General features: G+C 47.1%; 6 protein-coding genes across 14 annotated transcripts in view; 1 reads left to right on the forward strand and 5 right to left on the reverse strand.

Annotated features, from left to right (window-relative positions):
- Positions 1–2,230: 2,230 nt before the first annotated feature.
- On the reverse strand, positions 2,231–22,040 carry CMTM2 (CKLF like MARVEL transmembrane domain containing 2). Its single transcript, XM_057710824.1, has 4 exons — positions 21,777–22,040; positions 21,483–21,641; positions 3,041–3,142; positions 2,231–2,561 (listed from the first exon to the last, which is right to left on the reverse strand). The coding sequence occupies exons 1-4, from the start codon at positions 22,038–22,040 to the stop codon at positions 2,301–2,303; spliced, it is 786 nt and encodes a 261-aa protein (XP_057566807.1). The 3' UTR covers positions 2,231–2,300.
- A 266-nt stretch (positions 22,041–22,306) lies between these two features.
- CMTM1 (CKLF like MARVEL transmembrane domain containing 1) lies at positions 22,307–32,999 on the reverse strand. Its single transcript, XM_057710825.1, has 5 exons — positions 32,372–32,999; positions 30,028–30,186; positions 24,542–24,640; positions 22,741–22,931; positions 22,307–22,529 (listed from the first exon to the last, which is right to left on the reverse strand). The coding sequence occupies exons 1-5, from the start codon at positions 32,699–32,701 to the stop codon at positions 22,307–22,309; spliced, it is 1,002 nt and encodes a 333-aa protein (XP_057566808.1). The 5' UTR covers positions 32,702–32,999.
- Positions 33,000–33,237: 238 nt separating this feature from the next.
- On the reverse strand, positions 33,238–44,653 carry CKLF (chemokine like factor). Its single transcript, XM_057712742.1, has 3 exons — positions 44,526–44,653; positions 37,415–37,510; positions 33,238–33,354 (listed from the first exon to the last, which is right to left on the reverse strand). The coding sequence occupies exons 1-3, from the start codon at positions 44,601–44,603 to the stop codon at positions 33,238–33,240; spliced, it is 291 nt and encodes a 96-aa protein (XP_057568725.1). The 5' UTR covers positions 44,604–44,653.
- A 1,750-nt stretch (positions 44,654–46,403) lies between these two features.
- On the forward strand, positions 46,404–82,091 carry TK2 (thymidine kinase 2). Of its 8 annotated transcripts, none has more exons than XR_009049683.1 (11): positions 46,404–46,589; positions 47,463–47,500; positions 53,695–53,769; positions 56,052–56,105; positions 58,484–58,573; positions 60,595–60,668; positions 76,062–76,150; positions 76,726–76,805; positions 78,988–79,068; positions 79,485–79,551; positions 80,230–82,091. XR_009049683.1 is itself a non-coding variant. In XM_057711698.1 (11 exons), exons 6-11 carry the CDS (start codon positions 58,490–58,492, stop codon positions 80,326–80,328), a joined length of 507 nt encoding a protein of 168 aa, XP_057567681.1. In that variant the 5' UTR covers positions 46,601–47,281; positions 47,463–47,500; positions 53,695–53,769; positions 56,052–56,105; positions 56,558–56,646; positions 58,484–58,489; the 3' UTR covers positions 80,329–82,091. The 8 variants fall into 8 exon arrangements, 5 of the variants coding, with proteins under 5 accessions (XP_057567678.1, XP_057567679.1, XP_057567681.1 ...); XR_009049684.1 differs by lacking the exon at positions 80,230–82,091 and adding an exon at positions 79,946–80,212; XM_057711698.1 differs by lacking the exons at positions 46,404–46,589; positions 79,485–79,551 and adding exons at positions 46,601–47,281; positions 56,558–56,646.
- Positions 82,092–85,116: 3,025 nt separating this feature from the next.
- On the reverse strand, positions 85,117–89,887 carry LOC130837942 (spermatogenesis-associated protein 2-like protein). Of its 2 annotated transcripts, XR_009049611.1 has the most exons (3): positions 89,468–89,887; positions 87,677–88,864; positions 85,117–86,704 (listed from the first exon to the last, which is right to left on the reverse strand). XR_009049611.1 is itself a non-coding variant. In XM_057710658.1 (2 exons), the coding sequence occupies exons 1-2, from the start codon at positions 89,807–89,809 to the stop codon at positions 87,743–87,745; spliced, it is 1,464 nt and encodes a 487-aa protein (XP_057566641.1). In that variant the 5' UTR covers positions 89,810–89,887; the 3' UTR covers positions 87,562–87,742. The 2 variants fall into 2 exon arrangements, 1 of the variants encoding a protein (XP_057566641.1); XM_057710658.1 differs by lacking the exon at positions 85,117–86,704 and having other exon boundaries at positions 87,562–88,864.
- A 7,443-nt stretch (positions 89,888–97,330) lies between these two features.
- Positions 97,331–140,247, reverse strand: part of BEAN1 (brain expressed associated with NEDD4 1) — a 50,379-nt gene continuing 7,462 nt past the window's right edge. Inside the window, exons 3-5 of the mRNA XM_057710826.1 lie at positions 103,440–103,685; positions 98,668–98,818; positions 97,331–97,670 (exon numbers count right to left, since the gene is read on the reverse strand). Of these exons, the coding sequence (XP_057566809.1) occupies positions 97,331–97,670; positions 98,668–98,818; positions 103,440–103,685 (737 nt within the window). The remainder of the gene's footprint in view (positions 97,671–98,667; positions 98,819–103,439; positions 103,686–140,247) is intronic.

The raw sequence follows: 140,247 nt of genomic DNA on the forward strand, positions 1-140,247 counted from the left end.
TTTTGCCATTTTAATTGTGATATATCTTGGTGTGGGTCTCTTTGGGTTCATCTTGTTTGGAACTCTGAGATTCTTGTATCTGAATATCTGTTTCTTCAGGTTCAGGATGTTTTCAGGCATAATTCCATCATCTTTTTTTTTTCTTTTCACCCTTTTCTCTCTTCTCCTCCTGTGAATGTAGTATGCTTGATTTTGTCCCAGAGGTCCCTTAAACTATTCTCATCTTTTAAAAAATTTTCTTTTTGCTGTTCTGATTGGTTTCCATTTTTCTACCTTTCAGATCACTTACGTGTTCTTCTATATCACCAGGAATCTGCTGTTAATTTCTTCTAGTGAGTTTTTCATTTCAGTTATTTTATTTTTCAGCTCTGACTGGGTCTTTTTCATATTTTCTAGTTCCTTGTTGAAATTCTCACTGTGTTCATCTATTATTTTCCCTGATTCAGTTAGCATTCTTATTACAAATGCTTTGAACCCTTTAGCTGGTAAATTATCCCTGTTTCATTAGTTGTTTTTTTCAATTTAAAAAAAAAATGTTTATTGGAGTATAGTTGATTTACAATGTTGTGTTAGTTTCAGGTATACAGAAAAGTGAATTAGTTATACATATATGTATATGCACTTTTTTTTTTTAAGTTTCTTTTCCCATATAGGCCATTACAGAGTATTGAGTAGAGTTTCTTGTGCTATACAGCAGGGTTTGGTTTGTTGTTGTTGTTGTTGTTTCTCCCCTTATTCTTTCATTTGAAACAACTGTCTCTGTCTCTATGAAATTAGGTGAAACAGTTACCTATTCTGGTCTTGAAGGGATGTCCTTGTGTGGGAGCATCCCTGTGCAGACTATGTGTGCCCAATGGCTTTGGTGGGAGAGTTGGATTTGAAATGAGCACAGGTCACATCTTTCCCCAGGGTGTGCTGGCAGCTGTCGCTGTGGTGGGAGGTGGGGCTGGAGAAGGAGGGACTAGAGCCAGAACCTGGTGTGAGCCAGTGCTTCTCCTCTGCTCAGTGGCTGACACTGCCCTACTGCCGGTCAGGGAGGGTCTCAAGGTACTAGAGCAGAAGCCCTGAAGTTCAAGTTCCTTCTAAGTGTACACTCTCCTCCATCCCAGTATTGACACCTTCACCCCAGAGGGGAGGAGTGTTGCAGCAAGAGGGGCTAGAGCAGGCGCTCGTTGTGGGCTGGGGCACACGCAGGGGCAGTTGTGGGAAACTGGCTAGAGCTCTGGGCAGTTTCAGTCTGCTTCCTCTGCCTTGTTCTCAGGAGAAGCAAGCATGTGTACACTCTTCATGAGCAGAGTCTAGGTTTCTTACAGCCTTCCTGTTAGTCTCAGTAGTTTTCAAACCAGTTAAGGAGACTCCTGGTGTGAGACCCCAGGGCTGGGGTGCCCCCACATGTGGTTTGAACCACTCACTCCCCAGGGAGGATCGCTGAGCTCGTGTAACCCCCCTCTTCTTCTGTGTCCCCTGCCAGGGGCATAGGTCCTGACCTGATCGCTTCTCTTCCCTTCTCCCCAACTCTGTATGGATCTGTCTTTACAGCTTTGGTTGTATAAGAGTCTTTTTGCCAGTCCCTGGCTTGTTTTCAGTGAGAATTCCTCCACCTGTAGATGTATGTTTGATGTATTCCTGGGGTTGGTGAGCTCAGTGTCCTCCTCCTCTGCCATCTTCATCTCCTTCCAGGCACTTGTTCTTTACTTATGTTTTCAAGTACTAAAAAATCAGGTTCTTTTTATATTGACCTTGAAAATCATATTTTTTACTTGGTCTGGATTTCCTGATATTTTGACACCAGGAGAGCAAGAACCACCTCTAGAGGTTTCTAACTGTTTTGTGCCAAAGCCTTTTGCTTTCTGTTTCCTCTCTGTGCAGAGACCCTGCAGAGTGATATGTCTGTCTTTCCCTGTTCTTGAAATGCATAGAAATGTGACATGAAAATGTCAGCGTGAACAAAATGCAGCCTTTTGTTTTCCAGTCTCTCGTTTTCCTTTGGCCCCTTTGGCTGTCAGTGTTGACAACTGGTGTCACCCACGCTTCTGGTCCCCCCAAACCCTCCATGCCCTGTGAGCAGCTCCAGAGGCCCCCACTGCACCAAAACTTTTGGCTACTCCTGTTTACTGAACAAAATAACGTTTAAGTCAACTTTAAGCTTTTAAAATCCATTTAAGGAGAAATTTCTTTTCTAAGCAAAGGTGGTTGTTGAAATGGAAAAGAAGACCATTCTAGAGAGAAGACAAGTTAGACAGTGGACACATGTTTTGTGGTAAGATACACTGTCACTTCCGATCACAGACGCCGTCGTCTCACTTCTTGCCTCCCTTTGCAGGCGGTGCTGCCCCTGCCTTCTTCTTGTCTGCTTCCCCTGGTTTTTCTCCTTCCTTTGGATTTTCACCTTCCTTTGGCTTTTCACCTTCCTTTGGCTTTTCACCTTCCTTTGGCTTTTCACCCTCTTTATCCTTTCCTGGAGGAATCAGCACATTCCTTTTGATTCTCTTTCCTTTGAAGTGTTTCTTTTGAAGACAAATATCGATTAAAGCAAAAAGTGCAGCCACACCAATAAGGACCTGGGAAACAAAAGAATTTTCATTACTTGTGTTTTTCCTTCCAAAGCTGTCACAGTTCCTTCCTGGCTTCTGATTGTCAGTAAGTGCTGTTTAACCCCTCCCCTTGACCCCTCAAAGTGCCAGACCCCAGACAGACTTCGGGTTTGCCTCTCCCCTGGCCTCAGCGTCCTCATCCTGATCCCCATTCCTGCTGCAGGTCACCTCACCGCATCTTCTTTCTCTCTTTAGACCCAGCCTGGGTGGGGCCCTTTGCTCTGGGGCAGGCAGCTTCGAGGAGGAAGCCATCAGCTGGGTGGGCTCCCTGGACATCGTCTTCCTTTACATGGCTTCTCCGCAGGAAACATCTACCAACTTTACTTTTAAACTTTGCTTGGCTCCCAAGCTTTTGTGAAAAGAGACCCCTTTCCTTAGGGGAAAATAACCATTCTCCAAAAGAGGTGATTTCTGAACAAATAAACAGCCCCAAGTGAGAGACTCACCACACCATAAATGTAGTGCATTGGCATGGTTTGCCGACTTCTCACAGCAAAGGCTGCGGCGCTCGCAAGGAAACCACAGGCAAACAGGTCGTTAAGAAGGTCCTGAAAGCATGGGAGAGATGGGTCAACACCAGACCTGGCCTAGCTTCCTCCAAAGGGAATGGTTTCCAAACTTCTGCCTGATTTAAAATGTATATATAGGAAAGGAATATTTACTGGGCTAGGTGGACATACCTGTGGCCCACCAGCTGGACTCAGAGTTGAGACACAAAGTCCAGGATGCTTAACTGCCTTTATGGGCTGCCTCAGCTATCATCCTGTCTGTGAAATTTTTTCCCCCTTCCAATGCTCACTTAAATAAATGTACAACTATCCAACTAATTGACGTCCCTCTTGGGTGCCACCTCACAACATCTTTCTACTGTCAGGACCAGCTCCTCTTTTTGAATCCAGGGTGAGATGTGTTGCTGGCAGGAGGTTCTGTTGGAGAATGGTCCTTCATTGGGAGCCAGGCAGCTGCCTCTTCACCCCCTGCCCATCCCTTCTCCCCCACCTTACTTCTTAGACACCCCCCCACCTTTGTAAGGCCACATCACGTCTTCCATCATCCACCCTCCTTCCCATCCCTTGTGGCCACAGTCCTGCCCTTGCTTCTTATTTGTTTCCCTTACTCTATACTGACAAGGTCCAGATGTTCCCAGACTGGGCAAAAGGACTGCCTCCCATGCTGCCTTACCCCCAAGTACCACCCACTGTCACTCTCTGGCACAGCCAAACTTAACTCAGAGTTGGCCAAACTGTGGCCACAGCAAGCTGACTTCCTCCCCCATCATTACTGGGGTGATGCTGGCCCAGAGCTTGCGCATCCTCTTAATCCTGTGGGAGTGCCGACCATGCAGTGCTGGGCGATGCCCATCTTTCCCCTTGATTTCTCTGATGCCATCTTCTGCGGGTTGTCCTTTCCTGGCCACTTTGTCTCAAGGCTTTTCTTTTCCTCCTCAATGTTTTGGATTTTAATACATTTCAAACATACAGAAAATAATAGAATATCCCATCCCCACTCCCACCTCCACAAGCCATGAACCACTGAGATTAAACAGATGTTAATGTCTTGCAATATTTGCCTCAGGGCTCTCAAAACAAAAACAAAAAACAAACCATAAACCAAAAAAAACTTTATGGAATTAGCTACAGACTCACCATTCCACCCCTTTCCCTGCCTTCTGCATGCATTCCAAGTCTGTAGGTAGTCTTCCCAAGTGTACAGTAGTGTTTTCCTCCATTATTACATATTCATAAACAATATATACTACTTTGTGTTTCAAAAATTTAAATAGGGCTTCCCTAGTGGTGCAGTGGTTAAGAATCCACCTGCCAACATGGGGGACATGGCTTCGATCCCTGGTCGGGGAAGATCCCACATGCCATGGAGCAACTAAACCCATGTACCACAATTACTGAGCCTGCGCTCTAGAGCCCGTGAGCCACAACTATTGAGCCTACGTGCCACAACTATTGAAGCCCGAGTGCCTAGAGCCTGTACTCCGCAATAAGAGAAGCCACTGCAGTGAGAGGCCTGCACACCACAACGAAGAGTAGTCTCTGCTCGCTGCAACTACAGAAAGCCCAAGTGCAGCAGCAAAGACCCAACACAGCCAATAAATAAATAAATAAATAAAATTAAAAAATTTTAATAAAAGATATATCTTATAGAACGTGCTTTTTAAACTTGACAGTTTTTCAGATTTACCCATTTTGAGAAATATATGAGATTGAGGTTGATGAGACTGAATTTATTAATTTTAGCTGATGTATGAATAAACCAAACTAGACATTAGGGTGTTTCTGTGTTTTAGGAAATTATTATTGCCAGCTGTGCCTGCAGTGAACACTTGTCTGTGCCTCCTATGCACATCTTCTCCTTGTTGAGGTATTACCAAGTTTCTCTCTAAAGGGCTTGTGCCAGTGTCCACGCATGCCCCCAAATGTGCAGGGGCTCCTGTTTCCCATGTCCTTGCCCATGCCCAGGATTACCAGGCTTATTTATTTTTGCCCATCTGGTGAGTCGAAATGGTATCTCGCTGTTGTTTTAATTTTCAGGTCGCTGGTTACTAATGAAACATTTTTAAAAACATGTTTTAGGCAGTAGGGTTTCCTGCCTATTCACATCCCTTGCCCCATTTTTCTGTTGGCTTGCTTTAAAATTTTTGTTTATGATATCTTCTATTGTAAAGTTTTAATTTAATGGTATACATAGTTTCTCTTTCTCTCTCTTTCTCATGGTCCCAAGAACATTTTTAAATATTCCATTCAGCTGTGTTATGCCACCTCTGTCTTATGCCAAGTTGCCATATGCATGTAGGTCTATTTCTGGGTTCTCTTTTTCATTCCTGTATTAGTCTCCTCAGGCTGCCATAACAAAATGCCACAGACTGGGTGGCTTAAACAATAGAAATTTATTTCCTCACAGTTCTGGAGGCCAGAAGTCCCTGATCAAGGTGCCAGCAAATTCAGTGACTGGTGAGGACACTCTTCCTGGTTTGCAGATGGCTGCCTTCTCACCATTTCCTTACATGGCCTTTCCATTGTGGGCAAAATGGGGGTGGAGAGGAGGTGGGGAGAGGGATAGGGGAGAGGAAGGGGGAAAGACTGAGGTCTCTGTTGTCTTTTCTTACAGGGACACTAATCCTATCAGATCAGGACCCTACCCTTCGGATCTCATTTAATCTTAATTACCACTCTGGAGGCCCCATCTGCCAGTACAGCCACACTGGGGATTGGGATTTCAGCCTATGAATTTTGGGGATACACAAACATTCAGTCTGTTACAATTCCTTTAGTCTTTGTCAACCCCTGAGTTAGTACCAAAGCTTTATAGTAATTCCAGTATCTCTGTTGGGTGAGTCCATCCTTGTAATTCTTTTTATTCTCCCATAAGAATTTTAGAATCACCTTGCAAAGTTCTACAAACAACCTCTGTTAGACTGAAATTTCATTTAGTGTGGAGATTGCTTTGGAATGAAATTGACATCTTTATGATAGTAACTCTTCACATCTGTGAATGTGGTGTATTTCTTCTCTTAGATTTTTCTTTTATGTCCGTTAACAAAATGTCATAATGTCTATATAAAGTTTTACAATATTTGGACAGATTTATTCTCAGACACCTGCAGTTTCTGTTGCTGTTTTAAATGGTTTCTTTGAAAAGCCATATTTTCTCATTATTTGTTGCTTGTTTTCAGGAACACTTGTTTTTGTTTCTCATAACCTTGTGGAACTTGATAATTTCTAGGAATTTAACTACAGATTATCTTGGGTTTTCTGTGTAGAGAATCATGTTATCAGTGAGTAATGCTACAGTTTTTCTCTCCTTCCCAATCCACATACCCTTTGTTTTTCTTGTCACTTGTCACATTGTACTAAGATCCTTAGCACAATGTCAAATAGAAGTGGATAGTAGGCATTTCTAAGAAAATGCTTCTAACATTTTATCATGAAATGCAATGTTCATTTTAGGTTTGGGTAGTTATCTATTATTAAGTTAAGGAGGTTCCCTTTTTTTCCTAGTTTGCTAAGAGTCTTCCAAAACTTAGTAATGAATATTACTAAATAGTTTTCCTGCCTCTTATGAGATGATTAAGTGGTTTTCTGCTTTAAATAAAAGATGGTAATTTTGTTAACGGAATTTTGAGACGAAACCACCTTTATATTCCTGGCAGATGGCCTGTTTGATCATGATGCATTGCTTGATTATATATTGCCTGATTTAGTTTCCTAATACTTTATTGAGAATTTTTATGTCTATATTCAAATAATATAGGCCTATAGTTTACTTTCTTTATCACGTCTGGTTCTAAGACCAAAGCTTTACCAGGTGGTACAACACATTATAACCACCCCCTTTTTTTTAAAGAGAAAAAAGGGACAGACCAGTGGAACTGAATATGAGGTCCAGAAATGAAGTGCATATGGGATTTCATTTTTTTATTTTATTTTATTTTTTTTGGCCACACCATGCGGCACGTGGGTTCTCTGACAGGGATCGAACCAGTGCCTCCTGCAGTGGAAGTGTGGATTCTTAACCACTGGACCACCAGGGAAGTCCCACAAATATGATTTTAGCATTTAACAAAAACGCCATTTCAAATCAGTGGGGGAAAGTTGTACTATTCAATAAATGAATAAACTGAGTGATAGGATGGAACAGCTGGAGAGCCATCAGGATACAAAGCTGGAGCCATGGTTCACACCATATACCAAAATGACTCCAAATAAATCAAAAGATTTAAATGTAAAAATATGAGCCAAGTGCCAGATGAAAACATGGATGAATTATTTTATACCCTGTTTTTCTATTTTTGAGTCAATTTTTGTGCATCATATGTTTTCCTGGGAAATTATTATACTCAATTTATTGGCATTAAAGTTCACATTTTCCCTGTGATCTTTAAAACCTCTTCTTTATGGTAATATTTTTCTTTTTTCTTACTTTTTAAACAATTTGTATTTTTCTTCCTTTTTTTAATTATTTTTTTTATTTTTTATTTTTTATTTATTTATCTTTTTGGCTGTGTTGGGTCTTTTTTGCTGCATGCAGGTTTTCTCTAGTTGTGGAGAGTGGAGGCTACTCTTCCTTGTGGTGCATGGGCTTCTCAGTGTGGTGGCTTCTTTTGTTGCAGAGCATGGGCTCTAGGTGTGTGGGCTTCAGTAGTTGTGATACATGGGCTCAGTAGTTGTGGCTTGCAGGCTCTAGAGTGCAGGCTCAGTAGTTGTGGTACACGGGCTTGGTTGCTCCGCAGCATGTGGGATCTTCCCGGACCAGGGTTTGAACCCATGTCCCCTGCATTGGCAGGTGGATTCTTCACCACTGCACCACCAGGGAAGTCCCTCTTCCTTTTTAAAAAATTATTTATTTATTTATTTATGGTGGTGTTGGGTCTTTGTTGTTGTGTGTGGGCTTTCTCTAGTTCTGGCCAGCGGGGGCTACTCTTCCTTCTGGTGCGCAGGCTTCTTAATGAGGTGGCTTCTCTTGTTGTGGAGCATGGGCTCTAGGCACATGGGCTTCAGTAGTTGCGGCACATGGACTCAGTAGGTGTGGCTCATGGGTTCTACAGTGTAGGCTCAGTAGTTGTGGTGCTCAGGGCTTACTTGTTCCATGGCATGTGGAATCTTCCCAGACAAAAGCTTGAACCCATGTCCCCTGCATCAGCAGGTGGATTCTTAACCACTGCACCACCACGGAAATCCAATACTAATATTTTTCTTTGTTCCCTTTTTTTCTTGAGGTTTATCTACTTTATTAGTTTTTTCAAAGAATTAGATTTTGGTTTTATTAGTCCTCACTATGGATCTTTGTTTCCTGTTTCATTAATTTTAGTTCTTTGACATTGCCTTCTTAACTCCTCTTTTTGTTTTGTTTTGATACCTTCATGAGATAGACATATGAATTGTTAATTTTCATTCTTCTTTTCTCAGTATATGGATTTGAATTTGAATTGTTTAGCTGCATTCTACAGATGGTGTTTGCTAATACTACATATAACTAAATCCCCATATGTTTGGGGGAAAACATTAGATTTCCTCCCAAATACATAAAGATTTAAATTTTACTGATTAATTTCTAATTATATTGCACTGAACTTAGAGAATGTGATCTGTATTATATCAATTCCTTGTTGTTTATTTTTGCTTCATGGTCTCATTGAGGATAATTTTTATGATTATTCCAAGTGTGCTTGAAAAGAATACATAGCCTGTTACTCTGGGTTGTAGGGTTCTATATGTTCTATATAGTCAGTGGATCAAGCTATCAATTACATGTTAAAATCTCCCATTGTGGTTCTGGGACTTCCCTGGTGGTGCAACAGTTAAGAATTCGCCTGCCAATGCATGGGACATGGGTTCAATCCCCAGTCTGGGAAGATCCCACATGCTGCAGAGCAACTAAGCCTGTATGCCACAACAACTGAGCCTGTGCTCTAGAGAAGCCACCTCAGTGAGAAGCTCATGCACCACAATAAAGACTAGCCCCCACTCTCCACAACTAGAGAAAGCCTGTGTGTAGCAATGAAGACCCAATGCAGCCAAGAAAATGAAAATAATATAAAATTTAAAAAAAACAATAAAGTACACTTAAAAAGAAAATCTACCATTGTGGTTCTTATTTGTCAATTCTTCTTTATAATTAAGTCCATTTTTGTCTTTTATATTTGGGGGCTATATTGTTAGGTACATACAAGTTCAGAATTGCTATACGCAGTGATCTTCTTTATATACTTATATTTTAAAACATAAAATTTGTTTAATCTGGTGGTAAAAATATGCTGGCTTTCTTTTAGTTAGTATTTTCCTCTTATTTTTTCCATCTCTTATAACCTTTTTCCACATGCCTTGTAATTTAGTACATTGCTGGATTTAAAGAATCTATTCTTAGAGTTCTTTGTCTTTTAAATGAAGGATATAGTCCATTTATATTTGCCATCATTTATATTTGGGTTTATGTCTACCATTTTACTTTTTCTATTTAAACATATAACACACATTCTTTTTTATTTTTTCCTTTTTACCTTCTATTGTTATTTCTCTTTATTCTCTTTTCACACTTTCCCCCCAACAGGTTTGATGTTATATATATCCTGGAATTCTATTCTTTAGCAAAATACTATTATGTTTTAATATATTAATGTTAATATTGTTACCAAATCCTCTCCTGCCCCCAATAAAGAACTTTCACTTCTTATCATGTACCACCACTGTGGTCTTACATGTTATTGTGTTGCTACTGCTTTAGTTCCTAGTGTTCTCTCCCCCAATTAAGCTATTAATATATTTTTAAAAACCAAGCAACCTCTGTCTTAATGTTTATTTAAGTCAATTCACAAGCTTACTAGGTTCTTTGCTTACTGTTCCTTTTTTACATTGCAAACGTTTCTTTGGGGTTTAATTTCCTTCTTTCTGAAGTCTTTTAGTAGTTCCTTCAGTGAGGGTTAGTGAAAGGAAATTTTTTTTTCTTTGTCTAATTGTGTCTTTCACTCTTTCCACCTCAGTCCTTTCAAGAAATTATTCCATTGTTTTCCAGCCACTTTCATTGCTGTCGAAAAGTATGAAGTTAGTCTAATAGTTTGAGCTTTCTTTTTTAAGGTAAACTGTCTTTTCTGTTGGTTTGATTTTGTTTTCCTTTGTCTCTGATGATCAGCTATGCCTCTATGGCCTGTCTAGGTATGAATTTATTTTTATTTATTCTTCTTGGTCCCTCTTTGAGAATTCATGTCTTTCATTAAATCTAATGTTGATATGGCCACCTCGGTTCTTTTTTAGTTACTATTTGCATGGAGTATCTTTTTACTTTTTCACTTTCAACCTATTCATATCTTTGGATCTAAAGTAACTCTCTTGTGATCCTCATACAGTAGGATTTCTGTTTAATCCATTCTGATAATCTTTACCTTTTAATTGGAGAGTTTAGTCCATATACATTTAAACTAGTTACTGGTAAGGACTGATTTCTGTCATTTTGCTGTTTACTCTCTATATGTCATATCTCTTTGTTCCTCAGTGTCTCCATTACTGCCTTCTTTTGTGTTTAATTTTTGTAATATACCAATTTTATTCCCTTATTTCCTTTCTCTCTACATATTTTGTTCATTTCTTAGTGGTTACCTTAGGGTTCTAGTTGGTATCTTAAGTCTGTAACAATCTCGTTTGTGTTGATATCAGAGCTTTAGTAGCACACAAAAACTCATTATTGTCACAAATAATATCTTTATACATTGTGGCCATTAACACAGATTTAAATGTTTGTTTTAAGCATTTGTCTCTCAAATTATATCAGAAAAGAAAGAAGAGTTACAAATCAAAAATACAACAATACTGGCTTTTATATTTACCTATGTAGTTTCCTTTACTGGTGTTCTTTATTTCTTTTATGGCTTCAAGTTATTGTCTAGTGTCCTCTCATTTTAGCCTGAAACATTTCTTGTAGGGCAGGTGTGCTAGCAACAAATTCCACCAACTTTTGTCTACATGGAAACATCTTAATTTCTCCATCTTTGAATGATAACTTTGGAAGGATAATTTCAAATTTGAAGAATATTGTATTCATTTCTTGGGGGTGCCATGACAGAGTACCACCACGTGGGTAGCTTAGAACAAAATAAATTTATTGTCTCTCAGTTATGGAGGCCAGAAGTCTGAAACCAAGATGTTGGCAGAGCCCTGCTTCCTCTAAAGGTGTTAGGTGATAATCTGTTTTGGGCTTCTCTTCTAGCTTCTTGTAGCTTGAGGCATTCCTTGACTTCTCTTTTCTTCATGTCTTCTTCCTGTGTCTCTTCATGTTGTCTGTCTCTGTGTCCAAATTCCTCCTTTTTATAAAGACACTAGTCATATTGGATTAGGGTCCACTCTGATAACCTCATCTTTACTTGACCATCTGCAAAGAGCTTATTTTCAAATAAGGTCATATTCACAGGTACTGGGAGTTAGGACATAATTCAACTCATAACAGATAGCAAATTTAACAGACAGAATTCTTGGTGGACAATTTTCTTTTGTTTCCTTTAAGGATTTTAAGTACATCATTGCACTCTATCAGGCCTCCATGGTGTCTGATGAGAAACTGGCTGTTAATCGTATTAAGGGTCCCTTGTATAAGATGAGTTGCTTCTCTCTTACAACTTTCAAGATTTTCTCCTTGTCTTTGGACAGTTTGATGATAATGTGTCTCAGCATGGATCACTTTGAGTTTATCCTACTTGGTGCTTTTTGGATGTGTGGATTCCTATCTTTTACCAAATTTGGAAAGTTTGGGGCCATTATTTCTTTGAATATTCTTTCTGTCCCTTTTCTCTCTCTTCTCCTTCTGGGACTCTGCCTATGTTAATATACTTGATGGTGTCCCATGGGTCTCTTAAGCTCTGTTCATTTTTTCTTCATTCTTTTTTCTTTCTGTTCCTCAGACTGAATAATCTCAATTGATCTGCCTTCAGGTTCACTGATTCATTCTTCTGCATGATCAAATCTGATGTTAAATAACTCTAGTGAATTTTTTAAAAATTTTATTTATTTATTATTTTTTTGGGGGTACACCAAGTTCAATCATCTGTTTTTATACACATATCCCCGTATTCCCTCCCTCCCTTGACTCCCCTCCCACCCTCCCTTGAGTCCCCCCGACCCTCCCCGTCCCAGTCCTCTAAGGCATCATCCATCCTCGAGTTGAACTCCCTTTGTTACACAACAACTTCCCACTGGCTATTTTACAGTTGGTAGTATATATATGTCTGTGCTACTCTCTCGCTTCGTCTCAGCTTCCCATTCACCCCCCACCCCCTCCCAAACCTCGAGTTCTCCTGTCCATTCTCTGCATCTGCGTCCTTGTTCTTGTCACTGAGTTCATCAGTACCATTTTTAGATTCCGTATATGTGTTAGCATACAATATTTGTCTTTCTCTTTCTGACTTACTTCACTCTGTATGACAGACTCTAGGTCTATCCACCTCATTACATACAGCTCCATCTCATCCCTTTTTATAGCTGAGTAATATTCCATGGTATATATATGCCACATCTTCTTTATCCATTCATTTGTTGATGGGCATTTAGGTTGCTTCCATGTCCTGGCTATTGCAAATAGTGCTGCAATAAACATTATGGTTCATGTTACTTTCGGGATTATGGTTTTCTTTGGGTATATGCCCAGGAGTGGGATTACTGGATCATATGGTAGTTCTATTTTTAGTTTTTTAAGGACCCTCCAAACTGTTTTCCATAGTGGCTGTACCAACTTACATTCCCACCAACAGTGCAGGAGAGTTCCCTTTTCTCCACACCCTCTCCAACATTTGTTGTTTCCAGATTTTGTGATGATGGCCATTCTGATGGGTGTGAGGTGATACCTCATTGTGGCTTTGACTTGCATTTCTCTGATAATTAGTGATGTTGAGCATCTTTTCATGTGTTTGTTGGCCATCTGTATGTCTTCTTTGGAGAAATGTCTATTTAGGTCTTCCGCCCATTTGTGGATTGGGTTGTTTGCTTTTTTGGTATTAAGCTGCATGAGCTGCTTGTATATTTTGGAGGTTAATCCTTTGTCCATTGTTTCGTTGGCAACTATTTTTTCCCATTCTGAGGGTTGCCTTTTAGTCTTGTTTATGGTTTCTTTCACTATGCAAAAGCTTTTAAGTTTCATGAGGTCCCATTTGTTTATTCTTGATTTTATTTCCATGATTCTAGGAGGTGGGTCAAAAAGGATCTTGCTTTGATGTATATCATAGAGTGTTCTGCCTATGTTTTCTTCCAGGAGTTTTATAGTGTCTGGCCTTACACTTAGGTCTTTAATCCATTTGGAGTTTATGTTTGTGTATGGTGTTAGGAAGTGTTCTAATTTCATTCTTTTACATGTTGCTGTCCAATTTTCCCAGCACCACTTATTGAAGAGGCTGTCTTTTTTCCATTGTGTAGTCGTGCCTCCTTTGTCAAAGATAAGGTGCCCATATGTGTTTGGGCTTACTTCTGAGTTCTCTATTCTAGTCCATTGATCTTCCTTTCTATTTTTGTGCCAGTACCATACTGTCTTGATCACTGTGGCCTTGTAGTATAGTTTGAAGTCAGGAAGCCTGATTCCACCAACTCCATTTTTCCTTCTCAAGATTGTTTTGGCTATTTGGGGTTTTTTGCATTTCCATACAAATCGTAAGATTTCTTGCTCTAGTTCTGTGAAAAATGCCATTGGTAATTTGATAGGGATTGCATTGAATGTGTAAATTGCTTTGGGTAGTACAGTCATTTTCACTATGTTGATTCTTCCAATCCAGGAACATGGTATGTCCCTCCATCTGTTTGTGTCGTCTTTGATTTCTTTCATCAGTGTCTTAAAGTTTTCTGCATACAGATCTTTTGCCTCCTTAGGCAGGTTTATTCCTAGGTATTTTATTCTTTTTGTTGCAATGGTGAATGGGAGAGTTTCCTTAATTTCTCTTTCTGCTCTTCTGTTGTTAGTGTATAGGAATGCAAGAGATTTCTGTGCATTAATTTTGTATCCTGCTACTTTACTAAACTCATCAATTAGTGCTAGCAGTTTTCTGGTAGAGTCTTTCGGGTTTTCTATATATAATATCATGTCATCTGCAAAGAGTGACAATTTTACTTCTTCTTTTCCAATTTGGATTCCCTTTATTTCTTTTTCTTCTCTGATTGCTGTGGCTAAAACTTCCAAAACTATGTTGAATAATAATGGTGAGAGTGGACACCCTTGTCTTGTTCCTGTTCTTAGAGGGAATTCTTTCAGTTTTTCCCCATTTAGAACAATGTTGGCTTTTGGTTTTTCATATATGGCTTTTATTATGTTGAGGTAATTTCCTTCTATGCCCATTTTCTGAAGAGCTTTTATCATAAATGGATGTTGAACTTTGTCAAAAGCTTTTTCTGCATCTATTGAGATGATCATATGGTTTTTATCCTTCAATTTGTTGATATGATGTATCACATTGATTAATTTGCATATATTGAAGAATCCTTGCATCCCAGGGATAAACCCCACTTGATCATGGTGTATGGTTTTTTTAATGTGCTGTTGGATTCTGTTAGCTAGTATTTTGTTAAGGATTTTTGCATCTATATTCATCAGTGATATTGGTCTGTAGTTTTCTTTTTTTGTGCCATCTTTGCCTGGTTTTGATATCAGGGTGATGGTGGCCTCGTAGAATGAGTTTGGGAGTGTTCCTCCTTCTGCAATATTTTGGAAGAGTTTGAGAAGGATAGGTGTTAGCTCTTCTCTAAATGTTTGATAGAATTTGCCTGTGAATCCATCTGGTCCTGGGCTTTTGTGTGTTGGGAGATTTTTAATCACTGCCTCAATTTCCGTACTTGTGATTGGTCTGTTCATAGTTTCTATTTCTTCCTGGTTCAGTCTTGGAAGATTGTATTTTTCTAAGACTTTATCCATTTCTTCCAGGTTATCCAATTTGTTGGCATATAGTTGCTTGTAGTAGTCTCTCATGATGTTTTGTATTTCTGAGGTGTCCGTTGTGACTTCTCCTTTTTCATTTCTCATTCTGTTGATTTGCATCTTCTCCCTTTTTTTCTTGATGAGTCTGGCTAATGGTTTATCAATTTTGTTAATCTTCTCAAAGAACCAGCTTTTAGTTTTATTAATTTTTGCTATTGCTTCCTTCCTTTCTTTTTCATTTATTTCTGCTCTGATCTTTATGATTTCTTTCCTTCTGCTCCCTTTGGGGTTTCTTTGTTCTTCTTTTTCTAATTGTTTGAGGTGTAAGGTTAGGTTGTTTATTCGATAATTTTCTTGTTTCTTAAGGTAGGACTGTATTGCTATAAAATTCCCTCTTAAAAGTGCTTTTGCTGCGTCCCATAGGTTTTGGGTTGTTGTGTTTTCATTGTCGTTTGTTTCTAGATATTTTTTGATTTCCTCTTTGATTTCTTTAGTGATTTCTTGGTTGTTTAATAGTGAATTGTTTAGCCTCCATGTGTTTGTATTTTTTGCAGTGTTTTTCCTGTAATTGATATCTAGTCTTATGGCGTTGTGGTCTGAGAAGATGCTTGATATGATTTCAATTTTCTTGTATTTGCTGAGGTTTGATTTGTGACCCAAGATGTAATCTATCCTGGAAAATGTTCCGTGTGCACTTGAGAAGAAAGTGTATTCTGTCATTTTTGGATGGAATGTCCTATAAATGTCAATTAAGTCGAGATGGTCTAATGTGTCATTTAAAGCTTGTGTGTCTTTATTTATTTTCTGTTTGGATGATCAGTCCATTGATGTAAGTGGGGTGTTCAAGTCTCCCACTATAATTGTGTTACTGTCGATGTCCCCCTTTATGGCTGTTAGCATTTGCCTTATGTATTGAGGTGCTCCTATGTTGGGGGCATAGATGTTTACCATTGTGATATGTTCTTCTTGAATGGATCCCTTGATCATTATGTAGTGTCCTTCCTTGTCTCTTGTAATAGTCTTTACTTTCATGTCTAATTTGTCTGATATGAGTATTGCTACTCCAGCTTTCTTTTGACTTCCATTTGCATGGAATATCTTTTTCCATCCCTTTACTTTCAGTCTATATGTATCCCTTAGTCTGAAGTGGGTTTCTTGTAGGCAGCATATAGAAGGGTCTTGTTTTTGTATCCATTCAGCCAGTCTATGTCTTTTGGTTGGAGCATTTAATCATTTACATTTAAAGTGATTATTGACATGTGTGTTTCTATTACCATTTTGTTAATTGTTTTGGGTTTGTATTTGTAGGTGTTTTCCTTTTCTTGTGTTTTCTACTTAGAGAAGTTCCTTTAGCACTTGTTGTAAGGCTGGTTTGGTGGTGCTGAATTCTCTTAACTTTTGCTTGTCGGGAAAGCTTTCGATTTCTCCATCAAATCTGAATGAGATTCCTGCTGGGTGGAGTATTCTTGGCTGTAGGTTTCTCTCTTTCAGGACTTTCAGTATATCCTGCCATTCCCTTCTGGCTTGCAGAGTTTCTGTAGAAAGGTCACTTGTTATCCTTATGGGTTTTCCCTTATATATTATTTGTTGCTTTTCTCTTGCTGCTTTTAATATTTTTTCTTTGTGTTTATCATTAGTTTGATTAATGTGTGCCTTGGTGTATTTCTCCTTGGGTTTATTCTGTATGGGACTCTCTGTGCTTCTTGGACTTGGTGAATTATTTCCTTTCCCATGTTGGGGAAGTTTTCCACTATAACCTCTTCAAATATTTTCTCAGACGCTTTCTTTTTTTCTTCTTCTTCTGGGATGCCTATAATTCGAATGTTGGTACGCTTAATGTTATCACTGAGGTCTCTGAGACTGTCTTCTATTCTTTTTATTCTTTTTTCTTTTTCCTGCTCTGTGGCAGTTATTTCCCCCATTCTATGTTCCAACTCACTTATTCATTCTTCTGCCTCAGTCATTCTGCTGGTTATAGCATCTAGAGTATTTTTAATTTCAGTTATTTTGTTATCCATTGCCGTTTGTTTTTCTGAGTTCTTATGAACTGTTTCTTGTACTTTCTCTATTTTGTTATTGAGATTTTGTATCATTTTTACTATCATTACTCTGAATTCTTTTTCAGGCATTTTTCCTATTTCCTCCTCATTTATTTGGTCTTATGGGTTTTTTTCCTGTTCCTTTGCCTGCATGGTGTGTCTTTGTTTCCTCCTGGTAGTCCAAACTTCTGGGGTTGCTTGTCCTGGTGATAGAGATGTTTATAGAAGGACTGTCCAAGCCTCAGACTAATGTCCAAGTGTTGGGTTAAACAAATACTAAGTCTAGGAAACATATAGATGTATAAGACACACAATTACTGAATCCATTAGGACATAAGGCTCTGGAAAGACTGACAGAACCCCAGTGTGCTATCAGATATTCAAAGGGAAACCCAACAGAAATTGACAACTGAAACAGAACAAATCAGAGACAAAAGCAAAAGCAAACAAACAAATAACACCTTACACATACAAACACTAATCCAGGGAGATTTTGTAAGCTAGAATCAAATATAGAAAAGAGCTAGAATACCACCAGACAGAATGGAGATTCTCAGAATAAAATTAGACAATTGTATTAAGAACTAAGATAAGACAAAAACCTAATATTAAATACCAAGGTGGTGCGTCATCTGTAGAATAGAGCAAGGAGTCTGAGCAGATCGATAGTGTTGCTTATGTTAAGATAAAATAAACTAAAAATGGATGGAAGACAGGGGAACAGAAGAGCATAGTGTGATTGGAGATATGCAAATAAAAAGAAAGGAACAGAAATGTATAAAAGATAGGGATGAAAGGAAAGTATGAGAGATATATTGTCCATTCTACCAAAAACTTAGCTAGAAATAGAAGTATATAAAAAGGCAAAAAAAATAAAAATAGAATAAAAAATAGCATTAAAAATTATGTTATAAAACTTGTAGATCCCTTAGGACTAAGATTGTAGTTATTAAAGGAAAAAGAAAATCCAGAAATGATCCCTGAATGGACCCTTTCAATAGGATTGATACTAATATTTCTGTTTCCTTAGAGTCTCAGCTGTAAGTGTCCTTCTACTCACCTTGGGTTTTTTTGCATTATTCTGTGACCAGCAGAGCTTCCATTATTGTTCGTCTGTAAGCATCGATGTGTGGGGAGGGAGAGGGTACAATAGTGGCTGCTTTCCCTGGGAGTGAGTGAGCAGTGGTGCACTGTTGTTTCAGTTGGGCTTGGAGGTGCCTGTTGCAGAGGGACGCTGGTGGCTCAGGTGTAAATAGAAAGTCTCAGAGTTGGGCCTCTCTTGGGGTTTTTTTTTTTTTTCTCGGCAGCCTCCCTGCTGCCAGTGTTCCAAGGGGTTTTAATCTAGCCCCGCCCGAGTGCCTTAGGGTACTTGTTATCCCTGATCACCTTAGGTGGCCCACAGGGCGTCTCTCCACTGCCTGTTGCAGAGGTGCTGAAAGAGAGAGAGAGGCTATGCCCACGGCTCCTCCCCCCCACCTGTGAGCCTGCAGCATCCAGCTGCCATCATAGCCGGGCAGCTCTCAGGGGTGGGCACTCCTCGCTGCGGACCTCTTCCCTCCTGTCCTCTCGGTCTGTCACCTTACTGGCAACAATTTTTCTCACCCTGAACCAGCTCTCTGGTTCCCACGCTCCCACTCTCGGACCCTCTGTTCAGCTGTGAATCGACATCTCGGTCTGGGAACGCTGAGCTGCGGTGCAGACCCTCCGTATGTTTCTCACTCCCTCCCTTCTGCCACGGCTCCACCGCTTCACCCTCTCTGAGCCATAGATGCCTCCCTACCAGTTATGTCGGGATCCTTGTGGTCCTTTCTGGTGTCCGAGGTCATCTGCTGGTGTTCAGCTGGTTCTCTGTGGGAAGTATTGTGTCCTTCGGTGCATTCCCAATGCATCTGTGGAGAGGGATGCATTCCACATCCCTCTACTTCGCCGCCATCTTTTTCTCCCAACTCTAGTGAATTTTTCACTTCAGTTATATTACTTTTCAGCTCCAGAATTTCTATCTGGTTTCTTTTTAAACTTCTGTTTACCGCCATTCGATATTCATTCGTGAATTGTTCTCCTGGTTTCCTTTAGTTCTTTGAGCATTTTAAAGACAGTTGATTTAACATCTTTGTCTAGTAAGTCTAATATCTGGGCTTCCTCAAGGACAGTCCCTAATAATATTTTTTCCTGTGAATGGGCCATACTTCCTTCTTTGTGTGCCTCATAATTCTTTGAAAACTGTGCATTTTGAATATTATATTTACTCTGGAAACCTTATTGCCTCTCTTCCCCAAAGTTTGTTGCTGCTTGTTGTGAGTTGAAGTCATTTGTATGTTTAATGATTTTTCCTAGGCTATGTTTTGAAAGACTGTATTCTTTCTCTTGTGTGGCCACTGAAGTCTTTGTTTTTCATTAGCTTAATGGTCAGGTAGTGATTTGATGGAAACGTCCTTAAATATCTGGAAACAAACAAGGCTTTGCAGACTGGCTTTGTACTGGGGCACTCCTTCAACGCTTCTCCAAGCTGTTTAGAGCTCTCAGTTTTTACTTGCTGCTTGTGCAGAGCCTAAAGCTCAGCCCAAAGTGAAAGCTTAGGTTTTTTTTTTTTTCTGGGCATGTACAGTCCTTCTAGATTCCCTGGTATAGGTCAGAGCTTTTCAAAGCTCTTATTCCCCCATGCATCTCCTTCCCAAACTTCTAGTTTGTCTACTGCTTGGGAAAACTTGCCCCAGGTGGCTATGATTAGTGTATATGCTATTTATTTATTTATTTATTTATTTATTTTTATTGGCTGCATTGGGTCTTCATTGCTGCACGTGGGCTTTCTCTAGTTGCAGTGAGTGGGGGCTACTCTTGGTTGTGGTGCATGGGCTTCTCATTGCAGTGGCTTCTCTTGCTGTCGAGCATGGGCTCTAGGCATGTGGCTTCAGTAGCTGTGGCACGAGGGCTCAGTAGTTGTGGCTCGCAGGCTCTAGAGTGCAGGCTCAGTAGTTGTGGCACATGGGCTTAGTTGCTCCATGGCATGTGGGATCTTCCCGGACTAGGGATTGAACCCATGTCCCCTGAATTGGCAGGCAGATTCTTAACCACTGTGCTACCAGGGAAGCCCCTCCCTTTCTTTTTTTTGCCAGCTCATCCATTCAGCTAAAGCAATAGTGTTTACATTTCCCTTAGTAGGTTTAGGTAAGTACAGCAGGAGGATTTTCAGGGTTCACTGATTTTTCATCTTGCTGGAACTAAAAGTATCTTCTTAAGCACCTTGGCTGGGAATGTGTCCTCTGCCTGTCCCTTTACTTTGTCCTCTGCTTATCCCTTTCCAAGAGTCTTTTTTTTTTTTTTGTAAATCTTTATATTTTTTTGACATAAAATAAACTGCATATATGTAAAGTGTACAACTTGATATTTTTTCTTATTAGTAACGTATATATGGCAATCCTAATCTCCCACTTCATCTCCCCCCAACTCCCAAGAGTCTTATATGGCCTTCTTCTCCTTTCTCCTGATACTGAGAGTCCTCATTTACCCCACTGAGACCTATGGATCCCTGGACCCTGATAACTTTTAATAAGCAGGCAGGACAGAGTGTAGTTAGGGACTCAGACTCAACTCTACTGATAAAGCTGGGTTTGAATCCTTTTTCTGCCACTTACTACCTGAGTTACCTAAGAGCAAGTTACTTGGCCATTCTGAACCCATTTCTTGTATAAAATGAGTGAAACAGTGAGCATAGGGCTCTGGAGACATGCTGTGACTGTGCAATGAACAAGGGACCTTGGGTTAGTTGGGAGTTAGGTAGGTATGCTTTGTGATTACATGGGTAATGGATAGGGATCCAAGTCCATGAGTCTTTAGGCACAGCATCAAGTACTTTACTTTTACTCGTTAGGAACAATTTCACACAAGATTATTACTGTCTTCATGTTACAGGTAAGGAAACAGAGTCTGGGAGTGGTTAATAACTTGCCCAGCTCAGTCCCATTCCAATGCATGACTGCTTAACAATTCCGGGCTTAACATTCCTTACAGGGATAGTCACTAGAGATCTGAGGCTGCTTTATAAGTCTTTTTTTTTTTAATTCTCAATTTATATGGCTTTTTTTCTTTGAATTCTGGGGGTGGGGTACCTTTAGAGTGATCTTTCCAGTCAGGTGTGAGCTGGCACAGGGGTTAGAAGGAACCACTAGTTGCTACACCTCCCCTGCTCCCAAGCAGAGCAAAGCCTCAGGAAAGCAACGATTTCTTTCTTTGACCACCAGGTAGGAAAGAGGCCCTCCACCCCCAAACTAGGCTTTTTGGAAGCCCTTTCTACCTAACTTCAGCTGCCCTTGCTCTGGCTCCAAGGGAAGGTGCTGAGCCCATGCCAGAAGCACAGATAAGGGAGGTGAGGTGTATCTCTCTGCTCAGTCACTTTCCAGATGCCAAGATACACGCGTGAATGTACAACAGGCTCAGGCACTCCCCACCGCCCCTCACTTACAGAAATGGGCCACAGGATGAAGGGCATGTATCTGTTGATGGCGAAGGTGTAGATAATGATGAAGAAGATGAAGATGGACAACTCCATGGTGATGATGAGTGTCAGGAGGGGATGCACAGTGGTCCCCGTGAACATTATCAGAGAACCTATTAGGCAGCCCTGTGGGGAGACATGCCCTTTGAGCCACGGCAAAGGACTCAGGCCAGAAGAGGCCCCGGAATCCCACTCCTTCTCCCTCTTCCCACGTTTGCACATCCCGCGCCCCCATCCCCTCAGGGATACAAGCCCACTTACCAAGCTAATGAGCTTGACCTCAGCGTGCCCCATAACCCAGAACTCTCTATTGCTGTCCTTGAATTCCCACTTGTAACGGCGACACCCCTTCCTCGTTCCCACTTCATCCTTGGGCTGCTCCGACTTTTTCTTCTCTTTCTTCTCCGCAGGCTTGTCGCTGTCGCCTGGAGGAGGGGCCGCCTCAGGCTCTCCTGCGGCTGCCGGTGCTGGTGTCGCTGGTGCAGGTGCGGCCCCGGCTTTGCCCTTTTTGCCTTTGTCAGCCATCTTGCCGGGGAGGTCTTAGCTTCTCACGGCCTGCCCAATTTCCCCTGCTGGGTGTCCCCGGCCAGCCCTGGCCTTTGAGCGAGCCGGATGCCCACCGACCTGCTTAGAGGCCGCGCTGAAGCAACGGCCAGGAGGGACCAGCGAAGGCTAACGCCTGACGCCCAGTCCGCGCGTGCCTAGCCCCGCCCCCCGCCCCTCCCCACGCCCGCCCCCCGCCCCTCCCCACGCCCGCCCCCACGCCACGCCACGCCCTCCCTGCGGAGCACCTAGCGCGGCTCTGCTGGGGGCCGCCCATCCCCTGCGCCGAAGCCCTCCGCCTGCACTCCACCTCCGCTGGTGGTCGAGCCTCTGCGCCCAGCCCCCATGGAGGCCTCGCGAGGCTGCCCCGGGGCCCTAGCCGCTGCTTCCCGCCTTCGGGTCGGGTTGGCTGGAAGCGTGGCCTCCCGTGGCAGCGGCGCCCAGAGCCCCCACGTGCGCACTGGCACGCGCCTGAAAATGTAACGTGACTTTTAACACAAGGCAACACGAGCAAGCAGGAGTGTTCCCGGTTTAGCAGCCCTGATTTTATGATCACAGATGGGCTGACATGGGCGACAGCATGCGAGCTCAGAGGCGGGAGCGGCGGGAGGGAGAAGACGATGGTGCCTTCGAAGGTGCCCGCGAGGGTGCCCTAGAGGATGCTTCCGAAGGTGGCTCCGACCGGTTGCGCTGTTTCATGGTTATCCTTGTAGGTGCCCTTGGGCTTCCCCTTGTGGGTGGGATGGCTTCCTGCGCGGGGGAAGCGCTGGTTTGGGTTTCTATTCCCAGGGCATTTTTCACGGTGTTCCTCATCACCTTGGTGACCACAGTCGCATCGATGAGACACACGACTGCCGCTGTGAGACACAGGGACTGTCAGACAAAAGACCATACGCGGGAAGGAAAGGCGGGGTTATCCTGCAGCTCTGCAGCAACCTGTCTTCCCTATCCGGGGGTGGGGGTGGGGGGTCGGGGGTGAGGGGTGGGAGGGGTGGGCCTGAGGCCTCCTGTCCCACTCTGACCTTCCACTACCTTTTTGGTGTCTGCCCAGTTGGCTGCTGCAGCCCGTTCTGGCATTCCCAGAGAAACGGTTTTTGGAAATGGACTTTTCTGCAAGTGACGGCCTTGCCTAAGGCCTGAGGCACCGGGATGAGAGAAGGGCACTGATCCTAGGAGGCTCCGGGTATTGGTGGGGTCCTGAGAAGGCCGCTCAGTGGAAAGGACTCTTGGGTTATGTTTGAAAGGGCAGGGAGGAGTTTCCAAGGGGATCAACTGGGAGAAGAACTCCAGATACTGGCCTGGGGTCTCCAAGGAATCTAGTGTGGCTGAGATGTCTGGAGTCAGTGAGGAAGGGTGCAGAGTTGAGGCTGGGGAGGTGCAGGATCTGGGACTTCATCAAGAGGGGAGGGGAGGTTCCAGATTCAGAAAGCCCACTTGTCACAAGATGAATGGAAAGTGAACCAGGCTGGGATGGGGGGGTGGGGGCGGGGTTCCTGCCATCCAGGTATTAATTGATGGAGACGGGGGGGTGGGAGATCCTGGCAGGTAGGAGAAGGCTTGGTGGCTGAGTTAGCAGATGGGGGTCCGCAGCCTACAACACCCTAGATTCCAAGTGCTCTCCAGTCTGCCTTGTATATTTCTCTTTATGGTCACTTAATGCCTGGCTGCCTTCATGAATTTTTCCTAGGTAGGTCTTGCTCTAGCTAATCTGTAAACTCCCTAAGAGGGAAGGGACTCTATCCGCAACACTGAGCTCAGGCCTGGCACAGTCCAATGGGATTGACAAATATTTTCTGATTATAGAATGAATTCAAAGAACTTAAACTTTTTTTCTTTTCTGGATTAATTTCTGTTCCCATTGCTTAACTTCTTGAATCAAAGTCTCACCACCCCATTCACCACCCTCTATCTTCCAAGCATTTAATCTGCCATTTCTCGTGCTCTTCACATGATAAGGATTTGTCCCAGCCTTGTGACCCAGGGTAAGGTATTTAACCTCAGTTCCCATATCTGTAAAAATGAGAGTTGTAAAGATTAAGACAGAACGTGCCTAGCCTGGTGTGGGAACTTCTTCCTTCCTCAGTAGGCTGAGTCATTCACTTTTGACAATGCACTTTTTTTTTCTACAATCATTTTTTTGTGTGTGATTTAAAATGTAATTTTCTAGTCCACAAAAGTCAAAGTCCTACTTATAGATAAGAACATCTTGTTGCAGTATTTTAAAAAAAAGTGTGTATGATTTTCAAAAGAGGTTCTATAGACTTGTTTTTGTACCTATTTGGAGAATGAGTATTAGAATGAAGATTTTCATGAGCTTAGAGTTTGTGCAGCTTCAAATCTTCTGAAGAAGTCAGCACAAGAAAGAGAAGGGGTGGTGGTGGGGGTGGTGTTTTGTAAATGAAATAATGATGGTCTGCCAGTTTCCCTTTTCAAAGAGTCTTGAAATACTGATCTTAAATGGAGTCATGAAGGCCTCTACTTACCCCTCCAACATAGAATAAATGCCTTCTCTCTTTTTCTTGCATCGCCAAGATGGCAACTATTAAAAGGAACACAGCAGTAATGAAACTGTTGATAAGATCCTGCAATACAGAATTGAAAATGGTCAACTTTACATGAAAATGTAATTTCATAAAATATTTAAATTGGGCAGTTACCCATCTAAGGATGGATGCCCTTTAAAAACTTTCCCTTTGATTAATATTAAGAGGAACCCTCAGCAGCATGATTTGCTTATCTTCCAGAGACATGAGTTTATGTGATTATAAGGTCCTGGATAGGAATATCAGCAGAAATGGGTTTAACTTCACTAAAGAACACTCATTAAAACAAAAAAAAAGCTGACAACTTTTCCTTCAGCCTTTTTAAAGTGCATAGGAAAATGGGCAAGAAAAAAAACTAGAGGTCTAGGGGCCTCACCCAAATTGACCCTCCATAAATATGATCTTATTGAAGTTTTGTATTTTAAATTAATGTAAATTCTGCATTCTATTCCATAATACATTTGTTTTATTATAAAAATAAAAGTTTAGGTTAACACTTTACTGGTTTCATTCCACTCCCAAATCTGCAGATCAGTAGAACTGATACTTTGGAAGTTGGGTCATATTTATTATTTAGGGTCCTACATCCCAAGAAGGCAGGAACCTATCTGAGGAGCTGGCCTGATATTCTGGGGTGAAACTGACTTTCTCTCCTTCCTAAAACATGACCAGAATTGAGTTTGCCCTGACATCTATGTGTATCCTTCTTTTTGGACATTGGTACTAGGTTCTTCAAATGCTGGTGCAATCTGTTTCTTCATGTGCTAAATAAAGGATGAGGATGAGTTGGGGGGTGGGGGGCACACTGCTGAGGATAAGCAGAGCCTGGGCTTTGGTAACACAGTGGTAATAGAAGAGGAGGTACTCAATAAGTCAGTGGCCAGTGTGGGGGGAGGAGTAAAAGCCCAGGGTCCTATAACCTCCATATGGCCCAGGTAACTAATTTGAACATTTTAAGTCTTTACGTCTCAGTGGCTTGACGTGGTAGTGTCAGCCTGTCTGGTGCACTTGCCCAAACACGGCAAAGAGCCTTGCTGTCTAATCATAATGGGTCTAAATGGAGCTCCTCAGCGTGCAGAGTGTTTCCCCTGTCATCATCTCATTTAACCCTTAGGATCCCCATTTTAAGAGGATGTAACAGAAGCCTTAGAGAAGTTCATTAAATTGACTACGACTGAATATCTGCCAAGGAGTGGAGTCAGAACTCAACTCACTATTGCCTCCCATCAGGGACACCCAAATAAGGAGGAAATGATCTATTCCCCTAGTTTGGAAGTGTAGCATACATCTTTGGCATTTTCCATGGAATGGGTAATGGAGAGTCAAAATTGTATGGGAAAAATAAGGTGAGAATGTTTTTTGTTGATCAACTCTTCTGGCCTGCCGATTCCTAAGTATATGACCTGGGGCTTGTTTTATCACCCCTCTGTGCCAACAGGCTAGGATCTTAGTTCCCCAACCAGTGATTGAACCTGTGCCCCCTGCAGTGGAAATGCAGAGTCTTAACCACTGGGCTGCCAGGGAAGTCCCCCAACAGGCTAATTTTTAATATGGGGTTAATGATTGGGATTCATGGGGTTCATCTGAGGATTAAATGGCACAATGAATCTGAAAGCATCAGATGAGGTGCCTGACATCTGGTTGGCAGTGGGAATGCATCAAAGTGTAGATTCCTGATATCTGCCTTCAAAATATGCACAGATAGTAAACTTCCTGTGAACTTCAGGTGTTCTTCCTGTTGAGCTTGGTGAGCAAGGAGTCCTGTCACGGAATGGGACTTGCCTCTTGGAAAGGCACTAATGTCTGTTATTTGCGTGCCTGGTGGGTAGCACTGGAGGGGGCACATGGTGCAGGGCTGGCAAGGGTTGGAAGTCAGTTCCAGTCGGATTCTGTAGGTTGAGTGAGAGGTCTGCCCACAGAGGGGCAGGTACAATGGTTTGCAGCTTTGCAGGAAGCGTAGCATCTGAGGATTGTGTAAACCAAGATATTCAAAAATGTGAACAAGGACTCTTAAGCAGAGTGTAAACTTACAAGAAATAAAAACTGAGAATTTGGTTGAAAGCACATTAATTATGATAATAGTAATAAAACAAATGCAGACTCGGTCTCCCTACCCAGTTGTTGACTCCCCAACAGAATTCCATCTCCTCGCTGGACTGTTGGACATTATAGTTTAGTCTGGTCCTTACTTGCAAGGAAGTGCTCTCCTGAACTGTCCCTGGGAGGTAATGCTTGCTTTGTACCTAACATTTCTATTGTAGCTCACATATCTTGAGCACTTACTATGTGTCACATACTGTCCAAGGAGTTCATATGTGATCTCATTTAATTCTCACAACAAACTCTCATTATCCCCAATTTACAGATGGGTAAGCAACTTGCCTAGGGTTGTTCAGCCAGTAAGTGGCTATGACCCTCCTTAGTATGACTTGAGAGCCCAAAGGTCTTCTCCTGACTAACCCCTCTCCCTTTTGCCTTATACACAGGCCCTCTTGTTGGCCTCATCTTTGACGGAGAGAAAGATGTGTTCTCCCAGATGCGGTAAAACTATAGCTGAGTCTTGCCATGTGCAAAAGCACTTCTGGTTTCCCCATAAATGCCATCCTTACTCATCATCTTTTTCTTTCTCCCTTTGACTAAATACCTTATTGACTCAAGTAGTTGCCTCTGACAAAATGAGAGATGGATTTGTGACTTATTTTTCCATAAAACTCCCAAACTGTTTCCTGAGATAAACAAGATTGTGTAGAATTTAAAAAATGATGCTGTGATGGTGAATGCTTATTTTTTTTTAAATCACTGAATATTAGGAAAAAGTCAAACATTTATAGTTTGTTTCACAAAATGTGGTATTTGTAACAAGAAGGTATACACAATAAATATTATACGGTATTAGACTAACAGCAAATTTCATTGGTTCCATTTGTGCCTTGGAGTTCTCCAAACACATGGCAGAACCTGATCAGTCATCACCAGAATTGTTGTTTTTCATTAATCTTATATGAAGGGGACATTCTAAAGCTGATACCTTTTACTTATAAATTAAAGATATTGCTGGTAGTTTTGGAATCATCCCTTTGATGGAGTTTTAGTTGAATATGTTTATTATGTTCTTTTTTCTAAATTGCTTTCTATTGGAAAAAACATCAGCTTGACCAGAACTCAGTTTCTTTGATCATATTGGGAAATATCTTTTTTACAATGTAGAGATGTTAAAAATATGGGCTATTCAGAAGACAATAATTATACTTCATACTCTTCTTGGGCACACTGATTGGTGACATAAGACTAGGGTGGGTAAAGTTGATAATTAAATCTAACAATGAAGACAGTGACCCCACCAGAGGTGGGGTGAGGAAAGCTGTCCCCCACCCTGGAGGACAGGAGCAAGAAAAAGGTGGAGGCTTTGCATCAAGCTATGGGCTCCCATAGCTAGCCAAAGAAAAGAGAATGCTCTCCCCCAAGGACAGAGGTAGCAAAAGGGGGCCTGGCTTTACCAGAGTTGACTAGAGGCCTGTAGCTCTACACAAGCTGGCCTGAGCTGCCTGTGACCATGGGAACAGCTCCTCTCGCAGCACCTGCTTCATGCTTGCGAGACCCAGGCTCCTGCCTCTGCCTGAGACTCTTCCAGGACGCTCTCCCTGGACCCTCCAGCAAAGCACGGGACCTTGAGGCTGTCTCCAGCTCTGCAGCTTTCTGGCCCATGGACCTTTTCTTAGAGGTCTCCAGTCGTCCTGACCACAGCTGCTGACCTTGGTGCTGTGCAGCCTTCAGTCGCTGAACCCCAAAGGCTTGTACCCTGTCCTCCACTCCAGCATAATCAATTCACCGTTCGGCACACATTTTAAAGATACCATGAGAAAATGGGAGAGGATTCAGAGAAGGTAAGATTTAGAGAATGTGAGGAAGACAAAGATGTAGGGAGGGTGGAGATGAACCATCATGAGGCAATAGGTCATAAAGTCTGGAAAGAGCCTGGGCTTTAGAGTCAGACAGACCTGGGCTCAAATCCGAGTTTCCATGTGCCTACATACGACCATGGGCAACGCAGTCACTTGAATGCAGTGTTCTCATCTGTTAAACAGGGAGTGGGGGGTGGCCACAACCTCGCCAGGTTGTTGTGAGGATTAAAAAGGTAATCTGTGTGAAGAAACATCTGGTACATGGTATGTGCTCAAAAACAGTTACTTTACCTTCCCTTCTTGAAAATTTCCATTGATAGAGATTTTAGTTTCCCCTCAGAAACCTCTCCATGGCTATAGCTCTCCATAACTAAGAGGGTCTCCCACATGTCCAGTTAAAGCTGCTCAGTTTGCTTGGTGTGCTTTCTGCTGCTCAGCCCTCTGTGGGACAGAGAGAGCTCAACAGCCTTTTCAGAAAATCCCTCAGACACTCGAAGAAAGTATTTTGAGTTTTTAGCAACCAATCCTACCTTACAGTTAGAAAGAGCCACCGTAAGAAAGTGGGATGTGGAAGAGGCGTGAGTTTGGAGTTAGGATGGTTCACGGTGCAAAAGATAAAAGGGTAAAAGCCACCCAACTGTCTCATGGGGTCCAACAGACACTTTGCAGTGTGTTCATTTTGTGGCAAGCCTTTTGTGATCTTTGCGTTTAAACACATTAAATGTAACGGGAACCCTATAGACAGTTCTTAGCATCACACTTTTCCTTCTCGGAATTTCCCAGATGGGGAAACTGAGGCTAAAGTTCTTACCACTAGTAAGGTGGCAGGGCCAGGAACTGAGCCCGTGTCTGTATCTGGACAATACTATGCTTCCTCTCCAGGCTGTGAGGATGCAGAGCCTGAGACTCTGCAATAAATAGGATTTTTCTGAGACCTGAGGAATTAGCTTCGGGAATTTTTCAGTTGGTAAAGAGTATGAAATTCTGGAAGAAGCTATTGAAGAAGGCTACGCAGTGTCGTTTCCTGAGTATTCCACCATATGGCACCCCTTTGGAAAGGCGGACCCTTAACACACATGAAAAGGTTGACTCCTGCACTCTTTCAGGGCACACATGGCAGTTTTCTACACCTTTGCTATGTTGTAGAAACATGCTTTTCAGAGGGATGTCTATAAGCTATTAGAGAGGGTGCTGTTTGAAAAGTAGAAGAAGCATGAGCCATTTTACAAGCAATATACTACTGAATATACTAAGTAAAATTTTCTTTAGGACCAGCTGAAAAGTACCATGTGTTCAGGGCCGTAATGAGATGGAAGCAGGTGTGTGTGTTGCTTGTCCTATGGACAGAGGGGTTCAGGAAATCTTTCTGGGCTTTAGGCTAGTTTCCTCTCTGGGATTAAGGTGACACACAGCTTAGCTATGTCCTTGTCCAGAGAGATCTCTCTGTTGCACTCACTTGAGGAGAGCCTTTACTGTGGGGCTGAGGGCAAAGCTTATATGCAAATTATGAAAATGAACACTTACAAGTAAGGGCCAATGTAAATAAGTCACCAAGTGGTGAAGGGTTACCATATATATTAGAATGAAAAAAAGAACGATGCAGGTTTCCAGGACTGTGATTGCTATATAGGACTCCTCGGCTTCAGCGACGATGAAACAAACTAGTGCTCCTATGAGAAGGCCCTGTAGTAAAAGAAACAGGATTTGTTTTAATGCAAACGGACTATTAAAAAAACAAATAAAATCATAAATGGTCAGAATGTAAATCTGATTATATTGCAATTGCCTCTATTGTTTTGCACATATTATTTTTAAAATTTCTTATATTTTTAAGAAATGAAATAACACACACAAAAAATGCACAGAGTACAGCAGTTTCTTTCTCCTCCCTCATCCCAACCCTAGTCTATCTCTTTAAAAGTAATTGTTAACAGTGTATATTTCATGCTAGATAGAATTGTGTATATACAGGTCAAGTAAATATGTAATGATTTTGATAGAAAGAGTGAGATAGAGTCCCAGCTTACTTTCTTTCCAAACAGCTGTTGATTATCCCAACATCATTTATTGGGAAACACCACTGATCTGAAATCCAACCTTTATCATATACTAAATTCTCATATGTATTCAGGGCACTTTGAAACTCTTTTCTTCTATTGAGTTGCTGATTTATTTTCTAGCACTTTTGAAATTACAAGCAACTCATTTTATGTTGCGTTATTGTCTGACCTAGTCCCCCTTTAGGTACTCATTCTCAGTTTGTTTATGTTTCTCATTTTTTGTCTTGGTCGAGTTCCCCAAACTAAGCCTATTGGTATTTCAATTGGGATTTCCTTTAACTTATAATATGGAAAGATTACAAAATTTAGTCAACTCTTCAAGAACAAAGTGTATCTTTCCAGTTATTTTAGTGGTTTTTAAACTATCTCTCAACGGAGTTTTAAAGTTTTCTTCATATAGTTCTTTCAAATTTATTTCATTTAATCTTAGATCTTTTATCATCTTGATTGCTGTTATAAAGAGAAATATTTTCTTCTATTTTAAGTGCTTGTTTGCTCATTTGTGCTAATGACTTAATAGAAATTATCTTGTTCTAAATTGTTTCCCAGTTGATTTTATTTTTTAGATCTTTGATCGTATCAGCTATAAGAAATGATATATTTTGCTTCTTTCTAAAAATATTCTTACTTATTCCTTTTTCCTGTCTGATTGTGGTGACTAGTGGGCATCCTCTTTGTTTCTCATTTTAATGGGAATACTTCTGAGGTTTAATTATATATGGGTTTATTTTTATAATGTCAGTGAAATATCTATGTATTCCTATTTAACTGGTCTCTCTCTTCTTCCCTTGCTCACTTTTTTTTTTTCACTCAGAGATGAATGTTGAATTTTATCAAATGTCTTCTGTACCCTATTTGATAGTGTCCTAATTTTTCCTCCCTTTTACTTATGGTGGATTAGTTTAATAGAGTCCTCGTATGGAATCATCCTTATGTTTCTTCTTCATGGTCCATTTTTAAGAAGTACTGATGAGTATTTTCTGTTAACATATTAATATCGTTGCTTTGATACAAGTGAGATTTCTATTTAGTTTTCTTTTTCTGAACTTGGTCAGGTTTTGATATCAGTGTTACACTGACTTTGTAAAAATAGTTCAGACGTGTTTCTTCTTTCTCTATTCTTTGAAAAAGTTTGAATAGTGTCAGAATTGCATCCCATGAAGGTTTGAAAGAGTTAACCTGTGAAAAAGTCTGGGCCTGACACATTTTTGAAAGATACTCTCATCTTCCCCCCTGTGTTTACATTGGTCAGTGTAGGTTTTTCTCTACTCTGGAATCAGTTTTAGTAATTTATATTTTCCTAGAAAATCAACTCTTTGATCCAATTATTCACATTAATTTGTTTTGCAAAGTACTCTTGTGAATCCTTTCAGTTTCTTCGAGGTTTGCATTATTTTCCCTTTCTGGTTTCTAACTTTAAATATATGTCCTCTTTTCCCCCATTTTTTTCCTGTTATATTGGCCAGTGGTTTATCATTTTTATTGGTCAGTTCTCATTTTTGTTTGCTAATTTACACATTCCTGCTATTATCTTAATTGCTTCTCTAATTCCCTTTGTGAGGGGAAACCTGAGAAGTATGAAAGTGAAGGGGGGGGGCGTGCCAAATTTAGTAGCAAGGGTTGAGTATGTGGGAGGAGCAAGGCGAAAGGAGAAAGAAAGGTGAGGAGAAACAAAGGTGACTGGCACACAGGGAATTCGGGAAGCTTTCCGGAGGTGACGCCCCTGGGAATCACTCACTCCCTAAGGCCGGAGCCGGCCTCCATCCGCCCTCGCATCCGCCCAGCGGGTAGCAGCTCTCTTTGCTCACCAGCCTAATGATCTTCAAGACTCCTGTGGGCGAGAAGAAAAAACGCTTGAAGCTGTCCCTGAATTTGGGCGGGACTTTGGCCCGGCCCTCAGCACGCTTTTGTATGGCCTTCCTCTCCTTTTGGCTGGGGGTCGCGACTCTTGCCGTGGGCTTGAGTATGGGTACGGTGCGCTCCCGGGATGCTGAGCGCGCCGCGCTTGTGTCCCGCACCGAGCTTGTGGATGTCGCCGAGCGCTCCGGATGCACCCCACCTGCGATGTGTACTGAGCGGGATTGATGCCCCCCGGATTTCGAGACCCCCGAGCGTGCGTTGTCGTCTTCAGGATCCATGTTGGACCCCCGGGCCTGGTGGTGCTTGGCTGGTCCCGCGGCTCTGAGCCTGCACGGCGGCGGCCGGCTCTCCCCTGGGAGCCAGCGTGGCGCCCCAACGGCTGCCTGCCGGCTGCCAATCCCTCGCGCGCACTCAGCTCTCGCTGCCGGAGGACAAAGCAAGCCCTCCAGCCACCCCCGTAGCCACTGCGATGCGACGCCGCTGCCTAGCCTGGGAACTCAAGGTCCCGGCAATGCCACTACCTCCGTGCTGCCAGCCAGCCGGGGAGCGGGCTCTGGAGGCCATTTCGGGCGGTCCTGGTGCTTTCTCCTCTGCCTCCTGGGCCCAGGAGCAGGAAAACCGGATCCCATCCGGTTCAGGTGCTCTCAGCGCTCCCTTGGAAGTTACAGCACGGGTGAGCCCTGGGCCCACAGTTCCTAAATCTCTTCTTCCAGCTCCCACATTGAGATTAAAATGAGAACTGCAGAGAATATGTGTTAGAATAGATATGTTTAATACTTAGCATCAACTAAAAAGGAATATAAATTTACAAAACTTATAGTTTGTCGTGAACAGCACTTTTCTGATAAGGACCACTTGGATTAAACAGCAGCTTCCGGTAAATAAGGGCTCCATCGGCAATACAGAACACCGAGGCCACGAGTCCAAACACCTGAAACAAAGACACAGTGTCACTGCTGTGGCCATGGTCACACAGGTTTTAAGTGGTCTGTCCACCGGCTTCCTCTCCTGCTAGGGCACCAGGATTGCTCCCTGCGCTGTCACCTAATACTAAAATGGGAAGAGACTTAAGAGATCATTTTATTCTCATTCCCAAGTTTTCCCAGTACCTTCCTAGAGAAAGGGAAAGATAACTTAAGTGAGCAGAAACAATCTTGAAGTGATATGGGCTCTGAAACGCATAATTGTCTGGATCTCTTGACTTGCTCCTGGATATACTGTTTAAAGCCCTGCTGATGATAACGTAGTTACCAATCAACATTTCTATACCCAATGTTCAACTGCTTGACTTTCCTATTGCAAACCATACTGGAGAATTAACTGCCAGGTTTACACCAGCTCAAGATTTAACTGTGGTGATAGTAGCTGTGCTAAGAGCTTTGGAGCACTGGAGTGATAAGATGATCCAAAGTGAACTCTCTCAAAGGCTGGGCTACATCCACTTACGGGGTGGGATTCTAAATAGGCCTCAGGAAAACAAAACTGAGATAAGCAGAATAAACCAGAACATGGTCTGTGGGTACTCTGATGGCTATTTGAGAACTGGTGCCTGGACTGGAGAAAGGGGACGTCAGTGCTATTTCACCAGCTCCATCCAACTGCCAGAAAGTCTGGAACACTGTTCCTTTTCCATCCTGAATCTCAAACACAGATTCCTAAGTTCTGACCATGATAAGTACTTCCTATCAATGCTTTCATGAGTCTGGTACTCAGCATGTTGCTGGTTCCTCCACCTGGAACCATCCCCCTTTCCTCCCTTTTATTCCTGGCAAACTACGATTCCACTGCCAGAGAGAGGTAGTTGCTTCCTCTTTTCTGTGTCCCACAGTACTCAGTTAACAGCTCAGTTACAGCTCTTTGCATTTTTGTCACCTGTATTAGGCTCTAAGCAACTTGAGGATAAGGCTCACATTCTAGTCTAGAACTGTCGGAAAGAAATATAACGTGAGTCACCAATGTAAGCCACACAATTTAAAATTTTCTAATTGCCACATTAAAAAGTAAAGAAAAAACAAGTGACATTAATTCTAATAATATATTTTATTTAGCCTGGTACATCCAAAATAATGTAATTTTAACGTCATCAATATAATAAAATTGTAAATGAAACATTCTACATTCTCTTTTGGTGGTAGTAAGTCCTTGAAATCCAGTGTGTATTTTATACTTCTAGCTCATCTCAATTCAGACCAGCCACATTTCCAGGGCTGGGTGCCACCTGTGGCTTGTGGCTCTATACTTTGTCAGCACCTACCAAAGTGCACTTAAAGAATGAATCAATGAATGAAAGAGTAAATAAGTGAGTGAAAGTAAATCCTATGCCTCATTCCTCTTTCTCCACAGTAGAGGGATGAGATTATTTTTAAAGACAATGAGGAGAAATTACTATTAACAGCACTATCTCATTTCTAGAGTAATTCCCATCCCTCGTGAAGTTGCTTTGGGCCTAATGAAGGAGTTGAAAAGACATGGCTTCTGACATACATGGCCAGTTCTCCTAAGTGGCCCATACTATGATAAGACAAGGAAGTAGGAGGGAGATTTATTTAAGAAGAACTTAATAATTCATTTCTCTAAATCAGAACCTAGAAGAGCCAAGTGATTCTGAATCCCCTATAAGAAATCTCAATTACCAATGGCATTTTTCACAGAACTAGAGCAAGAAATCTTACGATTTGTATGGAAACGCAAAAGACCCCGAATAGCCAAAGCAATCTTGAGAAGGAAAAATGGAGTTGGTGGAATCAGGCTTCCTGACTTCAAACTATACTACAAGGCCATAGTGATCAAGACAGTATGGTACTGGCACAAAAATAGAAAGGAAGATCAATGGAACAGAATAGAGAACTCAGAAGTAAGCCCAAACACATATGGGCACCTTATCTTTGACAAAGGAGGCACGAGTATACAATGGAAAAAAGACAGCCTCTTCAATAAGTGGTGCTGGGAAAATTGGACAGCAACATGTAAAAGAATGAAATTAGAACACTTCCTAACACCATACACAAAAATAAACTCCAAATGGATTAAAGACCTACATATAAGGCCAGACACTATAAAACTCCTAGAGGAAAACATAGGCAGAACACTCTTTGACATACATCAAAGCAACATCCTTTTTGACCCACCTCCTAGAATCATGGAAATAAAATCAAGAATAAATGAATGGGACCTCATGAAACTTAAAAGCTTTTGCACAGCAAAAGAAACCATAAACAAGACTAAAAGGCAACCCTCAGAATGGGAAAAAATAATTGCCTATGAAACAATGGACAAAGGATTAACCTCCAAAATATACAAGCAGCTCATGCAGCTTCATACCAAAAAAGCAAATAACCCAATCCACAAATGGGCAGAAGACCTAAATAGACATTTCTCCAAAGAAGACATACAGATGGCCAACAAACACATGAAAAGATGCTCAACATCACTCATCATCAGAGAAATGCAAGTGAAAGCCACAATGAGGTATCACCTCACACCAGTCAGAATGGCCATCATCACAAAGTCTGGAAACAACAAATGTTGGAGAGGGTGTGGAGAAAAGGGAACTCTCCTGCACTGTTGGTGGGACTGTAAGTTGGTACAGCCACTATGGAAAACAATTTGGAGGTTCCTTAAAAAACTACAAATAGAACTACCATATGATCCAGTAATCCCACTCCTGGGCATATACCCAAAGAAAACCATAATCCCAAAAGAAACTTGTACCATAATGTTTATTGCAGCACTCTTTACAATAGCCAGGACATGGAAGCAACCTAAATGCCCATCAACAAATGAATGGATACAGAAGATGTGGCATATATACACAATGGAATATTACTCAGCTCTAAAAAGGGATGAGATGGAGCTATATGTAATGAGGTGGATAGAACTACAATCTGTCATACAGAGTGAAGTAAGTCAGAAAGAGAAAGACAAATATTGTATGCTAACTCACATATACGGAATCTAAAAATGGTACTGATGAACTCAGTGACAAGAACAGGGAAGCAGATACAGGGAATGGACTGGAGAACTCGAGGTATGGGAGGGGGCGGGGGGTGAAGGGGAAACTGAGAAGAAGCGGGAGAGTAGTACAGACATATATATACTACCAACTGTAAAATAGTCAGTGGGAAGTTGTTGTATAACAAAGGGAGTCCAACTCGAGGATGGAAGATGCCTTAGAGGACTGGGGCAGGGAGGGTGGGGGGGAATCGAGGGGGGGGCGTCAAGGAAGGGAGGGAATATGGGGATATGTGTATAAAAACAGTTGATTGAACCTGGTGTACCCCCCAAAAAAATAAAATAAAATAATAATAAAAAAAAATAAAAAAAAAAAAAGAAATCTCAGAAGAATATCAGATGGAACTGTAACTAAATTACTTGACTCTTGGTTTGTTTTGGCTTGCCTTCCAAGGTAAACTGATTTGCTTCTCTCAAGCAGTGTTCAAAATGGGAAGCCTTTAGTTATAAGGCTTTAGTTATAAGGCTTTAGTTATAAGGTTTCCTACCACCATTCCCTTACAATGACACATCTTCTATTATATTTCATCTGAAGCAGGATCTGGACAAGAAATAACTGAGCTCAGAACAGTCTGTCTCACCTTAACAAGTAGGATGTATCCTCCTCTTGAAAAGGGAGAGCTATGAAGTCCATCCATGGTTTGTTTGTTTGTTTTTTGCTTGACATCAGGTTTCTGAGAGCTTAGTATTGTAACTGATTCCAGTAGCTTTTCTCAGTCTAGTCTAGCTCTACATATCTATGAGAAATATGGAGGAACCTCTTTATTTGGTTAACTTCAATTTTAGTGTGAAAACATATTCCTTGACATTAATCAGGGCATGTGTTCACACACAAAAGTATTAAGCCACTAGGTACTGTGCACTAGCATAGGAGCCTCAAGGATGAACACAGTCTGGTTTTCTGTTCTCGTATTTATTTTTCAAGTAAATTTGAATTCTGATCAAACCTGAAGGAAGAAACCAGAAAGACCTCTACTTACCCCTCCAAGGAGTATATATGTTGTGGTTTCTGGAATCAGTGCCAACACAGATATAACTATCATGAATACTGCTGTTACCACTGAGTTGATAATATCCTGAAAACACAGAATAGAAAGGTCAGCTTTACATGAAGATCACCACCAAAATGAATCAGCTCTCGAAAGATTTTGTAAGTTCCATTTTATTAAACAAATCTATTCAGTTTAGTTGTATTTAGTTTTAGGAAATCAAACTGCTGCAGTAAAATGACATATCGTATTTGGTCTACAATGATGCCTAATGGGTCTCTTAACCTATGATACACCAATCATTTAACTCCTTAACAGGCTTCTTTCTTTTTTATTTAAATGTAGTTGGAGGGAGAACTTGTCTGGCTAGGAGTGGATGATGTATTACGTGGAAGGTTTAAAGTAGAATGGCACCCCGCGAAGTCAGGATGCTCAACTTTAAAAATATAAGAGAAAGTGCAGAGTGGTCTATACCATTAAACAAGCAACTTCATAATGTTATTCCAAATGTAATGAATAAAACTTAGAGCAGGAGAAAGTGGTAATTTTCAGGAAAAAGCTCCCACACATCTGTACACAACAGCTGGCCAATTAAGCAATTATTTCTGAATGTAGCTCATCCATTTAATAATTTCTTGAAATGAAGCATTTTCACTCTGAACTGTGGCTTTAAGAGGTACAACTTACATTTTGAATGGACATATACTGTGGGAAAGGTAAATCATCTTTATCCTGGAATGGTTTATGTATGTTTGCAGATAACGGTAGCAGGAAGGAATTGTTAACACAGAAATGTCAAACTTCAAAACCCTGGTAACTTGGAAAAAGTAGTTATAACAAAGAAAATAGGAAGAGGTTCAATGGGGACAGGGCAAGATTAGATACACTTAGGCAGAAAAAAGTCCTTATTTGCAGGAGATATTGAGACTAGCTGTCCTAGGTTAATGCCCCTCTCTGCTGGGTATTTTGCTCTGCTTCAAGGCAACAGACCACACCTCTGCTTCAGACAGGCAGTCCTGCCTCCCGTAGTAATTTGGGTAAGTGTATATGAATGGCTTCAGATAAAAATGGTGTTCTAAGGGAGTGCAGAGAATCACAGGGGGAAAAAAAAGGATGCACCTGCCCCAGAATATCAGTGATCCTTAATGGTGGTTTAAAGCATTGCTTTTTTATTAAAAACCAAACATCAGTATGCCATGGAGTAGAATATAAATTTAATTACAAAAATGGAGATTTCACAGAAATTTTGAGCCTCTGCTTACATATCACCACAAAGCCCTGGGTTGGCTCATGTTGTGTGTTTTCTATCACTGGAGCACTTGAGGGGAACAGTCAGAGGAGGCCTGCTCTACAAACTGTTACTGCAACTTTGGAACAATGACACACATCACAAAGCTGCGTGCAGATGACCAAGCCCTAATCAGTGAAGACAGTGGCCATCAGATAGAAGTATTTACAGATTACCTTCTCCCCACCTACAGATTAATTGGAATCTTCGGCCATCTTTGTGTCCTTCACTTTTTTACAATGAAAGAGCTGCAGGCAGCTTCTGCAGCTGTGCTCCAGCCCCATGCCTGTCAGCCACTCTGCAGGGACCTCACTCTGTTCATTACCCTCCTCCATCCTCAACTCAGTGGTGGCCCCTCTAGTTACAGCTGTGGCCTTCCCTGCTCAGTCTAACTATCCCCACCACTTTACTGTCACCTGTCCATCCGAGGCAAACCACTCTGGGAAGGGTCACCGGGGGCCTCTATTAATACCATAGTGAATATATATATATATGTTTTTTTTTTTTTTCTGGGCCCTCTTTCTTTACCTGTGACATTATTCACCACTTCTTTCTTCTTGAAATGCTCTCCTCTCTTGGCTTGTGGGACACTGGTCTCCCTTGGGTCCCCTCCTATCCTTCTCTGGCCACTCCTTTTCACGCCAGATGTTGGTATTTCCCAGTCTTGCCTTCATCTTGCTCTACTCTCCCTCTGAACCCTTTTCCCAGAGCTTATTTACCATCATGAAGTGATGACTCCCAAAGCTGCAGCTCTAACTTCTCTCTCCTGAGCTTCAGACCTGAACGTCTCCATCTGAATATACCATAAGCAACTACAATCTTCTATTTCTCAAACTGAACTCACTGCATACCACTCCTTGGCCCTTCCTTAAAGCTATTCTTCCTCCTCTACTTTCTGTCTCGTTATCCTCTTAAGAGAGTTCTTTAAATGGCTGCTATCCTTGATCTTCCTGTTACCCAGTCCTATCAGTTTTCATCAACAGTCTTTTCCTGCAGTTACTGTTTTAACCTTAATTTAGGCCTTTCTCATTTCCATGTCTGAATTATAACAGACTGTTTTTTACTTTCTTAATATTAAAAAAATTTTTTTCATCTTTAATAGAGTCTAATTGCTGATAACAGACTTTTAAGTGGTCCCTGAGACCTACCTCTAATTTTGTTCCTCTTCAAGCCATTATTGACACTGCCACCAGTGATCTCCTCAAACATGAGCTCATCATGACACTCTTCTTCCTAAAAACCTCCCAAAGCTTCCAACGGCCTTTGGGTTAAAACTCAAGGCACTCAAAGGCTCTGACATCCTACTGCCTCTCAAACCTGTGTTCTTGCCCCCTCTCTTCTTCACAGCCACTCAGAGCTCCTGCAGGTCCTTGAGGGTCCAGCTCTTTCTCCCCGTAGAGCTTCACACACACTGCTCCCTGTACTGGGAAAGCTTTCTCAGCCCCGTATCAGTCTGCTAACTACTTTTCATCTTCCAGCCCTCAACTCAGGCGTAGTTTTCCTCAGGCAAGCCTGTTATGATTTGGTCCCCTTCCCTGGCTGGGAGCCTCCACACCACCTGGGTATACATCTATCACAGCACCTGTTATACTGCATTGCTTATCTGTCTTGCTTCCTGGCTACACTGAAAGTTTCTTAGGTGCAAGATTTGTGTTTTGTTTTATCAAAGAACCTAGTATAGAATCTGGGATTCTCAGATACTTAATATTTGTTGAATAAATGATTTCATGAGATCAAGAGCAGAGAGGAATCTGGGTTTCATGATGGGGTAATAACTTAGTTGACCAACACAGCACCATTTCTAAGAGTACAATATCACCCAAGTATGAGCCTCAGAGATTTGGAGACTATAGGCCATGCTTCCTCTCAGTGTGTTCTGTTAAATTTAGGACTCCAGGTTTATTACTGGGATGTGTAAGAAGCTCCAGATAATTATTACAGTTTGGGGAAAAATAAATGCTAAAATGTGTTAGTTTTATTAGCCTTGGAAAAGCAGAGTGTGAAGAGCAACTATACAACTTTGGGGGTACAAGATTAACAGGATGTGGACCATGTTCATCAGGATAATTTAGCTTAGTCCTTTCTGCCACTAAATGCTGTTACATACCCTGAGGGCCAACCAAGGAAGGTAATCTCTTCTCCCAGATCTTATTCCAGTCAGGTCCAGCTCCAAAGTGTAGATCAAGTAAGAGTTTGGAGAGGTGCCATGAAGATCCTATCTATTTCCCAGCTTTCCACTTTGGGGACTTTCTCAGCTTGTAATTGGTCTTCAAAAGTGGTTCCAGAAGGCACCACTTTAAGGCATGCTTATGGTTTGAGATTGGCTCTGAAGTCCTGTCTCCTTACTAGGGGTTATCACCTTGGATATGAGCACTCTGGAATCCAAGAGGATGAGACAAGTGCTGCTACCAGTCCTGCCAAAGGGTGAAGGGCAGCAGGGGTCTCAGAAAGGAGACCTACGGAGACAGGATTCTCGGGGTAAGACTTGAAAGAGGAGCGGTGAAGTCACTCAGTTTTTCCTAGGACAGCTTATGGTCCAGGCTGAAGGGCCAAGTATGCCTTAGTTAATATCTTCCACTTGCCTATGTTGAGAATTTCCAGACCATTTGGGCATTCCACTGGGCAGTTATTCCTAATGCTGTGAGTATGGCAGGTAAAGTCCATATACTACTAAATGAGATTCTACAAGACGAATTAAAAATTATGTAGCATTAATGATTACAGACATTTTAAAGTAAGATAATGTTGTGCTTTATTCAGCCTCTAAATTATTTTGATTTTCCATTTAGTGACCAGGGATGTGTAAGATGCAGGTACTTGTCTACCTGCCTCCATCTCTATTCCCCAATTTTGAGGTCATATCAACATGCATTTAAAAGAGAGGTAAAGGTTAAGAGTGCTCTATAATTTTATTAACCATGATCTTAAATTTAAATTTCTTTTGAAGATCTACACGTAAGTGAATTCTCCTTAGAAAGAAAGGTCAGAAAGGTCAGCCACATCTAGTGATGGAGCGCAGAGGAGAATTTATGCTCCATGGCTGCCCTGGTTCCCTGAGACTCTCCCCAGAGCACATTAGCAGTGGTTAGAATTCCTCCTTCCTAAGCCTGTCAGAGATTCCTTAAAGGCTTAAGAAAACTAAAGAACAGAGTTTTTTTAAAATGTCTCTCTATGGCAGGAAAAAGTCATTAACTTTAACGATGAAGCTGAACACTTACAAGCAAAGGCCAAAATATATAGTCAATTAATCGATCAAGTCTGAGTATATATAAAACTATGAAAAAGAAAGTAACAGTGACTTCAAATCCAGTGATAACAATGTATGGCTCAGGGGCTTGTGCGATGATAAAAAGGGTCATAGATGTCACAGTTAGTGCCTATAGGAAAAAAAACACGATTTACTCAGTGATTATTGAATACAAGTTTAAGCTGTAAAAATAATCATTTCTAAAATAATGAAATCAATGGGTTTCTTCCACACACACACACACACACACACACACACACACACACACATCTAAAATAGGCAGACTAAAATGTATGGATGTCGACTTCTCTTTGTGTTTCAGAGAACTAGGTGTCCCTCTCTGTTTAAAGTCTAATTAATTAGTTCACTTGTGTACCTAATGCTGTCACTTTCCACATCAGTTGCCTTGATCTTTTTCCAGTAAATATCTCCTTTTCCCTCTCACACCCTCAATGTCTCCTCCTCCATTAGCTCCTTTCCTCACCATCCTATAAACATATCTAACTTATCTTTTTTTTTTGGCACACGGTCTTAGTTGCTCCGCGGCATGTGGGATCTTTCTGGAGCTGGGATCGAACCCGTGACCTCTGCATTGGCAGGTGGATTGTTAACCACTGCACCACCTAGGAAGCCCCTAACTTATCTTCTCTTGAAGCATACACACCTTCCTTTCACCCTGCCCCTACAGAAATTCCCATTTTCTGCTTCTCCCTGTAATGCTTCTTGAAAAAGTCTGTATACCGGCTGCTATGATTCCTTATCATCCACTCATCATTCCTTAACTCTTAACAATCTGGAATCTACTGTCAAATTTAAACTTAGAATGTTGCCATGGAAAATAGTGGGGAGGAAAGTTTAAAACAAATTGTCAGAGAAAAACAATTCTCTGAAGAACCCTGTGGAGAAGAAAGGGAAAAAAACCCAAAAAACAAAAAACTGTTTCTGATGCTTCACTTTTTAACACACTTCCTTTATCTAAACATAATGTAGTCAGAATTAACACAAACTTAAGTGAATAAAAACCCCTGAAGATAATTAATCCAATTTCCTAATTTCCAAATGAAGATATAGAAAACAGAAATGATAAGTGACTTAAAGGAAAAAATAAGCTGGTAGGTCCCTGGGAGTCTGTCAATGTCATGATGTTCTTAGGAGACACAGCTCTATCTAAAGTCTCTGTGTTCTTGGAAAACGGTTTTGTCAGGAGTCTTCTCTGGCTAGACTTTTACGATCAGTCTGTCAGTATCCACATTCTCTTTTTAACCTTAGATCTATACAGGCTACTTATTAATAATTCTTTCAGTGGGGGGGACTCGAGGCGGGGGAGTCAAGGAAGGGAGGGAATACGGGGATATGTATATAAAAACAGATGATTGAACTTGGTGTACCCCCCCAAAAATAAAAAAAAAAACCTGGAAAAAATTAAAATAAAATAACATCAGTAAAAAAAAAAAAAAAAGAAAAGAAAACTTTCTCACAAAATTCCATTTCTCCTCCAGTGTTCCAGAGCTTTCAGTACCTGGCATAAAACCCCAGACCCTCAGGTCACTTCTTTACTGATTATTTATTCTCAACCCAAGGTAATCTCTCTGTTCTTTAAACTCCAGTGTAGTTTTCTAAACTTCACTCATGTATTCTGACTTGCATTATGTTATAGTTATTTCTCAGAATCCCAGACTTTGGTGTGGGAAGCACCTTGCATGAAGTTTGTTCTGCCCACTTACCTGAAGTTTGATTCACCATTACAACATGCTAAGTGCTCATCTGCGCCTGCTACCTTTGCTTTCTGGGAATGTACTGCTTTCCCAAGTGGCCACTTAATTTTAGCAACTTTCCCAATAAAAAAAGATTCTTCCTCATATTAACTGGGACGGTTTTCCTGTAACTTTTAACTTTCCACCTCCTCTCCTTATATGTCACCTCTTTAAAACTTAAGAATTATTTTTTTCCCTCTCCCTTTTCTCTTCTTGAATTCCTTCAACATGTTCTCCTATGATAATTCCGACTTCTCGAATTAGCCAGGTCACCTTCCTCCAAGTGACGATTCATTCTCTCCAAACCTCTGTCCAGAGCTGGCTGCAGTGCTCCTGGCATGTCTGACAGCCCAGAAACGGGCAGTTCCATCCTCCTTGCTCTGCACTATATCAGCCTGGGCTCGCTCACATCAAAATTTCTGAGTTACAGTAAGTAAACACAGCATTCACCGAAACCCCTCAGTGCTTTTTGTTTTTGTTTTTAATCTTGTTGGCGTCCAAGTGGTACAACTACAGCTGCCTCACTTGGTAACCTGGGTACCTGGTTTGTGGGTCCAAGTGTAGGCCATTCATGTAGGTGTGCGGATTTTGCTTTGTGAGTGGGTCGGTAAAGCCCCTGATGGGGGAGGACAGTGCCCTATTTCTCTTCTTCTACCCCCACGGTGCAGAGCGGAATGCCTTGCCTCTAGGGAGGCCTTGATGGAAACAAGGTTGAAAGAGAGGACAGGGCATCCGCTTCCTACTTTGCAGCCCCATCTCCCTGCAAGGGAGCGCCCTGGGACACCGTCCCTGACCCCGCGGCCTCGCCCTCACCAGCCGCAGCATCTTCACGTGGCCTTTCACGCTGAGGCAGAAGGGGCGATGCTTCGGTTTCCCCCTCGTGGTAGGCATCTCGCCTGCAGACCCAGCAGCAGCACTTCCGCGTCAGTATCCCTCCTCAGCGGACCGCTCTGCCAGCCCCCGCGCCACAGCGGCAACTGCCACTGGGGCCACACGCCGCCCTTCCAGGCGGCCAGCCCTCGCGCGCGCACGCGCAGGTCCCCGTGCCCAGCACTTGGGTACCTGCCGCACAGCTCCCCGCCCCCCCCCGGCCCCGCCCTCCGCTGGTGGCTCCCGCTGTGCGAAGAGCCAGGGTTGGAGAGCTTCGTTTCTGCAGACTTAAAGGGGCGCTAAGCAGGCCAGCTGGTCTCCACTCCCTAGTTGTCTGTCCAGTGGGAACATTGGTTGTGCCTTTGTAAAAAGATAAATTGAGACATATTAAAAATTTTAAGGTTTTAGTTGAACAAAATTTGATTCCAATCCAGCGGCGTCTGAAGCCTAATCCCGCCTATGTACCCCGACAGAGTTTTGGGTGAAGTAGAAAAGAATAGCTTTATTGCTTTGCCAGGCTAAGGGGGCCACAGTGGGCAAATGACCAACAAGCTGTGTGTCCCAACTTGGAGAGGTTAGTGAAAAGGTTTACAATAATGGTTCAAAGAGGGCGTGCTCAGCTGGCGGACAGTCTTCTGACTGGTTGGTGCTGAGATAAATGGGAGGCAGCATCCTCAACCTTCTGGTTCCAACCCTGGTCCAGGGTCTGCATGCTTGTGGGCAGCATACCTTTGTTAACCGTTAACTTCTCCCACCTGGTGGGGGTTTTAGTATCTGCAAAACAGCTCAAAGATATTGTTGTGTGTATCCCTTGGTGGGAAAACAGGACCTTGCCCCAAGGCTGCACTATTTTTGCTCTGGACTGTTTCTTCCTTGTCTTGCATCCCCTCCTTTCCCTAATTAGCAATTGCTTGAATCTGCCAGTTGGAACTTAGGGAAGGTCATAGAGGCTGAATGAAACCTAGTTCTTGTCATCAAAGCAGTGGGTCACACAAAAAGGCTTTTGTGCCCAGGAGCCCCACAGGGTCCTGCTCAGTATCATATCCAATCTAACAGAAAGGAGCTCTGAAGAGCTGTACAAAATGAAAGACTTTTATAGGCAGAAGGGAGTCGGAACAAGGAAGGTGGTTATTGCAAGGTTACTTTCCTTTACAGGATGGCAGTGGGTCTATCAGGCAGGTTACCTAACTAATGCTGATCAGACGATGCTTGACTGCAGAGCCAAAAGTATAATTTAAGTCTTGGTTTGGTGAGTGGGGCTTAGCATAAGCGACTCTATTTGGGGCCTGTTGTCTTGCTTTTTAATAACTTCCTGAGGGATCTAGTATATGTACAGTCCAGACCCGGGAAATATTAAAGTTCAGAAGAAAGAGTGCTGGCTATGAAGCAAGATAGATGAGCCCAAATTCCAGCTGCACCGCTTCATGAGTGCTTCTGATCACTTTTTACAAGTTACCTAATTTTCCAAGGATCAGCTCAGCTCGGAGAATGGGATTGACAATATCCACCTGTAGGCTTGCTGGGACGGATAAATGACTGTGTGTGCCAGTTGCCCAGATACAACAGATGCTCAATTAACTAACCTCTAATAGTTAATTAACCAATCAGTCGCTGCTGTTATTGGCCACCCATGCCCCGAGTAGGTCAGATCATGGGTTCATTCGGCCAGCGTCTCGTTGGCGGGAAGATTTCCAGGCTGCAAACCCTTCACCTTCTCGGAGGGGGTGAAATGAGACGGGGTCTCTTTAAGAGCCGGCCGGGCGGGGCGGGGCGGGGCGGGGCGGGTGCGGGTCTGGAGGCGGCGCGCGGAGGCGGGTCCAGTCGCGCGGCCGCGCTTGCGGGGGGCTTGCGCCGGAAGAAAGGCCCGGCCCGTCGTCTTCGCCCGCGGAGCCATGCTGCTGCGGCCGTTGCGGAGCTGGGCTGTCCGGGCGCTGCGCCGCGGCGGTCCCGGGAGCCCTGCTTCCGGCCCGGGGTCGCGAGGCGCGCAGCGCTGGGCCTGGCCTCGGGGTAACGCGTCTCTCAGTTGCCCTCGCTGGCGTCCCGGATGCGGCCATCAGCCCCACTTCCCGCCCTCGACTCGTGGAACCGGCCTGAACCCGAAACCCCTCCTCCGGGGCGCCGGGATTTCCTCGGGCGGCCTGGGGGAGGGGCGGGGCGGTCGCCGGCGGATTCCCCAGACGCCAGCTGGCGGGGAGTGGGTGGGGCCCAGCTCTTGTTCGGAGCTGGGGAGCCTCTAAAGGGCGGGAAGAACCCCCCTCCCCGAGGGTTCCGGTGCCATTCCTGGGCCCGTTCTTTTGGCCTTGGGGGAGATGCCAGCGAGCGGTGGGTGGGTTAGGCTCGGTCCCCTCCTTCTCTCACTGGGGGTGGAGGCCCTCCCCTTCAGAAATGAGAGCCCCCGTTGTAGGCAGATTGTGGCGTTCTTTGGCCTCGGGCTGTTCAGTGGCACCTGAGAACCTGCTGTGGGGCGGTTGGGACGCGAACCTGAGTCCTGTGCTGAAACCCGCCCGCCAGCCATTCTTACCCAGGAGCTACGAGTGGTGGCCACTCTGGTTTTAACTAGCCGGACACCCATCCGTGAGGATTATAAATATAAAATGTGTGGAAAATGGAAAGCGTAACATACTAAGTGAACAAAGCTGAGCACAGTTGGGGCCTAGACGTGCCAACAGGACCCTGGCGGCAGTTTCAGTGTCCCACAGGTAGATGGCAGTGGTGGGTCTGCCTCCGTCCACCTAGGGAGGGTCCCAGATGTCACGGGAAAACATTTTTAGGCCAGGGAGTAAGCGTCAAAATTGCTGTTTTTGTGGTGGTTTAGAAAATTAGAACAAAGAGTGAGCTATGTAAAACTGCGTTTAAAAAATGATTTCCTTTCTTTTCTAGATAAAGATAGAGAAAATGAAAAAGAGAAAAAATCAGTGGTAAGTCTCCCTCTTATGTGCATTCTTTACAGTGGAGGATTATGTATCTGTAATACACACACGCACAGCAGCCATATGTTTTGAGGAGGGGAGTGAAGGAATATGTGCACATAGTGAAAAAAAAAAAAAAAAACCCAATACAAGAAGGTCTCCAGGGGTAAGGAAGTCTGTCTCCACTCCTGGGCCCCAGACTCCCTCCCCAGAGACCACCTCTGTTACCAATTTCTGCTATGTCCTTCCTGAGAACCTGCACAGCTAGGAGAATACATGTATTCATAGCCTTTAGGTGGATTTGGACGGTTAGCTTGATGAATGATTACAAAAGGATTTGAAAACTGCTAGCTTAGTTTGACCGGGTTCGTGGGTGGCAGCCTGGCTGTAAGGACAGGTCTGCTGACTGCTACTCCCAGACCACCAGTGCTGAGATTGGTGAGTGGGAAGGTGATCACAGAGAATTCATGGGGCCCACAGTCATGGGTTGCCCCAGTGCAGTGACTTTGAGGTGCTAGCTCTGGGGTGGGACTGTGGCTGGTGTGAGGTTGAAGGTCAACGGAGGGTCAAACTGGACATGCCCAGGGGATGTTTAAGCCTTTAGCTGGCTGTGGTAGGGAGCAATATTTTGGTCACTATCGATCCAGAGGCTCAGTGCCTTAAGGGAGCCAGAAGTCGGTAGGTATGGCTGGAAAGGGATTTGCTTGGAGGGTGTTGGCAGGAGTATCTTGGCTAGGATCTACAGAGGTTGGAAGGTGTGGGGAGGCCCCCTGGAAGAGAGCTTGGGGAGGAGTAAAGTCACACGGAGAGGACTGGTGATGAAAATGCTTGAGATTTATGAAAGTTCGTTGAAACTAGAAATGGGGTGGGGTATGGCTGTAGGCACCATGGCAGGGAGAGGGAGTTGGTAAGTTGAGCTGGCTAGGAATTGATGTGTTATTGTACTACTAATTATTGAGCTAATGTTGTGAGCGGGGCCTGTCCTAGATGCTTTCTGGGTGTGGTCTGATATCCCCCAGACACACAGTAGGTGGGCCATAGGAAGTGGTATGGAGCCTGCATTCAGGCCCAGGGCTGCTCTTAGTCTTTCAAATCCTCTGGGTTCCTTTTTGGACCTGGGGACCTGGGAATCCAACAGCCCCTGTTGTTAGTGAGCCTGTGGTCAGATGGGGGCGGTGGGGGGGGGGGTGGGGAATGGCAGTGAATAGGACAGTGGTGGATCTAGAACAGCAGGGAGTAGGGGCAGGGCTCCTAGAGGATAATGACTGAGGGGAGACTTGGGGAGACTTGAGGCCTCCTGGGAGAAGGAGGAGAAGGTGAGGCAGGAGTGTCGGAGTAGAGGGAACTGCAGGGGCAAGTCACAAAGGAATGAGAGCCTGAGGTTCGTGGCTGGGGAAGGCCTGGGGATCAGGAAGGGGACCGGAGACAGATCCCAACACCCAGAGCCACTGAAAGACTTTACCAGGCATGATTTGGTTTGTGTCTCAGGAAGAGACGGTGGACCATGCATAGGGGATGCGGGGCCTGGCTGGGCTGAAGGTGGAGAGGCCAGTAGGGAGGCTACTCCCACAGGAGGGTTAGAGACCTTATCTAGGGGCCAAAGAGACAGGTCAGGTTCTGCAGGTGAGTAGGAAGCAGGGCTGAGACGTGGTGTTGAGTTGCTGGGTGAGGAGAGAAGACATCCAGGGCCTTGAGGTTGTCTGGTTGGTTGGTGCAGCCTTTCCTGAGGACAGGGATGGAAAGAGAAGCCATATGTGGGTATTGAGGGGTGATAAATTGAGGTGCCCATGGGACATCCCAGGGAATTGGACAGGACAGGGAATATCTGGGCTGAGCGGCAGCTGGGAAGTGAGTCACCGCCACAGAATTACAAAATAAATTCCAAAGCTAGGTTACAAAGAAGTGACTAATGTTTTCAAGTGAACAAAGTCTGAACAGACATTTCCTGAGGGAATGTATTTTATTACTATTTTTAAAATATTTATTATTTATTTATTTTGGCTGTACCAGGTCTTAGTTGCGGCATGCAGACTCTTAGTTGCGGCAAGCAGACTCTTAGTTGTGACATGCATGTGGGATCTAGTTCCACTACCAGGAATCGAACCTTGGCCCCCTGCATTGTGAGTGCAGAGTCTTGCCCACTGGACCACCAGGGAAGTCCCTCCTGAGGGAATTTATTCATGGCTAGTAAACATAAGAAAGTGCTCAACCTCCCTAACAGAGAAAAAATGCTTTTGGAGATGGAGTGATGAAAGCTGTGGATCAGACCTGGGACCTGAGTTCCAGTCCCAGCTCTGCTCTTTAGTAGAGGTGGACAAGTCCTTAATCTCTTAGAACCTTAGCTTCCCCATTTATGCAGATAATTCTTAGCTGTGATTGTTGTGAGGATCAGTGCGACAATGTTTGCAAAGTACAGAACCCACGGGAGCTAACACTAAATGCCTAGTTATAGACATTATTATTATCAATAATGAAATTAACGAAGGTTTAGGATGATATATGCCCAGTACTGGCACCGTGTGGTAAAAGGCTCACTCTCATCCTTCTAAAAGGGGTGTGAATTGGGACAGCATCTTAGAGGGTAATTTGGCATCATGCATCAACAGCCGTAAAAACCTCACTTATCCTTTGGTGCAGCGATTATACTTCTAGAAGTCTGTTGAAGGGGAATAATAAGAGCCAGTGACAAGGATTTATGTACAGGAATGTTCACCACAGCACAGCTTATATCAAAAAAATGGGCATCACAACACAATTTTATAATAAAATAAAAGCAACTGGACAGAATGTAATATCCAACAGTAGGGATTTCAGTAATTCATGGTATACCTTATGTGATGGAATATTATTCAGCTATTCAAAATCATGGTTTTGAAAAATATTTAGTGAAAAGGAAGGTACTCCCTATGTAAGAGATGAAAAAGAAAAGAATAAAAATATATAAAGTATGATCCAAATGAAATAATAAACTATTCATAGAGGAAAAAAATGGAAATAAATTGTCCGTGCGGTTAAGGGAAAGTTGGGAAGTTGAAACGGTGTGTATGTGGGAGAGGGAGAGAGAATTGGGGTGATGAGGGTGGAAAGTCTTCTTTTTGAATGTTAGATAAAGTGAAACTGGGTTCCTTTTAAAAAAAAAATGGCTTTATTGAGTTATGATTTACATACCCCCAAATTCACTTAACTCTTAAGTTTACAATTTAGTGATTTTTTTTTAGTAAATTTATAGAGTTGTGCGACATCACCGTCTAATATTAGAACATTTCCATCACTCAGAAAAGAAACCTTGTGCCCATTTGCAGTCACTCTCCCAGACCCAGGCAGCCACTACTCTGCTTCCTGTCTCTGTGGATTTGACTTTTCTGGATATTTGCTAGAAAGTGGAATCCTATAGCATTTGGTCTTTGTGTCTAGCTTTTTTCACTTTGCAAAATGTTTTTGAGGTGTATCCACATTGTAGCATGTATCAGCACCTCATTGCTTTTTACTGCCAAATAGTAATACTCTAGTGTTCTGTTGTGTGCATGTACCCCACTTTGTTGGCCATTTGGGCAAGTTTCCTTTTTATGGCCGATTTCTCAGGGTCTTTAATAGGACACTATATTTTGATTCTTCCAGTGGGGGCTTTGGGGCTCAAACCTGTTTGCCTCTGGAAAGTTTGGTTCTGATGAAGCATTTAAATGGTGGTTATTGCTGGAGTTAGGAGTGATTTTTATGATCTTCTTTTAGTTCTCTGTATTTCTTGCTGTGAGAATGCTTAAAGTCTATTTTCAGAAAAGAGGAAATACTATTTAAAAAGAAGGCTAGATGGTGCATCACAGTATCAGTTACAACCACGGGAGTTGGCTTCAAGGCCTAACAGCAGAGGAAGGGGGGTCCACTTCGGCACTGTCCTGCAGACCGCGGGCCTGGCTGGCCGCGTGTTGCCATGGCACGGTGAACGTCTTTTCTTGTAATTGCCGCTCACTTTCCTCCCCATCTTCACACTTGTTGTGAACTCAGTGGGTGCTGGGACTGGCTCCTGAGTCCACAGGACCTGGCATATGGGAGGCCTTTTGGTGAAAGACTCTCAAAGATGAGAAATGTGTAGAAAAAACAAGACTTGCCTGAAATATACTGAAATGTAGTGATGTTTGTCTCTCAATGGTGGGATTATGGGCAGAAGTTTCTGCTTTATGATTTTCTCAGTTTTTTTCAATGAGCATGCATTCCTCTTATAATATTTTCAGACATCACTTTAAGAAGAAAAATTAAAGACTTCCCTTGCTTGGCTCCTCTTTCTTCCCTCCATGACAGGGGAACTTGGTGAGATTCTCCATGCCTTGCCTGGTCTAGCGAGAAAACCAGTTGGTAGTCCAAGGCCCTAGATTTACCAACTTTCAGAATTTCATGGTGGGAATAGGAACACGTATCTTTCAAAAAAGTTCTCGTCTGAATAACATGTTCCTTGCCACGAACAGGAAAGAAGCAGTCTGTGCAGAATGATGTCTAGGTTGAGCTGTTTTTAAATATCTAGGAAAAGTTGTTTCCTTTAAAGAGCAACAATAAAAATAAAATCCGCTGATGCCCTAATGGGGTCTCCCTCTTGCACACTCACTGGATTCATCTTGTAGTTTCTTGTGCTAAAGGAGTAAGCCGACAGGGAGCCCAGATCAGAGGGCCAGGTCTTTGTTGGAAGTGTGATTGTTCTTCCAGCTCTCCTGGGTAGCTCTTAGGATCAAAGCAGGTGGACATCCTCTCAGCCAACTGAGAGAGAGTCCAGTTGCTGGGGAGGGTTTGTAGAGGTGGGGCAAGGTGAGACAGCCTACTGTGACCCTGTGTTTTATGCAGGGTGTGACTGAGGCTCCACTGGGGTCACGAGAAGGGGTTTGCCAGGTCTAGGTGTGAATTCCAGCTCTTCCCCACCCCCCCAACCCTGGAACCTGGGACAAGTCACTTAAATGGCTCACGTTTCTCTGGGTGCCTCCAACCTGGGTGTAAAGGCCACTGTGCAGCAGGACAGGTCCCCTCTGGCTGTGTGTACCCCAGTGGACATCTAATGTGTGTTCTCAAGGGTCAGTTTGTCTTCTCACATATGTGGAACTGCCCACTTCGTCTCGTGATCTGATGGAGCCAAAGCCATTTGGCCCGTGTCACCAGCAGTCCTAGCTGAACAGAGTCTTGGCAGAATTGCTGGGCTGCAGGTTCGAGGCCCGAACCCAGAGTCTGATTCAGAGGCTCTGGGTGCTCCACTGGTGCTTCTGGAGCAGGGTGTCTGTGCACCACTTCATTGAGAAACCCTGCCGCGGACCCGTGGTGCTCAGCTTCCTACATGTTGAAATCACCTGGAGAGCTTTCCAAGGTACTGAGGCCTGAGTCCTACCCTGAGATCATGTTGGAATTGGCCTGGGTTGGGGCTTCCTTGTGAGGGTTCTTAATAGTTCCCAGGTGATTCTAGCACATACCTAAGACTGAGAACCACAGCTTCAGATGCTTTCTTTCCCTGCAATGAGGTGCTTGTAGGAGGCTCCTTGTTTTTCTTATGGGTAGACCCCTCCCACCAGTGCCATGACACCCCTTCCTCCAGCGCACTTTGTGTGAGCAGAGTATAGGTTCAAGCTCTACTCTCTGCTTTATGCCCTTCTAGAGCCTCATTTTTTGCTTCTGTGAAAATGTTAGAACCCACTTCTCTGGTTCTGGCAAGGTTAAGTTCAGGATTGTCCTTGTCCATCTTAGTCCTTGTCTTCTGTCTTAATACCTTCCAGTCCATGGCCGAGCATGTTTTTCTGCACAAAGCAGCGCATTAGGTTCTAGATAACATACATGTGCTTCCCAGCCTTAAAGCCACTAGGTTCTGGTGGAGGAGGCAGGACATTTAGGCCTAAAATCTAATAGTCTGAGGGGTTGAGCTAGGGAAGGGCAGAGCTAGGATGGCTGAGGGCAAGCTCTGGGGCGGTCTCAGGGTTGACCTAAGGGAGCACCTGTCCTGGAGGGCAGTGGTTTGGTGGCCACCAGCAGTGGGCCGTCCACTGAGGGGAGGGGAGGGTTGTTATTACTAACAGCAGGACCTTGGGGTCTTCCTTCAGAGAGATTTTTGTGTCCACACTGAAGTCTTGGGACTGAACCAATTATGCTGTTCACCTGAGCCCTTCCCTAGAAATTCTTCCTGATGTTCCCCCCAGGCACTCGATTTCTGGTCCTAACATGCATTTGTCTTTTACTAGATCTGTGTTGAGGGCAATATTGCAAGTGGGAAGACGACGTGCCTGGAGTTCTTTTCCAACACAACAGACATTGAGGTACGGCTTCCACAGCAGATTTGAAGGAACCTGCAAAAACTTGGTGGTTTTATAAAGGGTGTGGACCAACCCTGCCCACTAGAAGTGCTGCTGGGGGAGCTGAGTGCATCCTGTGAGAGGAGGGAGAGGCCCCTTGGAAGCTTGTGCCTAATTTTCCCCCAGGTTTTGTCCACGCACCCTCTTCCTTGGCTGATTTTGCTTTGCAACCTCTCACTCTCTAAGTCTTAGTTATGAGTATGACTATGTGCTGTATCCTGTGAGTCCTCCTAGTGAATCCTCAGACGTGGGGAGCTCCCAGCACCCTGTTCTGGGCAATGTAACTCTTGCTGGCACTTTAAAAGCACTTATATTCTCACTGAAGACCTTGGAGCCAATGAACACCACCACCACCATTAGCAATGAGGGTGAACAGCTAGTGAGGGTAACACTCTAACACTGTGTTGAGGCGTCATTATATTATCTAATTGATTTCATCCTTACAAGAGTGGTCCCTATGAGATAGGTCCTGTTATTACTTCAGTTGCAGAGGAGGAAACTGAGGCTCAGGGAGGTTGCGTGGCTTGGCCAGGGCCACATGGCTAATGCGTGCAGTGCCATGTCCCAGCCCCGGCTGTCTGCTCCAGGAACCGTGCCCTTGTTTGGCTCTACAGTATGTGGAGCTTTTTTGGCTTTAGGAAAGCCACCCAGTCTTCAGAGCTCAGCCAAACTCTCTGAGCTCCCCAGCTAGGGGAGAACCTCCCCTGGCGTAGGGTCTTCTGGCCTCTCTGTATCCTTACTGTATATTGCTTCTCAGGGTTTGAAAATGTGTTGCTTTCTGTGGTGATCTGTTTAATGTCTGTTTCCTCAGTAAGCTTAAAGTTGCGTGAAGGCAGGGCTGGGGTGGTTTTGCTCTTGCTGTGTCCTTGGTCCCTAGTGTGGCACCTGGCGCAGTGGGTGCTCAGTGTTTGTTGAGTGACAGTGCCACAGATGGGCTGCAGGTCAAGGCGGTCCATGTCCCAGCCTCTGGTGGGTCTGAGTGGTACAGCATATACTATTCAGGGGGCAGGACCAAAGTGCTGAAGACCCAGAAGAAGGAGAGGGTGGTTGGGAGGAGCAAGGAATGATTCACAGAGGAAGGGGTATTTGAACTGGATTTTGAAGGGTGTATAGGAGTTTTCCATGTAATGAAAGTTGAGGTGAAACGAGGTGAGATGGGCATACTGGGCAGAACAACAGCATGAGCAAAAGCACAAATGGGTAAAAGGTGAGGGGCGGTTACTCTTCAAGGGCCCCTTGCTTTGCTTTCCTTTGGTCTCTTGTGACCTGTGGGACCTGCTCACATGCACTTGAAGGTCCCCAGAGGGATCCAGATACTCTCAAAATCTTGGCCCCAAGACCGCTCTTTAAATCCTTTCCAGGGCTTCCCTGGTGGTGTAGCGGTTAAGAATCCACCTGCCAATTCAGGGGACACGGGTTTGAGCCCTGGTCTGGAAAGATCCCACGTGCCTCAGAGCAGCTTAAGCCCGTGTGCCACAACTACTGAGCCTGTGCTCTAGAGCCCTCGAGCCACAACTACTGAGCCCACGTGCCTAGAGCCCATGTTCCACAACAGGAGAAGCCACTGCAATGAGAAGCCCTCGCACCTCAACGAAGAGTAGCCCCTGTTCACCACAACTACAGAAAGCCTGCACACGGCAACGAAGACCCAATGCAGCCAATAAATAAAAATAAACATATTTATTTAAAAAAATGCTTTCCATCACACATCTGCACAGTTTAGGGAGGGTACTAAAGAAACAGGTGTCTCTGCTGTCAGTGTGCCCAGCGCAGATATCAGAGTGAGGAAACAGAGGCAGAGCGTGCGGCCAAGGTCATGGGAACACCTCCAAGCCGGAAGCTCCGTTCAAGCTGCAGCCTAAAGTGCAAGAAGCAGCCTCCGTCTTGGCTTCTCTCATCTCCCTGCCTGCCCGATGTGGTGGGCAGTAAGGGCCAGGATGGAACACACAGAGAGGGGATTGGGAGAACCCACCTTGCCCCTGAGGAGCTCCCGTGGCAGCAGGAGAGGTGGCGTGTGCATATACTTGTATATAGGGGTGGACAGAGTGGTTCTCAAGTCATTTCTCGAAGTCACGTCTGGAGCCATGTCTAGATGGAGTTGTGGCCCCTCGGGGAGGGTTGCTCTGCTGCCCACCCGGGGCACCCCAATCTTCACTCTCTCCCCCATCCCACCCCTAACGTTTATGCGCCTTCACAGAGCTCAGAACTGGGGAGCAGCAGCTCTTTGATGTTTCCATTTCTGGCAGGTGTTAACGGAGCCTGTGCCCAAGTGGAGAAATGTCCGAGGCCACAATCCTCTGGTGAGTGTGGTGTTCTCTGCCTGAACCGCCAGCTTCCCCGTAAGCGTGCAGGAATAGCGGTGCTGGTGCCTGAGCCTCCGCCTGTCCAGATGTGTCGTCGCTCTTCACCGCGTGGAGGGGGAGAGGGAGGGGACAAAGGGAAAATGGCAGCATGTCAGTGGCCTGAGGTCAGGGTTCTTCGAGGCCTGGCTGGGCGTGTGAGGAGCCCAGGGACCTCCTGTCAGCTATCCCAAGCTATCGCAAGTGGTCGGCCTCGGCCACCGGGGGGCTGTCTCCTGCTCATTCTTACCCCACCCTCTCCTAGAAGAAACCCTGGTCTCCTCAGGCCTAGCCCCCCAGGACCTGGCCCTAAGTAACCAGGTTCCTTGGTAAACCTCTGATTGGGGTTTGCACTTGGCAGTGCCCAGGGGCTGCCTCAGGCTCACCCTGAAGCTACCTGTCTGTTTTCCCAGGGGTGGGCCCAGCAAACGGGCTGTGATGTGCCTGTGCCCCTCCCACCTCCTTCCCTGTTCAGAAGGCTCAGCTCTGGCTGCTTGAAGAGGTGAGTGGAGTCTGGGTTCTGTAAGAGGGAGCTCAGGAAAGGGATGTTAGTTCTGGGCTCCTGTCCCATGGTGGAGGGATGATTAGTTTAATTTTTCAGGTAAGGAAACCAAGGCTGAAATAAGTTGTCGAAGGTCACATAGCCGGTAAACCACAGATCTAGGGTTGAACCTTGGCCTGGGGGAGCCTGTGCTGTCCCCTCATTTCTGGCAACACAATTGACACTTCCTCGTGTGGTTCTTTAGACTCTGAGCTCCACTACGGGCAGGGACTGTGTCTCATCTGGCTCATCGTTTTTTGCTAGAACACAGCACAGGTGCTGAGCTGAGCACTCAGTCGGTGCTTGTTCCTGCGTTGATTGAGCCAGCGTTCACTGCATGCCTGCCACGTGCCGGGCGCTGTTCTAGATGCCAGGGTGGTGAGCATCAGGACGCTCCTGCTGTGCCGGGCCCTGTAGCCCACGTGGGGAGGCAGCAGGCAGTTAACCGTACGATATGGCGGGTGGTGATAGGAGCCAGGAAGGCAGCTAAAGCAGGTAAGAGGATATTATTTACATAAGGCAGAATCTCTCTGAGTCTCTGAATAAAGAGTCCCAGAGACGGGAAAAGAGTTTCACCTCTCAGCAGGCGGGAGAAGGTGGAATGCCAGTCGTGGGCATCACAAGGAAGCTTCAGAAACATTGCCGTCTTCCAGGAAACCGGGAGGAGCCAGGGCTGGATCATTGAGGGAGACCACTAGGGTTGTAGACGTTAGGGCTTAGACGTGATGTTCACGTCTTCTGAGACCCAGTCCCAGTCTCAGAAATCTGAGTATCCACATCACAAAGAGCATTTCCAATGACAGGTTTATAATAAAAAAGAAATAGTATTCGATATTTTTACGCAAGTTGCTACTCTTGATGGAGAAGCAAGATGGATAGTTTTGTGAGAAGTCTGGATTCATCACTTTATCTGAATCAGTTTTCTGACGCAGAAAGGTCTTTTTTTTTCTGTAGCTGTCAGACAAGAGGGAGTGTTTTTCCTAACTTTTCTGAGATTCTTTCACCCACAGTTAGGGGTCTGTAGTTTTCAATGCAAAGCACCGGAATTTCATTAGTTAGCATCAAGAGAAAAAGAAGCAAAAATGTGGAAAAGAGCAGAATAGGATTATTGACAAGTGGAATGTGGAGCAGGAAGTATTTTGTATCTACAGGCAATAGAGAGTGATGGGGGGGGACCTGTTTTAGAGAGGATGGCTGGGAAGGCATCTCTGACAAGGTGACATTTGAGCAGAGACCTAAACAAAGCATGGAAGTGAGCAGTGAGGTGCCTGGGGGAGAGTGTTCAGACAGAAGGCACAGCGAAGGCCCTGAGGTGGAATCACGCTTGGGTGTTTGGGGAATACTAAGGAGGCTTCTGCAGTTCGAAGCTCACTGAGCTGGAGGAAGAATGGTTGGAGATGAGGGAAGATGGCAGTGATTGTCTGCGGCCCTGTGGGCCTTGGTAAGGGCTTTGGATTTCATTGTGAATGTAGTGGGAAGCCAGGGAGTGTCCTGAGCAGGAGGAGTGATGAGAACTGGCTCCTGTAGTGTAACAGGCTCACTGGCTGCCAGAGAGCAGACTGCCGGGGCTCAGTGAACATGACTGAATGAGTGAATGCTCCCCGGGACTTTATGTAGGCTCCTATTATAGCTGTTCCTGGGCTGTCCTGTAACTGCTGCAGTCTCTCTCTCTCTCTCTGTGACCGGGCTTGGTTCGTCTCTGGCCCCAGCTCAGCCCCATATAGGTTCATGAGATGGCTGTCAGTGGCTGAAGGGACTGGGGTCCTACACATACAGCACTGCTCTTTCCCCTCTGCAGGGTCTGATGTACCAGGATGCCTGTCGATGGGGCCTCACACTGCAGACGTACGTGCAACTCACCATGCTGGACCAGCACACTCGTCCACAGGTACATTTCAGATGCTTGGTTTCAACCTTCCTAAACACGATTTTCTTCATATGAATGGCATGTGGTTGCCAGCAAGGGAAACCTCAAAAGGAAGCCCCGCGGGGCCTTCAGAGCTGCTCAACTGTGTCTTTGGGGCCAAGGCCTCTGTTCCTGCAGTTCTCTGAGGACCAGCCTCCAGTGCCCCCGCCCAGCAACCTCAGCTAGCCAAGAACTCACTATGATGCCATGTGAGCCCAAGTCTTCATGACCCGACTGCTCCTGGGCTCGACTCCCTTTAACTCAGTTCTTCTCAAAGTGTGGTCGCCAGACTAGGAGCAGCAGCAGCACCTGGAAATGTGTTAGAAATACACATTTTCTGGCCCCATCCTGGACCTGCTGAATCAGAAATTCTGGAGATGTGGCCCAGCAATCTGGGTTATATCCAGCTCTCCAGGTGATTTTAACGCATGCCCTGTTTGTTTGCATAAGAACTGCTGATCTAACCTTCACAGGGCTTGTTCACATTCTTGGTTCAGATTCTTAAGAGAAAGAATCTGAATGGCTCGGCTTGGGTCACGTGTCCAGCTCTGGGCCAGTCCGGTATTGGGGCAGATCATGTGGCATAGACATGGCTGCTTAGGCCACTTCCGACAGCCGGGGTGTGAATAGGGGCAAAGTCTCTTAGATGAAAGGCTGGCTGAGAGATCCCAGTGAGCACCTGTGGTTCAGAATGGCAAGCACAACCTAAGAGACTGGCTTCGGAGGCTCTCCTTAAAGGAGATGGGAGATCCACCAGCCAGTTTCTCTGACACAGCCATTCGGCTGGGTGGTTTGATGCAAGGCTGGGCACTTGCAACCATAGCTGTCATTCTTCTACAAGTCTGGATCTTTTAATAGTAGAAAAAGATATGAGCAGAACCATATGAATTTCTAACTCCCCAAAGATCTGTCACAAGATCTTTGGGGAGATAGATCTTTTAAAGATCTTTTAAAAGATACGTCAGAGGATCTGAGGTTGGCATGCACCCTGATTTTCCTGAGCAGGCACTCAGTCGCAAATGTAAATTGTGTCCAGTATATCTGAATATAATGGGCTGTGCGTATGTTCCTCTGTCTAATGAAGTCTGTCAGGAAGGAGGCAGAGAGAGAGATGGACAGACTAGGAAAGAGGAGAGGAGAGAGGGATAAATGGGGAGCTAGCAAAAGACGGGCAGCAGAGAGTCATAAGTAAAGAGAGGACAGAAAAAAGGAAAAGAAGGCAGATGGACAGATAGACAAATAGGAGAGAGTCAGGAAATTCCTGGATTATGGCTCTGAATCAGCCTCTGATTTGCCGGTCCAGATCCTATTGGGTGCTGTGGGCCAGGCTGAGGGAGAGCAGTGTTTGCCCACTTGGTGTCAAGAGTAAGGGCACCTCCTGCTTCCCAATGGGACACTGCGGACAAAGGGGAAGGCCTCTGTGGTGGGTGTGAGCGTGCTGGCAGGGGGGCCCCCTCAGCATCGTCCTCCCCCTTCCTGGGCACAGTCCTTTTGAGTTTGAAAAGGTTGCAGTGCTCCCCAGCCAGCCCTGGGAGGAGGCAGTGAAGTTGGCAGGCATGCTGTGAGGTTCCCCAAAGCCACACCCTGCCCTCTCGGAGCTCTGCCTCTGCTTAGGCAAATGCACCCTATTTAGGTCCATGATAATCACTGCACTTTGTGCTTGCCACCGCTCTCCTGGGTGGCACTTGGCAGTTTTTCTGAGACGTCCCCAGACCCAAAGTCCAGGGGAGCCGCACCCCTCCTGTGAAAGAGGCTGCCGCTGACAGGCCCTCTGCCTAGCCTTGCGGCACTGACCACTGAGCTTCAGGGTGTGGGGAGGGTCCGGGGCTGAGGGAGCCCAATGTGGGACACACGGTTCTCTGGTGTCCGCCTCGCTCTCCTGAGGCTTCTCAGTTGTCATATTCAGCATTGGCCTAGGCAAGGGGAGCAGCAGGCACTCTGCAAGGCTTCCTGAGCCCGCCCTCTTTGTCTGAGCTGGTGAGTTGCTTTTTGCTTTCTTGTAGACGTCGCCTGTACGGTTGATGGAGCGGTCGATCCACAGCGCGAGATACGTTTTTGTAGAAAACTTGTATAGAAGGTACTGTAGTCTGCACAATCGGTAACTTATTAAACCATTACATTTTTAGAAATGAAATTGGAACCCGTTTAGTTAATTGGCAGATCCTGAGTGCCTACTGTGTTGCCACAGTAACACTGTGTAACAGCCAACCGTGAAACCTCAGTGACAGACAGCTTTCCGCGCTGATGGCTCAGCCTTCCAGGGAGGTTGGTCCGGCAGCTCTGCTGCCCTTGGCTGGGCTCAGTGATATGTGCAGCGGTTGGCTGGTCTAGGGTGGCCTGGGGAGGGTGACAGGGGTGACTCATCACTCATCGGCTTGTGCATCCTCCTCCTGGGACCGGCAGGCTGGCTTTGGCTTTCACTTCTCATGGTGATGGCAGAGGGCAAAAGCACTGTAGTTCTTTTTTGGGTGCCTGCTTCATGTTCGCTGACATCCATTGGCCAAAGCAGGTCACACCAGCTGACCCCAGTCTGAGAGGGGGCAGGGCCTTTGTGGGTTACATGGCAAAGTGGGAGGAGGCAGGGTGGGTGAGCATTCAGAGCGACTAGAGCCATCAGTCCAGCACAATGTGCGTGGTATTTGTTGTGGTTTCACTCAAAGCTGTCTTCTGTCCCCATGGGAGCAGACTCTGTCACACAGACCTAGCTGGGGGGGCTTCTGGTGGCCCTCAGTGCTGCAGCCTCAAAGGTGTGGGACCCTCTACTCCTGTGCTTAGTTGACTGCTGATGTTTGGGGGTCTTGGGGAATGGGATGCAGCTTCTTCCCTGCCCCTCCCTTCTTGGTAGCTGTGTGCCTGGTCCCCTCTCTTCGCCAGCACCGCCCCCGCAACACTGCCTCTTCCTGCTTTGAGCTTCGCTCCCTTGCAGAGAGGGTCCCAGTATCTGCCTTCCACTCTCTATTCCCTGCTCCTTGTTCCCTCCCATCTGCAACTGTGGTCCCAACCTTCCCAACCACCCTGTCTAGATGGCTCGAGCCTCTTGTTATTCTTAATTACTTCTTTCTATCGGTTTTCTTCATAGTATTTAAGACAACTTTTAATTAGGTTGAACCATATGAAATGAACACTTGACCACTTTTGACCTACAAAAATGGCAGTTTCATATAGTTTACTTAGTATGTGTTTACTTGTTTGTCTGTTGTGTGTCCCGCCAACTGGACCATAAGCTCCTTGAAGACAAGGGAGCACGTCTGGTTTGCTGGCCTAGCTGGGACCTGGCGCAGTGCTGGCACCTGGGTGATACTTGTTAACGATTGCTGGGTGTCAGGACCTGTGGCTGGCCTTTGGTCTCCAGCCCGACTTGTCCCCCAACTGTTTCACAGCCCTTCCTTTGAAGAGGCCACAAAATGGCTTTTCTGTGGGTCCTGAGCTGCCACGGGTCATGCCCTGGAGCCTGTGTGGTCCCAGGGTGAGAGCCTCTGCCCCCACCCACTCCAAGCATCCCCAGTGCTGTGGGGTCAGGGTTGGCAGCAGCTGACTGTAGCTTTGTCCTTTGACCTCAGAACTTCCTGTGGGCTCTGCCCTTCTGGCAGGCAGTGTTCCTGATGCTGGAGCTCCATCCACACCTGGCTGCCTGGGTGTCCAGTGGGGCCAGGGTGTTCACTGCTAGGTTTACACGGCCCTTTGCTCCCCCCTGCTCCCACTCATTAGTGCCTCATCCACAGGGAGGACGGGCAGAGGAGAGGAGAGAGGAGGACAAGGGAGCCCCTCCGGTGTTCATTGACTGCGGACCCTGGCAGTGGGTGGGATGCCCTGTGACCCTCGTGTAGCTGGGCTGTCTCTGTTTTCTAGTTGCAGTCAGCCTGGCTGGTTCTGTGTAGCAGCCAGTGGCTCTTTTTGAAGAGGGTGACCTGGAATGGAATGACCAGAGAGGTCAAGGGGAGAGAGTGGGCCGTGGACTTAGCTGCACCTCAGTTCCATCCTGCCTCTGGAGACGTGGACAGCACCAGGGTCCTGAGCCTCCCTGAGCCCTTCTCCTCTCGTTCTGTCATCCATCTCTGCAGAGCCTTTGCAGTGGTTGTCCAGTTGAGGTTTGTGTCCCTTGCCCACCTTGGTCTTAACAAAATTTGCCAGTTTAACCCCCCTCCCCCCATAGGCTGCCTAATGCCTGGTGAGCTCCCCCAGGAGCTGCTTGTCTTTGCTTGTCCTTGCTTGTCCTGGGCGCAGTTTTAAGTTTTAGCTGATGTCCTGGGCTTTGGTTCCTCACACCCATGGTCCTTCATTTCAACACTTCTGATGGATGGTTCTCTGTTTCCTAACCTCTGGGGCTGTGGTCCAGGTCACTGGTCCAGATAACAGGGCCTTGCCCTGGGCTGTTTGGTGGATAGGGAAAGGCTGTAGCTTTTCATTTTTTTGAGCTCTTTTCCTTCATATTTACACCTCCTCCTGACCCTCCCAGAATGCCTGGCATCTGTGGGTAGGATTTCTGTGGGACAATGAACCACAGAAGAAAGTTACAGCATCCTTGTTTCTGTTCCCGGGACCTAGTTGTTTTAAATTCACACAGCCTCCAGAGGGCACGGATTTCCCTGAAGCTCTTGTTGGAGCCTCGAGACTGGTTGCTGGCATCACTTGATGTAGCCCAAAGGCTGTGGGTCAGCCCGAGGGAGCACTGTGGCACCCTGGGGGGCCAGGTCATCCGCAGCTTTGGTTTTTGGGAGATGGAAGAGTGTGGTGCTCCCCATACCCTTTCCCTGAAGTCTCCAAAGGCAGAGGAACACCCACCCAGGCAGCTGCTTCCCCCCCAGGCAGCTGCTTCCCCCCCAGGTTTTCCCAGCCCGTGTACCCGAAGCAGCCGGCTAACTAACTGGAAGTTTCTTTGAAGTCTTCTCTGTTATCTTAGAGATTCGTGTAGATTTTGCATTCTATCCCATAACCTGTCCTTGTGATTGTATCTGTAACAAACACTGTGCTCAGCATGTGGCTGGGGGTCCCCCTCCCTCAGCCACACTCCCTAGAGTGCCCGAGTTTGGGAGGCAGGGGCACTGAGAGGCACCTTCCCAGTGCAGATCATTCACTGTAGACTGGTCCAGCTTATCCGTGTTCCCTGGAGATCAGGCACGGCTCTCACGTGGTTGAGGGGCAGGCCGGGACCCATGGGCAGGAGCTACAGTTATTGTCCTTCCATCTGAACCCTCAAGGCAGCCCTGAGATGGGCACTGTTGACCGTGTATGGCAGATCAGGAACCAGATGGGGTTAGAAGGCCTTAGCTCCTTCCTGGTTGGGCAGGAACTGACCAGGGGTGGGGTGGGGTGAGGGGGGGCTGACCTGCACACTGCTGTGTGTGTGGGTGCGGGGAGCAGTAGTGGAGGAGGAGGTGGTGAGACATCTAGATTTTTCTCTTTAAGGCCAGAGGCTTCAGGCCCAGGGGAGCCCCCGTGTGCTGGCTCTGGTGAGCAGGCCTCTGCCTCTTTCCACCCAGGCCCTACACACGGCTTCTCCCACAGATGCTGTGCATCTTGTTAACGCACCCGTGCTGCTTTACCCAGTCCAGGGTGGGGCCGGAGAGCCTGCATTTCTAACAGACAAGCACCCTGGGCGGCCACCATCCTGCTGGTCGGGGTCACACTTGGAGGGGCAGCCTCCGAAGAAGCCAGCAGCCAGGTGGCCCACAAGGAGCCCCTGTGCCAACCCTGGTCCTGTCCCCTGGGGGTTTTGCCCCTGTGGCTTCCTTGTGGGCCTTTGGGGTCGTTGGAAGCAAGACCCCAGACCCGCGGGCTGTGTTTGGTGGGGGACAGTGGGGACAGGTGGCCCGCCAAGGTGAAAGTTTTTCACGGAGAAGGATTTCCTCAGTTTCCTGCAACACCAGCGGTTTCTTCATCTCACATTTGTGACTTCAGATTTTGGTTGTTGGGGGTTTTGTTGTATTACCTTTGCTTTCAGGGTCTCTGGGTATATCCCTAGGTCAGGAGTGAGGCAGCTGTAGGCCAAGGTTTTCTTTTTGAAGGCACAGTAAACAGCGTTTCTAGCCAGAGCTAAAGAAGTGACGAGTGGGAGGAAGGGTAGGATGCGGGCTTTCTTCTTTTTTTTTTTTTTTTTACATCTGTGCATTCCTTTCTTTTTCTTTTCTTTTTTTTCATTTTATTTATTTATTTATTTATTTATTTTTGAGGTACACCAAGTTCAATCATCTGTATTTATACACATATCCACGTGTTCCATCCCTCCCTTGACTCCCCCCACTCTCCCCGTCCCAGTCCTCTAAGGTATCATCCATCCTTGAGTTGAACTCCCTTTGTTATACAGCAACTTCCCACTGGCTATCTATTTTACAGTTGGTAATATATATATGTCTTTGCTACTCTCTCATTTCGTCTCAGCTTCCCCTTCACTCTCCACCCCCCCAAACCTCGAGTTCTCCAGTCCATTCTCTACATCTGTGTCCTGTTCTTCTCTTGTCACTGAGTTCATCAGTACCATTTTTAGATTCTGTATATATGAGTTAGCATTCAATATTTGTCTTTCTCTTTCTGACTTACTTCACTCTGTATGACAGACTCTAGGTCTATCCACCTCATTACCTATAGCTCCATCTCATTCCTTTTTATAGCTGAGTAATATTCCATTGCATATATGTGCCACATCTTCTTTATCCATTCATTTGTTGATGGGCATTTAGGTTGTTTCCATGTCCTGGCTATTGTAAATAGTGCTGCAATGAACATTATGGTACATGTTTCTTTTGGGATTATGGTTATCTCTGGGTATATGCCCAGGAGTGGGATTACTGGATCATATGGTAGTTCTATTTTTAGTTTTTTAAGGACCCTCCAAACTGTTTTCCATAGTGGCTGTACCAACTTACATTCCCACCAACAGTGCAGGAGAGTTCCCTTTTCTCCACATCCTCTCCAACATTTGTTGTTTCCAGATTTTATGATGATGGGCATTCTGATGGGTGTGAGGTGATACCTCATTGTGGCTTTGACTTGCATTTCTCTGATGATTAGTGATGTTGAGCATCTTTTCATGTGTTTGTTGGCCATCTGTATGTCTTCTTTGGAGAAATGTCTATTTAGGTCTTCCACCCATTTGTGGATTGGGTTATTTGCTTTTTTGGTATGAAGCTGCATGAGCTGCTTGTATATTTTGGAGGTTAATCCTTTGTCCGTTGTTTCATTGCAACTATTTTTTCCCATTCTGAGGGTTGCCTTTTAGTCTTGTTTATGGTTTCTTTCGCTGTGCAAAAGCTTTTAAGTTTCATGAGGTCCCATTTGTTTATTCTTGATTTTATTTCCATGATTCTAGGAGGTGGGTCAAAAAGGATGTTGCTTTGATGTATATCATAGAGTGTTCTGCCTATGTTTTCTTCTAGGAGTTTTATAGTGTCTGGCCTTACACGTAGGTCTTTAATCCATTTGGAGTTTATTTTTGTGTATGGTGTTAGGAAGTGTTCTAATTTCATTCTTTTGCATGTTGCTGAGCAATTTTCCCAGCACCACTTATTGAAGAGGCTGTCTTTTTTCCATTGTATATTCGTGCCTCCTTTGTCAAAGATAAGGTGCCCATATGTGTTTGGGCTTACTTCTGAGTTCTCTATTCTATTCCATTGATCTTCCTTTCTATTTTTGTGCCAGTACCATACTGTCTTGATCACTATGGCCTTGCAGTATAGTTTGAAGTCAGGAAGCCTGATTCCACCAACTCCATCTTTCTTTCTCAAGATTGCTTTAGCTATTCGGGGTCTTTTGCGTTTCCATGCAAATTGTAAGATTTCTTGCTGTAGTTCTGTGAAAACTGCCGTTGGTAATTTGATAGGGATTGCATTGAATGTGTAAATTGCTTTGGGTAGTACAGTCATTTTCACTATGCTGATTCTTCCAATCCAGGAACATGGTATGTCCCTCCATCTGCTTGTGTCATCTTTGATTTCTTTCATCAATGTCTTAAAGTTTTCTGCATACAGGTCTTTTGCCTCCTTAGGCAGGTTTATTCCTAGGTGTTTTATTCTCTTTGTTGCTATGGTAAATGAAAGAGTTTCCTTAATTTTCTGCTCTTCCGTTGTTAGTGTATAGGAATGCAAGAGATTTCTGTGCATTAATTTTGTATCCTGCTACTTTACTAAACTCATCAATTAGTGCTAGCAGTTTTCTGGTAGAGTCTTTTGGGTTTTCTATGTATAATATCATGTCATCTGCAAAGAGTGACAATTTTACTTCTTCTTTTCCAATTTGGATTCCCTTTATTTCTGTATCTTCTCTGATTGCTGTGGCTAAAATTTCCAAAACTATGTTGAATAATAATGGTGAGAGTGGACACCCTTGTCTTGTTCCTGTTCTTAGAGGGAATTCTTTCATTTTTTTCCCCATTTAGAACAATGTTGGCTTTTGGTGTCTCATATATGGCTTTTATTATGTTGAGGTAATTTCCTTCTATGCCCACTTTCTGGAGAGCTTTTATCATAAATGGATGTTGAACTTTGTCAAAAGATTTTTCTGCATCTATTGAGATGATCATATGGTTTTTATCCTTCAATTTGTTGATATGATGTATCACGTTGATTGATTTGCATATATTGAAGAATCTTTGCATCCCAGGGACAAACCCCACTTGATCATGGTGTATAGTTTTTTAATGTGCTGTTGGATTCTGTTAGCTAGTATTTTGTTAAGGATTTTTGTGTCTATATTCATCAGTGATATTGGTCTATAATTTTCTTTTTTTGTGCCATCTTTGCCTGGTTTTGATATCAGGGTGATGGTGGCCTCGTAGAATGAGTTTGGGAGTGTTCCGCCTTCTGTGATATTTTGGAAGAGTTTGAGAAGGATAGGTGTTAGCTCGTCTCTAAATGTTTGATAGAATTCGCCTGTGAATCCATCTGGTCCTGGGCTTTTGTGAGTTGGGAGATTTTTAATCACTGCCTCAATTTCCGTACTTGTGATTGATCTGTTCATAGTTTCTATTTCTTCCTGGTTCAGTCTTGGAAGATTGTATTTTTCTAAGACTTTATCCATTTCTTCCAGGTTATCCAATTTATTGGCATATAGTTGTTTGTAGTAGTCGCTCATGATGTTTTGTATTTCTGTGGTATTAGTTGTTACTTCTTTTTCATTTCTCATTCTGTTGATTTGCATCTTCTCCCTTTTTTTCTTGATGAGTCTGGCTAATGGTTTATCAATTTTGTTAATCTTCTCAAAGAACCAGCTTTTGGTTTTATTAATTTTTGCTATTGCTTCCTTCCTTTCTTTTTCATTTATTTCTGCTCTGATCTTTATGATTTCTTTCCTTCTGCTCCCTTTGGGGTTTCTTTGTTCTTCTTTTTCTAATTGTTTGAGGTGTAAGATTAGGCTGTTTACTCGATAATTTTCTTGTTTCTTAAGGTAGGACTGTATTGCTATAAACTTCCCTCTTAGAACTGCTTTTGCTGCATCCCATAGGTTTTGGGTTGTTGTGTTTTCATTGTTGTTTGTTTCTAGATATTTTTTGATTTCCTTTTTGATTTCTTTAATAATTTCTTGGTTGTTTAATAGTGAATTGTTTAGCCTCCATGTGTTTGTATTTTTTGCAGTGTTTTTCCTGTAATTGATATCTAGTCTCATGGCGTTGTGGTCTGAGAAGATGCTTGATATGATTTCAGTTTTCTTGAATTTGCTGAAGTTTGATTTGTGACCCAAGATGTGATCTATCCTGGAGAATGCTCCATGTGCACTTGAGAAGAAAGTGTATTCTGTCATTTTTGGATGGAATGTCCTATAAATATCAATTAAGTCGAGATGGTCTAATGTGTCATTTAAAGCTTGTGTGTCTTTATTTATTTTCTGTTTGGATGATGTAAGTGGCGTGTTTAAGTCTCCCACTATTATTGTGTTACTGTTGATGTCCCCCTTTATGGCTGTTAGCATTTGCCTTATGTATTGAGGTGCCCCTATGTTGGGGGCATAGATATTTACCATTGTGATATGTTCTCCTTGGATGGATCCCTTGATCATTATGTAGTGTCCTTCCTTGTCTCTTGTAATAGTCTTTACTTTCAAGTCTAATTTGTCTGATATGAGTATTGCTACTCCAGCTTTCTTTTGACTTCCATTTGCATGGAGTATCTTTTTCCATCCCTTTACTTTCAGTCTATATGTATCCCTTAGTCTGAAGTGGGTTTCTTGTAGGCAGCATATGTAAGGGTCTTGTTTTTGTATCCATTCAGCCAGTCTGTGTCTTTTGATTGGAGCATTTAATCATTTACATTTAAGGTGATTATTGACATGTGTGTTCCTGTTACCATTTTCTTAATTGTTTTGGGTTTATATTTGTAGGTGTTTTCCTTTTCTTGTGTGTCCTACTTAGAGAAGTTCCTTTAGCACTTGTTGTAAGGCTGGTTTGGTGATGCTGAATTCTCTTAACTTTTGCTTGTCTGGAAAGCTTTTGATTTCTGTGTCGAATCTGAATGAGATTCTTGCTGGGTGGAGTATTCTTGGCTGTAGGTTTCTCTCTTTCAGGACTTTCAGTATATCCTGCCATTCCCTTCTGGCCTGCAGAGTTTCTGAAGACAGGTCAGCTGTTATCCTTATGGGTTTTCCCTTATATGTTATTTGTTGCTTTTCTCTTGCTGCTTTTAATATTTTTTCTTTGTGTTTAATTGTCTTTAGTTTGATTAATGTGTGCCTTGTTGTATTTCTCCTTGGGTTTATTCTGTATGGGACTCTCTGTGCTTCTTGGACTTGGTGAATTATTTCCTTTCCCATGTTGGGGAAGTTTTCCACTATAAGCTCTTGAAATATTTTCTCAGACCCTTTCTTGTTTTCTTCTTCTTCTGGGATGCCTATAATTCGAATGTTGGTACGCTTAATGTTATCGCTGAGGTCTCTGAGACTGTCTTCTATTCTTTTTATTCTTTTTTCTTTTTCCTGCTCTGTGGCAGTTATTTCCCCCATTCTGTCTTCCAGCTCACTTATTCATTCTTCTGCCTCAGTCATTCTGCTGGTTATAGCATCTAGAGTATTTTTAATTTCAGTTATTTTGTTATCCATTGCCGTTTGTTTTTCTGAGTTCTTATGAACTGTTTCTTGTACTTTCTCTATTTTGTTATTGAGAATTTGTATCATTTTTACTATCATTACTCTGCATTCTTTTTCAGGCATTTTTCCTATTTCCTCCTCATTTATTTGGTCTTGTGGGTTTTTTTCCTGCTCCTTTGCCTGCATGGTGTGTCTTTGTTTCCTCCTGGTAGTCCGAACTTCTGGGGTTGCTTGTCCTGGCGATAGAGGGGTGTACAGAAGACTGTCCAAGCCCCAGACTAATGTCTGAGTGTTGGGTTAAACAAATACTAAGTCTAGGAAACACATAGATGTATAAGACACACAGTTACTGAATCCATTGGGACATAAGGCTCTGGAAAGACGTGACAGAAGAACCCCAGTATGGTATCAGATATTCAAAGAGAAAACCAACAGAATTGAAAACCAAAACAGGACAAAACAGAAACAAAAGCAAACAAACAAATAACACCTTACACATACAAACACTAATCCAGGGAGATTTTGTAAGCTAGAATCAAATATAGAAAAGAGCTAGAATACCACCAGACAGAATGGAGATTCTCAGAATAAAATTAGACAATTGTATTAAGAACTAAGATAAAGACAAAAACCTAATATTAAATACCAAGGTGATGTGTCATCTGGAGAATAGAGCAAGGAGTCTGAGCAGATCGATAGTGTTGCTTATAAGTATATTAAGATAAAATAAACTAAAACTGGATGGAAGACAGGGGAACAGAAGAGCATAGAGTGACTGGAAATATGCAAATAAAAAGAAAGGAATAGAAATGTATAAAAGATAGAGATGAATGGAAGGTAGGAGAAATATATAGTCCGTACTACCAACAACTTAGCTAGAAATAGAAGTATATAAAAAGGCAAAAAAATAAAAATAGAATAAAAAATAGAATTAAAAAAATTGTTATAAAACTTGTAGATCCCTTAGGACTAAGATCATAATTAATAAAGGGAAAAAAAAAAATGGAACTGATCCCAGAATGGACCAGTTCAATAGAATTGATACTAATATTTCTGTTTCCTTAGAGTCTCAGCTGTAAGTGTCCTTCTACTCGCCTTGGGTTTTTTGTATTATTCTGTGACCAGCAGAGCTTCCCTTATTGTTCGTCTGTAAGCATCGGTGTGTGGGGAGGGAGAGCGTGCAATAGTGGCTCCTTTCCCTGGGAGTGAGTGAGCAGTGGCGCACTGTTGTTTCAGTCGGGCTTGGAGGTGCCTGTTGCAGAGGGACGCTGGTGGCTCAGGTGTAAACAGAAAGTCTCAGAGTTGGGCCTCTCTCGGGGTTTTTTTTTTTTTTTCTCTTGGCAGCCTCCCTGCTGCCGGTGTTCCAAGGGGTTTTAAGCTAGCCCTGCCTGAGGGCCTGAGGGTCCCTGTTATCCCTGAGCGCCTTAGGTGGCCTACAGGGGTCCCTCCACTGCCCACTGCAGGCACTGAAAGAGAGAGAGAGAGGCTATGCCCACGGCTCCTTCCCCCCCCCCGTCTGTGAGCCTGCAGCATCCAGCTGCCATCATGGCCGGGCAGCTCTCAGGGTAGGCACTCCTTGCCGCGGACCTCTTCCCTCCTGTCCTCTCGGTCCGTCACCTTACTGGCAACAATTTTTCTCACCCTGAACCAGCTCTCTGGTTCCCACGCTCCCGCTCCCAGACCCACTGTTCAGCTGTGAATCGACATCTCGGTCCGGGAACGCTGAGCTGCGGTGCGGACCCTCTGTGTGTTTCTCACTCCCTCCCGTCTGCCACAGCTCCGCCGCTTCACCCTCTTTGAGCCGTCCTAGATGCCTCCCTACCAGTTATGTCGGGATCCTTGCGGTCCTTTCTGATGTCCGAGGTCATCTGCTGGTGTTCAGTTGGTTTGCTGTGGGATTTATTGCATCTTTTGTTGCGTTCCCAATGCATCTGTGGAGAGGGATGCATTCCATGTCCGTCTACTTCGCTGCCATCTTTTCTCCTCCGCGGGCTTTCTTCTTGGTCACTTTAGAAACCCAGCTTCTCTCTGTGCAGTGGACCTTCCACAGTGAAGTAGTGTTGTGAAAGTAGATGTTAACATACCCCCCAAATACAGATTACCATCATTTTGACCCTAAACCAAATGATGCTTAGAACTGGGTTTGGCTGGATCCTTTGTTCGTACCCAGGATAGGATGTTTTGGTTTCCCCCTGTGAAAGTTCGCTGGGTGCTGGGAACCACCAGACGGTTCGTGGGGTGTCAGCTCTTTCCTGGGAGCTCATGTAGGGACAGCCCTTACAACAAGGCAGGGGATGCATGGCTGCTGCCCCTTCATCCTTGGGGTTGGTCCTTTTCTCTTTCACAGAAGCCCTTGCAGCCTTGGCTTGGAATCTGGAGGGACTGGGATGGAGGGAAGTACGCGGGCATGGCCTTGCTGTCTGCAGTTGCAGGGTCAGGTGCCCAGAAAAGCCCACATACTGGAATTCTGCATCCCCCAAAGCAAAATTTGTAGAAGAGCCTTCTTGTTTTTTGGGCCTCAGACAAGTGAGGAGCCCCCCGGGGAAGAGACCTGCCTCTTCCGCCCCCACCCCCACCCCAACGAGGTTGGAGTGGGCAGAACATACATGCAGTTATGCCACCAGTGGTTAATTGCCAGCCAGGAAGATTCTGGTTGCATAGTCTCCTTAAGGACTTAAAGAACCTAAAGAACTTTTGCGGTGTGGGCGCTGTGCTGGAATGAACAGCTGAAGGTGGCAAGGAAGGCTCAAGCGGTTAAACGGCCACATGGGCCATTGTGTGGCCTGGCCCCATGGGCTGAGTAATTGAACTCAGAGGTTTCACAGGATTGCCTGGTTGGCATTTTCTAAGAACAGAAGGAAGGGAATTGCATGGGGTGCAGCTGGGGAAATGACACATTAACTCACCTGGGGCTGGGGGTCAGGGACATCCATTAAGATCCTGCGTTTGGAACAACGGGTGGGTCCTCCTCCTGCCCTGACGGGCCCTAGGGCTTGGACTCCTTCTCACTCTAGTCCAGACTGGGGACTCACTGCCTAGGTCATGGGCCTGAGAGCTGTGGCTTTCCTCAGGCTGAGGCCAGAGAGACACTGGACAGGCCCCAGGACAGGTGCCTCAGTTGGGGCCCGGGGTGAGTGGTGCAACCAGGAGCATATGGGTTTGGGGACCGTGGAGAGCCAGGCTTCAGTCCCTGCTCAGCCAGAGTTGGGCTGAACTTCTCTGCGCCTCAGTTTTCCTGGTCTGTAAGTTGGGGCTGAAATTGACCTCAAACGGTCTTGTGAAAAACAAAAGAAAGTAATGTGTACAAGGAGGCTGGCATTTGAGTGTGTGGTTTTGGCTTTAACCCATGCTCTCTGGGCCTTGAGGGGAAGACAGCAGCAAACTGTGCCAAACAAAACAGTCATTAGATTCGTTTGGACCCATGACCTCAATTTTGTCCCGTTAGGATAAGGGGAAGGCACCGTGAAACCCCCTCAGTCCACCATTGGTGGGTCTGCAGAGAGGCGCTGCCCTGTGTGTGTTCTATGGAGATAAAAGCAGCACCTTGGGGGTGGTGCTGGGTGCCCCATTCTCAAGGCAGACACAGGAGGAGCCTGGCAGATTTCCTGGAGGAAAACTGCAGATACAGATAAAACAGCGCCCGCTGCCTGACATCCCTCAATATCAGGGAAGCCAGCTTCTGTTTCCTCACTCTGCTCAACCAGTGGCCGGTTGTCCTAGACCCCCCAGCACATGGCTTCTGGCAGTCTTGGAAGGGTTTTTTGGAGGTCTGCCTGCTGATCCTGCCCTCAGGGAGGCTGCCCCAGAGCCACCCACCCAGAGGACCTCTAAGGAGAGCATCGGGAAGGGAGGACCTGCTTCCTCTTTCTGCTCTCAGTCTCAGGTTTGCCTGGGCCAGGGTGGGAATGGGATGTCCCTGAGCCACCCAGGAGGTGTCCTGAGATCACCTGGAGCCGATTTCCACTAGAGCAGTGGCTCTCAGGCCCCAGAGACCCCGCACGTGTGAGCCCCATCCCCACATCTCTGTGTACCTCCCTGCACATATGACACTTTTTTTTGTAGTGTTGATTGGTTTGGTTTTAGTTAATACTGTGCTACCTGTGTCCTGAATTGTAACTCAGTTCGGTGGTCATAGCTAAGGGGATCTTTCCAGCTCTGGGATTTGGCAGAACCTCCTGCGAGCCTCGCAGACACCGGTGAAGTCCTCGGGGCAGTCTGACACCAGCTGTCCAGCGTCCATGATGTGGGAGATGGTTGGGCAGCTTTCCCTCCGCGCGCTGCCCACTGGCCCACACCTTTGAGTTGCTGGTCTGTGCTGTGTCCCCAGGCTGCGTGTTTGGTGGAGGGTGGGGCTGATCAGCTGCTTCCTTTTTGCGAATCCTCAGAATCCTCATTCCCTTGGAGTCAGCTTTGTTCCGGAGAAGGAAAACTTATCAGGAAGAGTGGTTTGGTGTCCTGAATATCAAATACTCTCAGCTGCAACTAACTGCAACCCAGCTGAAAGTAACCTGAACATTGAGACTGTTACAGGCTGTCTTAACAGCAGGCTTTGAAGTTAGTTTCATTCGGTGGCCCTAGCACTGTTTCTTTGTGTTTGCCTACTCTGTGTCTTGTTCACGTCCTCAGTATGATTCCCTCTTGGTGATATGATGGCTGTAGCAGAACCGGGCTTCTCATCTGCTGGCCAGAGGGTGGGTGTCTTGCCAGTTGCTGTCCTCTAAGTGTGAGGAAGCATGGTTTCCATAAACCCCAGCAAACCTCCCTCATGTCTCACTGGTCAGCTTGGGCCTCTATGGCCTGGGCCGATCCACCCAGCTTAGCCAGGGGAGAGGATGTCCCTCAGACCAGTTAGCCTACCCTGAAGCTTGGGGTCAGGTGTCCCTGAACACTCAGGTCTGTGGGATGGACCCTGAATAGATTGTGGGCTACTTTTAAGGAGATAGGAGGAAAGAATTGGGGGATGGGCAACCACACCAGCCTGCACAAAGTTGTTACCTTTAGTACCTGAATTTTGGTTCTTTATTCAATGTCCTGGGACTTCCTCCCTCTCTCCTCCACTATGAAGCCTTCCCCGTTTATTCGGGGGGTCCTCACATGCTAGTCTGCTCTGGTCTCCCTGCTGTTCTCCCAGACACCATGCATTTTCCTGCTGCTTGGCCAGGCACAGCTCTTCTGCACTGAGGGCTTCAGGTGGTTTCAGGGACTAGGCGAGGATGTCCCCTTCCAGTCTGTGCCACGCCACTTGTTTGGGCCCCCAGGCAGGGCTGCTCAAGCCTGTCATCTTCGGAGCCGCTCCCTCCTCTCCCATCCTGCCCGTTCCCCCAGGTGGGAGTCAGTTCACCCCCCCTGGCAGAGGCAGCTGCCGACCACCCGCTCCACCGGGCTCTTCTCCTGCCTCCCCTTCTTTAGTCAAGTCAGAAGCCGCCCAGCTGCACACAGCTCAGGCACCTCCATTCCGCGTAACCCGCCTTGCCGGAGCCAATTCTGAGTGGATCCAAGATGATGTTCAGGACGGGTGGAGGATGTTAAAAGACAGGATTCTTCTGCTGGGCCTTGGAGGGTCACCCCGCTGCTGCCGCTGCCTGGTTTCTTTCCTCCAGCTATGGCCCCTCCTCCTGTCTCTTCCCTGCTCATTTCCTCCAGGGCAGAGGACAGAAGCCAGGTCTCTCTCTCACTCTTCTTCCTTTCTTTCTTTTCCAGTTATCACTTTAAATATGCAGGAATTCTTCCCCTCCCCCACCCAGCTGCCCTGAGTTGAGGCAGTATATTGTTAAATTTTGGAAAATACTGAAAAGGATAAAGCAAAAAACGTCTCCCGTAGTGCTACAGTTGAGAGAAAAGCACTGTTAACCTTTTGGTGGTTTTCTTTCCAGTCTTCCTTCAAAATGTGTGGATGAGTACTCTTGAAAATGTGGCTGGGTTGTGCCTGACGTGCAGTTTTAGATCCTGCTGTTGTCACTGAATGATGAGCATTTTCCATGTCATTAAATATTATTTTACAGCATCACCTTTCAGTTGCTGTGTGGTTTTCTGTTATATAGATGTACCATGATTTAGTTTTTCATTATTTTTTAAAGAGTGCTACAGAGGGCATCCACCATTATTTCCACAAAATAAACTTCTAGAGGTGAAACGGGTTTGCTGTTCCCCCTCCCAGCCTGAGGGCTCTGCCTGTTCATAGTCCCTTCCTCGGCCTGGAGATCAGATCCCAAATGAATCCTCCCCTCGGACAGTGCCGTGACACGGGGGCATCATACCATCCCCGTCCCCGGGCAGCAGGAGGTCGGAGGTGTTCAGGGTCTTTGTCGTCACTTCCTGGCCAGTATCATGTGGTCACACTATGCCGTGGTGCCCTCGGCACTGCCCTTTCCATGAAAGCTGTGCCCAGATGCTTTGAGGGAATGGCACAGTTCAGGAACTTTCTCGTGGGAAAGTAAAACCCTTACAATTCTCGCTACAGTGGGAAGATGCCAGAGGTAGACTACGTGGTCCTGTCGGAATGGTTTGACTGGATTGTGAGGAACATCGACGTGTCCATTGACTTGATAGGTGAGAGGGTCCCTCCCTGGCCTCCCTCCCCTGGGCCCAGTGAGGATGTGCTTGGCTGGGCCCCAGCCAGCAGGGGTGGTGGCCGGGGCCCTCACCACTGGGGCTTCTTTTTCTGTGTTGACTCAGCCTTCTCTCCAAGGGCAGACAGAATCTGGGGCTTCTGGTCCCTCCTGGAGAAGCACCCTGGCCAGTTCCTCAAACTGCTTTCCCCTGGGTCCATTGTGATTTGATGGGTTTTTTTCTGGTTTGTAAGGGAGGAAAGAGGGACAGTACGTGAACAGTTACTGAGACAGGCCGGGTGCCAGGCCCTGTACTAAGCTCTCTCTGCGTACGGAACCTCATTCAGCCTCACAGTGACCCTGTGGGGCTGGGGACACGGAAAGAGAACAAAAGTCAGGATGAGGGTCAAGATGCCTGTCTGGCCACACAGCGGGTCTGCGTCTGCTGCTCGGGGCTGCTGGCAGATGTTTCTCTCCACGCGTTGCCCACACGCCTTCCTTCGCCCTCCCCTGCACTTTCACTTCCAAGCCACGAACAGAGTAATTAAAACCACATATTATTGTTTGAAATCTCAGTGTATCTCCGGACCACTCCTGAGACCTGTTACCAGAGGTTAAAGATGAGATGCAGAGAGGAGGAGAAGGTCATTCCCCTGGTAAGAGCCCCTTTAACCCGGGGGAAGGTGCAACTTCATCCCAGCCTGGTCCCACCCTCTGTGAGACCATTGTGCTGTGGTCTCAGGGAGAGGAACAGGAACTGAGCCTCTCAGGGGGTGAGCTGACTTCCTCTGTGGCTAGAGGCCCTGTGCGGTGTCCAGGGCTGCTTCACTTCCCGTGGCCCCAGACTCTGTGGTGGGCACCGCATTGCTCAGAGGCGTCCCTTTCTCATTTCCACCCAGGTGTCCCCAGGGCTTGTCCGCTCCACCTCCTGAAGATTGCTTGCCTTTGTGCCCTCCCCTGGATCCTCGCCAGGACGTGCCCACTTGCTCGCTACTGCATTTGCAGTGTTTGGTACAGGGCCTGGCTGGGAGGTGGAGCTCACTTTGCCCAGTGCCTTGCCCTTCCAGGTTCTGGCTCAGGGCCACGTCAGCTCTAGTCAGGACTGTCTGACAGGCTTGGCCTGCTCTCCTTGCCCTGGTCCCTCACTGGCCACATCCCCTTCAGAAATCCATCCTCCACACTGCTGCTTGGGTGATGTTTCCAGTAAAGAGCACCACGCAGGCAATTCCCTAACCCCACCGCCTTCAGGGCTTCACCGCTGTCTAGGGTAAAGTCCTTGCTTTGCAGCATGCCATCCGAGATCCCGCATGCTTGGCTTCATCCCCTTCCACTCCCTGCCTTTCATGCTCTGGTCATAAGGAAGTAGTTGTGGCTACTCACTAGTGCGCACACACACGCACACACACTCTCTCTCTCTCTCTCTCCCTCCTCCCCTACCCCTCACCATGGAGGTAAATGAATGTGCCGTTGCCCTAGTGGCTTCATTTTCATTTGCCTCAGGTGTCACCTCCTTCAAGAAACCTTCCCTCACCTTCTCTCTATTATGGTCCCCCAGCCTCTGCTTATTATGGTCACAGCCATTAGGACAAATATTCTCAAACTATTTGTGTATGTGTTTGCTCCCATCCCTCACAAAACTACCATGAACTTTTTAAGATGAGATCTTATTCCCTCTGCGTCCCCAGAATGTTTCCCGGGGCTTGGCACCTAGGAGTTGCTCAGTTAATACTGAACTGAATGCCCCATGTGAATGGCGCTGGAAGTACACAGAGGCTGGGCAGGGACCTACTGGGATATCACAGGGGTCTGCGCTCAGGATGGGCTGGGCGGGGGTCCTAGAAGGCTCGTCCAGCTCCTGAGTCCTGCCCAGCCTTGTTTGCCCCAGGCACCAGCAAGGTAGATTCCAGCCATGAAGCCCCAAGCCTCGCTCTGGGCAGCTGCTTTGAAGTCTGGAGATAAGAGTGAGTGGAGGAAGGGTGAAACGGAGCCGGGCTGGACCAAGCTGGCGTGGTGCACAGCAGCGCTGTGCAGTGACCCAGGCGTTCAGAAGAAATGACAGGTCTGGAGTCCTTCCAAGTCATTATCCAGGACATTGTCTTCATGGTTTTGACAGGGCTATAGGACAAGTCTGTTGTTGCCAAGGGAGAACTTCGTGGTGGATAAAGAGGCAGCAGTGTGGTTAAGCCCAGAGCTTCAGGGCTGGGAGTAAATTGCTTCTTGAGGAGGCGTTCCTGGGTGGCTGACAGCACCTGCCTTGCGCGTGGGAGCGTGTGCCGTCCCGTCCTGCCGGGTGCGGAGGTGTGGATGCCTTAGGGGCGGGTCCAGGCCGCATTTCCCCTGGGTTTCACCTTGTCCGCCCTCTGAAGTTGGTCCTTATGGTTTTGAGGATCCGTAGGTTACAAGTTGTCTGTTGAGGTGGGAGCAGCTGAGTGGGGCTCCTGGGCCAGTGAGGGTCCTCTTGGTGGGAAGGACGGAGGGAGGGTTCGGAGGCTTCCCAGGCCCCCGTGAAGGAATGGTGGCCCTGCTGATGGAGAAGTGGCAGAAGATGAGAGCAGCCAGGTGGGCGGTTGTGTCCAAAGTGCCAGTGGAGCAGAGTGCGCTGAGGGTTGGGCGGGTGGCCAGAGGGACGCTTCTGACTGCTGTAGCTCCTGAGCTGGCGGGCAGGGTGCTTGGCCATGTTTATCGCTGTCCACCTGAGCCAGGTTGCATGTTGCAGGTCCTTTGTCCCAGCCGTTGCCCTGTGGTCACTGACATTCACCTCACCTGCCTGAGAGCCCTGGGGAGAGAGGTGTGCTCTCCTCCCTGCTTCTGACAGCCTTTGCTTTCTTCCCCCCACAGGACTACCTGGATGCTATTCACCACCTGTATGAGGAGTGGCTCATCAAAGGGAGCCTGTTCCCTGTGACGGCGCCTGTTCTGGTAAGTCCCCCAGACAGGGCGGGAGACTTTTTCTAGAAGGAGGAGTGACTTGGGGGATGTCGGCCACTCTGCAGTCTGGGGAAGGAAGGACCAAGTCCCTCAGAGCTGAACAATTAGAAAGAAGGAAGCAGGGAGGGTGAAAGGGACTCTGTCTCACAGTCCCCGTTAGCTGGACTGAGTCTTAGTGAGCTGGACAGACCTGCGGGAAGGTACCTGTCCCAGTGTCATTACACCGGTGACACAGTAGCATCTCACTTACCCAGCATTGTCAGCAAAGGAGTGTTCCTGAGGGCTGGAGCCCCTGGACCTGGGTTCTGGCCTTAACCGCTTTGGGTGGTGGTCTTTCTGACGTGCCCGTCCCTTCTCCAGTGGGTGGCAGGCCCAAAGCCTCATTGCACCTTTTCTTGGTGACCCAGGGCATCTGAAGGAACGTCAGTTGCTGTTCTGGTCTGTCACACAGTGATGCCCTTAGGAGGTGCTGAGGTGTGTAGGACTGTTTGCCCCAGACTACTAATGCCTTTGAGTTCCTGTGTTTGCTTTGTACCCTCCTTTCTCCTGCTGGCACTGACTGTTTCTAACTGTGTTGATGCTTCTGCTCTGTCAGTGTTTCCCCGCTTCCCTGTCCCCTCGTTTTCTGATTTGCTGCTGCCAACTTTCTTTAGGCAGGCCAGTGGGTCCCTCAGGCTGTTAGGAACGTGCTTGCAGCGTGGGATCTGAGGGAGGGCTGTGCACAAACTTGTGTGCACGGCCTCGGGAACATCTGTCCAGGCTGCTCAAATGCTGTACTCATGGCTCTTTCACGCAGTGAGGTTGCTGGAAAGTGAGATATTACTGTACTGGATTTTTAAAGAAAATTTGTTTTTTCCCCTTTTTATAGAAAAGTGGATGATATCAAATGATGAGAAAAAAAATCATTCAGGAGCTTGCCACAGGGACGACTATCTTGGATTCTTAAAGTGAAAGTATAGTTGAGAATGTGGATTGACCTAGAACTGGGAGTTGTTTGGCCCTAACCTTCCTTTTTCTCTGCCTGTGACCTTGGGCTTCCCTGCCTCTCCCTGTCTCATCCCACCTGCCCCTGTCTCTCTCTCTCTTCATCCATGAAGGGAGGGTGGTGTTGAGGTCAGGTGCAGCCCTGTGACGCGTGTGTTTAACTTCCAGGTGATTGAGGCTGACCACAACATGCAGAAAATGTTAGAACTCTTTGAACAAAACCGGCACCGAATACTAACTCCAGAGGATCGGAAGCTTGGGCCATAGGATGGGGAAGACCGTGCCAGAGAAATGCCCACTGCTGCCAACTTAGCTCTCAGGAGCAATTTGGAAAAATCCACTTTCTGGAGGGCTTTCTATCTGGCCACATTTGTCTTCCTAATGGTCTTCTCTCCTTTGCCGGTGTCTTTATCCTGGGATTCTAGCCCTCATGGGTAAATGACATAGTGGGACCAATGGGTTTGTCGTTCCCTTTGGTGTCGCAGCCTTGCATTCTCCTGGTGCTGCCCCCTGGTGGTTTTGCGCCGCTGGATCCCTCTAAGTTAGGGAAGAGCCACCTGACTTACGCTGGGCTCGTGGTCTCTATCCCTTCAGAACATTCAGGAAGTTGAGGTAGTGGTACATCCCAGGGGAGGAAGTTGGAAGCTCAAACAGGCTAAGGGACTCCCCGGGGTCACACAGCCAGTGACAGGGGAGTTAGCACCATTCAGACTTTTGGCAGCTTCCAAATGATCTCTTGCCCCAGGCTGCCTCCTCCCGAGAGCCCTGCCTTCCCTGCTGGAGACCTTCACACGTGGGGGGGCCAGCAGTGCGTGCAGCCAGCGTCATCATTTTCTCATGATTTGAACAGTTCTTGAGAACAGTTAGCATTTCTAGGCTTTCACAAAATGATGCCGTGTTTGGCTTGAGCCCAGCGTTCAGTGGTTCCCTAGCAGGAGGCTGATGTGGCACTTAGCACCTCACCATCAGGACTTCCCCGGCCTTAAGAGAGTCATGGTTTGCTCCTGAATGGTGCTCAGTCTCCTTGGTGATGAAGGTCCTGCTTGAGCTGCTGCCGATTCCCCGTCAGGGCAATGGCTGGTGGCCCTGGCTTGTGTGCCCAGTGCTGCACTGGGGCGGGGGGCTGCCAGCCTGGCTTCTGAGGCTCCCTTCCTCCGTAGTGGCCTTGTGAGAGGAGCTTCACCCTTGGAATTCCTGGGAGTTTGTGGCTCAGGGGAGAGACACAAGTGGGCTGAAGTCTTTTTGAAGTGTTTTTCCATCCAAAGGGACACCGTGGGCCGTAGAGCTTGAACCATCTTTATTAGTTCAGAGAGTATCTTAGCTGTGCTCAGCTGTAACAATGCATTGAAGACACGGCTGTCTCCTGAGTCAAGTAGGAAGCAAGAAAAAGGAAGGACATTCTCTTCAGGGACAGTCTGGACAGGAAAGTGAGGGCTTGCAAGCAAAGGCTCTTGGAGCACTGGAGCTCCTGAATTTTGGAGGTGGGTGGAGAGAGCTTCCAGAAGGCTGTTTGCACACACGGGGAAGGATTCATTATGAACTTGGGGGAAAACGGGCCTTGGCCTCTCCCGAGCGGTGATTGGTGTACCTGAAGGTGGAAGGCCTCGTCCCAGCCTCTGTGTGAGTGTGGCCGCCTGTGCGTGCAGCTCTCTGATGCTAAATAGCAGACTGGTGGCCCTGGTGGCCCGGGCCCAGAGGCAGCGCCAGGAGGCAGCGCCAGCACTCTGGCTCCCGGCCCCTCCTGGCTGGACTGACTCCTGGGCCGTGTGTGCAGGGTAAGGACGGCAGCCCGGTGGGGACGTATCTCTCAGCGCAGATGTCAGTGATGGACCAGAAACCTGGGGGAGGCAAAGCCTCTGCTACCAGGCATCTGGACATGCTGGGACCATCTTTGGGACTTCGCAAACAAACGGTCTAGTTTTCCCCATAGCTCAATTTGAGCATCTGTCTTGGGGGAAATGTGATTAAAAAGAAACAAACAAAAAAAACTTGCTCTGTGATAGCCAATAAATCCTTCACTGAAAACCTGATGATAATTTTGGAGTGCTTCCTATGCCAGTGATTTTAGGTCCCTGCAGCGTCCTTGTACCAGTAGGGTAATGTTTTATTTTGTAAACACCGTGTTTCCCAACGGGATGTCTGGGTCCAAAAGAGCTCTCTGTCCTCCCACCCCGGCTTCTTGGAGAGGATGCAGCATATACCAGCAGGGCCTGGGGCTTGTTGCAAAAAGCTCCCAGCCCAGAGATACCACAGGAAATGGCTGGAGCCCAGCCCACTGAGGGTTGTTCTCCCCTATGTGGCAGGCGGGGCTGGTGGTAGCAGGGGTCACAGAGCAATTATGAATGCTGCTGAGGACCAGGGCAGGAGAAGGGCAGATGGCATGTCGTAGGCACAGGGCCCAGTTCTTTGTGCAGAGGGAGGCATTCCCCAGGGACCCCCAGGAACAGCCGTGAGGAGCATGGCAGGGCTTGACAAGCCCTCGCAATATGTGGGTCCTGGGAAATGCTGTCACCTGCTTGTTTTTCTGTTTCTCTTCCTGCCTCCTTTTCCTTTCCACCTGAGCCCCTCACCTAGATGAGAAGTGTCCCTCTGCCTGGGGAATGCATCAATCAGAGACCCTTCTTAGGACTCCTGCAGGCTCTGTCAGACCTGGGGAAGGGACGATTGAAGTATTTATTGCTCTTAGAGCAGGTGGGAAATGTTTCCAAAACCTGTCTCCCCCCCCCCCCCCCCCCCCCCCCCGGGTGCTAGGGAATCTGCATCGCCCTCATTTACCTAGAGCCTGGGGCCCCATGGGAGAGCTGGCTTCAGATGCTAATAAGCAACACTCATCCGCTTGGCCTCTCCGCCCTGAAGAGTTACAGTCATTAAAATAATTGACAAGCACTTGGAAATGTCAGTCCTCCACTGTTGAGAATCTAATAACAATAATATTGCGCCCAGTGTCTCTGGGCTTTGGCAGTGGATTACTCACTCACCAAATGCCCCAGGGTCACTGGCACACACTTTCTTTTTCTAATAGCCCTGACCCTGTGGCTCCCTTAAGGCTGGGGTGAGTTCTGTGTTCCTCTAGTTTCCATAAGATGGTGAACTTGGCAAAAGCTGTCATTAAACAAAGCTAGGAGAAAGCCAAGCTTGCGGAATCAGAATGGGTATCAGCATTTACTGCTGTGTTCTTGAATTTCTGCCTTTTTTGGCTTTTTCTTCTCCAAGACTGGGGTCCGTGGAACGCAGCTGTCCTGGAAGATAGTAATAGGTGCTCTGAGGAAAGAGGGTTCCGTAGTCCAGAAAATTTGGGAAACACTGAGTGGGTGCTCTCTCTGAGATGCACAAGGTACGTTAGCCTAGATAAAGTCAAGAAGTCTTGCAATAAAAACACCTTCTGAACTGTTTTAGCCAGGGACTCTCAAACTCATTTGACAGTAGAACCCGTCATTTGGGGAATATCCATTAACAATCTCCAGATGTGCTTTTGCCCCTCGGAATGCACGTTGGGAAGCACTGTTTTAGGGGGCCTGCAGCTGCTGATGACTTCCAGTTCTGCGTCCTTTGGGATGCTCTAGCTCATGGTTCTCTAACTTCAGAGCATCTGAATCCTCTGGTGGGTGTGTTAAAACATTGACTGCAGGGCCTACGCCCAGAGTTTCTAATCCCGCAGGTGTGGGATGGGCATGAGAGTTTGTTTTCTAACGACTTTCTAGGTGGTGATGAGGCTGCTGGTCCAGGAATACTCTTTGGGGACTACTTCTCTTAGCTTGATGTTTTCTAGAAGTGGACATCCAGGAGTTCCAAGAAAACTTGGCATGTCGTTGAACCTCTTGTGAGTGTTGGTCATCTTATCTGTCAAATGGGAGCGTGGCTCACATCCTAGGGCTGTGAGGATAACCAGCCTGGCGTGTGGAAGGAGCCCAGAGCAGGACCGATTGCCAAGTTTAAATAAATCTTATCTTTGGGGATCCAGATGTTGAAACACACTATAAAACTTCTAGAATTAAAACAGTATGGTACTTACTGGTGCATGAGTAGACAGATAGACCAGTGGAATAGAATAGCCCAGAAATAGGTCTAAGTGCATGATAAAGGTGCATGTCAATGATTATTTGGGGTAAAGATGGATTTTTAAATAAGTGGTGCTGAGATGACTGAGTAGCCATTTGGAAAAAGATAAAAATAGATGCATATCTCACACCATACCCAAGAATGAACTCCAAGTGGTTAGGGAGCTAAATGTGAAAAATGAAACCATGCAAATACTAGAGGGATGAATTCTTTAAAACCTTGATGCAGGAAAACTTTGTAACTATCATTCAAAATCCAGGAACAATGAAGGATTGATAAATCTGACCAAAAAATGTGTATGACAAAACCCATGTTGAAACAAACTCAAGAGACAGCTGACAAAGTGGGAGAAAATACTCACAATGTATGTCACAAAGGGCTAATACTCATGAAGAATTCTTAAAAGTGGACAAAGAACCAAAACTCCAATAGAAAAATGAGAAAAATATCCAAACAGAAAATTTACAAAAAAGGTATAAAAATGGCCCTTAAAGATATGAAAAATAATCAAATTCACTCAGAGAAATGTAGATGCTATGGTCTAAGTATATGTGTCTCCCCCAAATTCATATGTTGAAAACCTAACGTCCAAGGTGATGGTGTGAGGAGGTCGGACCTTTGGGGGGGTGATTAAGTCATGAAGGTGGACCCCTCATGGATGGGATTAGTGCTCTGATGAAAGAGACCCCACAGTGCTCCCAAGCCCCTTTCACTATGTGAGGACACAGGGGAAAGTTGACGGTCTGCAATCTGGAACCCAACCAGAACCTAACTACGCTGGCACCATGATCTTGGACTTCCAGCCTCCAGAACTGTGAGGTATAAATTTCTTTTGTTTATAAGGCATGAAGTCTGTGGTATTTTGTTATAGCAGCCCAAACAGACTAAGATAGCAAATAAAAGAACACTGAGATACTTACCAGACTGGCAAACACACACACACACACACACACACATACACATCTAAACACATTCTGTTGTTGAGGCTATGGGGAAACAATCACTCTTATACATTATTGGTGGGCATGCAAATTTGTACAGCCCTTCTGGAGGGAAATATAATAATACCTGATGAACTACATAATTGCAATCCAGCAACCCCACTTCTAGGGCATGAAAGTATATATGCACAAGGTTACTTATTGCAGCATTGTTTGTAATTGCATAGTATTGAAAACAACCTAAAGTCCCATACACAAGGGAGTGGTTAAATAAACCATGCTAATCCACACAATGGAGTAGTATACAGCTGTGAAAAAGGATGAGGAGGGTCTTTCTTCACAGATGTGTGATTTCCAGGACACACTGTTAAGGGAAGAAAGCAATGTCCAAATGAGTATCTAGAGTATGCCAGCTTAAGAAAAATACACAGATGCATAGGAAGTACAGGAAGGGTAACCCAGAAACTAATAGATTGGTGAGAAAAGGCTGGAAAGAAGGGAAGAGTGGAATCGGGGTTGCTGGGATGAGAGGGGAATGCACTCCTGTGACTATATCATTTTGTATAACTCTAAGCATCGTAATGTCTCACATACCTCCCAAATAAATAGTTAAGATGAACTAGGACGTAGGGGGAACAGAAGATGGAATACCACACGGATGAATGACGAGTGACAGCCACACTGAAGGTGCTAGGAAGAAAAGAACTTACTGAAGTAACCTTGAAAAACGGTATCTTGATAGGATGCAAGAAGAGTAAAGGTAAAAATTATTTTACATAAATGCTGAAAGATGGTTATTAAAAATGTTTCTCACAGGTCTATGTTCTAGCAGTTCTGAAATTACTCTGTACTAGAATTTACCAATATGCTAAAATTGAACAAATAAGTAAATAGTCTGTAGATTATGAGAGCTGGGTTTCTCACTGTTAGAGAGTTTGAATTTGGTGTTTTCTTTTTTTTTTTTAAGCTCTTTATTGGAATATATTTGCTTTACACTCTTGTACCAGTTTTTGAGGTACACCAAAGTGAATCAGCTGTATTTATACATATATCCCCATATCCTCTGCCTCCCGCGACTTTCTCCCCCCTCCCTGTCCTGACCCTCTAAGGCATCTCCCATCATTGAGTTGATCTCCTTTTGTTATACAGCAACTTCCCACTAGCTATCTCTTTTACAGTTGGTAGTGTAAATATGTCTATGCTATTCTCTCACTTTGTCCCAGCTTCCCCTTCGCCCCCCACCCCATCCCCGTGTCCTCAAGTCCATTCTCTACTTCTGTATCTCCACTCTTGCCTGTCACTGGGTTCATCAGTACCATTTCTTCAGATTCCATATATATGTGTTAGCATACAGTATTTGTTTTTCTCTTTCTGACTTACTTCACTCTGTATGACAGACTCTAGGTCTATCCACCTCATGACATATAGTTCAATTTCATTCCTTTTTATGGCTGAGTAATATTCCATTGTATATATGTGCCACATCTTCTTTATCCATTCATCTGTTGATGGGCATTTAGGTTGTTTCCATGTCCTTGCTATTGTAAATAGTGCTGCAATGAACATTATGGTACATGTTTCTTCTTGGATCATGGTTTTCTCTGGGTATATGCCCAATAGTGGGATTACTGGGTAATACTTGCCTACGAAGCAATGGACAAAGGATTAATCTCCAAACTATACAAGCAGCTCATGCAGCTTAATACCAAAAAAGCAAATAACCCAATCCACAAATGGGCAGAAGACCTAAATAGACATTTCTCCAAAGAAGACGTACAGATGGCCAACAAACACATGAAAAGATGCTCAACATCACTAATTATTAGAGAAATGCAAGTCAAAGCCACAATGAGGTATCCCCTCACACCGGTCAGAATGGCCATCATCAAAAAATCTAGAAACAATAAATGTTGGAGAGGGTGTGGTAAAAAGGGAACTCTCCTGCACTGTTGGTGGGAATGTAAGCTGATACAGCCACTATGGAAAACAGTTTGGAGGTTCCTTAAAAAACTAAAAATGTCTGGTGTTTTCTTATGGCTGGAGTGAGGTTAGACATTTTTGGCAAGAATACAACCATAACAAAAAAAAAGATGCTGTGTCCTCAGTGCATCTTATCAAAGAATGTATGTTGTCCATGCATCTTATTACTGGTGATATTAACCTGCTCATCCCTGGAATAAACCACTAGGATCTCTGGTTCCTTGTATTGGAAAATGATGTTTAGCGACCAAGATCTAAGTGCCAGGTATACTCATTGTTACTAGGTGTCTTTGCCTCTAAGCCTACTCTCATGACAGAGTGAGGGAACATATATATGTGTACTAACCCAGCTATATTTCTGTATCTGTATATAATTTAAAAACCATGAGTTCGTACTGATACCTCTGATTCTAATGCGACACCACAGAGTGAAAGTCATGATGGAACATAGGTTTCAACAGGATCCTCCGGCAGCTGGATGGAGCTGACCGCAGGGGGATGAGGGCAGAGGCTGGGAGACTGGCGTCCTCCAAGGATCTGAGTGACAGGCCTTGGTGGTCCCTGTGGCTGACAAGTTGTGGGTTTGGCTGCTGTTCCCACTGTGGTCCCAGATCCACCACCTCACCAAGTGTCACCTTTCTGGCAGAAGAGCAGTCGGCTTAATCAGGTGTCTGTCCCTGTACCATCCAGGGGTGACATCCTCAGCTGTTGCTTGTGTAGTATCCTTGTGTGGGAACTGGCACCTCCAGCCCCTCCGGGGGGATGTAGTGAGTACTGGGGGGCTCTTGTACATGAGAGGGGGCCTGAGGAGACCTCCAGAACTGAGCGACTCTACTCTCCGGGCTGCCACCCTCCCTGGCTGGCTCTGGCCTCATGAGAGGCTCTGATTGTCCATTCTCCTCAACCCCTGAGCCAGGGGAGCCCCCAGGATGGCTTGCTGGAGTTGGGGGTCTGAGGAGGTGGACGAGGTACTCACAGAGCTCATCCATGTCAGAGGGAGTGCTTGGAGGCGCAGCGTCTGTGCCAGGAGTAGCCAGCTCTGGCAGAGCTTCTGGCTTTGGGGCCAAGGAATTCTCCGACAACCGAGAGCCTGGCGTCAGGCAGAGCTGCCTGGGAATGGTGACCTCTTTGCTCTCAGGAGCTGCGTTGAGGACCGGGGGCTGCTCAGTGCTGCTACCTGAGGGGGCAGCTGTCTCCCCTGGAGGTGGGCTGGGCCCCAGGCCTGGGCCCTGGAGTTGCTTTCCCTTCAGGCTGCTCAGGGGATGGTCCCTGGGGAACAAGGGTGTCCGGTGTAGCACAAGGTCACTGTAGCAGGTCAGGAACTCCTCACTGTCCGAACGTGTGCTGGGGTGGCGAGGAGGCCCCAAGGAGGCCAGGGGGCCAGGGAGGGGACGGTGGGGGGCTATTGAGATCTCAGGCAGGCTCAAGGCCACAGGCAGAGAGTGCTGACCATCAGGACTTTCCGCCAGGGTCCGCTCAGTCCCTGACCCTGCTGAGGGGCCTGGGCTTGACTGGGCCTCCTGCGTGCCCTTGTGGGTCTTCAGCAGCCCTCTCTCTGAGCTGGGCCTGCAGTGGGGCCTGGCCACGGTCTCTCTGCCCAGTGCGAGGAGCTGCCTGCCCGAGGTACCGAGAACGGCCTCACACGCATTTCTCGTCAGGAAGATCTCAAACACCATCTGCTTGGTGTCCTCCTTGCTGATGGCCTGGATCAGTGAAAACTCTGCCTCAGAGGTGGCCATGTAGCCCAGCCTGCCCAAAATGGTGTGCAGTGTGTGTTCAGAAAGCACAGGCCGGACCCAGTAGGCAAAGTTCCCCGTGTACGTCTGGAACAAACAGGGGTGTTCATTAGGGTGGGACATGTCTCAGCAGAGTGGCTGAGAGGGGCCAGGCAGAACCAAGGGTTGATGTTCAGGGCACAGAGGCTCCTGAGAAGCAGGTGGGCCAGGGCATGGGGACAAATGGAAACCTGGCCCACAGTCATGTCACCCCTGTCCCATTTTACAGAAGGGCACACTGAGGCCCACAGGCAGGACTTTTGTCTCAAGTCACACAGCAGGAGAATGACTGAGCCAGTTGGTGTCCTGGCTCCCAGCCCAACAGTCCTGGCCTGGAGCCAGAAGAGATTCAGCCTTTCTGATGGCTTGCCACACCCAAAGTCTTTCCCTTGTTTCCTGTGAGCTCCTTGGTGCCGTCTCTTTAGAGAGGCAGTACAGCCTAGTGGTTAGGAGCTGCAAGCCTGAAGTTGAGTCCTGTCTGGGCTGCTTATTAGCTGGTGACCGCAGATAAGTTGCATAACCTCTTTAGCTCTCAGTTTCTCCCACTGTAAAATGGGACCAAAGTCAGTGGTCATGACAGACACACTGTTCCCCTCCAGAGGCCTGGTCCCTCCCTAAGACCCCCTCTCTCAAGGTCATGGCAGTGCCTACCTTCAGGGACCTGATTTCCTTCCTCCAGGGAAACAGAAGTAGGTTGACGGAGATCAGCTCCAGGAACTCCAGTGCACGTGCCAATTTGTGGTAGACATGCTGGGCAGAGCTGGGAGCCCCCTGGGAGTGAGTGGGCCCCAAATGAGGGGCCACATCCTCAGGCAGATAGAGCTGCAGAGGGACCCCTGTGTCCAGCAGCCACCGGGCCCTGCAGGTGAGAGCTGCTTGTCTGCAGACCTCGAGCCGGCCCTCCCCTGCCCTGTCCAGGTAGTAGCCGATGAGGTCATCCAGGAGGGTCTCCAGCGTATCCTCGTCTGGGCTTGGGGGCTGGGGCCGGCTCATGGTGGCTCCGAGCGGCTGGATGTGGATGAGAGTCCTGTGGGCCTCCCGGGCCAGGCCCAGGCTAGCCTGCCTCTGTCCCGCCCCACAGCTCAATCAGGAAGCCGAGGAGGAAGTTGTGTTAGCAAAAGAGAAAGCTGTGCACGGTGTGGCCTGCCACAGCTTGTCACTCTGGAGGTGGCAGGGGCTGGGTTCATCTCCTCCCAGTGGTGCAGAGCTGAGGTCAGGCTGGGTCCTCGCCTTGCCCCAAGAGCAAGTGGGAAAGCACAGCGGTGCCTGCATCCTTCCATACCCCCTCTGCAGCAGTAGCTGCCTGTGCTGCCTGTCATGTCACCTGCAAAGGCTCCTGGCGCCTCATGCTGGAGAGACTTTTTTTTTGGCTGGTATGCGGGCTGCAAGTGCCAGGGAGTTAACACCCAGCGGCAACCCTCAGCCAACCAAGGAGGGTCGGTGGATAGAAACCCCGGCTTCCTGCCCTTGGTGGAGTGGTTGTGAGGTCTGTTTTATTCTGTCTTTCAGAGGGTCTCCGGTGGGATCGCCCAGGTTGCCCACAGCAATAACCTGCTCATGAATGCATCTGTGTTGACTCTGCTCCCTCCCTCGTCTTAATTCCCAACTCCTTCATTGTGCTTCCTGGGATCACCTCCCAAATAAACTATTTATATCCAGATCTGGAGTCAGGGACAGCTTTCGGAGGGATTGAGGTGGACACAATCACCTGTGTACTCTCCCATCTAGCCTTCCCTCCATCACTGCCCTCTCCCTACCTGCCCCCTTCCCCTCCCTTCCCCTCCCATCTCTCCCTCTCTCCCTCCCCTCTCTCCCTCCCTCCCTTCCTTCTATTCACCCCCTACTTACTTCAGCGATGATTCACTCATTCATTCAGCCACTCTCAGTGACTCACTCCTTCCGTGTGGATCAGCATTTCTCAAAGTGTGCTCCATGGAAGACCACTAGTTTGGGGCTGTTAATCAATCTTACATGAGTGAAAGATTCCTGTGGCCAAATGCACTGGGGAGCCCCTGGATTAAGTAAGGTCCCTAGGCATCTTGGCTTCAGGACCTCTCACGTGGGGGCTCACTGGGGGTGAGAGTTTCTAGGAGGGGGCAACTTGCACACTATTTCCCAACTTCTCGGATCCTAGGTCCTTTCAATGCTCTCATCTGGTGCTTGGGGCAGTGCCATCCTTGAGCAGATGGCCTGGCCTGTTCCGTGCCAGCCCACGGGCTTCAGAGGCAAATGAGACAAAGCACCTGCCCTTGGTGGCTCACATTCTGGAGAGCCCGGTTGAAGGGTGGTGGCCGTGCAGGAGCTGGCTGTGACCCTGTAGTAACACAGGCCAGGAAGACCTGGTTCTTGACCATCCTTTGTTTTCTGGGAGACTCTGCTGGCCTCCTGCCCCTCCAGTCACCAGGAAGGGCATCTGCCTGGTGCTTGGCCTTGGAGCGGCTTCAGTCCTGGGCTCACCACACCTGGGGTCTCTTTGCTCCCTGCCCCCAACTCCCCTGCCCCCTGCAACCTTTTCTGGGCTCAGTGGCCAGGGCAGTTCCTGCCCCTCTGGTTGGGAACTTACTTGGGAGTGCTACTTGGAAATGGGTCTCCCGGTGAGTATCAGCTCTCCCTTTGGAGGCTGGTCTGGATTAGTAATTTTGGGTCCGATGGTAGGGATGCTACTCTTTCACACACATTAGTTCATCTGATCCTGAACCTCAGCAAGTTTAGGTAAGTAGTCCATCTGACCACCTTTCTGGGTAGGAGACATAGGTCAGGGCTGTGCAGGCCAAGGTGGGTGGGAGAGGGCTGGTGGATGTTTGGCATCCTGACAGCCTGGGGCCAAAGAGAGCCAGAGAGGCCCTTGTCCATCACTAGGCCAAATGCCCCTTCCCCCCATTTTATGAATGAGGAGACTGAGGCAGAGAGGGCAAGAGCTGGGATTGAAACCCAAGAATATTAGTTTTTTATTGCTGCTATAATAAATTACTGCAAATTTAATGGCTTAAAACAAATTTATTATCTTACAGAGGTGAGAATCCAAAATCAGTCTATTGGGCTGGTTCCTTTGCGGGGGCTGTAGGGGAGAATCCGTTTCCTTGCTTTTTCCAGTTTCTGGAGGCCACCTATATTCCCTGGCTTGTGGGCTCTTCCTCTATCTTCAGAGCTAGCAGTATGGCATCTTGAAATCTCTCACTTCTCTCTTCATTCTGCTTCAGTATAGCACACCTTCTCTGACTTTGACCCTGTGGCCTCCCTCTCATAAAAACCCTTGTGATTACATCGGACCCACCTGGGCAATCCAGTATAATTGCCTCTTCTCAAGGTCCTTCATCACACCTGTGACATCCCTTTGCCATGGAAGGTAACATATTCACAGGTTCTGGACATTAGGATCTGGACATCTTTAGGGGGCCGTTATTCAGCTTACTACACCAAGTCTATCTGATACCCAAGGCCATGCTTTTTTCCATAATAATGGATTTGTAAGAACACCAAATAGGAGTGGCAGGTTTGGGGATGGGTCCCAGGCCATTGAATTGTCTTGAAGGGGTGGTCACCAGACCATGGAATGGGGTGGGGGAGGTTTAAAACAAAAGGGTTTTAATTCTTTCCGTCTCTCTTTCTCCTTGGCCTCATTTGTTCTCTGAGGAGGGGCCTGGAGATGTTAAACCGAAGTTTAAGAAACTGGTACACAATTTAATCCCTCCCCACTATGATTCTCCTACTGCTTTTGGTTTCTTATTGACGTAACCACCTCCCTCATTCTGGACATCCTAGTCTTCAGCTCTTGGGGACCGCATCATGTCTGTTAACTGCCTTCCACCCCTGTCTCTCTGGGAGGTCTAAGACCATGGAGGGAAAAGGCTGACAGGGTGCCTGGATCCATTCCCCTCCCTGCCCTGCTTCTCAATGCCAGCTTCCTCCCCCATTGGACCACTGCTGTCTCTTGAACTGTTGGATTTAGTGTTAATCGCATTATTCACACTTTCTGGGCCCTGAGGGGAGTGACTGGCTTAGTGAGAACCTGCTTTCTCTGCCTGCCAAGGTGACTTGGTTTGGGGATAATGCAGGGGGCAGAGGGAGGAGAGGGGACGCTGGAGACTTGTGGGGGGTGCTTTGACTTAGGATACGCTGATGGGGGATGGGGTCCTGAGGCCCAGAGAAGAAAATGGTCTGGCTCAAGGTCACAGGAGTGAGGCTGGTGAGGTCTGGCTTAGGCTGTGACCACAGGGTCTCAGGCCCTGCAGACCTGGGATTCCTTGGAGAGATGCTGAGCAGACGCGGCAGGGCTGCAACCCTCGGGACAAAGGCGTGCCCAGCCCCAAAGCCCAGAAACACCAGGCCTGGGCCCCAGGCAATTGGTCCTGATTGAGAGAGTTCACCTGTGCTTGGGGAGACAGTGAGGTCAGCAGAGCAGAGTCCAGGACAGAAGATTCTCTCAGATGACGACGCTGCCTGTCCTTCCACCACTCATGCCTCCGATCTGGTCAGTCTTCCGGGGACTCTGATGATGATGCCTGAGCGTGAGTGTGGGTGCCCTTGGGGTGGGACCCCTGAGCACGTGAGCTCTGAGTGTGAGCAGCACAGTGTGTATGCACTGAAGCCATCTGAGCCAATGCATACAGACCACAGGTGGTGTGAGCTGGGTGATGCTGCACACGAGTGTGTGCCTGAGGGTCTCTCTAGGAAGTTGGTGTGAGAGACCCCTGTGTGTGTATACGCACGTGGGCTTGGTTGGTGCCAGCCAGCAGGTGTTGCGAGGGGCGGCTGTGGACGGCCGTGCTTGGTATCAACCCTCGTTCCTCCCTCCCTCGGGTGATTCCTGCCGCTCACGTGTGGCAGATGCTGTGGGTGCCCTTCCAGGGGGCTGTGGAACTTGCCCTGCCCATGCTTACTGCTCCAGGGGCAGCACATGCTGACCATGGCGGTGGCCTCATGAGCCAGCAGCTGCAGCTTGGCTGTCTGAAAACTTTCTTTGGCCACAAGAGCCTGCCTGGCTGCACAAGGGGCAGGGATTAACATTCACCAACGAGCAGCCTCAAACAATGACTCTTGAGAGTCTGAGAGCCATGTGTGACTAATCCATCTCCCTCCCCATCAGCTGACCAACTCTGAAGTGAACTCCACAGCCATTTGGAGTTGCCAAGGGGACAGAGCTCAGTTGCCCACAGTGGTGACCAGCATGACAACACCCTGCATGGGCTTCCTTCCTTTCCTGGTTTCACTGCCCGCTCCCTAGTGGTACACCTGGGGTACCCTCCTCATCAACCCCTTTAACCCACATCCTGTCCCAGGGTCTGGTCCTGCCCCTCCTCCTGTTCCCACCATCCTGGGAATTTGACTTCACTTCCCATCTCCTTGGGGCCCTGATGAGCGCCACTGCCCTGGGTGCTCTCCTTGGCCCGACCCCTCAGGCCCCAGCAGAGGGAGGCAGCCAGTGTCCTTGTAGGAGTGTGCACAAGGACCTTGGATGTGGCGCTGGATGTGAACATGCCATAGTGTGTCACAACGGACAAAAGTCATGCTGTGGATGGAGGAGGTGGAAAACACCAGGCTCGATAGTGCCCTGGGCCAGTGGGACCCTGAGTGTGTTTGCTGTTGGAAATGGGTGTTGGTTTGGGGTGGTTCAGGTTGGGGTCACCACGGGCACCAGATGGACCGGACACCATCACCACGAAGGCTGCTACACTCATTCCCAGGAGCAGGAGCCTCAGAGCACGGAGGTGGCACCTGAGCCATGCACAGTGGTGTTTACAAGGACAGGGGAGGGATTATTTTGCATACAGCAAGGGGCACTTATGTATCTGACTGTGCCCAGAGAGAGATGCTGGGGGGCAAGAGTGATTCCTGAAAATGGGATGCTTGAATGGTTTAAACCTCATGGAGCATCCCGATGGTGGAGGACAAGCCCAGGACCAAAACAAGTTCTGTCTACAACAATGAGTGTCCACAGGCAGTAGGTTAGAAAGTGGGAGAAGGGGCTGACTCATTTGCCTTGAATGGTGACAGCAGGCAGCCAGCAGGTGGCAGTGTGGGCTTGCATTGGGGCTGGTGGGCGCAAGCCTGTTGGGACCTGGGACAGGGCTGTACCTTCCTTCAGGATTTCACTTCCAGGGCACTTGGGGGTTTAGGACTATGCTAGTGGACTCTAGTTCGAGTGGGAGGGAATAGTGACAAAGGAAGGGAACTGGCCTCTGTCAGCCAAGGGATTAATGACTAAAGCCAAGGTCTTACCGAAAGCAGAGATAGGAAGAAAATTTCTGCAGGAGGGGAGAAAACAACTAATTTCAGTCTAATTACCACCCCCACCACCCCCAAAACACACACACACCCTGCTTCCTGGTAGTTAAAACCATCAGGGTGTGGAGAGTCAAATGATGTCAAAGTGACATGTGCAGTCCCTGGTGTTCCTGGAGTCAAGTCTTGAAGTTTATGGCCTGTGTTGGTGGCAGTTACAGTGGCCAAGTCTTGGAGAAATGATGCCATGTTTTGGAGAGGTTAAAAAAAAATTAACTTGTGAAAGTCACTGACTACCCAAATACCCACGTCAAAAGGAGAATGACAAGGCTTAGGCTGCTAATTTTGAGAGAAGTAACCTATTTTCAGTTTGCTACTATTTACTGTTTCCTTTCCTTGGGAGTTTCAGATGGTGCCAGCCGCACCATGGGCTGCTTGATCATGTTACTTCTTGCAACATTTTTTATTGATATATTTATTTTGAACACAGAAAAGATACATTGTTGCTTATTTAGCGCTTAATCCAGGAACAAGAAAAGCTTTTGGGCTCCATCCCTTAAACACTGATGAGTGTGTGGGGATTTTTATCTTCTTCCCCAGTAGCACTCTCTTGGGTTGCAGAGCAGGATGCGTTTCTTAAAAGAGCCTCATCCCTGGAGAGCATTTTAAAGGCTATACAGTACAACAGACAGATATTTTTTGCCTAGAAAACAGTACACCACAAAGGTGGACAGAGCTGCTTGTAAACAAGATCCCTCTCCCCGGGGAAGAGTCAGGGGCTCCAGGATGTTACAGAACCTCTGGGTGGATTCCTTTCAGTTCTGCACGAGAAGAAATTCTACAGAAAATAAAATTCACGATTGCCTTTCTTGCCACCTCTCTTCTTAAGAAAGGGATTACTAAATTGTCTTAGCCCTTTGTTGGAGGAATTGAAATGTGGGGGAGAGGATGGTTGGGGGTGCTGTTGTTTAAAGAGAGGGTGGGGAGGGAGGCAGGGTGGGTTTGAGGACTCTCTGCCCCTGGTGATGCCAGCAGGGATGCTCTTCACAGATGCTGGGCTGGCAGGCTGGGTCTTTAGGAATCAGCTCTGTTACCTGCATGGTGTCTGATGGAAATTGCTGATTCAGGGGCCAGGATCTGAATCTCTCTACAACCAGGCCCACGTATCCCCCTGGTAGCAAGGCCAAGAGGCAGCCACTGGCCCTCTCACAGTAGCATGGTGGGGCCCACATCCCCTTTATTTTATCTCTGCAGACACCATGGAGGGCAGGGCCAGAATGTGTCAGCTCACAATTCCCAACTATGAGCCACCACCCAGGAGGACAGCACTGTTTCTGGGGTCTGGCTCCAGCCCACACAAGCTTAGGCTGTAATGGGCGGCTGAGCATGTACTTAGGGAGGTGCTGCTCCTCTCCTCAGAGCCGTACCCAGGCAGACCCCCATCTTCTTTGAAGACCCTCAGTCCTGGGCAGTGGTTGGACTGACATGGGCACAGCTGTGACTCACCACCACCACCACCGCGTGCCCACCAAGGGCCCTGTCCATCACCTGTGGCTTGGAGTGGGGGCTTTGGAGAGGACTCCACAAGCACCTCCAGACTGAGGCCACTGGGCTAGGGATGCGCAAGGCGAGCTGTGAGGGTCTCCAGGTTGTGCCTGAGCCCCCAGACCCATGTCCCTCACCCTGTAAGTGGCAGGGTGGTGATGTTGTGGCTCTTCTGCCCTGGAGTTGGGAGGTGAGGACAGGGTGGAGCTGAGCCTCACGGTGGCCTGTCCCGCCAACCGGGAGGACCAGCTGCCCTGGGGTGGGGTTGGGGCAGGCAGCTGACCTGGGATGGTCGCGCAGTTCCTAGAGGCAGAATCAGCATTTGGGCACAGGCTGCCAGGTGAGGGCATGGCAAACAGCCCAGGGAGAGGGCGGAGTAAGTCCTGGTCCCTCTCCGCCTCTCTTCTCCCAGCATTGGCTACAGAGGCATCACAGACAGGCTGGGGAGGAAACTGGAGGTTGGGAGAGCTTCATCTGTAAGGAAACCTTCACAGATAGGATTGCGTGTGTGGGGGGGGCTGTGTGTGTGCATGTCTGCACATGTGTGGGGCATGTCTGGATGTGTATGTGCACATGGGTGTGTCAGTGTGTGTGTGTGTGTACGTTGTGTATATATGTGTGCATTTGGGGGTGCCATGTGTGCATATCTGTGTGTGTGTGTGTGTGTGTGTGTGTGCGCACACGCCCCTGTGTGCCTGAAAGATGTGGCTCAGCCCCAAGGGGCTGGCAGGACGGACAGCTGGGTCCTCACATAATCCTCTCTGGGCCAGAGGCCAGGGCCTGGGTTGGGGCAGGTGAGCCCTGGGAACCCCTTAGCCCTGGTTCTGGTCCTGGCAGCGGCAGCAGGCCTGACGGGGGGCTGGCCCCACACACGGCCTCATAAGGTGGCAGGGTGTCCATGGAGACGGTGCGGAGGCCACTCTGGCCCTGCAGCCTCTGCGCCTGCTGGTGTTGGCTGGGGCTGTGGCCACTGCCTGCATCCAGGACACCATCCAGCTCGGGGCAGGAGTCAGTCAGCGAGTAGGGTGGCGGGGCATCCGTGGGGACATACAGCTGCGTGGCCCCCGGCCCCATACACTCCTCGTAACTGTAAGACAAGAGGCTCCCTCAGGGCCCTGTGCAGGCCTCAGTGGCAGGCAGTCTCCCCCCAGGGCTGGGGGCCTCGCCTCAGCGACAAGCTGCCCTGGCATGGACCAGGCCAGGCCTTGGTCACACTGACTGCAGTGAAACCCCTCTACTCCCTGGGGAGGGGCATCCCAGAACCACGGAGACCTGGATTCTCGTCCTGACTCAGCCCCAGTGTTCCATGTGAACGTGAGGGAGCAAGTCGCCGCATTCTGGGTCTCAGGTCGCTCAGAACAGCAGCCGCTGCTGCTGGAGCATCTCTGGGCAGGGCTTAGTGTGGGTGGTGCTGTGGGAGCAAGCTCAGGCTGCCAGACACTCCTTGGTCTCAAGTCACCCCAAAGTGGTCCTTCCAGGGTTTAGGAAGGAGTCCTTGGGGCCCGTAGCTGCAGGGCGAGAAAGCACCCACTTGCAGGGGAAGTTCATCCCTCCCAGTGCCCCTGGGGGCAGAGGGTAAAGGGTAAATGGTGATGGGGAGGATGGGGCTGTTTGTGGGGCCCAAGTGGTCTCTTGGTGGGGAAGTGATGGGGAGGCCCTGAATCCACTTTTCAGGTACTGACTGGTGGCGATGTGCCTGAGGGTGGCTCCCCAGAGAAGACTCTCCCCATGGGACAGGGCCACCTCATGGCCATGAGTGGAGTCTGGACACAAGGACACCTATCCCAGTGGATGTTATTTGGGCTTTGGGGGCACATACTAAGGGGCTAGGGCCTGGGCCCTCCACCTCACCTCTCCACCCAGCCTGAAGCAGCTGGACTTTTCTTCTCTTTCCCTTTCTGAGTGTCTCTCGGGGATATCAGCTGAGTCATGCCCCACCTCACAGGGACCAGCTTGGGCAGGAGGGTGAGGAGATGGCCACACCCACTGAGCAGATGTTTTCTGCATTTATACCATCTGGGGTGTTGCTATGTCCCTTGGGGGCTGGGGATTTCTGCCCAGAGCCCCTCCCTCTCAGGCCTTACCCTGGTGGAGAATCTGGGTACAGCTCTTGGAGCGCCGTGGCATCCACGTCCCCATCAGAGCTGAGGTCCAAGGGTGGAGGCCAGTCCTCGGCCGGGCTGCAGGCGTAGCGCATCCTGTGGCTCGAGCGGCTATATGTGTGCCCGTCAAACACTGCAGGGAATGGACATTTATCCTGGGCCTCAGGCTGCTGCCAGGGAGGGTCTTCACAGGTCTGCTTGAGGCCAATGAGATTCTGTTCTCTCCAACTCACCATCCCGCTCACCAAGCAGGCCTGCCTTCATTCCGTCAGTGACAGCCCCAGAATATGCTTGCCAGTGCTCTGCTGAGCACGGGGGTCACAGAGAGGAAGCAGAGCCCGCCCTGCCCTGGTGGGGCTCCCAGGGTGGTGAGCAGCCTGTGCTGGGGACAGCCTGGTAGTGGGCCGCTTGTCATGAGCTTTGATGGATGTTGTACTGAGGCTGTGGGAGCAGAGATGGGCCTGACCCAGCCTGGAGGCCAGGGAGGGCTTCCTGGGGGAAGGGCTCCCAGAGCTGGATCTTGTCTAGAAATTAGCCAGGGGAAGAGGGGCCGGCCTGACAGGGAACAGAACAGCTTGAGCCAAGGGGGGAGATGAGAAAGAAGACTGTAGTGTGAACAAGAAGCTTTGCACTGTGGAGAAGGGCTGGGGCACGAAAAATGGGGAGGAAGTGTCAAGGAATGAGGATAGCAGAGGTCTCTGGGGTCAGGCCACCCTCCCTTTAGGTATCCCAGGGAGAAACGGGATTTCTATGATGAATCCTGGTGACTTCACGTACTACACTCTCTTCTGTGCTTTTTTGTTTGTTTGTTTTTGTTTTTATCACATAGTACATCAAAGGCTCTGAAATGTCCCACAGCTGAGAGACACATTTAACTGTGCTTGTGCAGCATTTTGCCACAGAATCCTATTTTCTTAGACCTAGTAACACTGCTTAGGAAATGCCAATGGAGTACAATCTTCTTATTCTACAGCTGGGGTTCAGAGAGGCTCAGTGACTTGCTGGAGGCCACACAGCAAATTATTGGTTGGGCCAGAGGGCGGCTGGATGTCCTGGCTCCTCCACCTCCCAGTTTCTGACAGGTCTGGTAGAGGTGGGGGTCGGGGGATAAGGGAGCTGCAAAGATGGTTGAGACCTGAGGTCTCCCCACCCTCAGTGGGTTCCCAGGTGGCTCCTCCCCTCAGGGGGAGGGGCCTAACATGAGGGGCAAGGCTTGGCTGTCTGGGGTGGGGCTTGTGACCTCTCTCTGAGGTCAGCAGCACTGCTGCAGGTGCCCTCTCCATTCTAAGCCAGAGGCTCAGGGCCACGTGGTTGGTAGAGTGTGGAGTTAGAAAGTATGCACAGCCTGCACAACCCCAGAGATCGCTCTTTCCACTCCCCAAATCTCTCTTTCCCACTCACGATACAACACTGAGTGGAAAAATCTGGATATGAAACTCTATCTGCAGGTACAATCCCTAGGGTTATCTATGGACATCGAGAAAGCTCTCGGAAGAAAATATTCCAAACACGTTAATAGCGGCTCTGTCTGGAGGACAGGATCAGAACCCATCTTTTCTTTTTTATATTTTCTGTATTTTAAAGGTTTCCTACAATGAACACATAGTACTTTTCTACTAGGGAAGAGGAACCCAATAACATATGCTGTAAGAAGGAGCTGAAATGAGATGTTTCTTTTTAGGGCACCAGCTGAAGGATGAGAATTTTGGGAAGAAATTAGGGAAGAAACTCAGGAGAGAGGAAAATATTAAATAACTGGGTGAGGACAGAAGTGGAACTGAAGCTGCTGGGCTCTGGTGCCGGAGTGCTGTCCCTGTCAGCCTTGCTGGCGGGAGGGCCCCCCTTGCGGGACCAGTGCCAGGGGCTCCGGCTGTCCAGACCTCGGGAAAGCTAAGGCTGTTTCCTGGTGGGTAGGTGTGAGAGCCGACTGGGCTGAACCCTGCTGCTGTTCACCTCTCTCCCTGGGGTTGCTTTTCTTGGGGCCCCCCTAGATGCTGAGGGTCTTAGGGCAATGGAGGCTTCCCTGAGGCACTCACCTAGTCCAGACCCCAATCCTGAGGTGATCCAGGTCAGTCCCAGATATCCAGCTGGGCAGAGCTCCTGGGGAGCAGCTTGAAAGAACCACCTTCCCCCCCCACACACACCCCCTATTTGAACTCCCCAAATTCCTTTCTTATCTCCTTTCCTTTCCTGTCTTCCACATCAGCACAGACCCAGATGGTCCAGGGAGACCTAAATCTCTCTCTTCCCTTGTTTACCCACGTTAAGATATACCTTGGTTCATTATTCAGCCCAAATCCAAGGTTAACAACCTTTGACAGGCCCCGGGAGAGAGGGGCGGAGGAATGTGCATCCATGAGCATCTCTGTGCTCCAGCCTCAGGATCTCCATCTCATTCACCCTCCCAACAATTTGTGAGAGGGGCACAGTGGCGGCCCCCGTCTCTCAGATGATGAAACAGACATAAAGTCGCTTGCTCTAAAGCCCCAGCAAATGAAAGGGGACCAGATCTGTCTCCTAAAGCTCAAGGTCTTTTCATATTATGGAATGAGAATTTTCCTCCCTCCCTCCCTTCCTTCTTTCCATCTCAGTCTTTCTGTCTCATTCATTCACTCACTTCTTCATCCTCAAACATTTATTGGCTCCTGTCTCTGCACCTGACCAGCCTACAGAAGGGCGCTGTGGGCAGACAGAGGAGGACCAACTTTGTCCTGAGGACAGTGGGGAGCCACTGAGGGGTACTGAGCAGAGGTCACGATTCAGCCATGTTGCTTGTCTTGTGGGGAATGCCTTGGAGGTGCCAGGCTGGTGGCCGGCAGGTGTGGGGGGGGCAGCATTAGTGAAGTGGCCCCGGAGCAGGTTTTCTTGGGGCGGGGGAGGGGGGAGATAATGAAAACAGTTAACGTTTATTGAGCACTTACTCCTAAGCCAGGTACTGTGCTAATTTAGTCCTGACAATAACTTTTCGGGGTGGGCCCCTGTGTACCCATTGTATAGATGACTCACAGAGGTTAAGGTTGTGCATTAAGAAGAGGAAGATGAAGGCTCTTTTGGACCCCCTGTGTCTGAGGTGCCTCTGAGGCTTCAGGGGGCAGTGTCTCGGGGACGTCTGGGTGAGGATGGTGGATGGTGGCTGGAGCTGGAGAGTGGATGAGACAGAGCAGGGGGTGGGTACAGAGAGAGGACCCAGGGCCCAGGGCTGGGCTCCGAGGGACCTTAATATTCCTCTCCTCAGAGAATAGGAATCCACCAAAAAGCCTGAGAAGGAGCAGCCAGAGCAGTAGGAGAGAGTCTGGGAGAGGCTGAGTCACGAGAGCTGGGGGAGGGCGTCTGAAGGACAGAGGGTCCCCAGGGCCAGTAGGTTGGTGCTTGTCGGTGCTCTGCCTCTTTCGTGTCCCCTCTTCCTGGCTTCTTTCCAAGGTTCCTGGCAGCCCCTGTGCACCCCCTGAAGGCTAGGAGACAGTGTGAGGGCATCAGTACCTCCAGGCTCCCTGCCGAGGCCCCAAGGAGGTGCTAAAGCCAGAGCTGAGAATAGAAGCGGGCAGGGGGGCAGGAGCCCCCCAGAGGGGTCTCCACGGCAACAAGGCTGCAGGGCTGCTGTGAGTCAGCGGAGGGTAGCGAAGGCCCGACCCCAGACTTGGCCTGGCTGTGGCCTACTGTCACCCCACCTGCTCTGGTGTCAGGGACGGGGCCTTGCTCATGTGGCACTGGCCCCGTGGCCCCACCACAGACTCAGGATGGACTAGCCTGCCCCTAGGCCCATCTTCTCTGCTCAAGGCCAAGGTCGACTTCTCAAACTTAATCTTGGGAACTCCTGTGGGCATCTCTCCTAGGCTCTAAGTACCAGGCACAGGCTTGGGGACACTTAGGCCATGCAACAAGTCCCTCCAGCTTCCCAGTTTTTAAAATGGGCTAACACAGCTCTTGCTGTGAGGATGAAGTGAAGTGGTTCCTTCCCTTGCCCGTGGAGCACGTCCTCTGGGCCAGGTCCTGTTCTGGGCTGTGAGCTCGGCTCTTGGAGAGCTACCTGCAGCTCCTGCTTTCACTGATGCAGCACAGCCATCCTGTGGTGGGGTACTGGTGGGGGTGTGGGTACAAAGCTCTGGAAGTACAGGGAGTGGAGATCAACCCTGCCTGGGGGGAGGCTGAGGAGGGGCCAGAGAAACTTCCAAAAGGAGGTGGTATTTGAGCCAGGTCTGGAAGGACAAGTGCGCTCTTGTCAGGTGGGGAAGTATGGGGAATGGCATTCTGGGCATAGGGAAGAGCATGTGCAAAGGTGCAGAGGCAGGAAGGAGCATGAGGGAGGTGCCTGGGGAGGAGCAGGAGGAGTGGAGGGCAAGGGTCTGGCTATGGGAGGTGGGCAGGCTGGCCGTCCTGTGTGTGACCGACCCCATCCTGGGGTGGAGGGTGGTACCTGGGCTCCTTGTTGGGGGTGGGCCTGTTCTGGGCAGGAGCCCTGCACTCCGCAGTGGTCAGGCTGGCGATACAAGGGTAGGAACAGGCAGACCTGGCCTCACAGTGGCCGGGGCTGGGGAGAAGCACCACGCCCTCCCTTTGACCTTCAGCCTCCCCCTTGGCGGACAACTGGGCTTCTTATGCCACTGAGACATGGTGCATGCCCGAGCTCTTCCTGTTTGCTTAGGACCTCTAGGATGCCCCCCCAACCGCCCTACCGCACCCATGGCAGAGCTGCCACCTCCCTGATGCCTCCTGGGTGGCAGGGGCCCCGGGGCCCAGGGTGGGCAGCAGCTCACCGTAGCCGTGCTCGTACTCTCGATGGCGGCGGCGGCGGCGGCGGTGGCGGCGGTGGCGGCGGCGGCGCCGCTGGAGCCGGGCTTGCCTGTCCCTGCGGATGCTGCCCACGATGATGGTGATGCAGGAGAGGATGATGACCACGCCTATGACTGCACTTGCCACCAGTACAGGAGACACGAGCAGATGGCTGTGCTCTGAGCTCTCTGAGAATGTGGGGTAGAAGTAGCTGGTGCGGTTGTATCGAGCTAGTGTGGACAGAGAGAGAGAGACTGCTGAGCCGGGGCACAGATCCTGCCCCACATCTTCCTCCTCCCTCCCTGTTGCCCTGTGAGATATTCATCCCTAAATAAATGGAGGGTATCCTGGCCCATGGTCTCTATCCTGACTGCTCCTGCCTGGGAGGAGGAGAGCATCACCTTGCCCCCCACTGCCTGCAGGAGCCTCTGCTAGTGAGGGCTGACTTCCTCTCCTCTGAAGCCTCTGGCCGAGGAGCTCCACCAACTCACAGATAGGAAAAAGGAACCTCAGAGAGGGCAGTGGACTTGCTCAAGATCACACAGCAAATTAGTGGCCGAGCTGAGGCTTGAACTCAGTGCTAGACAAGGACTCTATTTCACCAAGACATGGGATTGGAAGGTCAGCATGACTTTACCAAGGTCTTGGGAAGGGATGGGAGATACACAGGGGTCAGAGTATGAGGACCAAATGTGCCAGCCTCTAACACTGGCCTGCCTCAGGGGCGAAACCTACCTAGGGGACTCCAGGGAAATCGGATGGGCCTGGGGCTGTGAGCAGTAAGTGACCCAGACATATCACGGGGTTGGATCAGATCAGGGGAGGCTTCCCAGAGGAGGTGGAGCTAGGAGGTATTCCAGGCAGGGGAAGAGCAAGGACAAAGGTGCAGAGAGGTGGGAAGGGGCTTCTAGGAAGGGATGTGGTACAGTGGGTCCCTGAGAGCCCTACTAAAGGAAGCTGATGGAAACCAGGATGGCTTTGTCCTCTGATAGGATAAGATGATGGAGCCCTGAGGGCTGGGGTCTCAGGGAGGGGTGAGAATAAGCCAGGAGCATCCACAGGCACCTGCTGCCTGGCTCAGGGAGAGCCAGCACCACGTTAGCGAGTGTCCGCGAGTGCCCCTTAATTCCCTCCCACTCAGCTGCGCAGGGGGCTGGTTTTCCCCTTTCATAGATGCGTGGACTGATGCTCAGCACTGGTAAGTGACCAGCCCATGGTCACTCAGTTGCTCTGTAGTCCATCCAAGCGAGAACTCAGGCCCAAGCTTCAAAGTCCAGAGCTCAGTCTCCAGTGTCCCCTGCCCCAGGCATGAGCCCTTCCTGGACAGCCACAGAGAGCCAGCTTCAGACACTCAGTGAGCCACAGGGTCAGGGGCAAGCATACCCGGGCCCTGTTCTGAAAGGGGTCCCCCTGTCTGTTCTCCCAGAGCCTGTGTCCCAGTCCCTGTTCTGCATTTGTCGCGTATGATTTTGCATGGTTTCCGGAGCTTGTGTTTGATCTCTCTCTGTGTCCTGGAGCTCAGCACTAGGCCTGGGCTCACCAAAGGTGCCCAAGGCATGTATTGAGTGAGTGGCTCTAGCCTTGAGACCAGACGGGAGGTGGCAGGGAGGCCCTGAGCTGCCTCAGGGGAATGAGGTCTCTGTCTTAGGTGGTAATGAAGCAGAGTGTGGATGGCTCCCTCCCTGGGTAGCTGTAGGAGGGCTCTGTTCCCAGGTGAGGGCCTGAACTTATGCAAATCAGAAGCTGGACACTCAACTGTGGCCCCCTCTCCCTTCCCATCCCTTCCCAGCACCATCTCCAAAAGCCTCTCCCACACTCAGCCCATGGCAGGGACAGGTAGGGGAAGCACGAACTTGGGGCCGTTGCCTGAGCTATGAACAAGCCCTGTCAGCAGTCCTGGCCCATGCTGGTGGTTCCTGCAGCCTAGTGGCCTTCATTAGGAGGGGCTGGCCTCGAGGCCCTACTGTCTGGGCCAGTATGTCATCCTAGCCTGAGAGCCCAGCTTGCTGAAGTTCACTGTAGGCTGCTCCCCTGTAGGTGCAGTCACTGGGGAGAGGGAGTCACCCTTAGCTTTGGAATGCATGCTTCCTGGCCCTCTGATGTGAGAATGCCAGGGTAAGTGGATTTCTGGGATCCTTTGAGGGCCAAACACAGACCACTGTTCTGAGAGCCCCTACTATGTGTAGGCTCTGTGCTAAGAGCTCACTTCATCCTTGAAGCTATGTTCTCATTCTATAGGTAAGGATCCTGAGGCTCAAAGACAATAAATAAGCCACCATGATCGTATAGCCAGATATGGCTAATTGATACTTGTCCTCTGATAGGGTAAGAGGATGACTTCCTGTATGGCTCAGGAGGCAACCTCAGCATCCTTTTCAACACAGCACTTCACACAGTGATTACCCTGGTCACGAAACGAAGCTTTTGGCCACCACTCATCTAGACCACCATGCTTTTGCTCCTGAGCCAATGACCAGGCTTTGGCTTGGACTAGAGCTGAGCCAGCAGTCATTTTGCTACCGTATTCTCTCTAATAAAGTACAAGACAGCTGGCCATCCAACCAATGTCACCCTCTTCCTCTCTACAATGTGGCCTCTCACTTTTGAAGCCAATGGCAGGATATGGGAATGTCAGAGGCAGCAGCCCTCCTTAGGAGGGTAGGAGTGTATGGGGTCCACACTGCTCTCAACTGTCCTGTTCCGTATGGCCCAGCTGCTGTAACGGTTTGGGATGCACTGGCCACCCCAAGATCCAAGGCAGATGTGCTACCAGGAAGCGGGCCATGGCAAGGCTACAGGTGCCCAGAATAAAAACCTAGGGTTGGATGTGCGTGTGCATGTCATGCAGAACCTGTTGCCGAGATGCCAGTCCCATGGGGTCACCTTGAAGATGCCTCTCCCTCCACCTGCTTCAGCAGCAAATGAGAGCCTCACCCTCGTGGCAGTGCCAGGCTCATTACCAGCCAGGCATGGAGATGGAAACACCCGTGCCTGCAGATGGAGCCAGTTGGAGCAGGTTTCTGCCTGCATGGCTGGTGGGAAATTAATCTTCCAGTTACTGTGACTGGCAGAGGTAGGTGCTGCTTTAAATTATGAAGGAAACTCTTCCAATTTCCAAATGCAGGGTCCATTTCATCAACAAGATAAAAATGGCTGCAGAGAAATAACATGATGCTAGCTCCCCTTCCCACCCTTCTGCCTCCCCGTCCTGCGGCACCAGCGATGGCAAGGACAGAGCATGACACAAGCTTTGCCTCTATCCTAAACGTTCTTCCCAAGCAACTTCTACAAAGGTGCTGATGGTCAAGAGGAAATTGTAGCTAAAAATACCAGCTCTTCCCTGAGGTGTGGCCCTCCCTCCACATACCAGCATGAGTAGCTACCATCTCCTGAACACCTTCTGTGTGTCGTGCACCATGCTCGCTAGTTGCCATGCACTATATTATCTCACTTAATCCTTATGATGGCCCATGATGGGATCTCCAATTAACAGGTGGAGAAACTGGACCTCAGAGAGGTTAAGTAACTTGTCCAGTGGCACACAGCCCGGGTCAGTGGGCAGCCAAAGCCTCATGCTCTTAAGCGAGATGCTATTCTGTGACTACCAGACACTGTGTGCCGGTGCTCATGTTTTGGGGATCTTACTAAAGTAAAATTTTCCTCTCCTTAAAACAATGCTTTGCTTCTTCTGGGCCAGCTTATATGTAGTCAAAGTAGGCCATGACCTATGTCTTATTCAGGATGAAGGTATATTATCAGCTGAACGAACATCGCTGCGTTCTGAGGAGCTGGCAGGAGCCCACCATGAAGGTCAAATCAAGAGACTGTCTTTCATCTCAAGAGCAAAGAGGAGACATGAAGGGGCTCGGTCAGCGTGTTTTAGGAGCGCCCTCTGGAGGCAGAACGGGATGCAGGGTAGCAGGAGACCCGTGAGGAGACCGCTGTGAGGGTCCGCGTGCACGTGCGGCGTGCACGTGGGGCGTGCGGCGTGCACGTGGGGCGTGCGGCGTGCACGTGGGGCGTGCGGCGTGCACGTGGGGCGTGCGGCGTGCACGTGGGGCGTGCGGCATGGAGGAGGCCGGCAGCTCTCGCACTCAGAGCCTGGAACCGGGCCCAGCTGAAAGCAATGGATGGGCATGTGGTGCTGTGGAGGGTTCCTCCACTGGCCAAGCTGACATCCTCTGAGCAGGCCTCAGAGACAGCCCTGGTGCTCTCCCTGCTCTGCAGCTGGGTCCCATGGTCCCCTTCGGGGCTGGGATGGTGCCTTGGTCCGTGGGCCGCCACCGCGCCGGGAAGAAGCCAGCTCTCGCGCCTCCAGACTTCTGCTCCAGGCTGGGACTGGGAACCACAGGTGAGTCAGAGGCCCTGCATGACCGCGGCCTGGGTGTGGGGCGGGCTCTGGCGCTTGCCTTGTCTCTGTGCGGAGCCATTGTTAACCGCATTTACAGGGCACTGAATCTTGGTGAGCTGAGGTTTGCCCACCTAGTTTTGTGGCAGAGCTGGCATGTGAACCCAGGTGTGTCTGATAATCCAGGAACTAGTGGCCCAGAGCAGGGGAAGAGAGCTGGATGGGGTGGAGGCAGAGGCGGGAGAACTGGGTTCTGTTCTTGGTTCTACCGTTCACTCGCTGTGTGACCTTGGGCATGTCCCCTGCTCTCGCCGGACCTGCTCGCTGTCTGTCTGAAAGATGCTTAGTCTTGAGCCATTCTTTCTGCAGGGTGGGTGAAGGGGTCTGAAAGGGCTGGGGAGGAGGCTGCACCCACGTAAACACAATGGGAGAGGCAATGAGAGCCAGGCCTGCGTCGGGGGATGGGGTCGGGGTTGGGGCTGGCTGCAGTCTGGGAAACGTGGGGAACGTGCAGGGAAACTGAGGCAGACCATCACTACCGAGTCCTTGCTGAGTGTCGTGTGGGGGCAGCTCCGCAGCCACTCAGTCTGGGTTCAAGCTGCTCTTTGCAGCCTGAAGCCATCTGGGAGCACTGACAAAGGAAGGGCATCTAGGCACTGGAGGCGCTAAGCCAACATTTTTAGGCCTCCAGTTCTGCCCACACCTTCGGAGGTGCTGGTAGAGGGAGGAGATGGGCTAAGGACTGAGATCTGACTGATGGTTCCTGTCACCAAAAACTCTTAAGACTTTTGTCATGGGTTCACTTCCTTGGCAAGTCTGGCCTCAACAGTGCACCTCTTTCTCCACTGAAGCCACTAGGGTGAGGCCGTGAAGTCATTGGAAGGAATCTGGGGAACAGGATTCAGGCACCATTTTCCCTCTGCTCACCAATGGCTGGTCCCAGCCTCCCAGCAGGGACTGGGGTAGGGGACATGTCAGGGCAGGCTCATTTGCTTGGGCACTTCTGAGTCCCCTCTCCTTTTTTGGGCAGCCTCTCTGCCCACTTGGTCATATCCATTCTCTGGTCACCAGGAGACTATGGTGGAGAGATGTCAGAGTACTGGGAGCAGGTCAGGGACATCCTCACATAGGGGCTGGGTCTTGAAAGATGAACCAGTAGAACAAGATCAGGAGAGGGAGGAAGGGACCTGGGCAGGAGTACAGAGGGGTGAGGTCCCAACAGAGCTCAGGAAAGGAGGAGGTGCCCCTGGGGTGAGGCTGTGGGATGTCACCTGAACATTGGGATTATGCAGTTGAGGAAAAGGCTGCTTGGTGTTCAGGATTCTTCTTACAGTGGGGATGTATCTCTACAAGAAGTCAGCTGATGTCATGTCAAGGCCCTGACATATTTTACTTGGCCATTTGTGGCATTACGAGCAGGGCAGATTATAATGGAAAGGAAAATTGGAATGTGAAGTCGTCCACCTGTTAGTCCTCCATAAATTCACTCAACCAACGAACCATCCACCCTCCCATGTGTTTATCTACCTAGGCATCTATTCAGGATCCACTTGATCATCCATGCATCCATCCACCCTCCCACCCACCCACCCATCCATCTATCCATCCACCCACCCATCCATCTATCCATCCACCCATCTGCCCACTCACCCACCCACTCATCCACCCATCCACCCACTCATCCACCCATCCACCCACTCATCCATCCATCCACCCACTCATCCATCCATCCACCCACTCATCCACCCATCCATCCACCCACCCACCCATCCATCCGTCTGTCCGTCCATCCATCCATCCATCCATCCATCCATCCATCCATCCATCCATCCATCCACTCACCAGTACTCACTAAGTGCTTATTCTATGCCTGGACACATGCTAGGCACTAGGAACATGCATAAGAATCAACTAAGATGAACTCAAAGTGGAAAGCAGGAGGTCCCACACAGGTGCCCCAACACTGAGAGGGAAAGTCTTGGTACATCATGGAGTTCTCTACTTTCACGTCTCGCAGAGTAGCTCTGCTTCCCTCTGTTTTACACATCAGAGTTAATAGGAGAGTGCTTCACTGCCAAGTAGAAGATTTTCAGCCACTGCGTTGAAATATAACTGGGAAAATATAAGTGACCACCCACAGACCTTTCATGATTCTATAAATATAAGATGAAAGTGATTTATTCCACTATTAAGATAGATTCTGCCACTTAAATAAACTCAACAAAATTAACTCACATATACCTCTATATATCCAAACTCCATAAGTTTACCGTCTTGTCATCATTCACTAAGCTTTTATCTCTGGTTTGATGAATAATTTATTTGTTGGCTGGAAAACTCATTGAAACAGTGTCACAAATCACTTTTCCCTATTTTTGCAGAGGAAGTGGTAGACTGGCCGACATTACAGAACCAAGCTGTGGCAGAATTAGACTTTCTACTTGAACCCACACCAAACTCTCATTTTTTTTCTATTTGAACCCATGTCGAACTCTCATTTTCTTGCTAAAATCATCAATGGCCCTGTACTCATTTTCTCTCCTCTTCCGTCACCACCTGGAGTTGGCTCTTAGGCTATTTTCCACAGAGAACACAAGCTTTTGTAGCACCAGCAGTCACTGTGCTTGCTCAGTGAGTAGGAAATAGTGAAACTGTGTGGAGAAGCAGATGCTGGGTGGGAGTGGGAGGCTGGCTTGGCCCACCCATCAGCTAGGGGATTAGCTATCACATCCCAGTTTGCATTATGAGACTCAAAATCATGGCTTTGAAAAATGACCATTTACTGCAATGTGGACTTTCCAAGAAGTTCATGAATAACTTATGTATAAAATGTTAAATTCACGACTGCGGCTAATTATCCTTAGCTAGCCCACCCCAAGCTGGGCCAGCCTAGAGGTGTGTTCTTGGGCCACAGTGGCTGAGCCTGCATCCCAAGTACTATCTTCCTTGAGTTTTGTTTTGGCCATTTGCTTTTGTGAGTTCTGATTCTGGAACATGTTAGAGGTGATGGGATTTTGTCCCCTGCTCCAAGTGGTTCCCTCAACTCCTAGAATACAAAGGCATGTGGGAAACCAGTACCAGGGCAGCAGTGTATTAAAAATATAAGTGGAAAGGACTTATTCCAGGAATGCAAGAATGGTTTAAGACCAGGATCTATTAACATAACATGTCACTTCAGTAGGTAGGATGAGAAAAACTAGTAGACAAGGCAAAGATGAATACTTCTTGGCCATGATAAATCCTGATGATCTCAAATGACTGACAGCATCACACTGAAGCATGGAGTTTTGGAATAGTTTCTCAGTGTGTAGTTCAGGGAACCTGGGTTTCTAAAAATGTTATTGAGTGTTTGGGGAAAAGCACTGGATCCCTCCAGCCCCCAAGATTGCTTTGCAGCCCTGAGCTGGGGCAAACCAGCCCCAATCCTAAGGCCTCTTATTCATCAACATTCAGTATCCTGAGAAGGTATGTGGTCGTAGTGTCCTCTGGGAGAAGGGTCATTCCTCAGCGCAGGGGGATGCCTAGAGCTCCTCCAGCAGAGCTGACCTGCATCTGGTCCTAGGATCAGGCTGAGTAAGACAGACAGTCCTGGGTTCAGATCTTTGCCCTGCCTCTTGCAGGTGATGCCTTCTGGGCAGTTTACCCCTCCGAGCTTCTATCACTTCATTTGCAAAATGGGAACAGCAACTTCTTTGAACTAATCAAAGCACACTGCCTTAGCAGGATGCTTGGCACACAGTAGGTGCTCAGTATATGACAATTAAACCTGAAAACCTTAAAAAACACCCCTAGATGTAGTGTTAAATGTGAAAGGCAAAATAGTAAATCTTCAAGTGGAAAACACTGTAGAACACCTTTATGACCTTGGATTGTTTAAACAGGATACAAAGGTACTAACCATGAAAAGACAGAAGTTGGACTATATTAAAATAAAGACGTTTGGTGGGAGATTGGGCTTCTAGGTGGGCAGGGGACACAGGGACCAAGATGTGAACAGGGTCAAGGCCATGGATGGAGCAAGGGGAAGGTTTTGAAAGACTTTCTAAATCATTTGTAACCTGCCCCAGAACACTGGCAAATGCTTCTCAGGGAGGAATCTGTCTGTACAGGTGCCTGGAACCAGATGATAGATCCCCAGACACAGAAGGGTCCTTCTTCCACATCCTTATGGAATCCTCCATTTTTGCATGATTAGCCGTTTTACTCTAATAGGTTTGTTCTTAGCAGGAGACCCAAGAGAGTAGCCACACCATCAGTTATTGCAGTTCAATGTCAAACAGTATTAACTGAGTATAATACGTCTTGTGTTGATATAGGAAAACTAATTTGGAAACCTAGGCCTTCGTGTTCAGTAAGGGGGCCTAAAACAGCATTTCTTCAAATAAGTGATAAGTAAAAAGCCCCACAGGATTCCTTTTCAGTTTGAAAAATGCAAGTCTTAGCAGCAGCTGACAGGAAATGTGTGATATTTACCCCGGCTGTCTTTTTGATGATGACTCATATTACCAGTGCCTTTGCTACCTCTGATTACCTATGTTTCAGTATTAGTCTCACTTTCGTACTTGAATCCTGTAAAGATTTTTGTAGTGGAAGTATAGTTCTTGGTTACCTACTAAACTTAGAAACAGGTCCTCATTCAGGTTTTATAATATGTTTTTTTTTGCATTCTGCTCTAAATCAAAGCCAGTGTTGAACAAAGGGATGATGCTGTGCACGTCTTTCTCCTCTTGTGTGTGTTTCATCAGCTCGCCCTCCCCATGGCTCTTGTGATAAGGCAATGGTGTATAGCTGGGCCTTTCATTCTTGAGCACTTAAAAATAAATACCACTGCAGAAGTGCTGCCTGTGTTAGGACTGAGCTGAAATTGATTTTGAAGTGATAGGTAAACATTTGTTAAACCAAACACTGAACTTCAGTGACTATGGTGGTTACATTACTTAGTTCAGTGTTTTTAATGCTCAATGTAATTCCTATTTTAAAAGAATTTAAGGAACACCCCACGGGTTTCTGAATATACAAACTCAGTGAGGAATTCCATACTGTCTGGGAATCTGATAGTCATGTTGTTTTAGATAATTGGATTTTACACTTGGTAGGTAGGCCAGTGTGCTAATATCACCGGTGTAATTGATCATCCTGCTTGCTTGCTCACAAGGATAACAAGGGAGCCGTGCCCCGGTGCTATGATTCTTATTGTTTAGACAGTGTGGGTGACATACTGTGCATGTATAGTAGCCACGTGTACTGTAATAGTCCTTAAACTATTGGGATCACTTGTCAGTATTTTGGTGTTGGAGGTACTTTTTTATCTTGAAAAAAATAAGACATTTTTTAAAAAGATTAAATTATTTCACAGGCAGTCCTTTAAATTTTATTTAACCTGAAACCTTGAATTTCAATAATAGACAAAAACTCTTTAAGAAGGCTGCCATCCAACTTAAAAGGTGCCCACCTTGGCTTTCACGTTTGTAAAAATGTATTCTTTGAAGTGCAGCAATAGAATCCTCTGCTCCTAAGGAATACAAGAAGGTATCCCCTAACTGTATGCTCCATATCATTTTATTTTCTGTAAATTTTGAAGTTAAATATGCATAAGGCAAATAATTACATGCAAGAATTGATACTCTATATATTAAAAATTTAAGAGTATCTGTGAATCCAAAGACATCATTATAAGAGTTAAAAAGCAGTCCACAAAGAGGGAGATCTTTGCAATAATATAGTGAACGCAGGGCTGGTAGTCAGAATATATAAAGAACTCCTAGAAATCAATAATAAAAAGACCCAATAAAAAAGTGGGCAAAAAGCTTAAACAATCACTTCACAAAAGAGGATGTTCAAGGTGCTAAATACACTGTACTTAATCACCAGAGAAAGTCAAATGAAAACCACAAGGTAATATTTCCTATCTACCAGAATGGCTAAAGTGAAAAAATCCAGACAATACCAAGCATTGGTGAGGATGTAGGGCAACTAGAGCTCTCATATATTGATGATAGGAGTGTGTATTGTTATACGCACTCTGGAAAACTCTTAGCTCTATCTATTAAAACCAAACATATGGATGTCCTGTAACCCAGAAATGCCACTCCTGAGCAGAATGAATTCTCCAACAGAAATGCATCAGTGTGTTCACCTAAAGTCATGTACCAGAACAGTGCTGTCCAATATGGTAGCCACTAGCCACATGTAGCTACTTTAATGAAAATTAAATTAAAATTCAGTTCCTTACAAAATTGAGAAACACAAATACTGTATGCTAACGCATATGTATGGAATCTAGAAAAATGGTACTGATGAACCTAGTGGCAGGGCAGGAATAGAGATGCAGATGTAAGAACAGACTTGACATGGTGGGGGCGGGGAGGAGAAGCTGGGACGTAGTGAGAGAGTAGCACTGACACATACACACTACAAAATGTAAAATAGCTAGTGGAAAGCTGCTGCAGAGCACAAGGAGATCAGCTTGATGCTTTGTGAAGACCTAAAGGGTGGGATAGGGAGGATGGGAGGGAGGCTCAAGAGGGAGGGGATATATGTATACATATAGCTGATTCACTTTGTTGTACACAATAAACTGTAGAAACTAACACAATACTGTAAAGCAATTATACTCCAATAAAGAAAAACAATAAAAAATTCAGTTCCTCAAAACTGAAGATGATTCAAAGAAATCAAAAGATATCCCATGCTCCTAGATTGGAAGAATTAATGTTATTAAAATGCCATACTATCCAAAGAAATCTACAGATTTAATAAAATCCCTGTCAAAATACCGAGGATATTTTTCACAGAACTAGAACAAATAATCATAAAATTTATATGGAACCACCAAAGGCCCCAGGTTGCCAGAGCAGTCCTGAGAAAAAAGAAGAAAACTGGCAGGTACACACAGTACTGTATATAAGATAGATAACCAACAGGGACCTACTGTATAGCACAGGGAACTCTACTCAGTATTCTGGGATAACCTATATGAGAAAAGAATCTAAAAAAGAATGAAAAAAAAAATTGAATATACACCTGAAACTAACACAACATTGTAAACCAACTATACTCTAATAAAATTAAAACACACACACACACACACACACACACAAAGCTGGAGGTATGACCCTGCCAAATTTCAGACTATACTAAAAAGTTAGAGTAATCAAAACAGCATGGTATTGGCACAAAAACAGACACATAGATCAATGGAACAGAATAGAGAACCCAGAAATAAACTCACGCACCTATGATCAATTAATCTATGACAAAGGAGGCAAGAATATACAATGGAGGAGAGACAGTCTCTTCAACAAGTGGTCCTGGGAAAACTGGACAGTGCCTGTAAAACAATGAGATTAGAACATTCCCTCACACCATATATTACAGAAATAAACCTTAAAAGGATTTAAAGACCTAAAGGTAAGACTTGAAACCATAAAACTGGAAGAGAGCATAGGCAGAACACTCCTTGACATAATTTGTAGCAATATTTCCTTGGATCAGTCTCCTAAGGCAAAAGAAATGAAAGGAAAAAATAAACAAATGAGACCTAATTAAAAGCTTTTGCACAGCAAAAGAAACCATCAACAAATGAAAAGAACGTACAGAATAGGAGAAAATATTTGCAAGTGATAAGACCAACAAAGGATTAATGTCCAAAATATACAAATAGCTCATACAGCTCAATATAAAAAAGTCCAATAAAAAAATGGGCAGAAGGGGGGCAGAGTCAAGATGGTGGTATGGGAAGATGTGGAGATCGCATCTCCCCACAACTGGATCAGTTGCCAGAGGCTGGTGGGGGACGTGAGGCCCAAGGAGACTGGAGGAACCCTGAAGCGACTGGGTAGGACCTGGGGGAAGTCAAGGGGGTGGAGAAGTGGCAGCTGGAAGGGACTGGCACGCTTGGGGGGGTGGCTGGGTGAGGGAGGAGCTTCCCGCCTGGAGAGACCCTTGGGGTCTAGGGGGATCGGGAGACCGCATCTGGGTTTCTTCTGCCCAGGTGGCTGGGAGGCCTGTTAGGCTCCCCAGCGGGATCTTCCACCCTCCAAGGCCCCCTCTGGGCTGCCTGGGTCCTAGGGGTGTAGGAGGGAGGGAGGAGGGGTGAAGAGGTGGTGGGGGGGTCTTTGAGATCAGGGGACGGGGAGGCAAGAGGGCGTTTCGCCTGCCCTGCTGGTCAGGGAAGCCAGCTGGGCTCCTGGGCCTGGTCCTTCACTCTCCGGGGCCTCCTCCAGTGCTTGGATCCTAGGGGCATGGGAGGGAGGGGGATGGGGGAAGAGGAAGAGAGGCAAACAGTGGAGGTAGGAAGGGATTTCTCAAGATTGGAAGAACAGGGGAGGTGCCGCTGGGTATTTCTATCGGGGCGGGTCCTCCACCTTCTAAGGGCCCCTCCGGGCCATTGGTCCTAGGGGTATAGGAGGGAAGTGGTGGGGGGAGAAGAAGAGAGGCAGAAGGGGGAAGGGACTCTCTGGGATCAGAGGATCGGGGGAGGAGTGGAAGGCATTTCCGCTGCCCATTGGCCCAGGAAGCCTGCTGGGCTCCCGGGCCTGGTGACCAATTCTCCAGGGTCCCCTCCCAGATGCGTTGGTCCCAGGGACATAGGAGCGTGGCAGGGGAAGAGGAAGAGAGGCAGACCAGTGGTGGGACGTTCCAGGATCAGAGGACCAGGGGAGGTGCGGAGGGTCTTTTCCCTGCCCACTTGGGCCTGGTGGGCCTGCTGGGCTCCTGAGTCTGGTCCCTCAGTCTCTGGGGCCCTCTCCAGCTGCATGGGTCCTACAGGCATGGGAGGGAGGGAGGAGAGGGGAAGAAGGAGAGAGGCAGACAGTGGTGGGGGGGGGGGACCTTGCAGGATGGGAGGATGGTGGGGGACGCTGCGGGAAATCTCCCTACCCACTTGGCACCGGGAGGCCTGTGGTGCCCCCAGGCCTGCTCTTTGGTCCTCCAGGGGCCCCTCTAGGTCTCACTGGTCCTAGGGGTGTAGGAGGAAAGCAGGGGAGAAGAGGAGAGGCGGGCAAGGGAGGGGGCCTTCTGGGATTGGAGGATCAAGGGAGGCGGGGAAGGTATTTCCCCTGACCACTGGCCCTGGGAAGCCTGCTAGGCTCACAGACCTGGTCTTTCACACTCCAGATCCCCCTCCAGCTGCTTGGGACCTAGAAGAGTGGGGGGTGGGGGAGAGGAGGAGAGGCAGACAGGGACCCTACGAGACTGGGAGATCTGGGGAAGTGCTGCAGGCTTTTCCCTAGCCCAGTTGGCCCTGGGAAGCCTGTTGGGTGTCAGAGTCTGGTCTCCTGCCTTCCATTGCCCCCTCCAGCTGTGAGGGTCCTAGGGGAATAGGAGGGAGGGGGTGGGGAAGAAGAGGACCCAAGGGGGAGGGACCCTCTGAGATTGGAGGACTGGGGGAGGTGCCTACCATTTCTCCCACCAACTCCAGTCCAGGGATCCTGCTGGGTACCTGGACCTAGTCCTTTGCCCCCAGGACCAGAGGCATTCCTGGACCCCTCTGCCTCATTGGGTCTAAGTCCCATTCCCCACCACTCCCAGGGCCTTTTCTAAATGTAGGCCCTGCCCACTGCGAAACCTGCCCGCCCCCCCCCCCCCCCCACCTTGTCTAAGCCCTGCCCCGCAGCCAAGGCCTTTTCTGGCTTTTTTTTCCCCTTCCTTTTTTCTTTTTCCCACCTCCTCGCTTCAGCTATTGCAGTTGTTTTACCTACCAGTTGTTGCTCCATCTATTTTTTTTTTCAGATTGCAAATAAAAATGGTTTATTAATAGGTCAGTCAAGCCTGAGTAAGTACTTTACACAAGAAAAGAGATCACTTGAACAACAAAAGGAACAAGCTTGAATTTTTAGGCATATGTAAAGCCCTGAATTAAACAGAGCACAGAGAGTATTATCCTCAAAAAACGGAAGATTTAACCAAAGTTTTCCATAAATAGCTCACAAAAAATGTCTCTAATATTTCAAGAATCTAAACCAAGCAGATCATGATTAAAGTTACAAGGTAACTAAAAAGTAAATAACAGAAAGGCAAAAAATAATTTTTTCCATTAATTATAAATAACATATAAACTAATAACTATCAATCTGAGAAGAAATGGAATATCATTTTCACCTACTGTTTAGAATTTTAAAAAAATTCTTGAAAATAACAAGTCTTACCAAGGATATGGCTAACATAATTCTTAAGCACTGCTGTGGGGGGTAAATTTAGTTTCAAGAAAATAGTCTGGTACTATTTCGTAAAGTTAAACATATGCATATCCTTCAACACAGCAATTCTGTTATGAAATTACTTGAGAACCTAAGTCATGAGTACCAAAAGACTTAGAAGAATATTCATAGCAGTATTGATAGTAATAGAGGAAACACCACTGATTACTATTAAAAGAAGAATGGATATGAAAATCTTGGTTTATGCATATTATATAATACTAAATAACTCTAGAAGCATAAAATTTTTGCATGTGGATATCTAGTTTTCCCAACACCATTTGTTGAAAGACTATCTTTGTCCCATTGTGTGTTCTTGGTATTCTTGTCAAAGATAAGTTGATCTCATACACATGGGGTCATTTCCAAACTCTCTGTAAGGTTCCACTGGTCTATAAGTGTTTTACCTTCCAGTTGTTGCTCCATCTATTTTTAAAAAATTTTTTCTAACACATCTGTTAGTTTCCTATTCTTATCGTATTTTTAATCTTGCTATTGTTCTGCTGTTCTCCTACTTTTTCTTTCTTTTTTTTTTTTTTTTCATTTTTGTGCTCTACACAGCTTGTGGGATCTTGATTCACAAGCTCCAGGTCAGGCCTGAGCTCCTGAGGTGGGAACTCTGAGTCCAAAACATCGGACTAACAGGGAATTCCAGTCTCCAGGGAATATTCATCAGAGTGAGGTCTCCCAGAGGTTCTCACCTCAACACCAAAACCCATCTGTACTCAACAGCCTATAAACTCCAGTGTTTGAAACCTCAGGCCAAACACCCAGTGGAACAGGAACACAATCCTGCCCATCTAAAGGCGGGGTGGGGGGGGAATGAGACAACAGAAAAATATGTCACAGATGAAGGGACAAGGTAAAAACACACAAGACCAAATAAATGAAGAGGAAATAGGCAACCTAGCTGAAAAAGAACTCAAAGTAATGATAGTAAAGATGATCCAAAATCTCGATAACAAAATGCAGAAAATACAAGAAACAGTTAATAAGGACTTAGAAGAACTAAAGAGCAAACAAACTAATGAACAACAAAATAACTGAAATTAAAAATACTCTAGATGGTATAAACAGCAGACTGAGGCAGAAGAACGAATAAGTGAGTTGGAAGATAGAATGGGGAAATAACTGCCACAGAGCAGGAAAGAGAAAAAAGAATAAAAAGAATGGAAGACAGTCTCAGAGACCTTAGTGACAACATTAAGCACACCAACATTCAAATCATAGGCATCCCAGAAGAAGAAGAAAAAAAGAAAGGGTCTGAGAAAATATTTCAAGAGCTTATAGTGGAAAACTTCCCCAACATGGGAAAGGAAATAATCAAGTCCAAGAAGCATAGAGAGTCCCATACAGAATAAACCCAAGGAGAAATACACCAAGGCACATATTAATCAAACTAATGAAAGTTAAACACAAAGAAAAAATATTAAAAGCAGCAAGAGAAAAGCAACAAATAACATATAAGGGAAAACCCATAAGGATAACAGCTGATCTTTCTGCAGAAACTTTGCAGGCCAGAAGGGAGTGGCAGGATATACTGAAAGTCCTGAAAGAGAGAAACCTGCAGCCAAGAATACTCTACCCAGCAAGAATCTCATTCAGATTTGAGGGAGAAATCAAAAGCTTTCCAGACAAGCAAAAGTTAAGAGAATTCAGCACCACCAAACCAGCCTTACAACAGTTGCTAAAGGAACTTTTCTAAGTAGGAAACACAAGAAAAGGAAAACACCTACAAAAACAAACCCAAAACAATTAAGAAAATGGTAATAGAAACACACATGTCAATAATCACCTTAAATGTAAATGGATTAAATGCTCCAATCAAAAGATACAGACTGGCTGAATGGATACAAAAACAAGACCCTTACATATGCTGCCTACAAGAAACCCACTTCAGACCAAGGGACACATACAGACTGAAAGTAAGGGGATGGAAAAAGATACCCCTTGCAAATGGAAGTCAAAAGAATGCTGGAGTAGCAATAGTCATATCAGATAAATTAGACTTGAAAGTAAAGCCTATTAAAAGAGACAAGGAAGGACACTACATAATGATCAAGGGATCAATCCAAGAACATATAACAATTATAAATATCTATGCCTCCAACATAGGAGCACCTCAATACATATGGCAAATGCTAATAGCCATAAAAGGGTAAATTGACAGTAACACAATAATAATAGGAGACTTTAACACCCCACTTACATCAATGGACAGATCATCCAAACAGAAAATAAATAAGGACACACAAGCTTTAAATGACACATTAGACCATCTTGACTTAATTGATATTTGTAGGACATTCCATCCCAAAATGACAGAATACACTTTCTTCTCAAGTGCACATGGAACATTCTCCAGGATAGATCACATCTTGGGTCACATATCAAGCCTTGGTAAATTCAAGAAAATTGAAATCATATCAAGTATCTTCTCTGACCACAATGCCATGAGACTAGATATCAATTACCTGAAAAAACTGTAAAAAATACACATGGAGGCTAAACAATACGTTATTAAACAACCAAGAAATCACTGAAGAAATCAAAGAGGAAATCAAAAAGTACCTAGAAACAAATGACAATGAAAACACAACAACCCAAAACCTATGGGATGCAGCAAAAGCAGTTCTAAGAGGGAAGTTTATAGCAATACAGTCCTACCTCAAGAAACAAGAAAAATATCTAATAAATAGCCTAACCTTACACCTAAAACAATTAGAGAAAGAAGAATAAAGAAACCCCAAAGTGAGCAAAAGGAAAGACATTATAAAGATCAGATCAGAAATAAATGAAAAAGAAAGGAAGGAAACAATAGCAAAGATCAATGAAACTAAAAGCTGGTTCTTTGAGAAGATACACAAAATTGAAAAACCAGTAGCCAGACTCATCAGGAAAATAAGAGAGAAGATGCAAATCAACAGAATTAGAAATGAAAAAGGAGAAGTAACAATTGACACCGCAGAAACACAAAAGATCATGAAAGACTACTGCAAGCAAGTATATGCCAATAAAGTGGATAATCTGGAAGAAATGGATACATTCTTAGAAAAATACAATCTTCCAAGACTGAACCAGGAAAAAACAGAAAATATGAACAGACCAATCACAAGTACGGAAATTGAGACTGTGATTAAAAATCTCCCAACAAACAAAAGCCCAAGGCCAGATGGCTTCACAGGTGAATTCTATCAAACATTTCGAGAAGAGCTAACACCTGTCCTTCTCAAACTCTTCCAAAATACAGCAGAAGGAGGAACACACCCAAACCCATTCTATGAGGCCACCATCACCCTGATACCAAAACCAGGCAAAGATGTCCCCCAAAAAGAACATTATAGGCCAATATCACTGATGAATATAGATGTAAAAATCCTCAACAAAATACTAGCTAGCAGAATCCAACAGCACACTAAAAAAGATCATACACCATGATCAAGTGGGGTTTATCCCTGGAATTCAAGGATTCTTCAATATATGGAAATAAATCAGTATTACATCATATTAACAAGTTGAAGGATAAGAACCACATGATCACTCAATAGATGCAGAAAAAGGTTTTGACAAAATTCAACATCCATTTATGATAAAAACTCTCCAGAAAATGGGCATAGAAGGAAATTACCTCAGCATAACAAAAGCCATATATGACACCATCAGCCAACATCGTTCTAAATGGTGAAAAATTGAAAGCATTCCCTCTAAGGACAGGAACAAGACATGGGTGTCCACTCTCACCATTATTATTTAACATAGCTTTGGAAGTTTTAGCCACAGCAATCAGAGAAGAAAATGAAATAAAAGGAATCCAAATTGGAAAAGAAGAAGTAAAATTGTCACTCTTTGCAAATGACATGATATTATACATAGAAAACCCGAAAGATTCTACCAGAGAACTGCTAGCACTAATCAATGAATTTAGTAAAGTAGTAGGATACAAAATTAATGCACAGAAATCTCTTGCATTCTATACACTAACAATGAAAGAGCAGAGAGAGAAATTAAGGAAACTCTCCCATTTACCGTTGCAACAAGAAGAATAAAATACCTAGGAATAAAGCTGTGTAAGCAGGCATAAGACCTGTATGCAGAAAAGTATAAGACAGTGATGAAAGAAATCAAAGACAATACAAACAGATGGAGGGACATACCATGTTCTTGGATTGGAAGGATCAACATTGTGAAAATGATTATCCTACCCAAAGCAATTTACAGATTCAATGCAATCCCTATCAAATTACCAACAGCATTTTTCACAGAACTAGAAAAAGAAACCTTACGATTTATGTGGAAATGCAAAAGACCCTGAATAGCCAAAGCAATCTTGAGAAGGAAAGATGGAGTTGGTGGAATTAGGCTTCCTGACTTCAAACTATACTGCAAGGCCACAGTGATCAAAACAGTATGGTACTGGCACAGAAATAGAACAGAAGATCAATGGAACAGAATAGAGAACCCAGAGGTAAACCCACACACATGTGGGCACCTTATCTTTGACAAAGGAGGCAAGAATATACAGTGGAAAAAAGACAGCCTCTTCAATAAGTGGTGCTGGAAAAATTGGACAGCAACATGTAAAAGAATAAAATTAGAACACTTCCTAACACCATACACAAAAATAAACTCCAAATGGATTAGAGATCTAAATGTAAGGCCAGACACTATAAAACTCCTAGAAGAAAACATAGGCAGAACACTCTATGATATACATCAAAGCAAGATCCTTTTTGACCCACCTCCTAGAATCATGGAAATAAAATCAAGAATAAACAAATGGGACCTCATGAAACTTAAAATCTTCTGCACAGCGGAAGAAACCATAAATAGGACAAGAAGGCAACCCTCAGAATGGGAAAAAATAGTTGCCTATGAAACAACGGACAAAGGATTAACCTCCAAACTATACAAGCAGCTCATGCAGCTTCATACCAAAAAAGCAAATAAGCCAATCCACAAATGGGTGGAAGACCTAAATAGACATTTCTCCAAAGAAGACATACAGATGGCCAACAAACACATGAAAAGATGTTCAACAGCACCAATTATCAGAGAAATGCAAGTGAAAGCCACAATGAGGTATCACCTCACACCAGTCAGAACGGCCATCGTCACAAAATCTGGAAACAACAAATGTTGGAGAGGGTGTGGAGAAAAGGGAACTCTCCTGCACTGTTGGTGGGAATGTAAGTTGGCACAGCCACTATGGAAAACAGTTTGGAAGTTCCTTAAAAAACTAAAAATAGAACTACCATATGATCCTGTAATCCCACTCCTGGCATATACCCAGAGAAATCCATAATCCCAAAAGAAACATGTACCATAATGTTCATTGCAGCACTATTTACAATAGCCAGGACATGGAAGCAACCTAAATGCCCATCAAGAAATGAATGGATAAAGATGTATATATATACAATGGAATATTACTCAGCTATAAAAAGGAATGAGATGGAGCTATATGTAATGAGGTGGATAGACCTAGAGTCTATCATACAGAGTGAAGTCAGAAAGAGAAAGACAAATATTGTATGCTAACTCATATATACGGAATCTAAAAATGGTACAGATGAACTCAGTGACAACACAAGAATAAGGACGCAGATGCAGAGAATGGACTGGAGAACTTGAGGTTTGGCGGGGTGGGGGGGTGAAGGGCAAGGTGAGACGAAGTGAGAGAGTAGCACAGACATATATATACTACCACTTGTAAAATAGCCAGTGGGAAGTTGCTGTATAACAAAGGGAGTTCAACTTGATGATGGATGATGCCTTAAAGGACTGGGACGGGGAGGATGGGGGGGATTTGAGGGAGGGAGGGAATACGGTGATATGTGTGTAAATACAGCTGATTCACTTTGGTGTACCTCAAAAACTGGTACAGAGTGTAAAGCAATTATATTCTAATAAACAAAAAGAATAAACAAATGGAACCTAATGAAAGTTAAAAGCTTTTGCACAGCGAAAGGAGCCATAAACAAGACAAGAAGACAACCCTCAGAATGGGGGAAAATATTTGCCAACAAAGCAACGGACAAAGGATTAACCTCCAAAATATACAAGCAGCTCATGCAGCTTAATACCAAAAAAGCAAATAACCCAATCCACAAATGGGCGGAAGACCTAAACAGACATTTCTCCAAAGAAGACGTACAGACGACTAACAGACACATGAAAAGATGTTCAACATCCCTAATCATTAGAGAAATGCAAGTCAAAGCCACTATGAGGTATCCCTTACACCAGTCAGAATGGCCATCATCAAAATATCTAGAAACAATAAATGCTGGAGAGGGTGTGGAGAAAAGAGAACTCTCCTGCACTGTTGGTGGGAATGTAAGCTGGTATAGCCACTATGGAAAACAGTTTGGAGGTTCCTGAAAAAACTAAAATTGGAACTACCACATGACCCAGTAATCCCACTCCTGGGCATATACCCAGAGATAACCATAATCCCAAAAGAAACATGTACCATAATGTTCATTGCAGCACTATTTACAATAGCCAGGACATGGAAGCAACCTAAATGCCCATCAACAGATGAATGGTTAAAGAAGATGTGGCACATATATGCAATGGAATATTACCCAGCCATAAAGGTATGAAATGGAGCTATATGTAATGAGAGTCTGTCATATGGATTGAAGTAAGCCGGCAAGAGAAAGACAAATACTGTATGCCAGCTCATATATTACGGAATCTAAAAAGAAATGGTACTGTGAACCCAGTGACAGGGCAAGAATAAGGATGCAGATGCAGAGAATGGACTGGAGGACACGGGGTTGGGGTGGGAGGCACGGGGGCAGAGGGGAAGCTGGGACGAAGTGAGAGAGTAGCATAGACATATCTACACTACCAACTGTAAAATAGACAGCTAGTGGGAATTTGCAGTGTAACAAAGGGAGATCAACTGGAAGATGGGTGATTCCTTAGAGGACCAGGAAAGGGAGGGAGGGGTATGGAGATATATGTATAAATACAGCTGATTCACTTTAGTGTACCTCAAAAGCTGGTACAAGAGTGTAAAACAATTATATTCCGAAAAGGAGCTTAAAAAAATTAAAAAAAAAATGGACAGACAACTTGAATAGAGGTTTTTTTCCGAAGAAGATATGGAGATGGCTAATGGGCACATGAAAAGATGCTCCACATCGCTAATACTGAGAACCACAATGAGGTATCACCTCACACCTGTTAGAATGGCTGTCATGAAAGGGACCACTAATAACAAATGTTGGGGAGGATGTGGAGAAACGGGAACCTTCGTACACTTTTGCTGGTATTGTAAATTGGTGCAGTCACTATGGAAAACAGTATGGATATTCCTTGAAAAACTAAAAATAGAACCACCATATGATCCAGCAATTCCATTCCTGAGTACATAGCTGGAAAAAATGAAAACACTAATTCAGAAAGATTCGTGCAGCCCAGTGTTCGTAGCAGTACTGTGTACAATAGCCAAGACATGGAAGCAACCCAGGTTCCCATCAACAGACAGTTGGATTAAGAAGATGTGGTATAAAAAAAAAAAAAAAAAGATGTGGTGTATATATATACATAATGGCATATTACTCTGCCATAAAAAGAATGAAATACTGCCATTTGTAGCAATGTGGATGGACCTAGAGAATATTATTCATAGTGAAATAAGTAAGACAGAGAAAGACAAATACTATATGATATCACTTATATGTAGAATCTAAAAAATAATATAAATGATTGTATATACAAAATAGAAATAGACTCACAGATATAGAAAACAAACTTTTGGTTATCAAAGGGGAAAAGGAAGGGGAGAGGGACAAATTACGGATATGGGATTAATGGATACAAACTACTATATATAAAATAGATAAGCAACAAGGATATATTGTATAACATAGGGCATTATACCCATTATCTTGTAATAATCTCTAATGCAAAAATACTGAATCACTATGCTGTACACCTGAAACTAATACAACATTTTAAATCAAGTATACTTAAATTAAAAAAAATTCAGTTCCTCAGCTGCACTAGTTGCATTTCAAGGGCTCAGTAACTACACATGGGTTGTGGCTATCCTATTGGGCAGTGAACATTTAGAACATCTTCTTTATTGCAGAAAGCTCTGTTGGGCAGCACTCTACTAGAATGTTCACTCTTCATTCATAGCCCCAAACTGAAGACTACTTAGATATCCATTAAAGTAGCATGGGTAAGTTATTTGTGGTATATTGACATCATGAAATACTATATGGTGATGAGAAAAAGTGATCTACAATTAAACAATATTATGGTTGACTCTCACAATGGAATGTTGAGTGAAAGAAGCCAGACACAAAAGAGAACATACTCTATGATCCCAAACATATAAAGGTCTAAAACAGGCAAAACTAATTTATGGTGACAGAAGTCAAGACAGTGGTTGATCTGGGCTTGGGGTAGTGACTGGAAGAGCACATGGCAAGTGTTCTAGGATGGAGCTCATGGTGTGCTTCTTGATCTGAGTGTGCTTAGTTTGTGAAGATTGAGTTGTACACTAATGATTTGTGCACCTTCCTGTATGTATGTCATACACCGCGGTGTGCTGGCAAACCAGCTTTCTAGGAAAAAACAGAAAGAAAGAAAATGGAAAAATCCCTGATTTGTAGTGTTGGTTGCCAGTTTTCATGGTGTAAATACTCCCATCATGATTGATTTCAGGCTGGCTACCAACGATTAAACGGGTCATGAATTTCCTGAATATTTACCTATTCACTCTTGTGAGCTGGTATTTCTAGTAAACAAAAAGCCATCCCCAGGAAAGGAATTCCTCAGGTCAGTTCTCACTCCTAACTTTCACAGGTTCTCCTGGAGTCTTGGGGACCAGAGGGGAAGGACTGAGTAGGCAGGAGGCGAAGAGTCTCCTGGTCTGACCATCCACTGCCTCCATGTTAGACTGCGGGGGACTAAGTTCTAACGACTTTTGTCCTTTTATTTATTTAGTTTATTTTATTTGTTATTTTTGGCTGCATTGGGTCTTCGTTGCTGTGTGTGGTCTTTCTCTAGTTGCAGCAAGCGAGGGCTATTCTTTGTTGCGGTACGTGGGCGTCTCATTGCAGTGACTTTTGTGGAGCATGGGCTCTAGGCACGCGGGCTTCATAGTTGTGGCACGTGGGCTCAGTAGTTGTGGCTTGCAGGCTCTAGAGTTCAAGCTCCGTAGTTGTGGCCCACGGGCTTATTTGCTCCGCGGCATGTGGGATCTTCCTGGACCAGGGCTTGAACCCGTGTCCCCTGCATTGGCAGGCAGATTCTTAACCACTGCACCACCAGGGAAGGCCCCGCTTTTGTCCTTTTAAAGGCTAGTTTGGTAAGCCAGTCTTGGTATTACCATTCCCTCAGTATGATTGGCTTAGGGGGTGAACATGTGACTAAATTCTGGTCAATAAGACATGGGTGGTGTGCTGGAGGACTTCTGGGAAAAGTTGTGTCATTGCCTGGGTTGAAGGGGGCCATTTAAAAAATAATTTGTCTGTGCTGGGTCTTAAGTTGCAGCACACGGGATCTTCATTGCTGTATGCGGAATCTTTAGCTGTGGCATGCAAACTCTTAGTTGTGGCATGTGGGATCTAGTTCCCTCACCAGGCATCGAACCCAGGTCCCCTGCATTGGGAACGTGGAGTCTTAGCCACTGGACCACCAGGGAAGTCCCCTTTGGGGGCCATCTTGCAATGCAGAAAATGTTGGAGGAAGAAGATGGAAGGAACCTGGGTCCTCAGTGATGTCCATCCTTGACCCCTGAAATTGAGAACCCTAAAGCTATTGCATCTCAGAACTTCCTTCCCTATGTGGAAATAATAAATGTCTTCATTGTTAAAAAATAACATGACATGGCTTGGGTCACAGCTTTGCTTTCAAAAGAGGGCCACTCTTTTTCTGCATCTTCACTGAGAACAGGCAAGCAGGCTCTGTGTGGAAAGAGTGCTTTATGTGGAGTCAGGCTGGGAGCATCAAAGTTTCAGCCACAAACCCGCTGGGTGACTTGGTCCAGTCCCCAATCTGCATCTCAATTTCTCCATCTCTGGTATGAGGCAGTAGGGGAGAGTCCCAGGGTAAGTCCCATAGGGTCAGCAAAGGACCTCTTACACCTAGTCTGCAAGGTAGGGAGAACCCATTTTCTTGCATTGTCCCTTTATGTGCCTGTGATGGGATCTGGTGAAAGGCTGGCACCTCACTGGCCCCTGATTAGAGCTGTCAGATGAAGGGCGGCCAAGCATGCCATCCTGTGTCCCAACACCAGCCTGGGGCTGGCAGTGAAGGAAGAGAGAAGACATGATCTCCCCTCAGAGCAGTCTTGGGAGGACCCTGCAGGGAAGACCGAGTGAGTTCCGCAGCTCTCGCTGTGGGATGCAAGGGCCAGAGGCGAAAGATAGAACAAACTTACTGAGCATCTGTGTGCCCACCAAACTCTCAGTCACCCTGGAAACTGGGTCTCCTGATCCCATTTCATAGCTGAATAAATGGAGGCTTGGATGATTTAAATACATTTGTTCCAAAGGTTTTTGAACCTGGGTCTTTCAGCTTTTGCTGTTTGTACTGTATTAGGTTACATCTCCAGCCTTAGCCTCATTCCTGGGGGAGTCAGATATTATCCAGTGGGTGGAGGGCCTGACGGATGGCCAGAGGAAAGCTCCGGAATGATTCTCTTTTGAGCCAGGCCTGGAGGTACAGACATGGAGTCCAGGTGGGGCCAGCTGGGAAGAGGGAGCAGCCCTTAGAGGCTGATGGTGCGGGGATTAATGGAGGACACGGCGCTTTAAATGCAGAGAGCAGCAAATGGAGGGAGCTCTAGGAGGTGAAAATGTATCAAGCTCTCAGAGGGACTGGCATGGCCAGTGCCCTGTGCTTGGGCCTGGAAGTCCTGCTTTTGAATCCTGTCTCCTCCTCCTTGGTCCATGGGGCATGTGACTTCTCTCTTGGGGCCTCTGTCTCCTGTCTGGGAAGCATGCAGGCCTGCACACTTCTGTGGTGATGTCACAGAGGAGGACCAGCCTTCCTAATCACCCTGGGCACAGTTCTAGGTGCAGCCGCGGTAGCTAATCTAGGGTAGCCCTTGGCAGAGAAATGGCAGTGTCCTTACACATTCCTGTTTGCAGATAAATTCTTCCCAGTGTACTTGGCTTTAGGGCACTGCGGGGACAACTCCGGGGGTCATGCTTTCCTTGACAGGATTTCTAGATACAGAAACCAACCCAAGGCTCAGTCTGTAGATCCTTCCCTTTCCCACAGTCACAGGATTGTGGCAAAATAGGCTGGAGCGGGACAAGAGGGAGGCAAACAGGCCAGTTAGGAGGCTAGGACAGTGGTCCAGGTGATGATGATGGTATCCTTGCTCCTGGGGGTTAGCAGTGGAGGTGGCAAGATGGGGTCAGATTTGAAAGTGAAACTGTTAGGATTTTCACATTAATTGATTTGGGGGTAGATGAGAAGGAGAGCAGTAATAACTGAGAAAGTTTGGGGCTTGAGCACATGGGAGGACTGGGCTGCCATTTACTGAGATGGGGAAGACGATGGGCAGCTTGGGTGCAGGATGATGAGTCAGGATTTAAGGTTTTGACATGTTCCATCTGAGATGCTCTGTAGACACCTGAGTGGACATCTGAGTGGAGATACGGGGTGGACAGTTGGATATATGAGTCTGGAGTTCAGGGAGGGTCTGGAGCTGGAGATGTAAATTTGGGGACTGTCAGTGTATGGAAGCTGTTTGGTGCCATGAGGTGGGTGAGGTCACCCAGGGAGCCCACTGCCAGGGGACAGGGAAACGCAGAAACTCTGCCAGCTGGGAGTGCTCTGCAAAAGCTGGGGACACTGCTGCTGTTATTAGTACTACATTAAGTGCTCAAGCTGAGGTTGATGCCCTCTTGCCAAGGACTCTAATATAAGATGATTGTGCATTTAAAACTGAGATTAGCTATCAGATGCTGAGCACCCGCTACAGTTGGACTCTGGGCTCAACCAGAGAACTCTGAGAAGGGGCAGCCAGGATGTTCATGGAGCCGCAGAGCGGACTCCCCATTCAGGGGGTGGGGTTGAAGGAGCGGACTTGACTCTACCCATGTCCTTTTGTCCAGCTGCAGATTATCTAAAATTGAGCACTGGAAAGACTCACCTGGGTGTACCCTTGACCCCACCATTTTCCAGCTGTGTCACCTAGACTAGCTTCTTCACGTCCTTAAGCTTCAGTTTCCTCAAGTGTGAAATGGGCACACTGACCCTTCCTGTGCAGAGTTGCTTCAAGGAAGCAAGAAGGCCACATAAAGAAATTATGGTAAGGCCTTGTAAACCCTTTACCTGTGATACCTCATTTGATCCTCAGAGCAACCCTCGGAGGTGGACAATCTTTTCAGCTTCCATTTTACAGATGAGGAAACTGAAGCTCAGAGAGACATGGCTGGCCAAAGTCACTCCTCCTATTCCCTTGCCCACTCCAAAATCAGATCTCAGCAAGGAATGGACAGAGGTTTCATTTCACGGGCTAATGATTATTGGGTAGTGCCTGCACGTGTTCAGAGGGGGGTCTGAGGTTGCATCCAGGCTCAGTAGGAAAGAGTACTGTAATTGATTAGCAATGTCTGCTCTGGGCATAGAAGTGGTAAATTGCAGAGTGTGTCCATAATTTGCTCTCCTAGCTTTCAAGTTCTTCCTTCTGTTGACAGTGAAGTCTCTGCAGAAGGTAACAGTTACAGTGAGCAGAGCAGAAAACAGTAGTGTCTGGTCCAAACGCCAAATTCATCTCCAAAGTCCTCATCTCTCTCCATTTTCCCCATTCTGTTACCAAAGACTTGGATAACATTAAGCTGTATATGGAGAGAGCGGTCAAAAGGACAAGACTTTCAAGTTTTTTGAGCATGTTCTCAGTGCCTGGCACCAAGCTAGATTCTCCTTGTGGTACAACAAATCTGGGCATCAAACCAAAAGGCTCTTAGGACTATTGCCATTTTACAGGTTAGAAAATTGGGGTTTCTAGATGTTAAGTAGCTTGCTCCAGATCACACAGCTGGTTAGTGTCAGTGCCATGTTGCGCTTGAACTCAAGCACTGTCTATCACATCACACCAACTCTGAGGGAGAGTCAAGCCCATCCAGAGGCTTTTCCAGGCTGCGATTCATTCCAGCCTGTGGGCAGCCTGTGAGCTTAGCAAAGATAAGCCCCACCTGATTTCTCTGTGGACTAGTGGATGCTACCTTCCACTTTCTTTCCTTTGGCTGCAGGCTCAGTCTCCCCTGGGGCCCCAAAGCCCCCCTCCCACCCGCAGATCTGTCCCTCGAGGCCACCCCTACCTCACAGGGAGCTTTGTGGAGCTGCCATGTGCCAGTGGCAAAGAAGAGGTTGTGAAGCATCTGTTCTTGGAGCCTGGGTCCTCGGGGAATCCTGGGCTGCCCTGCCCAGCTGGGGCCAGATGGAGGTGGCTCCCACGCCTCTAGCCTCCCTGAGGAGCCAGGCTGGTCCTCCTCCTTCTCATTCAGTGGTTAAGGCTGGAAATGGCTCACAGGCCTGCACTTGCAGGGAGGAGACCTGACTTCCCTCCTGCAGCCTTGTGGCCAAAACCCTCAGGGCTTCCCCGCCCCTGTTCTTGCCTTCTCTCCCTGCCTTAGTCTTTTTCATCTGTTTAACGGGGTGGGGGGTGGGGGGGGGGGTTGGTGGTGCCGAGGTCTGCTGGGGCTGTCTCTGTGAGGGGCTGAGATGAGCTAAGATGCTTGGACGGTGAGATGGGGTCGGGGGAGCCCAGGGTGTGGGCAGGGCCTGGGAGGAGTCGGCCCAGCCTGGTCTGCTTCATGGCTGCCCAGCTCCCGAGAGGGCAGTGGATGGTCCCACTTCCCCCCGTGTCCAAAGCTGTGGATGCTGGGCAGACCTGTGCCCGCCGCCCTCCTGCTCCCTGCCCCTGGTCGGCGTTCCCTGCGGACTCTCCCTGACCTCCTGAGCTGTAGCTCCTAGGAGCCGGGTCTTGCTTGGGAAACTGTGGGGTTTGTTTTTCCTTCTGAGGACTTTCCTTTCTGCCCTCTCAATTGGCAGGGTGTAGGGGCGTGGAAACCCAAACAGGAACAAACTGTGGCTCCTATCCCAAGTTTCCCACGTTTTAATAAGCTTCGGCACCTTCACGTATACTGAGCAAGATAATTTGTGAGCTAAGAAGGGTCAAGCGATTCCCTGTTAGGTGTCTAAATTCATAGAGTAGGGAAGGAGGTGCTAAAAAAAGAGGGTGTGTCTGTGGCGGGGCCCTCCTGGGACTTCCGGCTTCATCCCTCAGTGCTCCCGGCTCAGGTATATCTGGATGTCTGGGGCTTCTGTGGTTCTGGTCCCTTCCAGAACCTGCGTGAGGGCCTCTAGTCTGCGAGCCCGGGAGGCCGCCCACAAGCCACCTGCCTCAACTCGATTTGCTCACTTGTCTGGTGGTTCCATAAACATCTACTGAGGCAGCGATTTCCAGGTTGGGTCTGAGGAGGGGCCCAGATTGGGGAGGTGAGGGTAGTCAGGAGGGAGGTCTGTTGAACCAGTTTGGAAACCCCCAGGGTCTCCTTGGGCAGTTGGCAATGGTGGGTGTGTTGGAGGGGGAATTGAGGGTCGTTACCAGATTTCTGGCCTGAGCAACTGAGTGGTGGTGATGGTGGTGCCCTGAACCAAGACAGCAAAATCAAGCAGGGTGGCGTGGAGGGGAAGACAGAGAGTTCAGTTTGGGACAGGCTGTACTTGAGCAGTGGAGGTGGGGGCTGCCCAGGGGAGCCAGGCAGCAGAAGGCAGAAGCGCTCAGCAGCTCAGGCAGAATGGGGGTGGGAGAGAGCCGGGGAAGCGGCTGGCCTAGACCCTGCAGTCGAAAGCGGAGTGAGGATGAAATGGCCTGGAGTGTTCGGGGCGGGAAGGCCAGTGGGGTTGGAGCCCTGGGGGACCCAGCATCCCAGGGCCGGCGCGGGAAGGATCCATCCACCGCCAGCACCAAAGGAGGCCGTGAGCAGATGGTCAGAGCCCAGAGAGCCAGAGGCGCTGGAGGAGGACCCGAGGGCTCAGAGTCAGGAACCCAGTGGAGCAGTCACCAGCAAGATGGATGTGACCCACAGAGTCAGGTGCAGCTGAGAACTGGAAACTCTGGGATGGACTTAGCAACACAGACACCGGTGCGGTGTTGGAGCGGGGGTGCTGAAAGGGGAGCAGTGAGCATTTCTTAGACAAGGTCAGAGAAAAGGTAGAGTCCAAATGCACAATGTGAGGAGAAGAATCTGGCAGAGAAGGGGAGAGATGATGGAGGAAGGGGTGGGCCTGGACCACCCCATGGGACCTGGTCTGCCATTGCCTGGGACCCCCTTCTCCAAACGAAATCTGAACAGACCTCAACCTGTAGATGTTAGCAGAGCTGCTCTGGCTGAAGCAGTGGGTGGTGGGGCGCCTGGGTTCTGCCTACCTGGGCTCCCCTCACCCTCCAGGGGGCCTCACAGCTGCCCTGAGCTGCTGGAACCCACTGGCCTCAGACCCCTTCGTTTTAGAGATGAGGACCTGCTGGCCAAAGCCACAGAGAGAATCTCACAGCAGAGTCAGGAGTGCAGCTTCTCCCCCGCCCACTGCCTCCAGTGCCTCATCCACAGTGTCTGACTATGCATTTATTCATTCCGCAAGCCTTTGTTGAGTGCCTACTGCATGCCGGGCACTGAGCCTGAGGGGGGAGAGGGGAATTCAGAGATGGCAGCAGCCCAGGATGCCCACGACCACGCCCTGGAGTCCTCTGGAGCTGGATGCACAGAGCCCTGTCTGCGGTGGTGGCCCCTATTAGGACAGATGGGCAGGGCTCCGAAGGGCCTGGCTTGACCCCACAAGGTTCTGGAAAGCCCTCCACACTCAGCAGCCCCAGCCTTCTCCACTGCCAGCTGCTGCTGGGGGTGAGGACACAGCCACGCAGACCCTCTGTGGGGCAGGTGTCCCTGGGCTCCCATCTGCTCCCATGGCAGTCTTCTCACGTGGCCGGGGGCTGGGGCTTGGACACCTGGTTATGCCACAACAGCAGCCACAGTGACAACAGTGACAATCACTTACTGAGCTTGTCCTATCAGAGAGCTCATCAGTCTTGCCCTATGCCCTTCTTGGTACCCATGGCAGCCGGCAGCCGGGCTGAGCTCCCCCACCCCCTAAACACCACTCGTTGCACAATAAAACCCACTGCCACCTTACTCCCCGGGCACACCTGGTGATGATCGTTCCCAGACGGGATAGGCCGGCTCTCCCCACCCTCACTACAGCAGCCCCATGATGTTCCAGCAATTGACAGTTGGGATTTCAACTGTCTGCAAGAGAGGCCCCACCGCCAAGGTGCAGGACACGTAACCAGTGGTACAAATTTGAACAGACACTGGGGAGCGGGGGGAGGGGAGGTGACACGTAGAGGGAGGCTAAGATGGGGGCCCTGATTTCACACAGACGCGCAGTGCTGCTTGCCCAAGGAGAAGGGATGGGGAGGTCATGCATGTCCTCCCACACCGCAGCAAATGATGGTGGCTTCCAGGGGGCTCAGGGCACATCATGGGAGGAAGCGGGTGGCCGCCGGGGCAGAGGTGAAGGTGACTCTGGGATAGGGGTGGCCGCCGGAGTCGCTGAAGGCGGGGCCGGTGATGACTAGCGCAGTGAGCCCCAGGGGCTGCAGCCTTGAGCCCCAGGGTACACCTGACTGAGTTCGTCTGGATGTGTGGGCATCAGGGAGCCATGTTATGGGCAGAATCATCTGATGGCTTCAGTAGATGGAAATGAATTAGTAAATGAGGGACTGCCCCAGGAAGGGTTTCCTAGGACACCGAACTCCAAGGAGCATGTTCTGTGGAGCACCCATCCCAGGAAACATTCCTTGTGGTCAGCTAAATTTGGGAAGACCACTGGGCTCTCTCCTTCCTGTGGAGCCTCACCACACAGCACCACGTTAAAGACTCTGAAAAGTCCGGCAAAGCCAGCCTGCCTTGTCTCGCTCAGCATTTTCCACACTCATTTGACCGTGGAATTTTAAAAACAGTAACCCCATTAATATTCCTTGGAGGAACCCTGATGCATACTTTGGAAAGTGCTGAGACAGTGGAATTGACAAAGTGAGATGTCTCTTGCAGATGTCAGGGGTCTTCTGTGTTGCCTTCCCCCCATCCGTCATATCACATCTAACCCTGATCAGACCCCTGGAGCTCTTTGCCCCAACATCCTAGAGACATTCTCTGCAGTCCTGACTTTGCCCTCACCTGGCCCCAGTCCACAGGAGGATATGGGGAGGAGACTTACAGGGGCAGGGGCGTTTGAAGGACATGTAATCCTTGGAGCAGAACAGCGGAGCCAGCCTGCCCACGTGCACAGCTCTGACTTCTCGCAGGGAAGGACCCTCCGCTCACCTGCAGAGACACAAACAGGCAGGTGATGGGGGCGCCCATACGGCACCTACTGACCCTGCAGACTGGGCGCGCGTGTCCCCTGGGCTGTCAACCTCTGGGGAGAGGATGGTGACCCTGAGAGCATGTGCCAAGTCTAGGTTGGGGCCTGGAGGGCTCTGGGCTGCACAGTATGGGGATTCTGGGGCAGGAGTGGCACAAATGTGTGCTGGCGTCTCAGTGGTTGGTGGAAGGGGGGAATATCTCTCCTGAGAGGACCCTTGAGAATCTTACAACGGTCAGGGCTGGAAAGACCTTAAAGATCAGCATAATGTCCTCATTTCACAGAAGGGGAAACTGAGACCTGGAGAGGGCGAGGGACTAGTTCAAGGTCCCACAGCTGGCTTTGGAAGGGTATTCATAGATACCTAGCTCAGACTTTACTATGATGACGATGACTGCTACTACTGTCATCTCAATAAGTTTTAGAGGAAGATGCTCTTTTCATTCTCATTTTATCAATAAGGCAGTTGAGGCTCAGAGAGGTTATGAAGCTTTCCAAGGTCACACAGCTTCTAATTACAGGCTGGGACTAGAACCCAGGTCTGTTTGACCCCAAAGCCCACGCTGTCAGCCAGCACACTGCCTTAGAAGGCACCTTATGTGTTAAATTACCAATTCAGAAATAAGGACCTACAGAATGAAACTGTCTCTTCCCCAATTCCCCCCACACCCCCACATGAACATCCAGGTGTCAGGATGTCTGTACAGCAAAGGACTGCCAGGTCACTTTAACACGCCTTTGCAGTGGAGGAAACATTTTCAGAACGTAATCCATCCTCCCATGCTGCTGGAGATTAGAACTGATTCAGTCTCCCCTGGTGTGTCCCCAAGTGCCAGGAGGCTATGGGACTGTTAGGGAGTTATCGTTCTAATTTCCTAGGGAGTGTGGTCACTTGACTTGCAGAAACCAAAGTGCACCATTGGATGGATGTGGACCCCAGCAGCCACTTGCAGGGGAAGCTGGCGGCCACAAACCAACAGGCAGAGAGCCTGGCCCCTCTAGGTCCCAGGGGGCAGTCAGCTTCCCTGATCCTGGGGATGTGGACAGAACTTTTCTGTAAGAGGCAGGTCCAGAAGTTCCCACCCTTGTCTCCTCCAGGGATCCTTTCTATTATATATGTTTTTTCCTCCAAATGGGTCCCATGCTTTCACAGAGCCAATTGGCCAAACTACACTGACTGATAATTGACTTTTCTGTTTAATAAACAAATCAAACACCTATCTTTGAAGAGCCCGAGCTCAGAAGGACTAATTCCTGAGTGCTAATATCAGCTCTGTCGCTTCCTGGCAGTGTGACTTTGGGCAGAGCACTTCACCTCTCTGAGCTGCAGTGTCTTCCTGAGGAAAGCAGGGTAAGAACCCTTTACCTCCCATGGGGACGGGGTATGAGGGATGTGGCTGTAGAATGTTCATTCTGCTGCCTGAGGGGGTGGGGGGGGCATCACTGCCGCTGACCTAGGAATCCCTCTTCAGGTGGCTTCTTCCAGCTCGGCCTGTCCTGGTGTGCACCCCAGGCTGGCCTGACACCCACTCCCAGTCCCCATAGAAACCAAGTCAAGAGTTCTGATGGGGGAAGTGAAGGTAGGATGTGATCTCCCCAGGCCTGGTAAAAGTGGTGTGGCAGGCTGCTTGGGGAACTGTGATTTCACACCACAAAATTCACGGAGCTTCTCAGGGCCTGGGATCTGTGCTTTCTAAAAATACACGTGTGTACATGTGTCTGTGTTCGTTTTTGCGAGTGTGCTGGTGTGCACTGTGGCCGGGTGTGAGGCCGGAGGAGGGTACAAGTGGGTTGACAGGTCATCTCTTGTGCTGCTTCCAGAGAAGTCTTTCTTAAAGGCAGAATGCCCCAGCCTCCACAGTTCCAGGGCTCTGCTTCCCTCTCTAGTGAACTGGCATAGTGTAGGTGCTTAGTAAATGCATGCTGAGTGTGCACTTCCTGTAAGGCTGTCCTGGTGGCACCTGATGCCATGGAGGGTGCTGACCACCCCCGATGCTCCAAGCAGTTGTCCCCAAGGTCCTGCTTCTCCTAGCGGCCCCCAGTACCCCCTCTTTCCTCCCACTGGGCCTTGTGACTCTGAGATGAAGGCAGGTTTTGCAGGGTGTGGGGAGGTGGGAGACGACCTCCCAGGGCAGGGGGCACCAAGAACCCTTGCATTACGTATGGTTTTCCACTCTCAGTTTGGGTGTTTGGTGGACAGTGTGTAAGTTCCCAGGTGGCCAGGAGGCTGGCAAGGGGCCAGCAGGTTTGGCCTTGGGTGAGGTAGACATTTCCGTATGCGGAGATGTTCTGGGCACTCCAGCTTTCAGGGTGGCTCATATTCACCAAACACCTCCATGTGCCAGTTAATATCAATGAAATTATTGCAACAGGTCCCTTTAAGTGGGTAACATTTTCATTTTGCAAATGAGAAAACTCATAACCCACCCAAAGTCACAGACAAGAGGTGGAGGAAGAGGAAACCCTGTCACCACCCGCCCCTCCCCGCCCCCCATGCCCTTCCGTTACTGCCAGCCGCGTCCCACAGAAATCTGATACCCAGGTCTCATCTCCCCCCACGCCCGCCTCACTCAGCACCCAGCGTCAGAGGCGAGGCGCGCATCCCTGCCTGTGACTCATCTCCGACTGGATTGTCTGGCTGGAAACTGGAGGGCGGGCGCGCCGGCGGGCTGCAGTATACCAGGTTCTGAAGTGGCTGAATTGGTGGGCGGCGAGTCCACGTCACTCCCAAGTACTTCGCTTCGCGTCCCGGTTCCCGGAATACCTCCGCTCTGTGGCCCACTGCGACACTCAGATCTCGATCAGTGAGCTTGTGGTTGAGCGGACCGGCTCCGTATCCCTGGCAGAAGTACGCAGGTAACAGCGTGGCCAGGATGGTTAGCGCATGCGCGGCAAAGGCAGCCAGACCCGAGGGATGCGCTTCACCGCGGTCCGCGGCAGGCGCGGCAAGTGGCTGGCCTGCGAAACGGGCCACGTCTATGCAGCGCCTGCTCAGTACACTGGATCTCAAAACAAATCCCCATTTCACAGTTGAGAACACAGAAAGACGTCTCAGAAATGAGGGAGGCGGGTCTGGAACCCTGCTGATGGTTTCCGTAAAGGAGAAAAGTATTCCTGGGCGGTTGCGGATAGATGTCATTACAGGCATACCTCGGAGATATTGCGGTCTGGTGGTCGCAAGGCTCCAGATCGCCGCAATAAAGCGAGTCACACGAATTTCTTCGTGTCCCAGTGCATATCAAAGTTAGGTTCACACTATATTGCAGTCTGTTAAGTCTGCAGTAGCCCTTTGCCTAAAAAACAAGGTACATTCCTTAATTTAAAAATACTTGATTGGGACTTCCCTGGCAGTCCAGTGGTTAAGATTCCTGGCTCCCAATGCAGGGGGCATGGGTTCGAACTCTGATTGGGGAACTAAAATGCCACATGCTGTGTGGGGCGGCCCCCAAAAACCAAAAACCAAAAAACGAAAAAAACTTTATTGCTGAAAAACGCTAACCATCATCTGAGCCTTCAGTGAGTGGTAATCTTTTTGAGACAGTAACATCAAAAAACACTGGTCACAGATCACCACAGCAAGTATAAAAACAATGAAAAAGTTTGAAATGCTGTGAGAATCACCAAAATGTGACAAAAGAGACATGAAGTGAGCAAATGCAGGTGGAAAAATGACAGCAATAAGACTTGCTTGACGCAAGCTTGCCCCAAACCTTCCATTGGTAAAAATAAGTAATATCTATGAAGAGTAATAAAACAAGGTGTGCCTGTAAATGTTTGTCATGTGATCAAGTGAAGAAGCAAATGAACTCAGGAATGGAGGAGAAAGAGTGAGAGGACAGTGGCAGAGAGGCTGGCAGAGGACACAGAGGTTTGCAGACAAGTAACTTGGTCCTGATGTTAGGAAAGGGATCCAGGTGTGTGGCAGCCTCTGCAGCAAAGAGGCCTTCTGTCCCCATGCAACATCTGGCCACATGTATGCTACACTGTTTTGGTCAGGACGTGCCTGGAGGTTACTGGGTCTCCAGGTTGCCTTAATTTACCTGGAGTAGCCCTCTGTTGGATCGGCTGCCTTCCCCACTGCCACCAAGGCCCAACCTCTAAGACTTGATATACTGTCTAATTACATAAATCAGTCCCTTTGCAAACCAGCAAATAGGTCCTGACCAAGGGTGTAGAGAAGCTTGAATCAGGGCCCAGAAAACATCAAAGAGGACATAGAAAAGCATTATTGCAGCAGTGAAACATGGGTTGCAACCCCAGTGTCCAATAAAAGAGGACAGGCTGGGGAAATTTTGGCATACACTTACAGTAGAATATTATATAGCCATGGAATCACGTTTTTAAAGAAATTTTAATAACATTAAAGACTTTCAGTATACTGTTAAGGAGGGTGGAACCCCACCAGGTAAGCAGGTTATAGAACTCTGCATACAACATGATCCTTATTTTGTAAGGAAAAAAAACTAGAGAAATATTCACACATAGAAAAAGATTAAAAGGAAATAGACTAAAATATCCACAATCATGTACTCTCTGGGCAGTGGTGGGATGGAGGAGGCTTTTTATGTTCTTTTATTTTTTAAAAACGATTTTCTAAATTTTCTACAATGAACACGTATTACTTTTATAATCTGAAAAATCATTAAAATGAAGATTTGAAAAAACCCTTTGTGCTAACAAAATAAAGAATAATTAAGTGAATAAATCAATGATAGTTAACTCTTTGGAAGTTTTAAATGCTAATTTAATTCCCTTTGAACATGCCATTTGTTATTGCAAAGATTTAAAAAAATTAACTTGTCTTTGAACTTACTGATAAGGAGCTTTATTAACATG

This window comes from Hippopotamus amphibius, chromosome 16, assembly GCF_030028045.1.
Source record: "Hippopotamus amphibius kiboko isolate mHipAmp2 chromosome 16, mHipAmp2.hap2, whole genome shotgun sequence".
NCBI classification, from domain to species: domain Eukaryota; kingdom Metazoa; phylum Chordata; class Mammalia; order Artiodactyla; family Hippopotamidae; genus Hippopotamus; species Hippopotamus amphibius.

Coding starts and splice junctions, on each gene's coding strand:
- CMTM1 (XM_057710825.1), bottom strand. CDS start 32,701: ATGGATCCTGAAGACGACAACGCACGCTCGGGGGTCTCGAAATCCGGG. Junction 24,641..30,027: donor ATTTACATTGGCCCTTACTT/GTAAGTGTTCAT, acceptor TCTGTATTGCAG/GATCTTATCAACAGTTTCAT. Junction 22,932..24,541: donor ATTTATTCTATGTTGGAGGG/GTAAGTAGAGGC, acceptor TTTGTCTGACAG/TCCCTGTGTCTCACAGCGGC.
- TK2 (XM_057711695.1), top strand. CDS start 46,475: ATGCTGCTGCGGCCGTTGCGGAGCTGGGCTGTCCGGGCGCTGCGCCGC. Junction 47,501..53,694: donor AAAAAGAGAAAAAATCAGTG/GTAAGTCTCCCT, acceptor GTCTTTTACTAG/ATCTGTGTTGAGGGCAATAT. Junction 53,770..56,051: donor CCAACACAACAGACATTGAG/GTACGGCTTCCA, acceptor CATTTCTGGCAG/GTGTTAACGGAGCCTGTGCC.
- LOC130837942 (XM_057710658.1), bottom strand. CDS start 89,809: ATGAGCCGGCCCCAGCCCCCAAGCCCAGACGAGGATACGCTGGAGACC. Junction 88,865..89,467: donor AGGAAATCAGGTCCCTGAAG/GTAGGCACTGCC, acceptor TGTTTGTTCCAG/ACGTACACGGGGAACTTTGC.
- CMTM2 (XM_057710824.1), bottom strand. CDS start 22,040: ATGGCTGACAAAGGCAAAAAGGGCAAAGCCGGGGCCGCACCTGCACCA. Junction 3,143..21,482: donor TCATCCTGTGGCCCATTTCT/GTAAGTGAGGGG, acceptor CCATGCTTTCAG/GACCTTCTTAACGACCTGTT. Junction 2,562..3,040: donor TGCACTACATTTATGGTGTG/GTGAGTCTCTCA, acceptor TTTGTTTCCCAG/GTCCTTATTGGTGTGGCTGC.
- CKLF (XM_057712742.1), bottom strand. CDS start 44,603: ATGCCTACCACGAGGGGGAAACCGAAGCATCGCCCCTTCTGCCTCAGC. Junction 37,511..44,525: donor ACGTGAAGATGCTGCGGCTG/GTGAGGGCGAGG, acceptor CTGTGTTTTCAG/GATATTATCAACTCAGTGGT. Junction 33,355..37,414: donor CATATATACTCCTTGGAGGG/GTAAGTAGAGGT, acceptor TCTTTGTTTCAG/GTGTTTGGACTCGTGGCCTC.